We start from the raw sequence: 107,932 nt of genomic DNA on the forward strand, positions 1-107,932 counted from the left end.
ATAATTTCTGTCAGTAAACTCCCTGGAGTTGTGTCAGGGCGATATATTGATCCGCAGCTCGGTGGTGTGTGACTGACAGCAGCTCCGCGCGGCAGGAGACGCTACTGTTTACTGTTGATTCTCCAATGACTCACCGCCATGTTGCCTCTGCATGCATAAATTAGCATCTCATTTATTACAGTATTACAAAAAATATATATATATACAGTGGGGCAAAAAAGTATTTCGTCAGCCACCAATTGTGCAAGTTCTCCCAGTTAAAAAGATGAGAGAGGCCTGTAATTTTCATCATAGGTATACCTCAACTATGAGAGACAAAATGAGAAAAAAAAATCCAGAAAATCACATTGTAGGATTTTTAAAGAATGAATTGGTAAATTCCTCGGTAAAATAAGTAAATGGTCACCTACAAACAAGCAAGATTTTTGGCTCTCACAGACCTGTAACTTCTTCTTTAAGAGGCTCCTCTGTCCTCCACTCGTTACCTGTATTAATGGCATATGTTTGAACTCGTTATCAGTATAAAAGACACCTGTCCACAACCTCAAACAGTCCAACTCCAAACTCCACCATGGCCAAGACCAAAGAGCTGTCAAAGGACACCAGAAACAAAATTGTAGACCTGCACCAGGCTGGGAAGACTGAATCTGCAATAGGTAAGCAGCTTGGTGTGAAGAAATCAACTGTGGGAGCAATTATTAGAAAATGGAAGACATACAAGACCACTGATGATCTCCCTCGATCTGGGGCTCCACGCAAGATCTCACCCCGTGGGGTCAAAATGATCACAAGAACTGTGAGCAAAAATCCCAGAACCACACGGGGACCTAGTGAATGACCTGCAGAGAGCTGGGACCAAAGTAACAAAGGCCTCAAATCCTGCAGTGCCAGACGTGTCCCCCTGCTTAAGCCAGTACATGTCCGGGCCCGTCTGAAGTTTGCTAGAGAGCATTTGGATGATCCAGAAGAGGATTGGGAGAATCAGATGAAACCAAAATAGAACTTTTTGGTAAAAACTCAACTTGTCGTGTTTGGAGGAGAAAGAATGCTGAGTTGCATCCAAAGAACACCATACCTACTGTGAAGCATGGGGTGGAAACATCATGCTTTGGGGCTGTTTTCTGCAAAGGGACCAGGACGACTGATCCGTGTAAACGAAAGAATGAATGGGGCCATGTATCGTGAGATTTTGAGTGAAAACCTCCTTCCATCAGCAAGGGCATTAAAGATGAAACGTGGCTGGGTCTTTCAGCATGACAATGATCCCAAACTCACCGCCCGGGCAATGAAGGAGTGGGTCATTTCAAGGTCCTGGAGTGGCCGAGCCAGATTTCCAGATCCGAGCCAGATTTCCAGATCATCGAAAATCTTTGGAGGGAGTTGAAAGTCTGTGTTGCCCAGCGACAGCCCCAAAACATTACTGCTCTAGAGGAGATCTGCATGGAGGAATGGGCCAAAATACCAGCAACAGTGTGTGAAAACCTTGTGAAGACTTACAGAAAACGTTTGACCTCTGTCATTGCCAACAAAAGGTATATAACAAAGTATTGAGATGAAATTTTGTTATTGACCAAATACTTATTTTCCACCATAATTTGCAAATAAATTCTTTAAAAATCCTACAATGTGATTTTCTGGATTTTTTTTCCTCATTTTGTCTCTCATAGTTGAGGTATACCTATGATGAAAATTACAGGCCTCTCTCATCTTTTTAAGTGGGAGAACTTGCACAATTGGTGGCTGACTAAATACTTTTTTGCCCCACTTTATATATAAAGCCGAAGTCTGATTAATGTTTTATGAAGAGATGTCTTCATTTTCAAAGCTCTACTTAGTGCATGAAAAAATATTGGAGACACTTTACAATAAGATTATAGCCTACATTAGTTATAGCCTTGCCTGCATTAGATAACATGAACTAGGCTACCAATGAACAATACTACAGTAGGCATATTTATCAATTAATGTTAATTTCAGGATTTGCTAGAATATTTTTAAAAAGCTCTATTTGCAAGTTCTTTAATTCATTTTTATATGTGACCCTGGACCACAAAACCAGTCTTAAGTCGCTGGGGTATATTTGTAGCAATAGCCAAAAATACATTGTATGGGTCAAAATTATCGATTTTTTTTCTTTTATACCAAAAATCATTAGGATATTAAGGAAAGATCATGTTCCATGAAGATATTTTGTAAATTTCTTACCATAAATATATAAAAACTTAATTTTTGGTTAGTAATTTGCATTGCTAAGAACTTCATTTGGACAACTTTAAAGGCGATTTTCTCAATATTTAGATTTTTTTGCACCCTCAGATTCCAGATTTTCAAATAGTTGTATCTCAGCCAAATATTGTCCGATCCTAGCAACCCATGCATCAACGGAAAGCTTATTTATTCAGCTTTCAGGTATGTATAAATCTCAATTTTGGAAAATTAACACTTAAGACTGGTTTTGTGGTCCAGGGTCACATATACATTAGCACATGCGGACGTTAAGTTATTGACAAAGTAAAGGAACATAAAACTAGCACAAGGGTATCTTTTTATTAAATACTGTAATTCCAAGTGCCACATTTATCATTTATGGAAGCCAATTTACTTCACAAAATAAAAAATAAATAAAGAATACAATTAAAAAGAAAGGCAACTGACGTTTTATCTCACAATTCAATTTTTTTCTTCAGAATTCAGAGTTTACACCTTGGAATTCAGGGTTTTTGTTTGTTTGTTTTGGGTTTTTGTTTGCTTTTTGTTTTGTTTTGTTTCTTGTTTCCACCATGAAGTAAAATATAAAAAAAACATAACTGCAACTTTTTATCTCAGTTCTTTTTTTTCTTGGAATTTTGAGTTTACAGGTGCATCTCAATAAATTAAAATATTGTGCAAAGTTCATTTATTTCAGTAATTCAACTCAAATTGTGAAACTCGTGTATTAAATAAATTCAATGCACACAGACTGAAGTAGTTTAAGTCTTTGGTTCTTTTAATTGTGATGATTTTGGCTCACATTTAACAAAAACCCACCAATTCACTATCTCAACAAATTAGAATATGGTGACATGCCAATCAGCTAATCAACTCAAAACACCTGCAAAGGTTTCCTGAACCTTCAAAATGGTCTCTCAGTTTGGTTCACTAGGCTACACAATCATGGGGAAGACTGCTGATCTGACAGTTGTCCAGAAGACAATCATTGACACCCTTCACAAGGAGGGTAAGCCACAAACATTCATTGCCAAAGAAGCTGGCTGTTCACAGAGTGCTGTATCCAAGCATGTTAACAGAAAGTTGAGTGGAAGGAAAAAGTGTGGAGGAAAAAGATGCACAACCAACCGAGAGAACCGCAGCCTTATGAGGATTGTCAAGCAAAATCGATTCAAGAATTTGGGTGAACTTCACAAAGAATGGACTGAGGCTGGGGTCAAGGCATCAAGAGCCACCACACACAGACGTGTCAAGGAATTTGGCTACAGTTGTCGTATTCCTCTTGTTAAGCCACTCCTGAACCACAGACAACGTCAGAGGCGTCTTACCTGGGCTAAGGAGAAGAAGAACTGGACCGTTGCCCAGTGGTCCAAAGTCCTCTTTTCAGATGAGAGCAAGTTTTGTATTTCATTTGGAAACCAAGGTCCTAGAGTCTGGAGGAAGAGTGGAGAAGCTCATAGCCCAAGTTGCTTGAAGTCCAGTGTTAAGTTTCCACAGTCTGTGATGATTTGGGGTGCAATGTCATCTGCTGGTGTTGGTCCATTGTGTTTTTTGAAAACCAAAGTCACTGCACCCGTTTACCAAGACATTTTGGAGCACTTCATGCTTCCTTCTGCTGACCAGCTTTTTAAAGATGCTGATTTCATTTTCCAGCAGGATTTGGCACCTGCCCACACTGCCAAAAGCACCAAAAGTTGGTTAAATGACCATGGTGTTGGTGTGCTTGACTGGCCAGCAAACTCACCAGACCTGAACCCCACAGAGAATCTATGGGGTATTGTCAAGAGGAAAATGAGAAACAAGAGACCAAAAAATGCAGATGAGCTGAAGGCCACTGTCAAAGAAACCTGGGCTTCCATACCACCTCAGCAGTGCCACAAACTGATCACCTCCATGCCACGCCGAATTGAAGCAGTAATTAAAGCAAAAGGAGCCCCTACCAAGTATTGAGTACATATACAGTAAATGAACATACTTTCCAGAAGGCCAACAATTCACTAAAAATGTTTTTTATTGGTCTTATGAAGTATTCTAATTTGTTGAGATAGTGAATTGGTGGGTTTTGTTAAATGTGAGCCAAAATCATCACAATTAAAAGAACCAAAGACTTAAACTACTTCAGTCTGTGTGCATTGAATTTATTTAATACATGAGTTTCACAATTTGAGTTGAATTACTGAAATAAATGAACTTTTCCACGACATTCTAATTTATTGAGATGCACCTGTATATCTTGCAATTCTTCCTTTTTTTTTTATCAGAATTGTCAGTTTACTTGTGATTGTCAGTTTATATCTCACAGTTCTCAGTTTATATCTTGCAGTTTATATATTTTTTCCACCATTAGAATACAAAATAAAGGTAACTGTGACTTATCACACAATTCTGACTTTTTTTTTCTTGCAATTGCAGGTTTATATCTCACAATTCAAACTTTTTCTCATAATTCTGATATCTCACAATTCTGAGGGGTGAAAAATCATAATTTTGAGATTAAATAATCACAACTACATGTTTTTAATCATGTGTTTTTTATATGCTTGTGACAGAATCAAGCTGGCCATATCAATTTAAACAAGAACCCCTGAAAAAGCACGCACATAACAAAACAAAAAACAAAAAATCTTTATATGAAAATATGTAGAGACCAAATAAATACAGCACACCTGGATGGTCACCCATAGCTTAAAAAATGCATTATATGTATATCTGTATATGTAGCAGCCATTTTTATATTGTCTGAAGACTGAATGTTGCTGTTAAAATAAATATAAGGAATCTGGCAAGCGACTGCAGTGTACTGGGATCTATTCTCTCCTTTCTAAATATTTTAGAAACCCATAACAAGTCTAAAATCCTCTTTGAATTAATGATAAACAAAAGATTTAATTTAAGGAATTTACTTCAATGAGCATTGAGTATTCAGTAAATACTCATTATGAGTAATTGCCATTCCTGGTAGACTGGATTAAGGAAAAAATAGACTTCTTTGAACCAGTTTTATTACAACAAAACAAGAAAAAATTATTGAGATTTTTTTTCTCCATCCGAAACTTACATCTAGGTCAAGATGATAGTTGATTTGTTGCATGGACTGTATCATTGATGTAGGCTTTCGAGAGACATTTTAAACTGTAAAATGTAGTAAAAGTAAACTATGTTTGGCCACTTTACGTGTCCGTCAGTTGGCTATGTTCTGTCTAAGTAGGCGTTCTTGGCCAGAAGAAGCAGTCTGGCTTTGTTAGACTACCACACACAGGCTACGAGAAAGTGAGCATCCGTTTCTGCCCTTTCATGAAGGTGAGGGAGATTTTCAGATGACTTTAATCTTGGAGACGCTGCTGAGCTGCGGTAATTATGAGCGCTTCAGAAAAGGAAGATTAACACTCTGCTTTTCAATTAACAGCCTGGAAATGTGATTATACAGCAGCACGTTTCTCAAGGGGGGGAAGGTTTGTCCTGGCCACTTCATTCCTCTCTGCTGCGTTTGTTTTAATGGCTCTCAGTAAAGCTAACAGCGGAGAGTGTTTCTGGCTTCATTAGAGATGAAACTAACACTTATCACGTTCCCCCAAAAGTTCCCGAGTCACGGAGAGACGGGAAATGAGCGTGTGTGTCCGCGGATTAGACTCAAGGATTAACATTGACGCAGACAATGAGGAACCGACAATTAAAACAGATTAATTAGGGGAGAAATTTCTCTCGCAGGGGTCAACACAAACACTCGCAAGGCCCTGGAGGAGCGAACAAACAGCTCAGCACTAACAGAGCTTACTGAGCCCTAGATAAATGAACTGGCAGATGTTCTGCACCCAGTGTCCTCTGAGTTGCTCTTGATGTTGTTCTTAAGTGAATGTCGTGCTTTCGAGAGGAGCTGATTCCCAGGCGAGGGACTTCTTGAGAGTCATGTCTCATCGCGGCCTGAGAGCTTTAAAAGCATTGTGAAATGCCGTCAACGATGTTTTTTAATTTCTGTTATGTGGCATATGCCAAGTGAAGCTGAATATTCAGATGGGCGGGACTTGATTTTGTCAATCGGGATTTGATTGGACCATGAAACGTAGGCAGCAGACCATCGTATATTATAGAATAGTTAGTGCTATAGTCCTCAAATTTGATTGGCCAAGTGACGTATGTTGTTTGTTTTGTTTGTCTGTGCATTAGTGGCAGTGCTATTTTTATATTATATTATATTTTTAATATTATTATGGCATTATTTTTATATTATTAGAGATTTTTATTCATATTTGAGTTTTTATTCATATTTATACTAGTGCTGTCAAACGATTAATTGCGATTAATCGCATCCAAAATAAAAAAAATTGTTTACATAATATATGTGTGTGTACTGTGTATATTTATTATGTATATATAAATACACACACATACAGTATATTTTGAAAATATTTACATTTATATGCATATATATATTTATATTCTTATATTTTATATTATATATAAATATATTTAAAGTTGTGGTTGATTGTTTTTTTTTCTAGGCTTGATAGTGTTTATGGGGTGCAGTCTAACATGTGTTAATGCTTCATTTGTTAAAAAACACTTTTTCCCCTCTGTCCCTTCTCCTCTAAACGAGCTGATCATTTCCTGCTTTTATGAAGCCCCTCCCTCAGAAATACGCGATGGGCTCTGATAGGTTAGCTGCCCCATTGTGTTGTGATTGGCTAAACCATCTCTAGTACGCGTCTAAACGTCCCGCCCCTCAGCTCAGCGGCATGTGCTCCGGTTGTATTGTGAACAATGGCGTCGTCGATATTGCTTATCAGTTTGAGCCCGATTGAGACGCAGAAGATATTAGTGAAGAGGATCGCAGAGAACCTGTGCAAGCACTGCTCTTAATGGTAGGCCTAAGTTTTTTGTTTGTTGTTGTCTGCTACTTTGTTAGCTTTTAATATACGGTTTTATTCTAATTAAAGCTTTAATACAGTACAGCAACCGCACACATCCATGTATAACCCTTCTCATAGCTACAGTATGTGAAAATAAGTGTATTCACTGAGCTGATGATCTGAATGAGAGAGAGAGAGAGAGAGATGCAGAGCGTGTGCATAGCAGGAGGATGCGAGCAACAGGCTTGAGAACCATTGCTTTAGAACATTGATTTTGAAACTTGTGAATCCATTAGAATCGTTAGAAGACAGAATCGCGATTCATATATGAATAGATTTTTACATGCACCCCTAGTTTTCTCTTCTCTAAAGCAGCGCAGCATGGCCTCGCCCCCTTTATTGCATGTTCCTGAGGGCAGGGTTTATCTGGGTTCCTGATATAACGGACCCGGGAAGTAACTCATTGTAGTCCCTACGAGCCATATTTGTAGGCATTAAACTACCCGAATTTTAAAAGATGATATCTCCATTTGCATTGAACTTTCAACTTCATAACTTTACAGATATTGTTTATGCTCAAACGGCAACATTACACACTAACTAACGTTAAAAAAGTGAAATCGCAATCAACCACCCCTTTAATATATAAACATAACATATTTTTCTTAAATATATGCATGCATGTGTTTGTATTTTATATATACTTAATAAATATATACAGTATACACACATATACAGGTGCATCTCAATTAATTCGAATGTCGTGGAAAAGTTCATTTATTTCAGTAATTCAACTCAAATTGTGAAACTCGTGTATTAAATAAATTCAATGCACACAGACTGAAGTAGTTTAAGTCTTTGGTTCTTTTAATTGTGATGATTCTGGCTCACATTTAACAAAAACCCACCAATTCACTATCTCAACAAATTAGAATATGGTGACATGCCAATCAGCTAATCAACTCAAAACACCTGCAAAGGTTTCATGAGCCTTCAAAATGGTCTCTCAGTTTGGTTCACTAGGCTACACAATCATGGGGAAGACTGCTGATCTGACAGTTGTCCAGAAGACAATCATTGACAGCCTTCACAAGGAGGGTAAGCCACAAAGTTGCTTGAAGTCGTGTTAAGTTTCCACAGTCCGTGATGATTTGGGGTACAATGTCATCTGCTGGTGTTGGTCCATTGTGTTTTTTAAAAACCAAAGTCACTGCACCCGTTTACCAAGACATTTTGGAGCACTTCATGCTTCCTTCTGCTGACCAGATTTTTGAAGATGCTGATTTCATTTTCCAGCAGGATTTGGCACCTGCCCATACTGCCAAAAGCACCAAAAGTTGGTTCAATGACCATGGTGTTGGTGTGCTTGACTGGCCAACAAACTCGCCTGACCTGAACCCCACAGAGAATCTATGGGGTATTGTCAAGAGGAAAATGAGAAACAAGAGACCAAAAAATGCAGATGAGCTGAAGGCCACTGTCAAAGAAACCTGGGCTTCCATACCACCTCAGCAGTGCCACAAACTGATCACCTCCATGCCACGCCGAATTGAGGCAGTAATTAAAGCAAAAGGAGCCCCTACCAAGTATTGAGTACATATACAGTAAATTAACATACTCTCCAAAAGGCCAACAATTCACTAAATTTTTTTTTTTTTTATTGGTGTTTATGACATTATTCTAATTTGTTGAGATAGTGAATTGGTGGGTTTTTGTTAAATGTGAGCCAAAATCATCACAATTAAAAGTCTGTGTGCGTTAAATTTATTTAATACACAAGTTTCACAATTTGAGTTGAATTACTGAAATAAATGAATTTTTCTACGACATTCTAATTTATTGAGATGCACCTGTATTATGTAAACAAAAACTTTTGTTTTGGATGCGATTAATCGTTTGACAGCACTAATTTATACATAATATTTTACCTTGTTATCATTATTTCAATTTGTATATGTCACGAATCCAGTCTATGAACTTCCATTCACCCTCCACCAGAGGTCACTCGCTCACCACATGGACTCTTACACTGCACAGATCGTTACACTTACACTGAACTTCAGTTCCCACAATTCATTGCACTCATTACACTCAGCTGCAGCCAATCACACACACACCTGATCCTACGCACACACTGATTACATGCCTTATATAAACCCTGGAATTCCTTTCCCTCACTGCCGAGTATTGTATGCACACATCCCTCTCCTAGCGTTAGCTACTCTACGGAGCCCATGTAGTTTTCTTAGTCTTGCCTTGCCTGTTTTCCTGTGTTTTATTCTAACCCGTGTTTCTTGAATTAACCTTTTCCGTGCCATTCCGTGTTTCTGTTCAGTTCCTGTATTGTCCTGCATTTTTCACTCCCCGAGTGTCAGCTGCTTTACGGAACGTTTGTTGTTTTCTAGTCTGTGTTCCCAGTATTTACCCCTGTCTCACTGTTTAGACTCTGTTTATTCCATTTCCTGGATTATCTCTCTGCCTTACCCTTTTGGATACTGTTCGCCCATCGTCGACCTTCGCTTGCCCTAGGATTACTCTTTGTCTTGTCCCTGCCATACCTGTTTGCCATTGTTTCGACCCTGCCTGTATATATGACCATGCCTTTAAATAAAAGCTTGCACTTGGATCCACACGTCTCACGTCTCGTCAGCCACGTTACAGTATACAAAATAGCAATAAAAAGATTTGAAATATTTACAGTAAATATAATATAAATATTATAATATAAATATAAAGTTTGTGTAATTTAGTTGTTTGTCATTTTTAGTAGTTTTGTAAAATATGCCTATAGATAATAACTAAAACTGAAGTAAATTTAGTAGCCTACATCAAATGTTGCAGTGGCAACTAGCTGAAATATTATGTTTATAATTTTTTTTATTGGTGTTACTTTAATTTCACTGAGGTACTGTTTTATTAATAATAATTTATTAAATCAGGGAAAATATTTTAATATTTTCTATTATCATTGTAGTTAAGGTTTTAGCAGTTCTATAGCTATTTTATTTTTATTTAATTTTTTTTAAATATATATATATATATATATAATGTTTTCATTTTAGTCGTTTTAGGACAACAAACTAAACTAAATTAAAATGAGAAATGTTGCCTTGGCAACTTGATGAAATAAATTTATATTTCATTTTGTTTTAGTTAATGTTTATGTTATTTTAAATAATGAAAAGCATTATAATGTGTATTATAGTATTTTTAATGGTTTTAATTTTAGTTTTAGCTTTAATTAATGATCTTGTTTTTTTTTTTATTTCAGTTAATGTTTATTTTATTTCAAGTAAAGAAAATGTTTTTTATGGTATTAGATTTGGTTAATATCCCTGATTACTGGATTTTTACTGACTCTTTCTACAGTAAAAAAAAAACAAACAAAAAAACAGATATACATAACACAAAGACAGGTGACATCTTTATGAGTCATTTGAATTATTCACTGAACTGGTTTGTTCAACAAAACTGATTTATTCATGAAGAAAACAAGGTATGAGTGAATCAATAAACTGTTCACTCAACCCATTTGTTATAACACACTTTCATTTATTATATAGTGTTTATGGTTTTCTATTCATTTAGGATCACAAGAAGTAACTGTTTTTATGAGTGTCTTTATTCAAATCATTTTCTCAAATTTGTTTCTAAATTTACCTAAGGCACTCAATATTAACTTCTCAATTATTAAAGCAATGTCACGCTTGCGGTCATTCAGAATTGTCATTAAAGAAGGAAAAAACATCTTTGAGGCAAAGAAAGTTATTTCATTTTGATGGACGAGTATAAAAACAACACCGTTTTTTCTTTAGAAAAATAGGCACTGATGAATCATGCACAGTGGAAAATTATTAAGAAAACAAACTGACCTCAAGCTAAGAAGCTTTTAATGAAAGACTTGCTAAAGTGACAAGCAGAACCTTAGGTTACATGGCAGACCTCAGAAATTCATTGTTTTATTTAGTTGCTGATCTGGTTTTTGGTGTCCCCTACCAAGCTAATTCTAGATTAGCTAACCAATGCCTTAAACCAGCACCTGTTAGGCCTGAAGCATACTGTATGCAAATACACAGACACTTCTAGCTACGCAAGCTCGATTTAACATCTTTGCATTCTGAAATGTGGCAGACCGCAATACATTAAACAATGCTATGTGTTGCATGGCTGCAAGGGGTGCATTAGTGGGCATTAACATAAATTGTCTGCTTCTACAGTCTTCTATAGTTTTCTCTTTCAGGTCAACTATGGCAGAGCAATAGTTTGAGAGGAAGCTTGCAGAGTATGATCTTAAATAATTTTTAGCTCTAACAACAGGTTTAATAGAGTGCTGGCAAAATGAAGCCTAAAACCTAAAAAGGAGTTTGCATTTTTTAACTTGAAGTTCCGTTGTCCTAAAGTTAAGTTTTTTTTTTGTTAAATTCCTGCAATATGTTGTGATGGTGACATTGAAGTCATGTGACCATGGTGTAGATTGTTTATAGCCTTGACTTGCTAAATGCACTTAGGGCTTCAAAATTATACTATTTTTTTTTATCCATTAACTTTAAAACACAACAATACAGGTAAAACTGTATTACTGTATATGGTATATATTTTTTTTGGTAACTTATTTGAAAAAGTGAAACGTTCATATATTCCAGATTCATTACATGTGAAGTAAAACATTTCATAAGTTTTTTTTGTTTGTTTTAATTTTGATGATTAGAGCTTACAGCTCATGAAAGTCAAAAATCCAGTATCTCAAAATATTACAATATTTACATCCGAGTTTCAATAAAGGAGCATCCCTACAATATAAATTCAAAGAATCTTTTATTCTTTGAAACCACAATAATGGGGAAGACTGCTGACTTGGCAATGGTCCAGAAGACAGTCACTGACACCCTCCACAAAGAGGGTAAGTCACAGAAGATCATTACTGAAAGGGCTGGCTGTTCACAGAGTGCTGTATCAAAGCATATTAAATGCAAAGTTGACTGGAAGGAAGAAATTAGGTAGGAAAAGGTGCACAAGCAACAGGGATGACCGCAAGCTTGAGGATACTGTCAAGCAAAGCCGATTCAAACACTTGTGAGAGCTTCACACGGAGTGAACTGAAGCTGGAGTCAGTGCATCAAGAGTCACCACGCTCAGACGTCTTCAGGAAAAGGGCTACCAAGCCACTTCTGAAACAGAAACAGCGTCAGAAGCATCTTACCAGGGCTAAGGAGAAAAAGACAACCTGGTCTCATAAAAATATGTACCTCTGCGCACTTTTTGTGTGATATCGTTTTACGTACCTTGCTGCACGTTTCGCCGCAGTTTCAAATAGAAATGTCCACTGAGTGGCGCTAAAACACAGGTTCAATATGTGAACCCTGGAACGTTTTTATTACGTAGATATTGGTACGTATTGCTGTTTTTTACTTACGCTGCTTCAGATACGTATTGCGGCGGTTCAGAATTCAAATATCCGGGGACTGTCGCTAAAGGTTAATGCTCTATCGTGTTGGAAATATGCCCTACACCAAATCCAGCCCTAATCCTACCCGATAGTGTTAACAAATGCAAAACTGATATAAAAACGTATTAGCTGATGCAACTGTGCCATTTGAACTTCCTTTTATACAGATTTTAACTACTTTGTCGAACCATAGTTACACGGGATTCGAACCGGTGCTTCTCGTCTCCTAAGTCCGTCTCCATACTCCGTAAGCTACCGAACAAACTTGTCATGTATGAAAACCCATAGATATGAAGCTGGATGTGTGCGATGCTAATGTTCATCAGTTTTCAAATCTCCCAGCATATTAATATTGTTTTGAAGTCATAGCATGATATTCTTCAAGTAATTGTGTGAAAATTACGCTTTATTAATCGCAACTCTGTAAATTTGCGTGAAAGTGTTCATTTATTTTGGAAACTGCAGTGATATGTACTTATTGGTACGTATTTCATGTCACGCTAAAAAGTGCACCCAGGTACGTAAATGCCATGAGACCAGGTAGGAAAAAGAACTGGACTGTTACTCAGTGGTCCAAAGTCCTCTTTTCAGATAAAAGTAAATTTTGCATTTCATTTGGAAATCAAGGTATGGAGTCTGGAGGAAGACTGGAAAGGCACAGAATCCAAGCTGCTTGAAGTCCAGTGTGAAGTTTCTGAAGTCAGCAATGATTTGGGGTGTCATGACGTCTGCTGGTGTTGGTCTATTGTGTTTTATCAAGTCCAAAGTCAATGCAGCTGTCTTCCAGGAGATGTTGGAGCACTTTATGCTTCCATCTGCTGACAAGCTTTATGGAGATGCTGATTTCTTTTTCCAGCAGGACTTTAGCACCTGCCCACACTGCCAAAACCACTTCCAAGTGGTTTGCTGACCATGATATTATTGTGCTTGATTGGCCAGCCAACATGTGGAATCTATGGTATATTTTCAAGAGAAAGATGAGAAACAGTGGCTCTAACAATACAGACGAGCTGAAGGCTCAATAGTGCCTCAGCAGTGCCACAGGCTGATCGCTTCCATGCCATACTTCACTGATGCTGGAGTTTTGAGTGCATAAATGAACATACTTTAAAGAACTTGAACTTTTCTATATTGCAAATCCTTTTTTTGATTGTTCTTAGGAAATATTCTAATATTTTGAGATACTAGATTTTTGATTGTCATGAGCTGTAAGCTCTAATCTACGGAGCCCTTTAAGGGACATAGTGATGGAAAAAATTTGGGGTGAGTGGAAAAAATTTGGGGTGGGAGGAAAAAAATAATTTGCTGAGATGCACCTGTATACTCTAAAAATTATAATAATATAATAATAATAAATACAGGTTTTTGTTTTTTTAACACAGTACATTGTGCCATATTTTAACAGATTTATTTACCGTGTAAAATGTTATTAATTTCTGAAGATTATCTTATGAACAAAACATAAATCATAAGATCACAAACTTTTGTTGTTCACAGTAATTTAATTACACATTTTTCTCAGTAACTGTAGCAGATTACAGTTACCTGTACATTTATTTTGTAATTAAATTACATAATTCTCTTACATGTAACTAGTTACTTGGTGTGAACAGGCCCTTAGTCAGATTATTTGTTTCTAAATACAAAACTATGCAAACAATAAAGTATGTAAATAAGCACAGTATATTTTCTGGCCTTAGAGGTGACCCAAGCACAACTGTATAAAGCCTGACTGATTCTGAAAGCCGTTTCCCATCCATAAAAGGGATCATAGCGCTTTAACAAACACACACTCACACACTCTTTCAGGATGCCCTCCGAGGGTCATTCTTCACACTAAAGTGTCAGAGCAACAGATCAATATCACACTGAAGCAGAACTCCGGGTCTCCGTCTGTCTGTCTCTGTCTCTGCGCTCCACTTGTTAAACATGTTCTCAGGCACGTGGCATTTGGCAAATGTTCTCGTATGATGAGAGGAAGGGTAAATATTTTCCAGGCAAATTCTGCCATCTGGTAGGCAGCTGGGACTTCCTGGTGGCGAGAAAAGCAGATGACACACTTTTTCAGTAACTTTTCATGCTCTTGCGCAATATATTTATACTCTTTTGCGTCACTGTGTCTCATTCTCCAGGTTAGCATTAATGCGTTAAATGCTTAAGGCAGAGTCTAATCGTATCATCTCGCCACTGTGCTTTGAAATGCAAACTTACAGGTGCACTTACTAATTAGTGGGGCTTGTTTAGGCGATTAATATTGCTTATTCTTATGGGTATCATACTGGCTAAGGAACACGCTAGAAACCACTCTAGCAACTACTTAGCAATGTGCAAACAACCACCGAGAGCATCTTAGTATTGTGGTGGCAAGTTTTATACAGGTTATACTAATACAATAATTCAAAAAGTATACGTTACTTTTGAAAAGTGCGGGATTGGTGAGATTTTTGGGAATGCTTTTGAAGAAAGTCTCTTATGCTCATGAATGCTGCGTTTACTTAAAATACAGTAATATTGTGAAATATTACAATTTAAAATGCGTTTTGAATATATTTTAAAATGTTATTTATTTCTGTGATGCAAAGCTGAATTTTCAGCATCATTACTCCAGTCTTCAGTGTCACATCATCCTTCAGAAATCATTCTAATATGCTGATTTGCTGCTCAAGGAACATTTCTAATTATTATCAATGTTGAAAACAGTTGTGCTGATTAATTTCAGGATTCTTTGATGGATACCAATTTCTAAAGGACAGCACGTATTGAAATCAGAATTTTTTGTAACATTCCAAATGTTATTTTGATTAATTTACTGCATTCTTGCTGAATAAAACTATTAATGCTTCTCTGGATGGGGGCATGTTTTTGTTGTTTATTATTGTTTTGGAAAAATAAGGTAGCTGCATTTATAGCTGAGATTCGGAAATGGTTTGAATGGTTTTAATTTTAATTCTGACTTTTCTTCTCAGAATTGTAAAGTAAGGGTGAGTAAAACATGGGGTAATTTTCATATTTTGAGTGAACTATCCCTTTAACACTTTGCAAAAAATCAGAAGTGTGAGATATGAACTTTTTATTCCATGGCAGAAACAGATTCCATGTAAGATTGGAGTCTTATGTAAGTGTTCATCATTTTAAACTATAAAGTGTAAAATGTATTTAAAGGGATCATTGGATGCCCATTTTCCACAAGTTGATATGATTCTTTAGGGCCTTAATGAAAAGTCTATAACATACTTTGGTTAAAATTTCTCAATGGTAGAGTAAAACAACACCCTTTTACCATCAAAAACAGCTCTGTTCACAGCGACCTGTTTCAGTGCATGTCACTTTAAATGCTAATGAGCTCTGCTCACCCCGCCCCTCTCTTCTGTGGGGTGATGAGCCATTCTCTGAGAAACTGTCAACTTTAGTGAAACGTGAAACTTGCCAACTAGCTCATTATTAGGAAAGGTGATCTGCAAAGATTCATAAAAAAATTTATACTCACTTCTGCAGATGAAGCTGGATCGCGAATGATTTGCGCGAACATAAACTAATTTAGGTAGATTGGGGGGTTCCCTTCAGAAACAAACGTAATCCACTGCGTCTTCAGTGGCTCTGATGTCGGGAGTAAATGACGACTGCAATATTCATTATTACATCCAACAACAAAACACCTCAATCGGTTAAGAGCCATTCTTGTCCACATCTGCTCCGGCGGTGAAACAATGACGTACTGTTTACAGCTCACCAGGGCGAGTCTAAGGTAAAACGCTAGTGTCAATCAACAATCGATCACATAGCCAAGAATCTGTGAGCGGCTTGATTTGAGAAAGGGGTTATGATTTATGTTTTTATGTTTTTTTTTTTTTCAACACTGGGTGGATTTTTATCATTATAGGGTATACACACACTGCCAACACACATTTCAGTTCAAACAAGTGAATTTTGCATCCAATGACCCCCTTAAAATAAAGTTTTTTGCTTCTTTTTGCCTTCCAGCCAAAATAACAGCTATATTGAAATCCGGTTCTCCCAAAAGAGACATGCTTTTAAAAGAGTGTTTTCAAAGAATCTTTAAATGCTTCAATTTTAATGACTTTTTCAAGAACTACATCGCTTCGGATCCCAGTACACACACAATCATATGATGCATAAAAGCATCTGTGTTCTTCCTGCAGTCGTTCTTCTCGCTGATGTATTCCACCCTGGTCCTCTATAGCTGCGTTCTTCATGAACCAGACAACATTAATCAGTTTCAGAATTACCACAGACATTTTAATGTGTTTCCCTTGTTTCAGAGAGTGTTTAAATATTAAGATTCAATTAGTACGCACCTTACCGTCTTTGTCCTCGGTTAATTACAGTAATGTTTCATGGTAAATAAACTCCGTCTTTTGCAACATCACACTCACTTTGCCGTAAAACATGTACAGACATGCAATTATAAAGATCATACGTAATGTTCTTTTACATGATTAGAGGGTTCGTTAAGAGGATCAGTCAGCAGATTGCAGGAGCGTCTGATCTGCTGACTGTATGTTACCTCTCATGATCATATGAAGAACATCAGAGACATCTGGACAGACGTCTGTGTTCTTTCAGCAGCACTGACCTCTGACATTTCCAGCTCCTCCTGTGATGTTCTCCGAAACATCAGCTTCATTAGCGTGATATTGATGAATAAAACATTAGGTCATAATGTCAACAACGACTTTGATTTGGGATTTATAATTTTGAAGATGAGAGAAACTGATGCAGTTATTGTACTCAAATACGTGGCCACACTGTGAAATGTTGGATTGTGCCAGCTGACTGTTTATCAGCTGTTTGGACTCTCATTCTGACGGCACCCATTCACTGCAGAGGATCCACTGCTGAGCAAGTGATATAATGCTAAATTTCTACAAATCTGATGAAGAAATAAGCATATCTATGTCTTGGATGGCCTGAGGGTGAGTACATTTTCAGCTAATTGTCATTTTTTTGGGGAGCTATTCCTTTAAAATTAGCTAAGAGAATAAATTAATGCAAAATTACTGTTGAATAAATGCCACAATAAATATATGAATAAATGCAACACCAAATGAAAATATAAATTTAATGCTAATGCTTTGTTGAAAAAACTCAATCTGACTAAAAATTCATTATTTTATCCCAATATAAGTGGCCACATTTTGAAATGTTGCACTGAACAAGTACACAAAATATATGGTCAAGGTATAAAAAATGATCTTCTTTATTTGTTAAACCTTAAAATTAGCTAGCAAAAAATGTATTTAATGCAAAAATATGGTTGAAATTCCTCAGTCTGATTAAAATGTATTATTTAAATACCAGAATTGTGTTGTTGTTTTTTTTAATTAGTTTTTCTACAGACCACAATCACACTAGGATACTTGTTTCAACGTTTTTCTTGTCTTTTTCTATTTCCTGAGCTCAAGGTTAATGTATTTACTCCACTTCTTTTATAAGGTGAAATAGTGAACAGACATTAAACAGAGGCAGACAGAGGCTTTTGGCTCAGCGTGAGCATACAGACTCAAACTGCTGTCAAAGAGCTGTCAGGAACACGGGTAAAGAGGGATACACACATCACAAAGAGACATTCAGAGAGAGGTTCTGACCCAGATCTGCTTACCCAAACCTCATCTGACTAACAGACAGGCATGCGTGGAATACCTGCACAACTCCAGTCTAAAGTCAGAATGCTTCGGAATGACTTGAACTATGTAGCATTTTTGAGTGAATCTGTTTTTCTGGTGTTTAGCAACATGAAAAGCTGGAGAGTGATTATTAGGTGTTCACAAACACACATGTCTGTCAGTAAAGCAGTTTTTACAGTCCATGAGGCGTCTGGCTCAGGGTGACTCCAGGGACATTCACAATCTCTGCCATTGATCCACTGTAAGTCGCTAAATGGCAAAATAACAATAATCAAATCATATAAAATTTATATTGTGTGAAACTTCTGTGACACTTTAACAAGTTATCATCGGCAGAGTTCAGATTAATGATATTGCAAGCTGATAACTCGTGAAATTGCTGTTACTGATCAATAAACTGATTTATTTTTCACATAGTGAAAAAAATCATGTGATTATTTATCAACCAGCTCACCACTGTCCCCTACAGATCAAAATTGAATCGCAGGTCTGCTTTAAAGGGGAAAAAAGTGTGCAAAAAAGAAATAATAATAATGCCAATTAGGACTACATACCCATTTTTATTTTTCATTATTATTAATGTTATTTTTTTTTATATTTTTTTATTATTATTATTTCATTTCTATTTAATTTGATGGTGATGATGATGATTATTATCATCATTATTGTCTGATTATTATTATTATATTTTATATTATATTAATGTAATATGTCAATGAATATTTATCATTATTATTATTATATCTTTTAATTACCATTTTATGTACTTTTTAAATGTTTGCCATTTAATTTAATTTGATTCATTGTATTATTATTTATTCATAAATTATTATTAAGTACGTTAATTATTAGTTTTATTATATTGTTTATTTTTATTATTTTATTAATTTACCGATAAATTCTAATTATTATCATCATCATCATAATTATTATTATTATATTTCTCTTTTATTATTATTATTATTAAATATTTAAATTATTTAATAATTTAGTATTATTATGAATTTTAGTGTTTATTTTCATTATTTCATTATTAATTTAATTATAAATTCTAAATATTATTATTATCATCATCATCATCATTCTTGTCATTTTTACTTTTTGCCATTTCATTTAATTTGATTCAATTTATTTATACATTTATTATTATTATCATTACATTATTATTATTATTACATATTTTAATTATAATTTTATGTAATTTTTCTTTTTTATTATTATTAATGTATTTCATTGTTATTGTAATTTAATATTTTAACTGTTCATTTTATTTAATTTTCTTTTCATTTAATGTTACATGTTGGTTTTCTTTAAGGATGCGTTTATTTTATATTATGAACAGTTCTGGTGCTGTGTTTGGTCACCACTTGACTGTTGTATGTAAAATCTTCATCCTGATACCAAACCATTCCCGAATCTCAGCTATAAATGCAGCTACCTTATTTTTCCAAAACAATAATAAACAACAAAAACATGCCCCCATCCAGGCAAAGGGTCAGTTCATTAACTTCATGAAATGATGTTCACATTTCCCAAGCCCTGAGGCCTGAGCAGCAGCAGCAGAAAGACTATCTGTCACTGTGATATCATTTATATGGACATGAAACTGATCCCTCGGACCACATGGATTAATTACAGCCTTCAGCACATTTTCAGACTGTCTGTAATTCTTTCCGACATAATGGAAAGTGTTTATGGAAACATGAATTGTCTTTACCCTCAGCACAAACACAGTCAACTGTAATTCACACCTTCCTTCAACACTTTGGGTTACTTTAGACCTGCTGTGAAGAGAGAGTCAGAGTGTGAACCTGATCTGACAGTGTTCAAATAAAATAACAGGTTTGGTCAACGTGTCTGTTAAATAAAAAACAAATAGTTTATTGGCTTATTTATTTATATGGAAATTAACTATAATTTTAATACAAATATTTGTAGAATTAAATATCCGTATTAATATATATATATTTTATTTATTTATTTATTCGAAAGAGAGAGATTTAATATTAGACCTATGTCTTAATTAAATGAATTATGATGAATTTAATTAACAGTTCAAATGTACCACAGGAAAGTAACAAAAGGGATATAATATTATCGATGAACGTGCAGCATATGGCCAGTAGATGGCAGTGTGGCAAAGAAACTAAATCGGTGGAGCAGAAACCTGCGTTTTCAAAGTGGGCGGAGCGTAATGGCTGCAAAGTCGTTTTTGATTGGTGAGATGTGAGCATAGTCACGTGGTAAGTGAAGACGCTAAAAAGACAAATCATTTGGTTTTTCACTTTTTGCATTACATTATATGACAAGAAACAGGAAATAAATACAATATTAATTAATCATTTCTCTAAGTATTAAAGAGAAAAGGGTTTTGAAAAAGCGTTGCAAAATTGCATAGACAGTATGTGAAGTAAAAATATATATTAAATATTCAAATGATGGTAATATGCTTCATTCTCTCGTTGTTGTATATTAGGACTAATTTCTACTTTTTTATAATGGAATTTTCCCTTAAGAAGATGTAACAGCCGTTGTGTCCGTTGCAGCCGGTGGCCTGCTGAGGGCAGCAACACTCCGCTCATCTCTCCAAACCCGTTTAAACTCCAGCGGCGCTCCGTCGTCTCAGAGAACGCGCCGCGATAAAGCGCTGTCACTGAGGATGAGGCGGAGAGGATGATGAAGATCGTTATGAAGATGAAGAGGGATCAGAGATCTGGCTGAGAGCGCGTGACGGAGCCGTCCTGCTTCCTGTCGCCGCGTGATGACGTCAGCCGGCTCCCTGCATTGTTTTGACTCGGAATATTTTTCCTCTCTAAAATTCCTGAAAAAACCGCGCGAAAAACACATTAAAGACGCAAATTTACACCCGATTCCATCCTCAGATCAAGCTACAGGTGAGATGATTGATGCCTGGCAGGTTTCGCATCATTGTTTGCATCTCTATCAATGTCCGATTATGAGTCTTCTTACCAAGCTTATAGAAAGTACCGTGGCTGTACTATAGTATAATGATGGTATGCTGATACCATGAGATTCAATTATTTTTATATCAATTTACTTATCAAAATAATTATTACCGTTAAGATATTATCATGGTACATATCCAAAAAACATGGTATTAATGGTACTGTGCTGATAAACCATTGCAATACCATGTTAATTTTAGTAACGTAAATGACACTCTAAAACAAATTTTATATATGTATGTATATACACACACATTATTTAAATGTAAATATAATTAATATAAAGCCACTTTATTATCTTATTCTTCTGTGTATTTATTTGTTTGTTATACATGTGTTTAAACGTGTTAATGAGTATAAGTTTGAAAACTATTTCATGTATTTTACACACACACATATATATATTGTGTGTGTGTGAGATATGTATATACATTTTTGTCTCATATATTTATAAAGGAATTTTATATATTCATATTAACATTGTTTATTTTTATAAATTTTAAATGCAAAATTTTTATATTTTATTTACATTTTATGTATGTATGTTTAATTATGTAACAGAATGCATATATATATATAGATAGATAATATTATAAATAATATATATACAATTTTTTATTCTATGTTTATTTTTATATTTTAGATATGTATGTTTAACCATGTATATGTATAAGTTATGTTATATGTTAGTCAGTATGATACTTTAAAAGAAAACTTACAATAATATGCATATAATCAATTAATATAATTATAATAAAATGCTGTACATGTGCATATATTGTTTTATTACAGTAACTCTGAATTATTTTTAAATGTTGAGTCCAGTCATGTTCTCTTTTTACATCACTGCTCTATGTGAAACTAAAGGTCAGAGGTCATGGAGGAGCAGAGTGGGTCACCGGGGGCCAACACAGATAACAGCAGCCAGCGTAACGGAGAGGAGGTGAGCAGACCATGTGATCGTTGAGCCCGCGCTGTCTTTGCACAAGTGGAGCGATGTTAATGTGAATGGTGTTTATGACAGAAACTTCGCAGGAGCAGCTGGACCAAAGGCAGGAGGAGGAAGAAGCCACTGAAGGACAGTAATGCCCCCAAAGCGCCGTTAACAGGATACGTGCGCTTCATGAACGAGCGCCGCGAGCAGCTGAGGGCGGAAAGACCAGACATGCCATTTCCAGAGATCACCAGGATGCTCGGGAATGAGTGGAGCAAACTGCCTCCGGAAGAGAAACAGGTCAGGATTTATATATATATATATATATATATATATATATATATATATATATATATATATATATATATATATATATATATATATATATATATATATATATATATATATATATATATATATATATATATATACACTACCGGTCAAACGCTTTGGAATAATTAATGGGTTATTATTTTTTATTGTTTAGTGTTTTATGCTAACCAAAGCTGCAGTTATTTGTCAAAAACATAGTAAAAACTTTGAAATATTATTACAATTTATGAATTTTAAAATATATTCACATAGAAAGCAGTTCTTTTAAATTGCAATAATATTTCACAATATTACTATTTTTTTACTGTGTTTTTGATCAAATAAATGAAGCCATCAGCTGGTGAGCAGCAGAGACTTTTTTTTTTTTCAAAAACATTAAAATATCTACACTGCCAGTGTATAAGGTTTAAAAATAAAGCCTCTATAGAGATTAACATTGCTCTCTGTCTCAGCGGTATCTGGATGAAGCGGACAAAGACAAGGAGCGCTACATGAGAGAACTGGAGCAGTATCAGAAGACTGAAGCCTATAAACACTTCAGCAGGAAGGTGCAAGAGAAACAAAAAGGAAAGAGACACAGAGGAGGTGCGAACACAGACAATCTAAGGCACAGTCCAAAATAACTATTGGCAGGTGAATTTAGACAAAGCTGGCAGTCACAGGCAATCAGAGCACATTTGATGGTTACTATAAAGCAGTGCGGAGCAGGATTTTGGACCAGTGAGGTTTCACAGAGGGTGCTGCTACATAGTAAAGCAAAAATAGGAATGAAGAGACTGACAAAATGTGCAGCATCACAAATCACTTGTCTCATCTAAAATTCCTCTCTTGCTCTCTTTATCAGATGCTGGAAGGCAGGCGCCTGGTGAATCGCTTCATGAGGTAAAATATCGACGCCGAGGCCCACACAGAATCTGCACTTTATTTTCAGATCATAGAAAACCTGGAATTAACAGATCATTTTGGTTCTCAAGTCTGGAAATGTTATGGAAAAATTATAATAAAGACTTCAATCTTTAGTCGACATCGGGTTTTATATTTTATATGTCTTTATATTTTTTGAAATATTTAATTTGCCGTTTTTGTACAATGATTATTATTAAATTATATAATAATCACAAAAGACTGGAAAAGTAATGGAAATTAATAAAATCTTAAACAGTCATGGAAAAGTCATGGCAAACTATATTTAATGTCATGAACTTTTGTGTTTTTTATTTATTTAAAAAGTGTAATACTAAATAATAAAAAGTAATAATGTAATACAAATATTTTATTTAATTTTATAAAGGGATTTTAATGAAACCTTTAAGTAATCATAAACTATTGGGATGTGACTAGAAAAGCCACAGAATCTTAAAATCATAGAAAATTGGAACTATTTTTATTGAAATAAAATGAAACGATCCAGCAATCTCAAACTACTGAAAAAGTTATGTAAATTAATAAAATCTTAAAAAGTCATTTGAAAGTCATGGAAAACTCAATAGTAAATATTGCTATTTAAAAAATAATTTAATTAGCTACAATTTTATGAAAAATATGTATCCATTAAACACAAAATTAGTAACAATCATGGAAATGTAAAAAAATTAATAAAATCTTAAATAGTCATGGAAAGCCCATGACTATTTTATTTTATTAATTTCCATAGGTTTTACTATTTTAATTTAATGTTTTTATTTCTATTTATTTCCAGTAAAAAAAGTATATATATATAAAATTATTGAATAATGGCAAACAACTAGAAAATAGATATGTGATGGTCAAAAGGAGTATTTAAGTTTGTGTTAAACAATGTTGAGGTTACTACACTGTTATTGGTAGCTGGAATATGATCAATTTACCCAAAATATTTAACAAACAAACTTGCTAGTGGCAGAGGAAGTGAAGAACATTGTAATTCTACGGCAGTTCGAGCAATGATTTCAGTCTGTCCTCAAAGTAAATGAAGTCTGAACAGCTTTCTGTCTGTCTCTCAGAAGGATCTGGAGATAAAGGATCGCTCCGTGTTTGATATTCCCATCTTCACTGAAGAGTTTCTGAATCACAGTAAAGGTGAGAGCAGAGTGCTGCTGAATGTGTGAGTCTGTGTGTAATGGTGTGATACATGTTCACTGATTGTGTGTGTTGTAGCGCGTGAGGCTGAACTACGGCAGCTGAGAAAGACCAATATGGAGTATGAGGAGCGTAACGCGGCACTGCAGAAGCATGTGGAGAGCATGCGCTCCGCCGTGGAGCGTCTGGAAGGAGACGTGCAGCAGGAACGCACGCGAAACGGCCTCCTGCAGCAGCACCTGGACACCCTGCGCTCGGCCCTCACACACAGCTTCTCTGCCGTCCCCCTGCCCGGTGAGACGCTCACACACACACACTCCCGGAGTTCACTGCGAAAACCTTAGCCAGCTGGGTTCATTTGGGCAGTCTGATTCACTTTAGAGATTTGGTTTATTTTGTTTGAATTGACTCAGTGATTCAGTTCAGTTGAGTCATGATTCAATTGTGTAAGAGAAATACTAGATACCTAGATAAATACTACATTTCACTTTTATCGTGATATAATAGCGTGTATGTGTAGTGTTTTTGGTTCTGTTTAATGGAAATTACATACAAAGATCCTAGAAAATGTACATTATTTTGTAAATATTATATAACTAATATTATATATGAATATATATATTAATTTGGTTTGAATCAGTTCAGTGATTCAGTTCATTTGAGCCATGACTTAATTGTTCCTAAATTCTGTAAAACTCAAGAAAAATTTTAATCAGTGCTACCTTTGCAATATTTAGATAAATATTGCATCACGAACCTTGTTGTTTATTAATTTTATTAATTAATATATTTCACATTTTATATATATATAGATAAAAAATATTAATATTATTATGTATATAATTTGTTTAATATATACCGTTCAAAAGTTTGGGGTTAGTAAGTTTAAAAAAATAATAATAATAATTTAATGTCACATGATTTTTCAGAAATTATTCTTTTATCAATATGATGATTTGCTGCTCAAAAATCTTTATGAAATTTTATAATATTTCTTATTATTAATGTTGAAAACAGTTGTGCTGCTTCATATTTTTGTGGAAACCATGATGCATTTTTTCAGGATTTTTTGATGAATGGATGAATAAAATGCATTTTCAACAAAATGTTTTCAGTAAAGAAAAAAAAGATTTTGCTTATGGTTCTGTCATATAACTTGCTTTGTTTTATCCCCAAACAAATTTCTCAATGATATGTGTGTGATCTATACAAGCTTTGTGATCCTAAATCCTAAAAATAACTCACTAGAAGGACGTTTAATCTGTGAATCAGTAATGGGAAAGGAAACAGAAATAGAAAGTGCTATACAATGACAATAAAAGCTTTCTGTTTCTAAGAATGATGTTTCATCTGTGAATCGGATGCTACTATTATGTGAAAGATACCTGGTGTACTTTCCCCTGTGCCTGCAGGCAGCGGCGAGACACCCACACTCGATTCCATCGACTCCTACATGAAGAAGCTTCACAGCATCATTCTGTCCAACCCACAGGAGAACCAGCACCTGATCAGCACCGTCAGGGATGTGGTCAACCGCCTCGACAGGTAGCTGCGCACCACACTATTCCTGTTTCTGTGTGAATAATAACCAGAGTGTGATAATGCACTGCTCTGATTCGCCCACAGGTAATTGAGAGGCTCCGCCCCTCACGCAGTAGCCCCTCCTCCTATCCTGCTATGACCACATTTTGTGTCGAGCAATTATTCAGTTGTTTCCTATTATTTATTTTTTATGCCGTTTTTATCTGCTTATTTTTATTTTAAATTTTTTTTATTTAGCAGTTCACATTTGCCATGCGTTCCTGCCACTTTATAAAATTTACAAAAAACATTATTTTAGCAATGGTGTGGTTTCATCTGCATGTGTACATGTTATTTTGTTTTTAAGCTCAATTTTATACTTGTAATTTCTTTCATGTTACGTAAGAAAATGAAATGTTGTATTCGTGAGAAGAGAGGCAGGTTCATCTGTAGCTTGTGTCTTTGTGCCGGAGTTTCTGAATTCCCTGTATGTTCTTGACATTTGAAGAATTCAATAAAGCTAATGTATGAAGACGTTGACGAGTGCCTGATTCTCTCTCTCCTTCAGCTCGTTTGCTAGATGCTTGCTGTTAATTAATTAGATTTTGTTCCTTCTGGGATGGAGCGCTTGAGACAGCAGTGTTATAGTTTGCTGAACTGCACACACTCTGGAAGGCTGGTGCTGAACAGCTGTAACCCAGTTGGGCTAAAGCAGGTGTGAATTAATTAAGGCTTTTTTTATATTAATAAAACAGTTGTTTGGGGTGAGATACGGTGACTCTGGTGTTTTTATTAAATGCAAGAGTGCTGTATAAACTAGTTAAGTCACCTTTATGCAATACAGACTGTTTCAAAGCAGATTCACAGTAATAAACAGAAATTCAAATATGAACCAATTTTAAATTGTGCTGGAAAACAACTGCAAAAAGGCTGTATAGTGCCATTATTCAGCTCAATTCAGTTTAGAACGGAAGCTCATTTCTGCCACGGGATAAAAAAATTAAAAATGGTAATTCTAGTAATTCTGAGGGGGGAAAAAAATCATATTGCATTTACTTTTTTAAATTTTGACTTTTGTTTTAATCTTTTTCTCTGTCACAGAATACTAAATTTTTTAAAAAAGTAATTGCAACTTTTTATTTCACAATTCCGACTTTTCTTCTCAGAATTGTGTGTTCACATCTCGCAACTCTAGGAAGAATTCGCAATTTTGAGATTGGCTACAGCTGCACTGGCAATTCTGGGACCGGTGTAATTTCCTATTTGTCGTCACGTCCATTTCCTGTCAGACAGCAGGACTTCCTGTCATCCGTCAGGAATGGAGTGTAAGGCATCCATTGCACAGGAAGGTCAGATGACCTAACTTCCTTTTAAACCTGGTGTCCCTCTCTGTCTAAAATTAAAAATTAAAGGGATAGTTCATTAAAAAATAGAATTTAAAATTGTCATTTACTTAACCTCATGTTGTTCAGAACTCTTATGTAGAACAACAACAAAAAAATGTTCATGTCTGATTTGTCAACAGCTAATTCTTTTGGATTTGATCTTGTCAGTGAATCAGTTAATCGCAAAACCAGTTTGAATGATTCATTTGTGAATCAGACTCTAGTTCTAAAGTTCAACTTACTGACTCATAAACTAAATTTTCACCAGTGCCAGTGTATATTTTCAAAACACTTTGAATATAGCTGTATGGACTACCTTTACAATATTAGATGGTATTTTTGCTTTTTTTTAAGCTTGAATGCTCCCGTCCCCATTCATTGAAATTGTAAGGAAAAAACTATGAATATGCTTTTAAAAATATTTTTTTGTGTTCCACAGAAGAACCCAGAATTAATCTTGGTTTTGTAACAGCATGACATCAAGTAAACTAAATTGCCATTTTTGGTAAACTTTTCCTTTAAACTTATGTTTATAAACCATGGAATCGTTACTCTTTCTCTCTCTTTCGCCCAAAGCGAAAAGCGACGGCTGATCTTAGGCCTTCTGTTTGAGCTCCGAGATCCAGCTGAATGCAAGAACTCATAATCATATCATAAAATGAGACTCCCTTTGCCCTCAAGATGTTTTTCATTTCCTCAAATGAGAGAAACAACATATTAAAGAGGAGAGGAGAGAAGAGAAGAAAGGAGGAGAGGAGAGGGGATTCATCAGGGTTAGGATGTGGCGTGTATGAGTCATGAGATGTGGAGCTCATTTCCTGTCTCTTATACTGAACATCCACCCTGAACCCGCAGACAATGGAGTCACACAAACCAATAACCCACACACAATGAGCTCAGCAACACTTTCTCTGAATCAGCATTGTCCTGTCATGGGGGAATAGGATTTTCCTGCCTTTCTGGACTGATGACGGTCTACTTCTGTCATTCTCATTCTTCAATATTCTGCTATAAATGTGGTTTCAGGAAAAAAATACTTCTCAAATTGCAATGAAATATTTCATGAAGAGCTACGGTCAGATATGTATTAGATTAATATTGGAGTGATGGTTTATGCATGAGTTTCAGCTGACGCAAAAGAAAAATAGCTATTGGCTTTGAGGAATAATTTATGCCTTTCTTTCTTCTGTGGGGCACAAAAGAAGAACGTTAGGCAGAATGTTCATTTTGCAGCATTCACCAGATCGCAACCAAAATGCAATGAGATTACATAACATAAAGATATGTTGAATGATTTCATCAGAAGATTTCTATTACTGTAAATGTGCTTTCCGATGTTATCTGTAGACATTAGCTTGAAAACAACCCTTAATACACCTCTCAAGCCCATAATACACCTCCCAAAAAGATCCATTTTCAAACTGTTTCGATTTCACTGACTCATTATGAGTGTGTAGGGGGATTTGGGGACTCAAAAATACTGTGGAAGTTCTCATACACTCACTGCCACTTCATAAGCATGTGCACTTCATTAAGAGTTTGTAGCTATGGTTTTACAGTCATGTTGTACTGTTCTCTGTCTTCAAGTATTTACTTATTGTGTTTCACTGTTTGCAGTAGATGCCTACGTAGTGCAAAACTATTGAATGCTTCAGGGATGATGTATTTTCGAAGGTCAAAACCCAAATGAGTTAGCATTTTAGCATTTCAAGTTGCATCATCCTAAAGTCACTTTATGAAAAGGTTTTTGCAAGAAATATTGTCTGTGGAAAACACAAGATCAAGATATTCTCATGTTTTATACTACAACATGAATACACCACCTTGTGATTTTTTGAAAGGTGTTACTTTCTGGAAAAAGGCAGTTGCTACAAATTTGCTAAATACAGAGGTTGTCAGGTTTGTTAAAAGTCATCACACCAAAAACGTAAACTTGTCTACTCGCTAATCTGCATTTACAGCCTCACTGTGTTGATAATTATGTCCTTGTGAACTTTGATAACTCAAATGCTTTTAAATCAAAACAGAAAGAGTTGTTGGAAGCTTAAAGGGATAGTGCTCCCGAAAGTACCAGCATGGACGCGTGTCAAAGACTGACATGGAAGAGAAGAAATTGTTGAATTAAGTCATTATTTTTGCTTTCTTTGCACACAGGAAGTATTGTCATAGCTTCATATTACAGTTGATCCACTGACGTCACATGGACTATTTTAATGATGACCTTACTACCTTTCTGGGCCTTGAATGTGATAGTTTCATTGCTGTCTATGAAGGGTCAGAAAGCTCTTGCATTTCATCAAAAATATCTTAATTTGTGTTTCGAAGATGAACGAAGGTCTGATGGGTTTGGAACGACGTGAGGGTGAGTAATTAATGACAGAATTTTCATTTTTGGGTGATTGATGATGGTGACACTGAAACTGATGTGGTGTAGGTTGTTTATAGCCTATGTTTAGCTTTTTACCTTTGGCTTCAAAATTTATTACAGTTGTGTTCATTTGTAAAGAATATGGTAAAATATGGACGAACGCAGCGATTGGGTTATTTAGACCCAGAAGGTTGGGTTAAACATTTAACCCAACTGTTGGATGAAAACAACCCAGCATGTGTTCTGTCCAGTATTTACCCAGCACTGGGTTGTGTATTTAACCCAGCATTTTTTAGAGTGTACAGTTAATTTGTCCATTGTTATGATGAAAACATGCAAGAATGTAACTAACTTTTTGTTATTTACATTCACAAAAGAAAATGTAAATGTAAAAAGAAATGAAAAATTTTCTATATATGTGTATACTGTACAAATTAAGAGGTTGGTCCTGCTTAATGGCCCCTTAATGAGATTGAGTGGAGAGGTATGAAAATGTCACTCGAGTTGTGGGCGAGGTTAAGATGTTGTGACGTCTCATCGAGACAAACTGAACTTTCTGACAACACAGAAATGTGACCCTGGACCACAAAACCAGTCATAAGTAGCATGGGTATATTTAATAGCCAAAAATACGTTGTATGGGTAAAAATGATTGATTTTTCTTTTATGCCAAAAAATCATTAGTTGTTCCATGAAGATATTTTGTAAATTTCCTACTGTAAATATATCAAAACTTATTTTTGATTAGTAACATGCTAAGGACTTCATTTAGACAACTTTAAAGGCGATTTTCTCAATATTTAGTTTTTTTTTTTTTTTGCTCCCTCAAATTTTCAAATAGTTGTTTCTCGACCAGATATTGTCCTATTGTCCTAACAAACCATAGCTACATCAATGGAAAGCTTATTTATTCAGTTTTCAGATTATGTAAAATCTCAGTTTAAAAAAAATTGTGGTACAGGGTCACCTATGCACAGTTTATGCAAAACTGGGGCTGTATTAATGCATTGAATGTTTTACTTTCAATAGCACGTATCTTGTATTAAATGTCATAAAAATATTCAAAAGAAATACCGCAAGTCTCTCCTTATAATGAGATGCATTTCCCATTTCAAACTAAAGTTTGCCTCAAAACGTAATAGGGTTTTAATTTTAATCACGATTATTAATGTTCTTCAAATCTCAGAAGAAGAAAAACACAGCAAAACTGGCTGGGAGCAAAGCGCGTTTCCGACATTCCAACACCAAGTGCGCGTCCACAGCGCCCTGCCCTCTGCGCGTCCCCGTGCAGCAGGGCTCGAGCCGTTAACGGAGCGGCGGATCGCGGACGTGTGATCACGCGTTTCTCCCTATCAAAATATCCCCCAGAGCCCACGTTCAGTTTAACGACAGTTCCGCGATATCTGGATTACGATGGTGCACGCGGGTTCGTGAGGAGAGCTTTGTCGTTCGCGGAAGGTAAGAGCAGAAAGTTCGTACGGAGTTTCACAGAAAGATCCACGCGGCGCTCCGCGAGACGCATCAGCGCGTGCGAATGGCGCATATAAACCAGCGAGACGCGAGAGACGCGTGACGGCGACGCGCAGCTGTGATTTTCAAAACACTTTAGTGTCAGTTTAAGGAGTTAAACATTTGAGAAGGGCCGTTAAACGTTTGTGCTGTGGTGGTTAAACGGTTAAACTGAATCAGAACGCGTTTCTGAGCGTCAGTACGCGGTTTATGTATGATTGTGGTGCGTATCAGCTTCAGGAGTAATTATTCTGTGGAAAGGATAAAGTGTCATTTATGCCAAATCATTCAGCGAGGAGATAAAGTGTTATTTTCTCTGGAAAGTCCGTGAAGGAAAACCTGAGTAACGTTAGATCTCACGCCGGTTCTGGAGAATTCCTCAGTGTTTCTGTCAGGATGCTGTTGTGTTTGTGAGATCAGTTTTCATATCAGCTTTCACTTCAGTAACTGTAAAGAAAATATATTTCAGAAATGGGACACCGTAGCTTCTCAGTTGTCATTAATATGGATCGGATGATTTGGCATTTTCATATTCACTGCCAAATAGTTTGTAAAGAAGAATATCAATTTGAGCTCGCACATTATGCATGCATAATTTATATGTTGTTATTAATACCATACACGCATAATGTCACTTTCACTGCTTATGACAAATTAAACAGGAATTGCAGTATTGGAATCCAGAGGGCACAGGCAGTGAGGCTTGTCATTGAGTTATTGTTATGTGCATATTTTCAGAGTAAATGTTGTGTAAAATATTTAACTTATTTTTAGCACTTTTTTTGTAATTATTTACTATTTATAAATTGTATTATATTATTGGCCAACTTTGTTTATCAGATATTTTTGCTTAGCAAGTTACCAAAGATTTAAAGGAATACTTCAACCAGCTTTGCATCAATTGTTCACCAAGGAATCCTCTGCAGTGAATGGGTGCCGTCTAAACGGCTAAACAGCTGATAAAAACAGCACAATAATCCACACGACTCCAGTCCATCAGTTTGCATCTTGTGAAGCAAAAAGCTGCATGTTTGTTATAAACAAACCCATCAAAGCATTTAAACTTTAAACCGTCGCTTTTGGCTAAAATCAGAGTCCGTAATCCATAACAACACTTCCTTCAGTGAAAAAGACCATCCTCTGTTGTCCTCTTGAATCAAAATCCACCAACATATTTGTATAGAACAGTTTTCGCTTGTAAACGGTACTTGATCTGTGCATATTTCTCTCCTGGTTCAGGCGAGATTACTTTTTCATTGGAGAAAGCAATAAATACATAGAGAGCTTGTATTTTATCTGACAGCAACAGTTTGAAGGTAAAAAAAGTTTTGATGGATTTGTTTATTACAAAGATGCAACTTGAGGATTACTAATATTATTGTGTTGTTTTTACTGTGTTTGGACTCTCATTCTGACGGCACCCATTCACTGCAGAGGATCCATTGGTGAGCAGATAATGTAATGCTAAATTTCTCCAAATCTACATCTAGATGTAGATCTACATCTTGAATGGCCTGAGGGTGAGTCGATTTTAAGCTAATTTTTATTTCTGGGTGAAAATGATTCCTTTAACAATCTCTTTAGTAGTTTATTGGTTACCATGGTGAAATTTTGTGAGGTGGTTGCAGAGCTTGTAGAAACATCAAATTAAGAAGACTAGAGTCGATCCACAGGCTTTAAGTGGAGTTTTGTGTTTTGGTGAGTAGTTGTCAGAGGGTTGGTTAAGGAAGGATTTGAGCTCTAGGAAACAGGTGTGATGGGCACCCTAGGGAGGTGTGTGTCTGTGTGTGTGTGTGTGATTATGTTCACAGAGTGAGGACACTGAATCAGATCAGGACCTGACTGAGAGCAGGGTGTTGAGCAAAGATCAGATTGGATTAACCAGACACAGTCATCCCTTAATTTCAACGCCAGCTAATTTAACCCAACCCGTTAGAGGCGTTCACGCAGATAGCGACAAAACAGTGTTGTTGAATGAAAGTCAGTTAGATGGTCAAGAACAAACACCTACTGGAAACCAACAGCAAAGTGACCAGACAATCTCCTGCGATTTAATCGCTGTCAGTTTGAGGTGTGAGAGTCATAACAGACATTCAAATCAAACACATCAGTGCTAAAATATAATTCAAACACATGCATTCCGGTACACAAACAAAACACTCACACACACATACCTGTTGCAGTTGCATGTGAAAATGGCATTAGTGCATTTGTAAAATAACAGGTGGTGTGTGTGACACACTTGATGACAAAAAAGGTGTTTGTTGTGCGGTGAGTCTGTAGCTGGCGTGAGTCGGATGGACAGACAGAGAGTTATGGGAGCATTTTGCCTCAGGTGTTTGGTATGAGACACACATAATCTCTAGTTTCAGCCAGACAGGTTTAAATATACACCTCTTCTAGCCCTGTGCCCAAACACTCCCAGGGCGGTTTGACTCTCTCGCAAGTTCAAGTTCAATGAAGCTTTATTGCGCAGAGCAGGATTTCATTTGTGTGCATTAGCTCCTTCGCTTTACAGAAGTCAATAGCTGCTCGCTGATGTGATGCTGTTAGTAATCATATTTAGTGCCTTGTCATAAATCAAAGGATAATAGGGATGAGCAAGACTATATATTTTCAGAATAAACAAGTCACTGGATTTCCTGAACATCTAGTCAACACATCGGTATTAAAAGGATAGTTCACCCAAAAATGACAAATCTGCCTTTATTTACAAACCCATGAGACTTCTATTCATCTTCAGAACTCAAAGGAAGATATTTATTTGATATTCAAATCTCTCTGGTTTCATTAAAAATATCTTCATTTGTGTTTGGAAAATGGTCATGCAGGTTTGGAGTGGCATGAGGGGGACTTTCTCTCTCTATATATATATCTTTATATATAATTTATTGATATTTTATTACTTATAATAAATTTAGTATTAACAGTTGCTGTTGTTGTTGTTTTGCACATAAAAGAGGCTTCATATTTCACAGAAAGAGAGGCTGAATCCCAATTCTCATACTATCCCACCTGTGTAACATGCAAGATTAGGATTATTGTGTATTATTCTTAATAAAACCACTATGTCAAAGTCCATGTCATCTATAGAGTCGTCTTTATTTCTCTCTAAAACTAGACAGGATAGATTCCATATTGAATTCAACACAGATGAAACCAAAGTTGTGAGGGACAGTCTTTGCAATGGCACACACTGTATTAAAGTCCTAGAGTTTTCACAACTCTCAACTGTTTTATGGAGTGTTTTGTCTGCTTAAAGTTTTTTTGGACAGCCTTTTCGGTCAGCTGAACGAATGGTATGTTGTTAAATGACAGTAAAATCTTTCTTCCTGTCAAACATTAAAGGAGTAGTTTACTTCCAGAATGAAAATTTCCTGATAATTTACTCAGCCCCATGTCATCCAAGATGTTCATGTCTTTCTTTATTCAGTGGAAAAAGTATTTCGCTCTACCCTACCTTTTTTAACTGAAGTATACTAACAAAGAGCTAACCGTGCGTGACTAAACCAACATGATAAAGCAATGCGTGAAGACGTGCATGCACATCGCAGAGCTAGTGGAAGACGAGCGTTTGTGGTTAAAAAGTATATAAATTTGTATTTTTCTGTGTCAGCCACACCGCAAGGATACGCTGCTTTCATTAAATTAAAGCGTAAACAAACGTAGAAAACATATCTGTGAGGTGTGGCTGACACAGAACAGCGTACGCAGTTTGCTTCCAGCGGATATTCTCCAAAATGGCGCTACGCTGACGCAGAGGAGACGAAGTGTTGAATAAAGTCTTTTTTTTTTTTTTTTTCTTTGCGTACAGAAAGTATTCTCGTCACTTCATAACATTATAGTTGAACCACTGATGGCAGATGGACCATTCTGACTATGTTTTTTATACTTTTCTGTGCCTTGACAGTGTTAATTGTTTGGCAAGCCTTCCAGTTTTCATCCCAGATCTCTTAAATTGTGTTCCGAAGACGAACGAAGCTTTTACGGGTTTGGAACGACATGGGGGTAGGTGATTAATGACAAAATTTTCATTTTGGGGTGGAGTAACCCTTTAAATATGGTGCTACCCTGATTAAAGTCTACAGAGTCTTTGTCAAACAAACAGCTAGTCATGTAAATTGACAGTTTTGATGTAGTTCTTTAGGTGCACATCTTTGTATCTAAGCAATGGAATTTCCTGTTAAATGTCAATCTAAGATGGGTAGATGAGCAAAAATACCCATGACTGTTAAAAAAAAAGTACATGCATTTAGCTTGTAACAGGGATTAATTTCATCCTGTGGATACATGACTCCAACAAAAACCAAATATACCAATGAAAATCAAAATAATGCCACTTGGAAGCACATGGCATTTCCTCGGCATCACAATTGGGTGCCATCCAGTATATTCAATTGTAAGAGCAAGATTTAAGGAGGGATTCAGTAGGAAAGTACATTTCATTGTTGCCTGCGGCAAGCAGAGGTGCCGAGGAAAATCCATTTTTGTGGTTTAAATGGTGTTTTTACTAGAGACGACTACTCATGCACATCCTTAGCATGTTGAAGTATGTGAATTGGGATTCATCAAAGTACTTGATCATCTCCACAGTGATGATATTAGTTATATGAATTTTGAGTTTGTCAAAATGACATCATGACAACAGCATCAGCAGTTCCCATAGCAACAAGGTGCCAGTTAGCTCAAGGCTGCTCTGAATGAAGTGCAGCTAATCCTGGCAGGGTCTGCGAAAACAGTCTCCAAAAAACCTTTCTGAACTCTATGAAGCAGTATCATTCGATGTTGACTTGAAACTCTGAGTCAAACGGGAGTCTGTTACGCACCGATCCAAGATCTGTTTACGTGTATGTGTGTGTCTTCCAGTGGATAACGCGCACCATCTGCCTGTCGTAGCACCTCAGGACCTAAATGTGATTTACTGGCATGTTTTATGAACTGTTAATCCACAGTGAGAATATTAGGCTTAATAATAGAGGGTGATATCATACATGATGTCATCGCCAAGACGCCTTCGCTATCGTGATGACAGCATGCTTTTCTTTAAATGATCCCATTGGAAATCCTGATATCAAAAACATGTTTCCTCCAGATGGGCTGCCCTGATTTGCCCTAAATGTCGTGGAGATGGTTCGTTCTTGCTGTCATTGAATAGGAATTTGCTGGAATTGGCTCGGTTCTCACGTGGGTTCTTCCCGTGCTGAGGTCTTGCCTGCTCTGCCCACATTAGAGGCCCCGCCCTATTGCGCATTAGCCCCACCCCCTCCTCCACTCCATATCAGCTCCCAAAGTCTGCCTTCTCAGGCTGCACTCAGAGACTTTTATAAGTTTCCAGACTCTGGCCACCCTGAACTGCATTTGGCTTGGCATGAGGGTCAGGAAGTGAAGTTGAATGAACCTGACTTCATACAAACAATCTACTGGAATAAAAAAAGAACTTTAGATCTTTGCAAAAAAGCGTCTTAGGATAAAAGTAAGAGAAGATGTTATCAAACAAGCATGAGTGAGAGGGAGATACAGCCCACTGGCGTTCAGAATAACAGGGAATGTGAGACGCCAAAGGAAAGAGGTAGACAGTGAGAAAGAAAGAGTGGAGGTGGTTTGAGGTTGGCGTTGAGAGCCGTGTAGGCTGAAATTGTGTTAATGCTGATATTTTAGAACTGTAGTGCTGCCACTCTTTCACTCTAAAGTTTCCCATCAAGGTTGCATAATTGCCTGCCCATTAACACACTCACACTCATACATAAACGAACAAAGGGTTTTCAGGCCAAAACACTCTCACGGCCAGGTTTTTTCCCTTTCATTCTCATTTTTCTGTATTTGCATTGTATTTTTAATGGGTTTCTATTCCCGACTTGACCTAGACTGTTCAAAGTTCAAAGTTGTTATTAAACACAAACAGGCAAGGACTACTGATTTAGTCTTCAAGTACACATTGGAAAGTACTGTTTTCTAATTTGTAGATTTGCTTAAATTAAATTTATTGACATTGGTTTGAGCATTCAGTGTTGTCATGCCTCTGTCAATGGCTTTTCATGAGTGAAATGTCAAAAGCATTTTTTGATACTATATTTTGGATGTTATTTGAAGTTTAGTGCCGTAAATCAAATTAAAGACCTAGGGTGTATTGTGAGCATTCATGTAAACTTGGTCTTTTATGGTCTTTTTCTATTGCAAGAGTTTTAAAAGAATCACATTTATAGGAAGTTAAGGTCATCACACACTGATTCCAAAATTTTCGCGTGCGTTTTCCAGTTTTTTCATATTCCTCATCCTTTCCTATCTAAATGCATACTACGGATGCGAAAACGCCGAAAATCGAACCTGATCCGAATTTTTTTATGACAGACAAAAGTTTCGGAGGCAGTGTGTAAACGTGATTGACACAACATGAGGTCGTATTTATTTTTTAACTTGCGAACATTTCGGACTCAGTGTGCAATGACCTTTACTCTAGTAAAAACACATTAGTGTTGCACTGAAATAATTTTTTTTAACAGAAACTGCAATTAAAGGGATAGTTTACCCAAAAATGAAAATTATGCAATTAATTACTCACCCAAACCCGTAAGACCTTCGTTTATCTTTGGAACACAAATTAAGATATTTTTGATGAAATCTGAGAGATTTCTGACCCTCCGTAGACAGCAATGCAACTGACACGTTCAAGGCCCAGAAACGTAGTAAGGACATCGTTAAAATAGTCCAGGTAACATCAGTTGTTCAACCGTAAAAAAAGTACACAATACACAAAAAGTATTCTCGTGGCTTTATAGAATTAAGGTTAAACCACTGGTGTCACATGGACTATTTTAATGATGTCCTTGCTACCTTTCTGGGCCTTGACCGTGTCAGTTGCATCGCTGTCTGTGCAGGGTCAGAAAGCTGTCGGATTTCATCAAAAATATCTTAATTTGTGTTCTGAAGATAAACGAAGGTCTTACAGGTTTGGAACAACATGACGGTTAGTAATTAATGACAGAATTTTCATTTTTGAGTGAACTACCCCTTTAAAATCAATGTTTAACCAAAAACTGAAAATAAAGTTTTGATGGTATGATGTTCAGGGTGTCATGTTCTCATTTGATAAACACTCAATATTTCAGCCAAACAAATTTACATATTTCTAGTGTAGAATGATTTTTGGTCATGGAGAATTTCATCCATTTCATAAAACAGATGCTGAAACAGTCAAAACTCATCATCAGAAAAGCGTTAGTTAATGTCACTGTTTTGGTCAATGATTTTGGCCCTCCAAACTATTTATACTGTTTGTTTTGGCTGTATATTCTTAATTGTCGCTGAAATTTCAGTGCGATACTAAGGTTTGGAACTTTCATTTTTGGGTGTACTGTCCCTTTAAGTATTTACAGAAGGCTTGTGCACTTGCAGTCCCATGGATAAGCATTTGGGTACTTGCATACATGTTTTATGATCTTTTTTTGTTGTTGTTGTGTTTTGTTTGGAATAGCATACTACTTTTCATTTCTTATTTGTACGTGTACTATATTTACAAATTTTCTGTATGCATAAATTATCTGGATGATGTGAAGTACACTACATGAGATCCAGTATCCCACAACATAATCCTTAATTTCTAGTCTCCTATTTAGGACGCTTCACACAAAATGAGAAAAACAAGATGATAATTTGAGGCAACATGTTAAATCAAACATTGAGGTACTGTGAAAATAACATGGCATACTAATGCATTTTAAAAAAGCTCTGCACTAAGCAGCTAGTATTCTGAAGATTGTTAATTATACAGGCTCATTTAACCCTCAGGGACGTCCTGTCGCTCACCCCAACAGGAAGTGATGTCAGAACCCCCACCCTGTCTTATTATTAAACCCATAGGAAGTGATTATTCTAATGGGTGTGTGTGTGTGTGTGTGTGTGTGTGAGTGCTCATATAAACAGTTGTAGCACAAACACACACATTCCCTGACCTGTAGTGTAAATATTAGTCCTGCTCCCATAAAGTACTAGCGCTGACTCACAGCCCAAAGGAAGACGCCTTATATAGAATTGTGCATGTGTTGTTTAGGTGTCTAGCAGACGTACTTCCCTTCATGTGAAAGTATGGACTTGCTTGTCTTTGTCTTGCTTTTTTGTTTATCTCCAGGGAGATTTTGAGGTCATAATGCCATAATTGGTTCTGGATGCTGATTGGCCGATAGTGAGGCCATTATGGCGACCGAGGAATGCAGGAATGAGATCTGTTTTCCCAAAGCCACATCCTGTGAGCGCACAAACGCACACTGAACCCAAAAAATGGCTAATATCTGTATCAGTTCAAGATCGGCTCGCAAACGAATGGTTGAGAAATGGTTAAAGTATTATTCAGTGAATCAGCCAAATGGCACTGAAAAACCAATTACAGCGAATAAAATGATGCCCTTGCAAAGACCCCTCTCACGCATACACTCGAGTGGGTGACAGTGCTGAATTCCTCTGGTTTCTATCACTGTAGCTGCTGTTTAGTCTTAGACACAGTTGGAATGTGCCGTGGCATGAGAACATGCTATCAACACTCACACAGAGGTTAGCGAACGTAGCAACACACATCTGTGTGTGCGTGTGAATCACGTTTCAGTTGTTCTTTAAACAGAACAGCGTGTCACACATCTTATCTGAGGGAGCGTTGCTTTGTATTATAGTTCTGTTGCTCCTGTGTGCATCTCTGAGCGTGTTTGCAAGGTTTGACTTTGAGAGGAGGAGGGGGAGTTTACGGTTCAGATTAGAGCAGTTTGTGTCGCTTTGAAGGGCTTGACATTATGGTTGGCCAAGGAAACCATGAAAATATTCAGACAACTACAACATTAAATGGGATATTGCTGCACCATTATGGCATTTGCACATCTGACATTGTAGTTTGATCAATTTTAGATTATATGGTGTTAGATTATTTGTTGTCATCTAACACTCAGTTAATCTTTAAAAACACTAATAATTTAATAGCATTGTGCAAATGCAATCTTTAGCAAATCTCAAAATCAATATCCATTTTTTTGTGATGCCTAAATTTACTTTTTATAATTTTTAATTTTATTTTTAATTTCTCTATTTTTTTTTTATTCACTTTTTAACGATTTTATTTTTATTTTTAAATTATTTAGACACATTTGAATAAAATTTATTTTATTGGTTATCACTTAACACTTAATAATACTTGTTGTATTTGCCCGAATTTTAAAGGGATAGTTCACCCAAAAATGAAAATTCTGTCATTAATTACTCACCCTCGTTAACATGTAATCAACATAATGAGCATAACAGTGCTCATTATGTTGATTACGTTCTGGGGTACTCTCCAAAATGGCGGAAGACGGTAACTCGGGGAGAAGAATTGCTGAATAAATTATGTTATTATTGTTTTCCTTGCGCACAAAAAGTATTCTCGTAACTTTGTAAAGTCACGGTTGAACCCCTGATGTCACATGGACTATTTTACTGATATCCTTGCTACGTTTCTGTGCGTTGATCGTGGTAATATCCTTGCTGTCTATGGAGGGTCAGAGACCTCTCAGATTCCATCACAAAAGCTGAAGGTGAACGAAGGCCTTACAGGTTTGGAACGGCATGAGGGCGAGTAATTAATGACAGAATTTTGACTTTTGGGTGAAGTAACCCTTTAATACCAATGTAACCCTAAAAAGCTAAAAGTTTTTTATTTCTCATTTACATCAAGGACAAATATTATAGTTTTCATAATCCTGAAAGAGGAAGGATATCAATGGAATTACTTTCAGAATTATATTTTTTTTTTCAGCTGATTCATGACAGAAATATTTTCAACCAATGAGAATCCAACCAACTTTAAAGATTTAAAGTAGCAGATGGCAAATCTGCAGCAGTTGTATAATAAACAGGACGTGATTGTCCATGGGCCTGGACGGCATTATAGTTACAGATATCTTTCTTGGTGTAAACGGGCCATTTGGCTACAAATCCATTAAATCACCTCCTGTCTAAGAGGGCGTATCTTGGCCGGAATAGGCTGGATCAGTGCCGACAGTCAAAGATCTGATTATACAAGACTAGAGTTTTAGGGTCTGTTGTGGTTCAGGTATTGATTACTTGATGAAACATACAGGGCGAGTTCAAAGCCTCTGTGTGTGTGTGTGTTTGAATTCTCACAGTATTTCCTCAGGACAGCTGCTTTGACCGGCTTAATGCGTGCAGGAAGATCACAGGCCATGGTGGCCCCCAGGGGCCCGGTGTAATCCTGAAGGCTTTCTGTGTCATCCGACTTCACCCAGTCCTGCTCCGTCCTGCCCTGTTCAGGGTGGCCTGTTATTGCAGCTGTGCAAGAGGATGCTGGAAATTATGGCGATATCACTCTCTCCCTTTCCGATTGGAAAATAACTCTCATCTCATTCTTAATATTTTCATAACAGAAAGGGCAACATTCATAATGTGACTCATATCCGAGTAAAACTGAATAGTTAGTGGGAAATAATGTAGGGTGGGACTTGATTGTATCCATCATGATGATCCTGAAAAGCAATATGATTAAATTTGAATTTGTTTGCATGGCGCTTTTCATTTTAAATGCAAATCATTCCAATGCAGCTTTATGGAGAATAGTGACTTGAAGTCGTCAGCAAGCAAGCCAAGGTCAGTGCCAAGGAAAAGGTAGATGGTCTGAGAAAGAATCCTTGGTAGGAAGCAAGACAAAGCAGGCTATTATCAGATAATGGTATTTTTCTCTGCCTCTGCAGCCTTAGTTTACCTCAGCAGAAAGCAAAGGTCTTTTCAGAAGTTGTTACATTTAGATTTTTTCCTCATGCAATGAAGAATCATGCAAAATTGATGACATAGTTCACCAAAAAATAAAAACTTATCATTTACTCACTATTCATATCTTTGCAATTTGATATTAATTTTTTTTTTTTTTATATACATAAAACACAAAAACAGCTAATCAATTAGTGCATTTAATATTTTTTCTTGTATGGATTTTAGCTTATTTTAGTTTAATTAGTGTCCTTTGATTTAGTTTTTAAACAGATTGCATGGTAAAACCCTGTCAGAAACATTGCCTCTTTAAATGTTTCTTTTGAAACACCACCGTATTGTCAGTTGCGTCATACCATGTTGGCTTCATTATCATCCAACTATGAGCGTTGTTGTTTTTTTTAGATGCTGTCAGGTTTAAAATCGCATTATAAAACCTTTGCATTCAGTTCTGTTCTATTGCACTCCATATTGCAGTGTTTTCATGAATCTTTTACGAAGTTAAATCCAAAATGTATTGTGATTTTAATAAAAATAAAAAATCAAGATGGTGGACAACGTGAGAGAAACATGTATTACAATTAATTTAATACTGAAAATTTTTGGATGGATAAATCAAACATAGGTCAAGTACACTTAAATCAAAATACGATATGGACTAGTGTCTGTGGATATTAAGCCACAAAAATAATATTTAAATATGAATCCTGCATGTTCTGCGTCTCTCTCGTAAAGGTTTGGTTTAACTTGAAGAAACTGTGATGGGAATAATTAAAACATTATTTTTTTAAAGGAATATTTACCAGAATTTATTTAGCAGAAAATGTAAATACACAACTTGTGAAATTTAAAAAAAAAAAAAAAAAAAAAAAAAATATATATATATATATATATATATATATATATATATATATATATATATCAATTAATTAGAGGCGCTTTTAATTATTAATTTTAATTATTATTATTATTATTATTACAATTTAATGAAACCATTCAAATGGAATCCAGAGTTTGGTAAAAATAAATAAAACTGAATTTGAGGAAAAAATAAAGCATTTCATAGGGCCTTAAAAATTACATTTTTGTTAAATCTTAAATTGCTGTCAAATTATGTAAAATTCATGATTTCAATTAATTAGACATGATTTTTGATTAATAAAATTTAATTTAACCATTAAAAATCATTAAAAAACCGAATCTAGAGAGATTATGATAGATTTCACTGGGCCCTGCATATAGAGTTGCCTGTGTAGAGACTTCCAAATCTCTCAAATGTTGCGGATATTGCATTAGGGGCCAACTGCTTCTGTAGGCAGCTCACTGTTTTTTGGAACAGGCCTATAATGTTGCTCTTCTCAGTGATTTGGAGCAGCTGTTTGTGTGTGTGTATTTGCATTATCTGTGTGCCATATTCATGAATTTCCTGTCCTAGTTGCATTGAGCGTGTTTAACTCTCCAGTGAACCTCGACTGAATTATTTCAGTCATGGGTTTGTCGAACATATGCAGAATCGATCACCTGCTGAGAGAGGGGAGAGACTGGAGCGACGGATGGAATAAAAGAATAAGATGAAACTATTGTGTAGTGAAGATGAGTCAGTTATGTAACGCTCCCATATGGAAGCTGCATGCACACTGCCGGAGGATGCCAGCGCGTATGCATGTGTGTGTGCGCGCTGCAGATCAGTTTCTCATTATTATTCACTGTGTGATTAGAGTAAAGCTTTGATCCTGTATTCAGCTCACTGAGGGAATCTGTCATCCCTTTGATGCACGCACACACACACACACACACACACACACACACACTCACTCGCACAATGGTTAATCTGCATGAGTCGGACTGAGCATGTTCCTCTAACACCACTCTGTTAAACATGAGCAACATGCTTTTGTTTCCATTGGGATTCAGGCTGATCAGCCCTCTGATTTGTCTTCAGAAAAAAAACCGAGAGATGCGCGTTCAAGCACTGTTAGGTCAGATTACGAGAAAATTGACTTGGCAGTTGCTTATATTACACAAGCTTACAGGACAAAGGTGATCAATAAATCGTTAAAGGAGACACAGGATATAAACAGGATTTTTCATGATCTTTTGAAATAAGAAATCAATTTACAATGCGCTAAATATAAAATAACTAAAAATGCAAAACAAAAAAAAATTTAAATTAAAACCAAAGCGGAAACCACAAAACTAAAAACTATTTCATATACAGTGCTGCTTGAAAGTTTGTGAACCCCCTTGCAGAATCTGTGAAAATGTGAGTAACTTTAACAAAATAAGAGAGATCATACAAAATGCATGTTATTTTTTTATTTAGTACTGTCCTGAGTAAGATATTTTACATAAAAGATGTTTACATTTAGTCCACAAGGCAAAAAAATAGCTGAAATTATTAAAATAACCCCATTCAAAAGTTTGGGAACCCTTGGTTCTTAATATTGTGTGTGGTTACCTGGATGATCTATGACTGTTTTTTGTTTATTGATGGTTGTTCACGAGTCTCTTGTTTATAATGAACAGTTAAACTGAGCTCTGTTCTTCAGAAAAATCCTCCATGTCCTGCAGAATCTTCAGTTTTCCAGCATCTTTTGCATATTTGTATTAAGTATTAAGAACCAAGGGTTGCCAAACTTTTGAATGGGGCCATTTTAATAATTTCAGCTATTTGTTTTGTCTTGTGGACTAAATGTAAACATCTTTTATGTAAAATATCTTACTCAGGACAGTACTAAATAAAAAATAACATGCATTTTGTATGATCTCTCTTAATTTGTTAAAGTTACTCACATTTTTACAGATTCTGCAAGGGGTTCACAAACTTTCAAGCAGCACTATATATATATATATTACACACTTAAATAGCACTTTGCTTCAGGGAACAAAATAAAATATTTGTTCAGAGTGCCATCCATGATTTATTTTTAGCAGTTAATCTCATTTTTATGTCCAGCAGGCAGGATATTTCAGAGAGTTTCACTGTCTTCAACTTCAAACCCCCAGGAGAAATTTGAAAATGCACATGCACAGCATGAAACCTTTAGATCCCATGGTGCATTTCTCTCAAATATAGGGCACTATATGCACTCACCGTTGCAATGATTTAGTCAGACAACAGGGAGCCAACCACCAGCAGCCATCGGTTCAGATTGAAGGAACATAAAGACTCTGCATGGCACTTTACATAACACTGATAGATAATGGTTTCTGTTGGCCAAGAACATCATCCTGAAGATCCCATTGGTCACTGAGTAACATCCTGGACCAGAGGATTCATTTAAACATCATTTAAACGCAGGCAGAGAGACTCCAAGCAGAGTAAAAAGCTTCTAATGTCGTAATGGATCTTATCGTAATGTCTTTTCCTCTTAGCTTTCCCACGAATCGGGTTTCCCAAGTTAATTTGGTTAGGAACGTGGAGGGGATCATGTTGTTAGTACTTTCTCCCTGGCTGTTTCTTTGTTGCTTGTTTATGGATTTGTTGTTTAAGAGCCCATGAGCGCTCTTCTGCTTCATAGCAGACAGTGATGGAGATTAATCGTGTGTTATCAGGTGCTGATTATTCTAGAAAGGTGCCAGCTGTGTCCAGGAAGCTGAAAAAAAAAAAGCTTGATTCACCGGGTCAGGCTGGTTCTGAGGTTTAGAGCATCTCTGGGTCAAATGTTTGATGGAATGTGGAAGGATGTGTTTTAGATCTTAGATGCTGCCATAATCGCTCAGAGAATTGAGACATTTTTTGCTCCAAGTTGTGAAGAAGAGTAATTTTGGAACCTGAATTTCAGGTCTGTGTGCATGAGCTTTTAGGTTGTCATGGTAACCCAGCAAGACCTGCCAGTGGTGTTGAGTCGTTTCCAATCAGTCTTATGCTAGCACAGTGAACGTGCATCCTGTTGTTCACAAGCAACACTGCTGCATTGGTGGTGGATCAAAAATGAGTTGTTTGGTTCTCTTTCTAGATCTGTTGATGTAATTGGTTGTGTTTAGTGAATATGAATGTGTATTTTCGCTAAAGCACATGGTTTTTCTTCCTGTGGATTTGTGGGGGGGAAAAGAAAAAGAAAAAAAAAACAGCTTTTTCTCAGCACAGTTTATGGTTGTTTTTTTGGAACACAAGTGCAAAATACTCTAAAGATTTTCCAACTCCATCTGCTATAACTCTTTATTTTTCTGTATCTGCTGTAACTCTACACCTGTTCTAGCTGCTGTGAACCTATCAAAATCTCATAGAATTGTAACTCTGTCTGTTGTAACTATACATTTTCTCTAGGTTCTGTTACTCTATGGGTGTATTCACACCAGGAAAGTCCGATAGTTCACTTGCTTTGGTCCGGACCAAATAGAATGTTTTTTTTTTGTTTTGTTTGGTGCGGTTCGCTTTCACACTGCCCTTTTTGTAAGTGAACCAGAAATTGTAAACACAACCACACGTGTGCTAAAGAAATTCTCAAGCAGGGAAAAACAGGAAGTGCAAAAACAGGCTAATCATGGAGATCTTTCGTAGTGCAATTTTTATTATTTTACTGATTTGCTGTCATGAGATAAAAACGCAATATGAAGAAACTTATGAGCATCATATATGAGACAATGTCATACAATGTTGTAATTACGACTTGCCAAAAATAAAATCTATAGACATGAAATACTCAAAGCATGTCAAAATGTTAGTTTAAACATTTACATAGATAAATGTGCGCTAGGCGCATATCCAATCGTTTGTGCGGAAGCTGAAGCGCGCTTCAGAACATCATACAAATACGCCGTAATTGTTGCTCATAAAGGTAATAATAATACATCGCTCGAACTGTAAAGGGTATATTTTTATTTGTGTGCACTCACAATATCAAGAAAACGTGCCTTTCTAAAATAAAGAAAACTAATTGGATGCGCTTCCCGTCAAAAATGAACCGTAACTGAATGTTTTCCTTACAGACATGATGAATATATCTATAGAAAGCTTTGAATTTCTACAAAACGAAATAAAGCATATCCAAAACAAAAACTCTTACATTATAATCCGTAAAGATGCATTTCTTTCTAAAGGCGCGTCCAATGAGGAGATGGCGAGTCAGGATTTTTAACTTCATCTTTGTGACACTGACTCACAAAACACTAGTTTATTAATAAATAATTCAAATATCTCCTTACAATGAATGTGTCTGGGGAAAATAGTAACTTTTGCCGGGGCTTTGCGGCAAGCTTTAGCCTATTTAGTGCGCTCATGTCACGTTGCTGTGGGCGCTATGGTCACGATAACTCATAATTTGCATGCGTTTTAAGCATTGCGGTTTGAAAACAGTGATTTAAGCGATTGAAATGCAAACAACAGCACTATATGCGCGAGCTGTGTGTTTTCTGAGCGTGCTTTCTGCAATTGGATCGGATCAAGGCCGGTTCATATTCACACCTTAAACGAACCGCACCAGAGTTCGTTTGAGCGGACCGAGACCACCTCTTCAGCTGGGTCTCGCACGCTTGTTTGGTCCGCTTTTAGTGCGCACCGCTGCATTCTCACCTGCCTAAACGAACCGCACCAAGAGGAAAACGAACTCTAGTACGATTCAACCGAACTAAATGAGGCAGGTGTGAAAGCACCCTATGTCTGCTCTAGTTTCTGCTATAACTCTATAACCGCTCTAGCTGCTGTAAATCTGTATCTGCTCCATCTGCTATAACACCAACGTCTACTCTAGCCACTGTAACACTATATTAGCTCTAATTACTATAATTCCATACTCAATATTCTGTAACTCTACATTTGTAACTCTAGCTTCTGTTACTCTGTATCTGCTCGATCTTCTGTAACCCTCTAGTTACTGCTATAACACTACAAATGCTCTAGCTGCTGTACATTTATGTAATCTGCTGTAACATCTACCTGTACTCTAGCTACTGTAACTCTACATCAGCTCTGTCTGCTGTTATTTTATACATACTCATTCTGCTGTTGCTCTAGCTTGTTACTCTATACTTGCTCTAGTTACTGCTGTAACTTTACAAGCGCTCTAGCTTTACTGTAATTACTTGAACTCTATATCAGCTCTATTTATTGTAATTTTATACCTACTAAATCTGCTGTAACTCTACATTTGCTCTAGCTTCTGTTACTCTGTACCTGTTCAATCTTCTGTAACTCAATCTGGTCTAGTTACTGCTGTAAAATTATAACCACTCTAGTTGCTATAAATCTGTATTTACTCAGTTCTGCTGAATCTACCTGCTTTTAGCTGCTGTGATTCTATACATACAAAATCTGCTGTAACTCTATACTTGCTCTAGCTTCTGTTACTATTTGTCCTACATCTGCTCTAGTTACTCCTGTAACTCTATATCTGCTGTAATTTTATATCTAGGCCTAATCAATATGCTACAACTCTAATCTGTAACTCTATACCTACTCTGACGTAACTCTATCTGTTGTAGGTCCTCTACATCAATATTGGCCGATTGGCTTGGCTGTAGCACCTATACACATCTCAGTCACTGAGCGTCACACACATTGGCAGCTCTGCAGAGTGAGAGGGTGGAGTTTAGATCTGAGAAGTTGGGAGTGATGTCATCACTCAGGTATGTGAAACATGAGAGAGACTCTGTGAAGGAGCCAGAGAACAACAAACTTCTGAACGTACTGAGACTGGGACTCGTTACACTGTTTTGTCCTATATTTGTCATTTCATTCACTATCAGTCAATCCTTGTGGCATTTGAACCAAGAGCTGTTCAGTTTACCAGCCCAGATCTTTTAGATCTTTAAGAGTACCGACTGCTGGTATAATTTACAAGATATTCCAAGCTCTGGCCTACAGAAGCAGGAGCCTTAAGGTTCTTAAAATTGTACCTTGTTCCCACCTCTGTCTACTGTCAGGGGGAGCATTATATGAATAACCCACACTCATTTTGTCATTTTCCAAGCAAATGTGGCAGCATGTTGCCTAGCTAGGCAGCTGTGCCACATTTCCCGGCACTGTCCTGAGACGCATCTCTAAAAAACATCACATCTGCCTATTCACTGCCTGTTTGATTTTGTGCTGGGGACATATGGTGTGATTATGCACACAATGTCCAGCTCTGCCTTTTCTATAGTTTAGATCTTTTCTGATAACTTTCTTGGTACAGTAACAGTTGGTGGTTCAAGTACAGCTGACACGTATAAAAAAAACTGAAAGCATTAAGGAGCAGCGTCAGAACCAGAAACCTGATCAGAATGATCAAAGATGCGGTGTGTTCAGTATACAGCAAGGAAGTGCAGACTTGAGTCATCAAATTCATAAAAAAAGAACAGTGGAGGAGAAGTGACATGAACTCTGAGGAGGGAAATGAAGGGTGGAGAGATGTTTCTCCATCTGTCTGAAAGCCACAAAGAGGTTCATTAACGCACGAGCTGCTGCATCCTCCTGTGAACACTCTGTCTGTCCCTCTCTTGCTTCCTGTCTCTCTTTGTGTCTGTCTCTCTCTCATTAATCTCAGATGTTGTGCAATGGAATGTTGTTCTCAGTCTGCAGATGGATTTAGCAGAGAGCACAAAAATATATCTGCCCCTAGACACACACACACTCACTCACTCATACAGGCATGACAATGGGATGGAGCTTTGTAAACCCTCAGTACTGCAGCGGTCAAAGAAATAAGAGAAACATAGAGCTGGCTTAGTGTGCATGATTGTGTGAGAGATTAAAGTGGGTTGTTACGCGTTCCTAAATCCTGCTTTAGATTATATGTAATTTGCTGCTCTGTACAGAGATACTTATTATGTTTTAATGGATTTAAAGCTAATGAGGTATTATAGATTTTATAGCAGTTTAGTTTCAGTTAGTCCAAATCCACATCTTCCAAACAGTAAATCTATAGCCAGATTAGTTTTATTATGATTTATCAATGTTGATTTTCTGTTTTTCATCTAGAAGGCAAGTACAGACGCAATGACCTCTGAAGTAATTGACAGGCACTGTTTAATTAAACATTTTAATTTCCTTATAAAGGCATAGTAATTGTAAAATTCCTATTCAGTATTGTGCAGCGAGTAGTCCTGCCTATGATTTATATTAGGAATTTGAGCAAGTGGGGTTTTTAGATGTGTGGTGCGCTCCATGGCAACATCATGACCCCGATGATCTGACCCCCATGACCCTCTTTTGACAGTCTTTGCACTGAACAAATGCCGAGCAACAGGTTCAAAATTAAGAGTTAGTAAAATCCTGTGAGCACTCAAAGTTTTCATTTATGTTCCTGTAACACATTAAAGTGAGTGTATGTTTAAGTCATTCTGCTATATAAGGAAACAGAGCTAATATCCAACCTCTAGTCCTTAAAAGTTAACTCTCTGCAAGTTTTTTTTTTTTTTTTTTTCTCCAGCCAAGTATGGTAAGGTAGCATATTTGTGTATGGGGGTTTGGGAAATTTGAAGTGTTTCAAATGTTGGGAGACATAGGACACGGTACAACAGATGTAATTGTTTCACTACTTCTGAGGCCTAGATGTCTGAAAATGGCCTCATAAATATAGTAAAACCTCTTTAAACTGACTTGTTAGGATGGCCCTCGCTTGTGTAAAAAAGAAAAAAAAAAAAAGGTTCACAAATAGGCCAGGTGATATCTTTAATCTAAACATGCAAAAATGTGTCTATACATGGAAGGGGAGGACTTGTTCAATGTTTGGATGTAGTAATTATAATTTACCAACAATAGAAATCTGTGGGGGCCCCCACAAGTATAAGTGTACATGTTTGACTGTGTCTGTATATGTGGTGTCAGTATGTCACAAGGCATGATGTTTACCTGCAACTGCTCAGCGCTGCATTGTGATCCAGAAATAGAGCTGCGAGAGTCTGGCAGCCTGTGTTTTGTGTGTGTAAAAGAGAGTCACTAGAAATTCATGTTGAGAGTCAAACTCTGACCCCTGCTGGAAAAGAGTAATGAGTGCCTCATTCAACAGCCTTTATGTGAGATGAAAACAGTGATTACATTTGGTTTCAAAATAGCACTGGCTGACTCTGTTATTCTTTTTTTACAGGTACTGAGGGGCACAGTTCGTAAACTGTGTGTGGAAGTGAAGTTCAGCCTTTAGTTTGTGTGTGTGATGGAGGGCTTTCCTGTCCACTGACGCTGCAGCACTGCCCTGCAGTCATGTCTGCATGCAACACCTTCACTGAACATGTGTGGAAACCAGGGGAGTGCAAAAACTGCTTTAAGCCCAAGAGCCTTCACCGGCCTCCAGAGCAAGCCAATGCTGCCTGTGAGAGCAAGACAAACATCAGTGCCAAACTCACAAACAGCCAGAGGAGCATTTCCTCATCCCGCACAGGGCAGGTCCGCCCACCTGTTGCCAAGAAGCCTACTATTGCAGTAAAGCCTACCATGATGCTGCCATGCTCCCCACCAGGGTTGGACTCGGAGGGAAATATGCCAAGGCTTACGGAGGGACCGCAGGTCACTAAAAGCTCACCTTTCACTGTGTGGAACCAAAACAGCCTGAATAGCTCGAGACCCACAGGGACAAACAACAATCAAGGGGAGGATTTGGTCGGGCAAGCAGAGGCATATGGTGCAGTTTCCCCACAGCCAACTAGCAGCAACAACAATGGATTGACAGATGTGCTAAAAGAGATTGCTGGCCTGGGACCTTCTCCAAGCTCGAGTAGAGACGACTTCTTTGGCAGGATCTGCAGTTCATACCGGCGCTCATTAGAGAGGGGCCTTCCAGCATCAAGCTGCATCCATGCTGGGAGTAGTGATAGAGGAGCAATGAAACGTGTTTCCCTCAGTGACAGTGCAGAGGTCATCAGCTCTGAAGGAGGACGTTTCTGTTATCCAGAATTCTCCAGTGATGGTGACGATGAGGAGGATGAGAGTGGTGATGAGGATGACGACGATGGAGAGCATGACAGTTGGGATGAAAGCGATGAGGAGTTGCTAGCAATGGGGATACGAATGCGGGGTCAACCTAGGTTTGCCAATTTCCGTGCAGCTACACTGTCCCCAGTTCCCTTCGCTGTAGGGAAGAAGTGGAATACAGTGCCACTACGCAACCGTTCACTGCAACGATTCTGTGCAGTGGATTACGATGACAGTTACGATGAGATTCTCAACGGATACCCATCTGTTGACTCAAATGGAGCTCCTGCTCTTCTGTCATACACCTCTGACCACCAGGGTAGTGGCTTTTTGTCCACTTCTGAGTCCACCACCTCACCTGAGTCCTTGATTTCTCTGCCCGACGAATCCTGCGCTGGCAGCAGTAGGGGCACTGGTGACAAGAGAAATGGTCTTCCTTTCTCGCCTAGCAAAGAACCCTCAGCCAAAGGACTGAGTTCGCCAAAACCCAGTGAAACGCATAAAGCTGTTCTAGCCATCCGACTGGAAGAACAAGATGACATTCAGAGAGAGGGTGGGGCTCTTCCACAAGCTCTTCCAGGCCAGCCAATCACAATCAGCTTCAGCCCAACTGAAGAGCAGGCCAAGCCTTATCGAGTAGTGAATCTTGAGAAGACTCCTATCTGTAAGCCCTATACGGTGGTGGATGTGTCTGCCTCTATGGCCACTAAAGATGAACACACTCACTCAAGTGAAAGCACTCCAAAGTCAAGTGGGCCCAGTGTTGTGCTTTGCCCTTCCTCTGAACCCTGTGCTGTCTCACCCACCTCGCCTCAGTCCCCCAGATCTCCGGTTTCACCTGTGGCATCTCCATCTGTTTCATTGTCTCCGCTGATGCCTCAGTCTCCTATAAGTCCTGCCTCTGGAGGACCCAGCGGTTTCCGCACAAAACCCGGCAGCATCCGCTACCAAGAAGTGTGGACGTCTTGCACCAGCCCTCGACAGAAGATCCCTAAGGTTGATTTAACAAGCGGCAGTGCCGCTCCAAGACTCAATCACAAATCAGCTCCCACATCTCCAACTGCAGGCTTCGGCTCAGCTCGCACAGTCCCAACTAAATCGCCTAACTTGTCTGAGATCAAATTTAACAGCTACAACAATGCCGGCATGCCCCCGTTTCCCATCATCATCCGTGACGAGCCTGCATATGCACGCAGCTCCAAAAAAGCAGTGAAAGTGCCCATAGTGATTAATCCTAGTGCATACGATAATCTAGCTGTTTACAAGAGTTTCCTGGGTCTCAATGGTGAGCTGCCACATTCCAAGCCTCGGGCCGGAGAGCGAGTGGCCAGCCACACATATGAGGAGATTGGATCTTCCGAAAGTTCCCAACCCTCGCCGTCTGAGCAGACACCACCTCAGCTGAAGCACGCAACAGATGTAACTGCTCCTGGGGAACTGAGGACTACCACAGTATCCGGACATACTGTACACGACGGCAAATCCAGGACTACGTCAGGTGTCTCCGTCCTTCCTGTAGGTAGCCTGAGCCCCAGCCCTGCCATTTTGGCACATAGCAGTCTGGATCGTATTCGCAACCCCAGCAGTGAGCAACCGGCAGAGGGCAGCAAAGATGGCCAGGTCACATCGAATGGAAGTTCAGGTCAGAGAAAGAAAGCAAGTGCTGTTCTGTCTCAAATTGTGGCTTCTATTCAGCCACCATCTTCTCCTCCAGACTCCCCTGCTGGCCAGAGTAAGACGTATAGTGCTGAGGAGCTTTACTCGCTGCCTCCAGATGCTTCCAGGGATGCTCCTAACAGACCTAAATCACTCCACTGTTCTGCAGAACCTCAAAAAGACACACCACCTAAAGTCCTTCCCAAATCCCAGAGTGCCTCTGCTGCTGTACCACCCACAAGCCCCAAATCTGAACCTAGCGCCCCCTTTCCCCCAGCCCGGTCTAGCTCCTCTCCTTACCACTCAAGCAACCTGCTCCAGCGGCATTTCAGCAACTGGACCAGACCAGCTGGGGCCAAACCTAGTGATGGAGAGACGAGTCCTGGTGTGGAGGGCAGGCGTTCGACTGACAGTAACAAGCCCAAGCGCTGGATATCCTTCAAGAGTTTCTTCCGCCGGCGGAAGGATGAGGATGAACAGAAAGAGAAAATGGAGCGAGAGAAGGAAAAAGGGAAACTGCTGGGATTGGATGGGACTGTCATCACCGTGCTGCCTCCTCCACCTTTACAGAGACAGCACTGGTTTTCAGAGTCCAAGACGGATGACCCTCACCAGAAACCCACGATCATATTCACCTACAAATCAGAGAGCGTCACAGGTGGAGAGGAGGCGGAGCTTCGGGTTGAGGAGCACAAAGAAGGTGTCACAGCAGAAGGTGGAGCTTCCAGCCTGTCGACTCCACCCAAGAGCAGAGCCAGTATCCTCATTAGCAAAGTCATGAAGTAAGCTATCTTTCTCTGTCAATCCCCCTCTCTCTCATAGCTTTTTAATATAGAAACATATGATAAGGTCTTTTCCTTCCTTTCCTTATCTTGCCCTGTCTTAGTGCATGTTTTTATGCATGGCCTTTATTTTCATCCCAGATAAAATGCTGAGTATTTGAGACACCCTAGTGATAAATGGGTGACCCAGAGGTAGCGTTTATAATGCCTGATCAAAAACTTTCACATTATCCTGTTGTAGATAATGGCATTTTATGCAGTCATAGTATGTCAAAATTGAAAATAAAGAACAGTATATTTTTTTTCTATAGTTTTTTTGGGGTTTAAACAACATGTACCCTTTATCATAAGAAATTTGGATTAGGGTTTAACATATCAAACCAACCCTAACTTAACTTAACTGAAAACAGAGAAAAAAGTTTAAATTGAACATTTTTTAACATTTAATTGGAATGGCTTAATGGTTTTAGCAAGTTATATGTTTGAATTTGTATTATTTATTTAATTATTATCTTTAGTAGTAAAAATAGGATCAGTGTTAGTTAACTTTTTAACAAGGTGATTTCCTAACTACAATAAACTGCTTCCTATTTTGTTAGTCATACATGTGTGTGGTCTGCTGACGAGAAGGACCTTTGATCCTGATATATCACAGTTGTGAGCTGATGAACAACCACAGGTAGATGTCTGTTAAGGGTTAATCATGTAGAGGAAGAAGCATTCATATGAATGTTACAACAGAGAGAGGAGGAGTAAGAAAAACACAGAATCCAAGACAGATTTGTCTATTAAGTATTTGAAAGCAAGGAATTCCTGTTTCTGATATAAACATTTACTGTCTCAGACCTTATCGAATGGGTGACTGTGTGAGCCAATATGGTGGGTAAGCATTACTTCCTCAAATTCCTTTAAACAGACCAACGCTTTACTGAAGCTCTTAGCTGAATATTTGTTTCAGTTGGGGTGTGTGAGTGTGTGCACGAATGTGTTTGCAGAGTGTTATCTGCCTAAGAGAAAAAGATACTTGAGACACGTTGATTCAAGTTCTTCTAACAAGTTCAAACACTGAGAGATCCAGATACTCTATCATTTAAAAAACACCTTTTTTTGGATATAACTTCCCTTGTGTGTTTACATTTTTTTTTTTTTTGCGCTGGTGTTTCATTGGAAGCATTAGGAATCTTATCTTTATTTTTGTGAACACCTTCCGTGTTTATAGATTTTTGAGTGTGTCATAACTTAATGGAAGAGAATGTTTTTATATGTCCAGACATGCTCTGCCTGCAGAAGATTCCTCCCATTTAGCTTTCTTGGATTGGTTATTTAGGAGAGTAAGTTTGGCACTGGCATACAGGAGGGATGGTTTGGAATCTTAGCAAAGGACGGTTGTATTTTGTGTTTGATTATTAGTGGACCCCAACATGCTAATTAAAATTTAATCTTGAGCTAAAGCACTATCACACAATTATTCATCATTAATCATTATTCATCCCATTATTTACTCACTTTCATGTCATTCCAAACTTGTACGACACAATTTCTTCAGTTGACTCAAAAGTAGACATTTTGAAGAACCCTTTTTGACATAAAGCTTTAGTTCACCCAAAGATTTTGGGTGAAATAATTTTGTCATTAATTACGCACTCTCATGTCGTTCAAAACCCGTAAGACCTTCGTTCATCTTTAGAACACAATTTAAGATATTTTAGATGAAAACCGGGAGACTTGTGACGGTGCCGAATTGTTGAATAAAGTCGTTATTTTTGTTTTCTTTCCGTACAAAAAGTATTCTCATCACTTCATAACGTTACGAATAAACCACTGATGGGAGATGGAGTATTCTGACGATGTTTTTCATACTTTTCTGGACCTTGACAGTGTTATTTACTTGGCAGTCAATGGGACAGTCACAAGCCTCCCGGTTTTCATCTAAAATATCTTAAATTGTGTGACGAACAAAGATTTTACGGGTTTGGAATGACAGGAGGGTAAGTGATTTTTCATTTTGGGGTGGAGTATCCATTTAACAAGATCTACAATTCAGAATAACTACTAACATTCTGGTCTGCTTATCACATAAAGCTATTATATGTCACATAACACACACAAGCCATATGGATTTCTTTTGATACTTTTATAGTGTTTTTGCATCCATTTTTAAGCTTCAAAGCACTAGTCTGCATTCAATGCAAATGCATGTAAAAGAGCGACCAGCACATATTTGAAAATATCTTAGTAAGTTGTACAGCTTTGGAACAAAATGAGGGTGAGAAAATGACAAAATTTTTGTTTTTGGATGAACTGCCTCTTTTAAAAAAAAAAAAAAAGAGAGCGAGAGAATTAAGGTCTAAATTTAGCTTTGTAAAAAAATCTGCATCCCTAGTTTCTAAATCCTTGTGGTTTAGGTTAGAAAACTTTGGGCTGGAATAATTCTCAACCGTTGTTTGTCTTTCATTGATGCAGTCAGCTTCCAGTTCAGGATACTGAGATCTCCTCAGCCACCTCTCTTCCTGCTAAGCTGGAGCTGTCGCCCCTGCGCGAGCCGCCTGCCTCCTGTCCGCCCCCAGCATCGCCCACCTCAAACAGCAGCAGGCAAGCAGAGCGAGAGGAAGAGGGAATCACTTACACCATCTCACACTCTCCTGCATCCAGCAGCTGCAGGGCCACTTACACCAACCTGGGTAAGTAAAACACAGACGTTTGATTGGTCACTTTTTGTTTGGTCCATTTATGTAGGCCAGCGGTTTGAGGTTCCGACCTGATTTGGCCGGCTCATGCTGATATATTTAGGTTGTCATGGCAGCAGTATGTGCAAGAGCTTTTCTAGACCAATAAATAAGATCACTTTTCTCAATCTCTCAATTTGAAGTCATTTAGCTGATTGAATCTCTCTGAAGTTTGTGCTGTGAAAGGAGGTAGGGATCTGTCTCTTTCTTCGCTTTGCTTTGCTCCTTTCTTTATGTTAAGGCTTTTGGTTTTATTTGCATGAATTGTAGCACACTGTAGTTTTGCTAGCAGGAAATTTAAATTGCAACATCGCATATTATATTTATTATACAGTGGGGTTCAAAAATCTTGGACGAGTAGGGACCACTATTTTTTTGTATTATTATTTAATATAATTTATGTAATTATTTTAAATTAATTGATTTATGTTAAGTCCTTTAATATCGTAGAAATTTTCTAGAAGTAGTGCAGAAGCTGAAGTATTTATTTTATGTATTAGCGTTTCTTGTTTTAAAGTGTTTCAAAATTCTAAAACATTTGTTTATTCGTGATTTTGAATTATTTTAAAAATAAAATTTTAATGTGATTCACTTTTGGATGGCATGACAGAAATTCTTAGGTAAACATATTATATTTATGTTATGGCTAATAACTGATGGGATAGATATTGAGGAGTTTTTTTTTGTAAGTGTTCACAATAAAGCTCCCAAAAGATCTAGAATTTAAAATGCTTCGGACATTAAAACATTACAATGTACATAAAATATTAATGTTTGTAACCTTGCATAAAGATATGGGCTACTGTTAAAACTGGAAAAGATAAATCCTAAAATAATCTACTTTTAATATTGATTAAAAACGAATAATGTTAACATATACACTGCGAATAACCTCAAAAAAGATTTCAATCAATGGTTGTTTCCTAAATTATAGGTTTTCTATGTTTCCCACATGTTGGGATTAATTAAGTAGATGACAAATTGCATTAAAATTCTCCCAAGCTGGCAGCAGTCGCTGTGTGGAAGTCAGGGATTCAGTTTTTTGGGAACTTTAATGGCCACAGTTCTGAGAGACTGACAGATTATCAGACTGAGTCCGTCTATATTGAGCTGTGTGGCATCACACAGGATATGAGAAAAAAGAATACATTTTCAGCTGTCCCAAGAGAGCGTGGTTGCTGGTGGCTACTTTCTTCCCTCCTTATTATGTTGCAGAGTTGACCTCTGATATCTAAGCATATGCAGCACTGATGACTAAGGCTGATGAACCTCTGAACTGCGTAGCAGCACGGGTCTCCAAGGGGTTAAAGTCCCGCCTCTAATTTTGCCCCGCTGACTCTTTGATCGTTTTATAGACATGACCTACAAAAATCCCTGTCCTGGCCCTCAGAGGAAGCCCCAGTCTGAGATTATTGGGAGATTAAAGTAGATTAGTGAGGAATGTTAGATGAGGTTTCACGCTGTTAAATAATTCCTAACTCGTATCCCACCTCCCTGCGGACGGAGCGTGTGTGAATTGCTTTTAGACTGTTCATCCTGCAATTAGAGATACGGTAAAGGGAAACATGTGATGGAAATCCAATAATGCACCAGTTATGTTCTGGTCAAAATTTCATGTGTTCCCCTGAGCTATTTCAAAGCCATAATCCTCTCTGAAATTCTTCATCTCTCACTCTACAGGTCAGTCCAGGGCCAACATGATCCCCGTAAAACATCCCAGACATCCTAAAGCATCTGACGACACTTTAACCTCTGATCCAGAGGTCACAGAACCCACGACAAAATCCACCCCTCCACCCCTACCCAAAAAGTCAGTCCCACGTGCCCAAACAGAGCCATCCGCTCTAGGTAGAGAACTCTCTGCCCCGCGACCTAAAGGAGAGGTCAGACCAGGCGGGACCAGTCTGAGCGTTGCCAATCCACTCTACGATCTCGAATCCACATGGGACACGGCCAGTCAGAGCTCCTCACTCAGCTCGGAGGCACGACATCCTGACGAATCGGGAGACTCCCTGGAGCGTCCCGTGGGTGGGCGGAGCCTGTCTTGCCTAACCAGTAGCAGCTCCATGCAGGCATGCGACCGCCGAGGCTACCGAAGTACAGAGAGTCTAACAGCCCGGACGCGAGGGGCTGTGAGACCCACTAAAGCCCAGAAACAGGTGCCGTACAGAGGCATGGAGAGCTGGGAGGAAGTGGTCGGGAGGATCCGAGGCCTGCACACGGATACCCTTCGCAAGTTGGCAGCCAGATGTGAAGATCGATTTATGGCCGGACAAAAAGATCATCTGCGCTTCGGAACGGACAGCTGGTCTCATTTCCGGCTGACCGCAGGAAAACCCTGCTGCGAGGCAGGAGATGCTGTGTACTACACAGCGTCTTTTGCTAAAGAACCTCTGACAAACTACGCAGTTAAGGTGAAAGTTCAATCTTACACATATTTATTTATGCATGTATGTAAATGAGCTGAATAGGTGTCTATATGAGATTTTCTAAGGCAGAAAAGTCAAGTAATGGTCACTTATGCAACTCACAATCATTGCTGCTTTCAAGAACACAAAGAGTGATTCAACTAAGAGTTGATTCCAGTAGAGTCTGATGGCAGCATGTTGTTAAGCTGATAACTTATTTAAAGGGGTCATGAACTACCTCTGTTTTTTATTTTATACTGTTCTCTGAGGTTCACTTATAATGTTATCAAGATTTTTACATTAAAAAACTGAAGGTTTACAGAAGGTTCAAACACTCACTGATGCTCCAGATGAAAAAAATTATGCATTAAGAGTAAATTTAACTTATTTTCTCTTCTGGGAAACATGTAACTATCTTCTGTAGCCTCTGAAGGGAATTAATAAGTGAAAAATTATGATATTTAGGCAAAATAAGAAAAATGTACACCTCCATTCTGTTCAAAAGTTTTCACCACCTGGCTCTTAATGCATGGTTTTTCCTTCTGGAGCATTAGTGAGCATTTGAACCTTCTGTAATAGTTGCATATGAGTCCCTCAGTTGTCCTCAGTGTTAAAAGATGGATCTCAAAATCATACAGTCATTGTTGGAAAGGGTTCAAATACACAAAAATGCTGCAAAACCAAAGAATTTGTGGGACCTGAAGGATTTTTCTGAAGAGCAGCAGGCAGTTTAACTGTTCAAGACAAACAAGGGACTCATAAACAACTAAACAAAATCACTAAACAAAAAAACACAGCTGTGGATCATTCAGGTAACAACACAGTATTAAGAATCATGGGGATGTAAACTTTTGAACAGGGTCATTTTTATAAATTCAACTATTTTCTCTTTTGGACTATATTTAAACATCTTTTATGTGAAATATCTTATTCAGGTCAGTACTAAATAAACAATAACATGCATTTTGTATGGAAAAATAATTAACATTTTGCAGATTCTGAAAGGGGGATGTAAACTTTTGACCTTAACTGTACATCAAAAGATCAAGGAAATTTTGGTTTCTCAGTTCATGACCCCTTTAATACAGATAGAGTTCACAATCCATTATGAAATTATCCACAAAGATTACATTCGGTACCTTCTTGGACATAATTGCTTGAAAATGTTGCCTAGGTAGTCATCTCAGATTTGCGTGTATATGCAGAAATGAACATTTCTCTTTCTGTCTGATCTCAGATCTGTCGGGGAGTGGTGAAGGAGACTCAGCAGCAGTTTTTTCACAGCCTAGCAGTTCGGCAGAGTATTGCTGTGCACTTCAACATCCAGCAGGACTGTGGGCACTTCCTGGCAGACGTTCCGGCCCGCCTGCTGCCCTGGGAGTGTGAGGAGGATGGAGAAGACAAGCAAAGTGGTACGGAAGGAGGAGAAGAGGGAAAAGGAAAGGAGGATGAGAGAGATGCGGCAGGTCCGGGCGGGAAACTCTGCAGCCGTGTTGTGGTGATCACTCGAGAGGTGCCGTTCCAGACGGTGGCGGATTTCGTTCGGGAGGGTGTAGAGCGGCACGCGAGAAACCCTGAGCTGTACGAACGCCAGGTGTGTCTCCTGCTGCTGCAGCTGTGTGCGGGACTGGAGCACATGAAACCCTACCACGTCACGCACTGTGACCTCCGGCTCGAGAACCTCCTCCTGGTGCACTGTCAGCCCGGGAACCCTTGGAACCTGGAGCTCATGGAACCAAACAACAACGCTGCATCCGGACCTTCCTCCACCGCGGCTTCCGCTTGCCCCGCCCGGCTCATCATCAGCAACTTCTCTCAGGCCAAACTCAAGAACGTGGTGCTGGAACCCGCTTCGCTCCGAGACCAATCCCGTCTGGCACCTGAGCTCCTCACTGCCACTCAATACCGCAAGTGCGACGAATTCCAGACCGGGATACTGATCTACGAGATGCTGCATCGACCGAATCCATTCGAGGAATGTCCGGAGCTAAAGGAGAGGGAATACTGCAGCTCTGACTTGCCCCAGCTACCCCTGCGATCTCTCTACTCCAACGGTCTTCAACAGCTCGCCACGTTGCTGCTCAATCCCAACCCTTCCGAGCGCATCCAGATGGGGGACGCCCGGGCGTGTTTGCAATGTCTGCTGTGGGGCCCCCGAGAGGATCTGTTCAATTCGTTGAACCCCGCCGCCGGGACAGTCCAGCGCCACAATGTCCTGCAGAACTGGCTGGACCTGAAGCGAACGCTTATGATGATCAAGTTCGCAGAGCGTTCTTTGGACACGGGCTGCGGCGTGAGTCTGGAGGACTGGTTGTGCTGTCAGTATCTGGCCTTCGCTACAACCGAATCTCTGAGTAGAGTGATCAAGATCCTGCAGCAGCCACAGGGCGTGCTTATCTGATCACGCTAATGAGGCTGGGAAATGTTGACATGTGCGCTGTACAGACGTGTGATTTTATTCGAGGAAACCATATCGTTTGACTTTGTGGTGAATGTGTTTGGGTTTGGTTTACTTTTAATACCATGCAGAGAGTCCGATCAAACCGTTTACAGGATAAAAAGTGACAAAGTGAAGTCCTATTTAACTCCACAGATAATGGCACATTTATAGAGCTGCTTTTATAAACAAGTGAAACTGCATGACGTGTGTGTGTGTGTGTGTGTGTGTGAGTGTGTTGTGGGTTTTCTGTCAGTGTGTTTAGTTATGCTTTTCATTCTGCTGTAGGGACTCGTGTATATCAGCAGGAAACCACTGATCTGACATTAGCTGCATCATGATTTATGATTCCAGTAACTATTGGATAGCTATTATATAATCATCGCATATCAGAGTTTGTGCGAGGGCCGCCAAAATAAGGATGGTCACGTTAGGTCAGTGAATGAATGAGTCTAACATTGCCTTACTTTATATGTGTCTGTGTGTGTGTGTGTGTGTGTGTGTATATAGAGAGAGAGATTTATGGAAAGTGGCAAAAACATTGTCTTTCATCAGTCATTTCACTCGAATATGCTTTTATCAGATCCTGATATATCGTACAGATTAGTTCGAGAGTACAGATTGGATATTTTTCTACCACAACAAGAGCACTGTAAAGTTTACCAAAGACTAAATACTCTGAACCACAAAGATCAAAACATATTTTTACATTTTACATAGTCGAAGAAAAGATCTTAATACTCTCCCTCTTAAATAAAGTGTCCTTATGTACCTAAAACAAATGCAGTTTAGTTCTTCAGCAGTACTTTGGCTCTCCAAAGTACACAGGAGCATTTCCAATCAGAGGGATTGGCAGCAAACTCACTTTAATCAAACTAGAGTCACTCCAGATTCTGATCGTAGCGTTTACACTTGCAGTAAAGGCTCTGAACTGCTTTTGAGACATATCAGGATGAATCTAACCCTGACCTGACCCGGATATCACTACACGGATGTATGTGCAATCATTAAAAGCAAGTGTTAACATTTGTTACAGTATTTTAGATATATTTAACGCACTTGATATTCTCAGCATGCAATTATTCTTAATCTTCCTGTTCCTGTTCGGCACATAATTGATGAGAGTGCGAGCTTTGGGGTCAGACTCCCAGCGAGGCGTATGCGAGGATATTTGATTGTGTGTGTGAAGCATTAGTATGAACCAGGGACAGCACATTCTTCAGCATTTTGTCCTTGTTGTAGTGTTATTTTGAGGCAGTGGCAATATGGAGACGAACTTCAGAGTGAAATGTGAGACACACACACAAGCTGCATCCCAGTTTGCTTGTTTCTGCATACCACAGGTATGTTTTTAAGTGGTGATGGGAAAATGCATACTTGAGTATGTAGTATGCTAGTGTTGTAATGTAATAAAATGAACACAATTTATGTAAACGTTGACGTAGATAAATTTATTAGTACTTTTACATATTTAAAACTGCAGCTTTGGCCTTGGAATTTATAATTATTCACTATTACAACAAAAAACGTTGAGAAAGAACTGTTACAAGCTCCGCCTCTTCTGTAATGCAAGGGGATTGTGGGTAATATTGGCTCAAAAGGCATCCACAGAAAAAGTATACCATCCAGGCACCTTGAGGATATTTTTTGACATGCTATGATTTGTGAAACACTAAACAAAGTTTTGCATACTTTATAGTATGGGATAGTATGCAAATTGGGATGCAGATATTGTCACACCTCCCTGTTTCTATTTCATTCACACATTCAGGTGAAAGAAAGGGATTCACCTGAAAGGGATTTAATGATTCATAGTGCATGAGAAAGGGCTCATGTGAGGTCACTGGATAGTGTCTCTGTCAATCACAAACTAGGGCGGGACCATTGGTTTGCTCCCATCTTCCATTTCCAAAGCAGCAGTTACAGTTTCATCAATTCCATTAGAGAGAAACGGGAATAATGTATGTGTGTGAGAGAGAAAAAATGCGGTGCATGTCACGCTGAATGTTTGCGGGTCACACCGTAGCAATATGTTGTATTGAATTGTATTTGTATATAATAATTTGAGTGTAGTTTAAATTCATTTTAGCAGTACAGGCACGATTCTGTGTCACAGCAAGAACTTGAGAGAGAGAGTGAAAGTATCAGCAGATGTCTGTAACCTGAAGAACGTGTGTGTTTTTGCTCACCCACCATCAGTTTCTTTCACATCATTTCACTGAAATCATGTATTTACTGTTATTTACAAATGTTTATTGCCAGTGATGATTTCACAAAACTGCTTTTTACCTACAACTGCATATCTCATGGTATTTAGCTCTACATTACTGAGTTAACTGCTCATAATAAAACTATGAATATGTTTTTAAACAAGACTTGTTTGTGTTTTATTAGAAACACTACTTTGTTGTTTTTATTAATAATACAATGTGAGACATTGGCAAAGTTATGAAAATTAATAAAATGTTAAAAGGTCATTAAAAAGTCAGAAATTTTTGTAGTCCATAGACATTCAGACGAAAAAAGTCATAGAAAAATATGGAAATTAATTTGTCAGAAAATGTGGGAACCATATGGAAGCCCATTTTCTCCATGGTAATAAAAGGCAACACTTTTTAAAAACCTTTTCAAAGGCGAATTTTTATCTCGCAATTCAGACTTTTTTTCCACGCAATTCTGAGATTTTTTTTTGTTGTTGTTTTCTTTGTTGTGGAAACAAAATTCTGAGATAAAAAGAGATGAGAATTTGCAATTACCTTATTTTATTATTTGGTGGAAACAGACTTCTATAGAACCACGATGACACCAGTATTAATATTAAATACATATAATAGCCTACTTTTATAAAATCTATTCTATTTTTAAAATTTAAATCCACCTAAAATAAACTTTTATCAGTGTAAAGGTTTGCTTTAATGGCATTAAAGCACTGGAGACGTGGCTTTGTCATACATTAAGGTCAGAAAACAAAAAATATTTTAGTTTAGGGCCTCTAGAGGGCGCCACAAACCGCACAAATCATCCCTGCTTATGCAACATGGCCCAACACTTAGTGAGTTATCACTAATAGCGCCTGCTGTGTCACATCCTGATGTCTCAGCCTTTTTCAGATTCACAGAGAGCAAACAGACACTACGCCTTCGAACTAATAACAATAGCGCATTGAGAATATTCATGTATCTGATAACATTATTACGCAGTGTTGAGAAGGTTACTTTGGAAATGTAATAGGTTACATATTACAAGTTACCCTACTTAAAATGTAATAAGTAGTGTAACTTTTCAATTACTTTATTAAAGTAATGTAACTGATTACTTTTCTAAATTTCTAATGTTTTCAACTGTTAATCATTTTCATACATGTAAACCAGGGTTAACCTTACAGTAGTGCTCAACACTGATTACTGTCAGACTTTCGAAATCCTTCATCACTTGAATTAAGTTTATAATCTTCATTTGCATATAAATGTGTCTTGGCAGTGTGTGGACACAACCACCCTATAATGATAAAAATTCACTCCATTTTTTTAATCCCCCAAAAACCTAAGCAGTCTCAATTATCAAGCCATTTTGATTTTGGAGTGAATAACCAGCGCCCTCTTCCACCTTCAATACCACGACTGAGGTGAGACCCTTGAGCAAGGCACCAAACCCCCAACTGCTCTCCGGGCCCCACAGTAATATGGCTGCCCACTGCTCCGGGTGTGTGTTCACGGTGTGTGTGTGTACTTGGATGGGTTAAATGCAGAGCAAAAATTCAGAGTATGGGTCACCATATTTGGCCACACGTCACTTCATTTTCACTAAATTTGTTTATGTCTGTCTGCGCAAATCATTTTGCTCCAGACTGTTTTCTGAATGAGGGACAATTCGAGGCAGGTTTTGTTAAAAAAGTTAAAACTCAAGGATGGATCAGTACCCATTGTTCATGATCCAGCTGCACCTCCAGAAGAAGTAAATCTCACACTTTATATTTTTTTATGATTATTTGCGAATCGCCTTTGCTCTTCCACAGAAGAGAGGGGCGGGGTGAGCAGAGCTCATTAGCATGTAAAGAGATATACAGCGAAACGAGTTGCTGTGAACAGAGCTGTTTTTAACAAGGTAAAAAGGGTGTTGTTTTTCACGACCACTGAGACCATTTCGAGAAGACCCTAAAGAATCATACCAACTTGTGGAAAATGGGCATCCGATGTCCCCTTTGAAGCACAGCCACCACAAAATCAGACTTACTTTAAAATCATTCTGAGGTGAAATACACATTTAAAATCATAACAAGATATAGTTTAATAGCTATGATACTGTTTTTGAAATCAAATTTTTGCTTAGCTATGATGGGAAACACTGGAATCTAACAATGCCTTAAGAAAAAAAAACATGTAACTTGTTACTCCCCAACACTGTTATTAACCAGCGTCACGGTTCATGGTATCTCTAGGAGTTCTGAGTATCTTAGTTCTTAGAAGTTCTAGTAATCTCTTAGTATCTTCAGCACCTTACTATGATGTGAGAAATGGAAAAGAACATGATGAAGATGTTGTGTGTGTTTGTTCCAACAGGATATGGAAAGATTATTGTGTGAGTCAGAGTATAATCCTGAGTGTGTGTGTAAGCCTGTTGATTCACATGGGGATATTATGTTTCTGTTATTATGCACACGTGAAGCTTATTAGCACAGTCTGACACTCTGCAACCGAGGAACAATACGCATACACACACATCCATAAGCTCAGAGACACTACCAAAACTTCAGGTAAGAAATTTTCATTTTATGTCCTGTAATAAATCATAATCTATAGATAAACCAATTTACAGTCACATTTGGTTGCATGCAAAATACTAGACACAACAAATTATATTATTATAAATATGAATATACATAATTGTTTTGTCATTTAAATTAATGTAAATGTTTTTACTACAATGATTAAGCATCATAATGTTATTATTACGCAGTAAAATATTACATTATATATATGACTACATTATAAAAATTGATTTTGAATTATATGTATTAACTTTTTTTGTCATTTAAATTAGTTTAGTGATTTAGTTTTTTTTATTACAAGGAAATAATATTAGTAGAATTATGATTTAAATTGTACGTTTAAAAAGGTCAAGACCTTTGAGGTGGGATATATTCATTTACTGTGTTCAAACACACACGTTTTTATGGTCTGTTCATTTTTATTTCCATTTACAGAAAGTGTTTATGCCATGGTTATTACTATTATATAATTGTTAACAGTAAAACATAAATTCAACCTAAACAGTAATATTTTAAAATGACTAAAAATGTAACAAATTAAACTGGAAAACTAAAAATCTAAAAACGCTCATTCAAATTAAATTAAAACTATAATAGTATGTAAATAATACTAAAATAACACTTGTTTATGCTTAAAAAACAGTCATGTGACAACAAAGTGTACCATATTCATTGAATGTGCATCTACAGAGATATAAACAACAGAAATACAGATACATGGGTATAAATACAGAACTACTCAGATACTGTTTTACAGATTATAGTATTAACTATTAACTTACCTAAATTGTTTGTGCATGTCAGCAGAATGTGTAGTCTGGATGAGGTTCCATTTAAAGCTGCTCTGGACTCTGTGGAGATACAGTTGGGTCAGAAAGAGCCGGTCACAGCTCCTGAACTTACGATCCCAAACTGTGCTCAAATACTGCATGATACAAAGGTCAGAATGTAACAATGTAACAATATACAGTATTTATATGTGTGTGTGACCCTGGACCACAAAACCAGTCTTCAGTCGCTGGGGTATATTTGTAGCAATAGCCAAAAATACATTGTATGGGTCAAAATTATAGATTTTTCTTTTATGCCAAAAATCATTAGTATATTAAGTAAAGATCATATTCCATGAAGATATTTTGTAAATTTACTACTGTAAATATATCAAAACGTTGTTTTTGATTAGTAATATGCATTGCTAAGAATTCTTTTGGACAACTTTAAAGGCGATTTTCTCAATATTAAGATTTTTTTGCACCCTCAGATTCCAGATTTTCAAATAGTTGTATCTCAGCCAAATATTGTCCATACATCAATGGAAAGCTTATTTATTCAGCTTGATTTATAAATCTCAATTTCGAAAAATTGACACTTAAGACTGGTTTTGTGATCCAGGGTCACACACACATATATATATATATTAGTTTGCTTATATTCATCATATGCATTTGAAATTTTATGTTAAATGTATCTTTATATATAACAATGTTCATATGTTGTCCTGTTCGACAGTATTCATTCACTCTGGAGAAAAAGATCCTGGCTGCATGGGAAGAACAGCAGCGGAAGAACAGGAAAGCCAAAAAAACACCCCAAAGTGTGTGTCCCACCTGCCCACCATATTGGCTGATGTTCAGCAGCCCTCAGCAGAACCGTATGGTGTGCCTCAGAAGTGCAGAATTATGGGAACTGGACCCTCGCCCCCGTAGCTTAAGCCTCAGTGCTGCTGACTCACGGAAGCTCCGCCCACTTCGTTCAGTCCAGTTCCTTATTGCCGACATGGACTATGAGGGTGGCTACGGTGAAGACAACGAAAGCTTGTCTGAGGATGAGACTGTTCAGAGCAAAGAAAGACCAAAGAGTTCCGGCCCACAGTGCCCCTGGATTTCTGCCCGTCACACCCAGCGAGTCTCTACCCCTCACCCCGCCCCTTCTAGCACGCTCCACAAGGCCCGGCCAAGCTCCGCCTCCTCTGTAAAAGACATACGTAGGCCCATCCCTCCTGGCCTCAGCCAGACGCCACAGGGCAGCCCTCACAGCTCCAGAGCCCCCCGCAGGAAACCTGCTTTAACGAGAACTAGCGGGCGACGAAACTCACACACCCTCCTACAGCCGAGACCCTCGTCCGCGGGACCGCTGCCCTCCACCAGGCCTCAGAAGCTATCCTCGCATGTAAGACACACACTGTAAATACATAGATCTTATTCATAGGTCTTAAAGGGGTCTTAAAGGGGTAGTTAACCCAAAAATTAGAATTTTGTCATTAATTACACACCCTCATGTCGTTCCAAACCCTTAAGAACTTCGTTCATCTTCGGAACACAAATTAAGATATTTTTGAAGAATTCTGAGAGCTCTCTGACCCTTCATAGACAGCAAGGATCCTAACACGATCAAGGTCCAGAAAGGTAGTAAGGACATCGTTAAAATAATCCATGTGACATCAGTGGTTGAACCGTAATTTTACAAAGCTACAAGAATACTTTTTGTGCGCAAAGAAAACAAAAACAACTACTTTATTCAAGAATTCGTCTCCTCCGCATCACCCTGGCGCCATTTCGGAGAGAATCACATTCCTAAACAACGTATGTACGCAGATACGCTGTTTACGTTCAGATCAAAGCTTAAACAATGTAAACAACGTATCTGTGTAAATACGTTGTTTAGGAATGTGATTCTCTCCGAAATGGCGCCAGGGTGATGCGGAGGAGACTAATTGTTGAATAAAGTCGTTGTTTTTGTTTTCTTTGTTCTTTTGTTTGTTTGTTTTTATGCGCACAAAAAGTATTCTCGTAGCTTCGTAAAATTACGGTTGAACCACTGATGTCACATGGATTATTTTAAGGATGTCCTTACTGCCTTTCTGGACCTTGATCGTGTTAGGATCCTTGCTGTCTGGGTCAGAGAGCTCTCGCAATTCATCAAAAATATCTTCGTTTTTGTTCCGAAGATGAACGAAGGTCTTACAGCAGGGGTGTCAAACTCGGTTCCTGGAGGGCTGGAGCCCTGCAGAGTTTAGATGCAACCCTAATTAAACACACCTGATCCAGCTAATCAGATCCTTCAGGCTTATTTGAAAACTACATGATATGTGTGTTGGAGCAGGTTACAGGTTTGAAACGACATGTGGGTGAGTAAACAATGACAGAATTTATTGATTATTGATGAGCTGATTTTGTGTTTTAGGGTGTGCGTCCGCGGACGTCCGCAGGGCTACAGGACACTCATGCTGATCTGCTGTGCGCTTTGAGTCAGGAAGAAAGGGATCTTCTTGAAGCTGTTACACAACATGGATACACACTGCACACTGCCATACTAGCACTGCAGAGGACAGGGCCCAAGAGTCCTGAACAGGTAACACACACTACATGCAAACACACACACACACACACACACATATATATATATATAAACATTCTGTTGCTCATTCTTTCTCGATCTCCAGATTCTGAGTTACCTGATGTCATGTGACCGTCTCTGTCGGCTGGGTTTTGAGAAGACTCAGGTGGAAGAAGCTTTGGAGATGTTCCAGAACTGTGAGACCAAGGTGAGATCCTTCAAAACTGCCTTAAGTGCTCCAAACAATCAACCAATCGGCATCCAACACCCATCAAACACTCAACCAATCAGCATCCAGTGCAAAAAACACTTCTCAAATCAGTGATCAGTTGGCAGTCAGTGGACAAAATATTCCTCAAATTCTTGGCGCCAATAGCCTTGTGGGCAGCATGCCGACATACTGTATAGCACCATTGTGCTTCGGCCGTCCCAAGTTCGAGTCCCAGCTCATGGACCTTTCCCAATCCCATCTTTGCTTCCTGTCTACAATCTCCTATCCTAATAAAAGGCAAAAAGGCCAAAAATAGATATGAAAAAAAAAAAAAGCCAATCCTCAAATCAGCATTTAGCATGCCAAACATTCAACCAATCAGCATCCAGCTCAGAAAACCCCTCAAATCAGCAACCAGTCTGACTGCAAGGCGAAAAATACTTCCCAAATCAGCAACCAACTGGCATCCAGAGCAAAAAAATATATCTCAAATCAGCAAAAATTTGACATTCAGTGGACGAAACATTCCTTAAATCAGCATTTAGCAAGCCAAACGCTCAACCAATTGGCATCCAGCGCACAAAACACCCATCAAATCAGCAACCAATCGGTATCCAGTGCAAAAAAATACTTCTAAAATCAGCAACCAATTGGTTTTCAGTGGACAAAACATCCATCAAATTAGCATTTAGCATGCCAAACACTCAACCAATCGCCATCCAGCACACAAAACACCTCTCAAATCAGCATTTGATTATCCAAACACTCAACTGTTTGGGATCCAGTGCACAAAATGTGCACAAAAGCATTTAGCAGTAAACATCCCTCAAACTACACACCACACATTAGCATTTAGCACTACAAACACACATCCAATCAATATTTAGTGTATCAAATATGACTAATCTGATGTATTGTAACTGTATTTATGTTTTTTGTTTCTCTCAGGCTTCAGAGTTCCTGTTTCTGCTGGCTCAGTTCTGTGAGATGGGTTTCCAGCAGAGCACCATTAAAGAAGTTCTACTGGTGCATGAGAACCATAAAGAGAGAGCCCTGGAGGAGCTTATGACCCGCAGTGGTTGAGAACTGCTATGTGAACAAATGAGTTGCCACGTCCATGAGTGAAAAACATGAATAAATGTATAAATGAATCCTCAGCTTTATGAGCATATGAATCAGTCTTCATCTCTATTAATGCATTAATGAATCTCTATCTTCAGCTCCATACATTAATGTATAAATATGTACAAATCCTTCAGAATGAATGTATCCTTGCAGCTTTAATACTCCAGACATGTCTCTCAGTTTCTCATGCATAAAAGGTCCTGCTTGTTGATTGATTTCATTGTAATTATGTTTATTATATTGATGCCACGTGATTAGCTGTAGATCTGACTTTTTCATGACAAAGATTAATCATCTATCGATGACAGAACTGTAGATCAGTTTATCATGACGAAGATGAATCATCTAGTTAACAAAAAATAAATAAATAAATGTTTAGCATATTTTGAAAAGAGCTGGGGACAGTTTGAATGACTTTAATTAAACACTGTTGTGACATTTATTATGCATCAGTTGTTTAATTTCAGGACTGTTTTCCTAATGTTTGGAATGTAATTAGAGGTGCAGATTTGCATAACAATTGTCAAACAGTATCACCACTTTTTAAACTCTTTAAAACTTTAGTTACACTCTATTAGTATTCAAGTTTTACTGACATGCAGCATCAAAAGTCATGTAACAGAACAAAAAAAATAATAAACCTCTGATCTCTTTGGTTTGGTTGCTATTGTTTTTTTTGTTTTTTTTTCCCTGTTTCTGTTTCTGTCAGTATGTTTCCCAGATACTGCTTGCTTATGTATGTATGTATGTATTTACAAACAACACATTTTTTATACATTACAATTATTTTCTTAAACAAAAAACAAACAAACAAACAAACAAACAAAATCACATAGGCCTAACGTTACTGGTGAAAAGTGACAAACAGTTATATAAAAAAAAGACATACAGAAAAAAAAAATAAAACAAATTAATCAATCGAAATTTGATTAACGTTACTGGTGTTCTGCTGATTAATGGTTCCGAAAGTCTTCGTGACTCATTCCATTCATCAGGACAGCCAGTTAAACCGGTCAGTCAGCTGGCTTGAATTGTCAGCCAATCAGTGCGCTTGAATAGTTTCCATGATGTCCGTCAGCCTATCAGCGAGCAGGATGTAGTTGCCTAGCTTGGTTTCGGCCAATCAGAGACCAGAGGCATCTCGGTGCGGCGTTTGAATTTTTAGTCAGACGTTTCAAGCCAGTCGTCTGATAGATCGTGAAATAAAACGCACAATAACGTTCAGAAGTGTTAAAATAGCACTTAAATCTAATCGGAGATCTGCGGCGGAAGGACAGGATGAGGAAGAGGTAAGAGAAAGAGAGAGTTCGAAGTGTATAGATTGTGTTTATGTGGAGATTAGCATATGTATTGTTAGCTTCATGTATTGTGTAGTGAAAATAGTGTTTCAGGTTAAAAATGGTCGATGTTTTCGTAATTTTGTTTTTATTTTTATTTATTTATTTTTATTTAGCATTAGCAAGTAAGTTACGTAAGTATTGATGTTTATAAACGGCAATTATCAACCAACCGTTTTCCAGTTACATTAATTATAATTAATAATTCTGCTATTAATGGAGCATTATAATGATTTTATTATTCAGAAATACAGACACAAATCAATAATGCTGCTCATTTATTAGTAACAATGATTATTTTGCTGCTGTATTTGTAATGGATACTTTAAGTATAATTGTCAATAATGTTGTTGATTTGAATATTAATTCATAAGAAAAGTATTGAAAAACACTAGCTCATTTTACTATAATGTTTAATTTGCAACAAAGTCTGACAACAGAACACAAGCATGTATTCATTAAATATGAATGTGTGTGATTTCAGTGAAATCCACGCTGCAGAGTCTGTAGCATGTTTGAACAAGGCTCTCGGTGAGCTGAAGGACATCTGGGAGGAGATCGGGATCCCAGAAGACCAGAGGCTGCAGCGAACAGACGCCGTTCACATGCACATCAAAGTCAGTTCAGGTCATCTGTGTTTCTCATTACCTGGAGAATAGAGACACTGATTCACTGTGAAATCTTTGTGATTGCAGAATCTGCTGGACATGATGATCTCAGAGGAGCAGGGCTTGAAGAAGCGCTTGCTGATCAGTATCGAAGCATGCAGAAAGGAGGTGACTAGCCTGTGTAGTGAGCTTCAGGTGCAGGAGTGTCAGGTGAGTCACTCTGATACAAGATTTTTGGATAACAGCATAATAACAGCCTGTGCCCTCTTACTTCTGGAGGTTTTGTCAAGCCGGCCAATCAGATTTTGTGTGTTTGGCAGGAGGAGGATGGTCTTACAATGCTGCAGCTGGAGAAGGATCTACGTACACAGGTCAAGATGATGCTGAAAGAGAAAAGTGCTCGTCAGAGCGAGCTAAAGTCTCTGATTCAGCAGGATCAAGATCTGTGTGACATCCTGTGTGATGACCTCTTCCCCATCCATCCTGAATGGGTGCCGTCACAACAGCAGCTGCAGAACTACAGACAACACATCGGTGCCCGCAACCAGGAGAGGGTAAAACACACTAACACACTTTCAGAGCTGGCCAGTTTTTTTTGTTTGTTTGTTTGTTTGTTTTTTTTGTATGTGAATTAGTATTGACATTAAGTTGACTATATCGGAAATGCATGCAGTTTTACATTTTCAAATAATTCAATAATGAAGTTATATTAAAGGGTTACTCCACCCCAAAATGAAAATTGTCATTAATCACTTACCCCCATGTCGTTCCAAAACCGTAAAAGCTTCGTTCGTCTTCGAACACAATTTAAGATATTTTAGATGAAAACCGGGAGCCTTGTGACTGTCCCATTGACTGCCAAGTAAATAACACTGTCAAGGCACAGAAAAGTATGAAAAACATAGTCAAAATAGTCCATATGCCATCAGTGGTTCCACCGTAATGTTATGAAGCTACGAGAATACTTTTTGTATACGCAAAGAAAACAAAAATAACGACTTGCGCAGAACAGCATACGCAGTTTGCATTTATTTGATCAAAATTACAGTAAAAACAGTAATAATGTGCAATATTATCATGTCACATGATCCTTCAGACATCATTCTAATATGCTGATTTGCTGCTTAAGGAACTTTTCTCATTATTCCCAGTGTTGAAAACACTTGTGCTGCTTAATATTTTTGTAGAAACCATGATACACTACAATTAAAATGTGTGGGTAAATTAAGATTTAAAAAAAAAAAAACAAAGGAAGAAAAACTTTCCTTCAGCAAGGATGCATTAAATTGATCAAAAGTGACGGACAAAAACATTTGAGATGTTACAAAAGATTTCAAATAAATGCTGTTTATTGAGTCCTCTATTCATCAGAAAATTCTGAAAAAATTGGTTTTCTGTAAAAACTGTTGATAATAAGAACTATTAATTATAACTGAGCACCAATAATTGAGAGGCAAATCGGCATATTAAAATCCAGTTTGGTTACAGGAAGTGTGCTTGTTTGTGTTTACAGGAGCGCCGTCATGCTGAGTTTGTGGAAATGAAGCGTAAGATCACAGTGTTGATGGAGGATCTGGAACAGCGTCCTGACACCTCCTTTGAGAAAGACGCTGTGTGTGAAGATGAAGATGCTTTCTGCCTTTCTGTGGAAAACCTCAGCTCACTCAAAGTGTTACTGCACCAGGTACACACACACTTCACACAGTTCTTTTTAGCTGTTCCTTTTTATTTTTGGGTGTAACCCAAACACTGTCAGCTAAAATGAGAAACAAAGCAGGAGATTCTTGGCTGCCTTAAGCCCTTAAATTGAAATGATGAACCCTTTCAAAGTATGATTTATTTACTCATTTATTAAGCAAGGATGCATTAAATTGATTAAAAGTAACAACAAAGCCATTTATAATGTTACAAAAAAACTGTTTTGTTTTTCGAACTTTCTGTTCAATCCTAAAGTAATGTATCATGATTTCCAAAAATAAGCAGCGCAATTGTAAAATTGTTAAGAAGAAATGTTGCTTTACCAGAAAATCAGCATGTTGGAACGATTTCTGAAGGATCATGTGACACTGAAGCCTGGAGTAATGATGCTGAAAATTCAGCTTTGCATTATGGTATCATTATACCAACAATCATTTTTGATGTTAGTTGGTGAAATGTCACTGGTTAATGTTGTGTGTGTGTGTGTGTTGTATTTCAGCTGGAGAGCCGTAAAGCTGAAAGTGAAGCGCTGTGTGTGTCCATCCGTGCTCGTATTGAGGAGCTGTGGGAGATGTTGCAGGTTCCTGAGGAAGAAAGAGAGAGTCTCATGCAAAACACCCACACTAGCACAAAGAGCAGACTGAACGCAGTAAGTACACTCACCTGTCACTAAAGTAGGTCATGTTGTTTCATCTTGAGCTTCTGCTGGAATTATAAACCATCCCTCACGCTGTCTTTCTCACTGTGTCACAGCTGCAGGGAGAGCTTCAGCAATTGGAGGAGCTGAAAAAGAAAAACATTGAGCGTGTTATTCACGCAATCCGATCAGAGATGGTCAAGTTTTGGGAGAAATGTTACTACAGCCCGGAGCAGAGACAAGCCTTCACTCCCTACCACACTGGTATGCCAACGGCTAGCTTCTTGGCAAAATCCCAATTTGCATACTTCAGAGTACAAAAATTAACTACCGTGCTAGTTGTGGGAAAGTACAGAAGATTTTGACTTTAAAATTTAGTTTTTGAGGGTATTAAAAGAAACGTTCACCCAAAAATGAATATTTGCTTATAAAAAAAACAAAATGTACTCGCCCTCAGGCCAACCAAGATGTAGATGAGTTTGTTTCTTCATCGGAACAGATTTAGAGAAATGTAGCATTATTACATCACTTGTTCATCAATGGATCCTCTGCAGTGAATGGGTGCCGTCAGAATAAGAGTCCAAACAGCTGATAAAAACATCAGTCACAGTTTTTGATGGAGTCTTTAAGGATTTGTTTATTTGTTTGGACTCTCATTCTGACGGCACCCATTCACTGCAGAGGATTCATTGGTGAGCAAGTGATGTAATGCTGACCTAAACTTAATCTGGCATTGATTAAAGATTTTGTTAATTGTGATTGAGCAATAGTATTTAAAAATGCACCGAGATTGGTTGATGTTTGATTTTGTTATTTTGTGCTGTTAGTTGATCTGGATGAGGAGGTGTTGCGTGAACATGAGCTGGAGTTGGAGCGACTGAAGCATGATTATGCCGAGCACAGCGAGCTGTACGATGCCGTTTCCACCTGGAGCAGCAACTGGGCTCTCTATCAGGAACTGGAGGTGATGAATCAGAGGAGATCAGCTGAAAAGATTCATAAGACACATTAAAGCGTTTGTGAAATTGAGTCTAATTACGGTTGGTCTTCTTTCTCCAGAAAAAAGCCACGGACCCATCTCGCTTTAACAACAGAGGAGGAAACCTGCTGAAGGAGGAGAAACAGAGAGTCGACCTGCAGAAGAGTTTGCCGAAGGTTTGAGCCGCTCTTTAGGCAAACTCTGATGTTTGATTGCCTGGAATGGCTTGTATGCTAATTTGTCTGTTTTGTCTGATTGGCCAGCTGGAGAAGAGTCTGAAGGCTCAGATTGACCAATGGGAAGCGGCGCACTGTAAAGAGTTTCGAGTGAACGGGCAGCCGTTCCTGCAATATGTGGAAGACGAGTGGAATCAACACCGCATGGAGAAAGAGAGAGAAAAACAGGAACGGGTATGAGCACATTCTTCTTGAAATTACTACTTCTGACATCAATTTTATTTTCAATATTAGTTTCTGACATGAGGTTTGTACTGTGCAGCAAATGAAGAAAGTGAAGCAGACGGAGGAAGATCTACTATACGGCACCATCATTAGAACCCCAACCAAGAGGAGACTCGCCGGGACCCCGACACCTGGAAAAACACGCAAGGTACTGACTGCATATGTGTACTACTTGCTGACCAATATGAATGTGTCAGTGCCCTGATGCCAATATTAATACCAGGGAAGCTAAAACCAGACCTCACAGATAAAATAAATATCTATTATTACAGTATAATTTTATAATGATAGTAAATGTACACAAAAATTGTAATTTGAATATTTAAAAAAAGTACATTGAATATTTATACTTAAAAAAAAAAATGCAAAATTGTTTAAAATATAACATTTTGTTACATGTGTGTATTTAGTTTTATTGTGTGTTTTTATATATATATATAAATATAAAATGCATATACATTTTAAAGGAATGATTTGATTTGATACAATATAATTTTATAGATATATACATTATAAATGTAAAGATGCATTTTAATATAAAGGCTAATAGAAAATTGATTTAAAATTTTATCATTTCAATGTAAAAATAAGTTGTGGTGTTTATTAATTAAAATAATTACTTTAAATATTAGCTAAATATTAATGACTTAAAAGCAGAAAATTATGTATTTTCAGTAGATTTGAAACAAAACAGGAAACTAAAACTATCAAACTCAATCACATGTTCTGAGATTTATGATTTATAACTGATATTTATTTAAAAAAAGAAAACTTTTTTTTTTTTTTTTTTAGCTGATCTCCACCTCTAGCATGTGTAGCTCCACCCCCAACACGACACTCCGTTCCATATGCTCCTCCCCTTCTATGAGACCGCCCCTTTCCACCAGCAAGGTGAGTTGGGCTTTAAGCAATAGATATTTTACACTAATTTGTAGTATAATCAGTAAAACTGTAAACTGTTTCTCTGCTAGTTGGGTGCGCGGACACCTGCCCGTGGCCGAACCCCTCGTGGGCTGGAGAGGAATAAGGAGAATATCTCCCATCTCAGCGGAGCTTTGCGTACAATGGCTGCCAGCCCTCAAAGAAACTACTCCATCACATCCGTGGCCTCCTCCTACTCTGAATTTGCGGTAAGTTGATTATCCTGCAGTTAGCCGTCTAGACACACAGGCAGCAGATGAACTCAAGTGACGTCCGTGTGCTTATTCTGCCTTCTGTTATAGAAGGACTCTGAATCCACTGCAGCGTCCAGGTCTGTATATCTAAAAACATTCACTGTCCATCACACTAACACACACTCTTCTCGTCTAACTCGACTAACGGAGGAGGGTCTGTGTTTGTGTGTGCGTGCGCTTTCAGCTTCTAACAGTGAAATGAGAACAAAAGAACACCACAACTAAAATACAATCTGCTTTTTTTTAAAAACCCTATGAAATCAAAATTGGAGATGCTTGACAATAAAAGCGGTTAAATGGCAGCTGTTGTTAGATTATTTCATTGGGTCTTTAATAAGATGAAATGAGTCTCTTCTGTCAGTATTGGTTTCCTGGATCCACAGATTTGCTGGGCAGAATGTTGAATTATTTACCTGAACTAAATATTACTAATGTTCCTTCAACCGTTTAATAAGAAAAGATGAACCTTGTAGTTTTAAAGGGATGGCTCACCCCAAAATTTTTATTGTCATCATTTACTCAAGTTGTTCCAAACCTGTTTAAGTTTTTCTTCTGTTGAACACAAAATATATTTTGAAGAACGTTTGTAACCAAACAGTTGCTGGTAGCCATTGACTTGACTTGAGTATTTTTGTTTTTTTCTGTCCTATGGAAGTCAATGGCTACCAGCAACTGTTTGGTTACAAACGTTCTTCAAAATATTTTGTTTCAATAATATATTTCAACAGAGGAAAGCAACTTGTACAGGTTTGGAACAACTTGAGAGTGAGTAAATGATGACAGAATAAAAATTTTTGTGTGAACTGTCCCTTTAAGACAGCTAAAAGATGAATAAAAATGAAGGGTTGTGGACTGTCTGATGGTAATATGACTTGATATTCATATATTTGTGTTTTTGCCTACAGCGGGAGCTCTCAAATGCTTCTAAATCCAACGTCAAGACTGGAGTTCTGAACTCTACCATCACTCGCTGAACTCCGTAGATCCAAGATGGACATCGATGAAGACAAAAAAAGCTTTTGAGATACTGAATCATTTTGATTTTGTTGAAGAATTGTAAATATTTTACCTCTGCTTTTTAATATATTTCTCATGACTTTTTTTCCCCTTGATTTAATTTTCCTTTTATGAGTTTTGAACAAATGATTCTCTGTCTTTGAACTTGCCTTCACCTGCAAGTTTTTATGAAAACTCTTAACACTGATCTTAGGTCTCTGAGATGGATTTTATCTTTTATACTCTAAAATCACGAAGGCATTAGATATTTGTATTCATTTTATTTTTATTTTCTGTAATTGCACAGCACACTAAGTTTACCTGGCATCACTCCTCTTGAACAATTGCTGCTACTTTGGTGGTTGGCATCCTGTAAATAAATGTTTGTTTTCATGGGGACATTTTGTACTTTGGAAGTGATTTATTTATTTATTAGGATGGATGAGAATAAATACTGGATGAATACTACATTTGTATTAATAAGTATTATTAAAAATGTATACATGAACAAACTTTAATAGCTGTTGAGCTGAAGATACATAGCAAAAAAAAAAAAAATTAAATGACAGGTTTTACCCCTTGTGCCTGACCAATCAAAAACAACTTCTGAAACGTTACCAATCTATTTTCAATGTAATCCCGGGCGTTTTTATCGTGAATGTGCGAGACTTCCGGTCTCAGCCGTTTCAAGTTATTTTAGCTGTGCGAAAACAATCTGTTATGGTGCAAAGTACTGGTATTTGTGAGCATATTATTTTAACTAATTATAATCACAAACACACCATTTTATAGCGCAAATAGTTTACTGTACTTTGTTGGGGGAAAAAAAAAACAAGAAGATAATGTTGGTGGTGTTATTTATGGCCACTCGGAGACGTGAGATACTCGGATATTATGTGTTCTGGTACTACCATGTATTTTTGGTAGTACCATGGTATTCTTTGAAGTAGGCCATCTATCCGAATTATCGAAGTCAGAGGTCCAACTACACAAATTAGAACACTTTTGCAAACAAAATAACCAGTATCATATAAAATGAAGGTGGAGTGCTAAAACAGAAGTGTTCTCAGGACTAATTTGTTTATTTGCATACATGCAGGCTGTATTTTAACCATTTAGTTGAAGTATTTGTAACGTTTTCGATGTTTTTGTATTGTGACGCATTTGCTGTCTTAGTTTGTTTTGCTGTTTAAATATAATGGGCTGTTTAATTTCAGGTTCCGCTGTGACAACTTACCCCATATAGTGCCACTATTGGGGCATGTTGTCACAAAAGCACAAAGCTTTATTGAACGGTCAGTGCAATGTATCTTTTTCTTGGCTATTAACGGTGGAAATGTTCAATAGCATGCTGCAGCCAAGACTTCAGTGTGCCTAAATCAACCCTGAGAAATATTCAGTGTGACAGCAAGCCTCTTCTCCCTATTCGTCTCTCTCTCTGTGTGTGTGTGTGTGTGTGTGTGTGTGTGTGCGCGCGTGCGTCCGTGTGTGTGTTGATGCTGAAGTTGCATTGCAGGGGTGGGACTCCTGCATTCAGATCTTCATCATGCGCAGAGGAAAACCCAGACTCACTTCAGATCGGATCTAAACGCGCGTCAGAAGCGATCGGGTCCTGCACGTGCATCTGATGCTTGAATGCGCGTTAATTGATGGATGAAAGTGTGCGCGAGCAGGAGCGGGAGAAACAGACACTGCTGAAGGTAACGTAAGAACACACATAAGCGCGCAAAATCTGCTGTTTATGAGCGCGCATATTTCACGTGCATATGCTGCAAATGTCGCGAGTTTATCCTACATTATGAATTTATATGCATATGATTTCATACAGTGATTTATTAGAATGTATTCAGACATGCATAATTATTGCCAAGCGTTTTCTGCCTGTTGGTTTTGGTTTGTGTGCAACTGGAAGTTCAGGCCCGTTCACGTGCTGATGCAGTGCGCGTGCCCGCGGTTCGGGTGGTTGCCATGGTGATCGTGATTGGACCCTCCTCTGATGGGGGGCATTAATTTAACACCCAAGAGTCAAATAAAACACCGCGGCCCCCGTACAACAACTGGGAAATGCAAACACGGTCTGTGTGTGTGTGTGTTTGTTTTGTTGTGTTAGTTTTTGGAGTGTATTTTAGGAGTTTTTGTGCACTTGTTTGTCTGTGTGTGTTGTGTGTGGCAGTTATCGAGTTTTGTCGTTGTTTATATTGTGTGTCAGTTGTTCTGGTAGGGTTGTAACCCCCAAACACTCCCCTCCTCCGGTTGGTCTTTCTCCAGAGAGGTTTCCTCCTGCAGGCAGCATCTCTCATCACTTGTGTTTCAGTGTAAGTGTTATTATGAGTCATTCTGGAGATTAAATGCACGCTTGATTTATTAGCGTTCGCTTCCTTCAGTCCTGCGCGAGAGAAGCTGACAGTGCAGACTCGAGCCCCTCCAGCCGCTCCTGATCGCGGCCCCTATTTCATCCGCTCTGCATGCAGCGCTGTCCGCTGGGAAACAATCATATCTGAATGATTAGAGCCGCTCAAAGCATCTTGATTAGCTCTCGTGATTTAGTTTGGCTGTCACGCGGCCGCGGACACTCGCCTCGGGGCTCCTGGAATATCAGCGCTTGTCGGTGGAGATGCTTTTAGAAGAAAATCGATTTGTTTTCAAGCTTTAATCAGTTTAGATGCTTTTTCCAGTATATTAACTTGCGTTTAGGGTTTCATGGATGATACAGATCTTTGAAGGGATATTTCAACCCCCCCATCAATAAAAATTATGAATTTCTTTTCAGACACAAAAAACAGATTTTATGCAAAATGTTGGTTTAAAATGAAACTAAATGTTTTAAATTGGTCTTTGGTTGTCAGTATTCATTATTATTTATTACTATTAACTAGGCTATTCATTCTGTTTATTATATAATTATCAGGGGGGGAAAAAATCAACTTTCTGCAAACCTTATATTAAAATGCATTTTTACATTTATGATACATTTAGGCTATGTTTTATCTAGAAAATTGTAATATGATTACCATATTCAAAATTTGATCAATTTAAAAATGTAATAAAAATGACACACACAAATAATATTAAATAATAATATAAATAATGTAAAATAATAATAATAATAAGACTGAAAATGTACAAAATTAAAAATATTAATAAATACTATGGATATAAACATTAAAATAACAGCATGAGGACAGTTTTTAGCTGAACCTATAAGTTAAACATATACCTTTCTAACATAACATAGGCTATTATATTTGATTAAAAATAATAAATAAACTTTAAAACCTATATATATATAATGTATAACCTATATATAAGTTTATTATATATATATATATATATATATATATATATATAACTAACTAATTGAAAAAGCTTAAGCTGAAGGATGAAAATGACTAAAACTGAAAATCAAAAACTGGCTAAATAAAACCAATAAAAATGACAAATTAACAATCTTAATTTACAATTAAAATGAAAACATAAAATTACAAATATTAATAAATAGCTATATAAACAATAGCCTACTAAAATAACTGCACAAGTTTGAGTGGCAGATTTAATTTTTATTTTTGGCTGAACTATTGCTTTAAGCCTTTAGGTCTGTTAGATAAAGACTTAGATAAATAACCTCTACGCAGCCACTTCAGTCTTATTTCACTAATGGCATCATAAACAGCAAGAGAAGCGATCACTACTTTTCTGCACGACCTAAAAGGAAACAAACCAGCTGAAGAAAGCAGGCTCGGGATTTCTGCTCCGTGATTCATTGTTTATCAAGATGAAGGTTTACAGCTCACAAGTCAATGTGCCATTTGGGAAATTATTTTGGGATACTGGCTCCAGCGTCCAGACGGTATCACTGATCCAAGAGTGTGTGTGTGTCCATCTGTGCTCCTGTAGTCATTACAGACAGAGCGTGGGCCGTAGCACAGAGCTGCTGCTGATATACCTGACAGAACGCCTTCAACACATATTCATTTCACAGCAGACATGTGAAACCCAGAATGCCCCGAGCCAGCGCTCATAACCCTGCGGCTGTGAACACGTGAGCGCTGTGAGAAGCTTTAATTGGCCCGTTGTCTAATCTTCTACAGAAGTCTTCTCTCTGCTCCCGCTGCTCCCTTCATCTGATTACCCACAAGTCTCGGCGTGACTCACAGCATACACGCCTCTCACTTTTTTCCTATCTGAAGTTTTCTCTCATGATCGGATGGTCAAAAATACCATAGTAACTGCAGTTCTTATAATAAAAATGTGGTAACTTAGTCACCATTGTCATGAAAAAAAGGAATTAAAAGGAGAGAAATATTCTGAAAGCTATTATACCACTTGCAACATTAAAACCATAATAATAATAATGAAAATACAAATTATTATGAATTTATAAATACCAATTAAAACCGTGTTTTTTGGGCATTTACCATGGTAATACCCCAAACTGGAGTCTGCAAAGGGTCCACAGAAAATTTGAGAAAAAATTACAAAATGTATTTTATCAGTAAAAAATATAAATTATTATAATACATGTCTGAATGGAATTTAACAGAGTAAAATAATAGAATAGTATTAATATAAAAATACTTATTTTAATTAAAAGTAAATGTGTTTTATTAATTAATATTAAATATTATATATAATAATTTACAGAGCATAGATATTCTAATAATGATTTATTACTACAGTAATATGATTTCTTGAAAAAGTATGATGGTAAAGCCATGTTTTTTTTACATGTTACATAGTAAAAACCATGTTTTTTATTGGTTTTATATATGTGCTGTGTTAATGCTATGGTATTTTGGATATGTACCATGGTAATACTATAGTATTTTAATGTTATTTGGATGTGATCATGATAATGACATGTTTTTCTGGGCATTTATTTGCATGCACCTTCACAACACCACATTTTGTACCATTTATTTTGTATCCATGATAATACCATGTTATTTTTGGTAATACTATTTCAATATTTTAATGTTATTTGGATATGGGCCATGTTAATACCATGTTTTTCTGGACATTTCATTACATGCACACTTGGCGGCACATCAATTTTATTATGTTTTTTTTTTTTTTTTTACCATGGTAATACCATAGGACATTTGCATATGTACTACTATGGTAATACCATATTATACTATACTATGGTATTTTAATGCTATTTTGATGTGCCACAAAAATATCATGTTTTATGGCTTTTTTTTTTTTTTTTGCATGTACTATGATGCTAACATGTTTTTACCATGGTATTTTTTGATTTGCACAATGGGAATAACATGGTATTCTTTCAAGAACCCTGGAGTATTGCGTACCATGAATATGTTTAGAATTCAAAAGTACCATAGTACCATGGTCTTATAGGAATCCATTACTTTACCACAGTACAACCACAGTATATTACTTGTAAGGCGCTGTCTGAAGTAAGTCATACATTTATTATGGTTTGTGATAACAATAACTGTGGTAACTCTGGTTACCATGTTAAATGAATGACGTGTTTACGAAAGTGTTGTGTTGTGCTGTGTGTTTCAGGTGGCATTATGTCTGTGCAGGGTCAGGATATTTCTGAATATCATCTGAGCGGTGAGCAGTCATCATTCATACATATCTTCATTTCATATGAGTTCCTTTAAGTGAGTTTCTGATTGTGTGTGTGTGTGTCAGTGGTGCTGAACCCGCCTGGCTGGGAGGTGTGTTTGTTCGTGTTTGGGTTCCTGGTTCTGTTCACTGTGGTTATAGTGAATCTGTGGAAATTATATAAATCCGGCTCCTTCCCGACTCCATCTCCGTACCCAAACTTCCACTACCGCTACCTGCAGGAGAAATATGGCTCCTCCCACTCTGAGGTCAGACAGAAGGTAATCAAACCACTTTTCTGTAATTAAGTTAAGCACTGCTTTTCCACATGGGGTCTGCAAAATTATGAAATGTATTTTAATACAAATAAAAAAAATAAAAAAATTAATTATTATATTATAATACAAATTTGGATAGAATTTTCTGAATTTTTAAATTAATCGTATTATTTAATTCTTAAAAAGCATATAATAATTTATAATAAATAGATATCATAATAATTCATTATCATTAAAACAACCACTTTTCTGTAATTAAGTTAATTAAAAATTACGTTTTTTTTCAAACTGGTGTCTACAAGGGGTCCACAGAAAATTTGAGAAAAATAATTTCCAAATTTGTTTTAACAGTTAAACATACAAATTAATTTACTGAATTGTAATTAATTAATTAATTAATTAATTAATTGAATTTAAAATTATATATATATATATATATATATATGCAATGTCAAAATAAAAAAGTATATATATTAATTTAAATCTTAAACCTTAAAAATGAATTTGATATGAATTAATTATATTAACATTGAACATATATAATAATATATAATATTAGTATTATATATTATTATTATATAACATTATATGAAGTGAGCTGGGGTTTTGAAACTGGTGCATGTTTTGGCACAGAAATTTATTCTAACAGTTTAACTTTTTTGTGTAAAAGTATGTATACAGTGTGTATACACACACAATTTTAATATAATAACAAATAAAAGATAATCTTATAATTTGAATAATAAAAATCGTATATACACAATATATGTACAATTTACAATACATAAGTATTACAATAATTTATAAATTTGTATAATAACAAATGAAAGAAAATACTGTGTTTATAATATGGTGCTTATTGGTTTTCATGCAGCGCGTTGCAGCTTCCAACCAGCGGAGGGTGTCCACTGCGAGCCGAAAGCCGAGTCTCCAGCTGTTGGACACTCCAGATGGTCTTCGGGATCTGGGAACGCTGGAGTTGATGAGTCGAGAGTTAAATCTGAGCGGAGGAACCCTGAACCGCTCCGCGTCCTCTGAATCGCTGTGCTCCATCTCCTCCGTTGCTCAGACCTTCGGGCACGACTTCACGGTGGGACAGCTGGAGGTCACGCTGGAGCTGGACACTCGGGCTTCACTTCTGCTCGTCTCACTGCACCAGGGTAAAGACCTGCTGGAGAAGGAGGAGGAGAACTTCCTGGGCTGCTACATCACCGTTACTCTGGTCCCTCAGCAGATCAGCCTGGGGGCCACGCAGGTATTAAACCATTAGACTCCTGCTTTATCGTGAACAATATGGATTTTTCCTGCCAGTTTGATATTAAAGTTTAAAAGATGAATTTACAAAAGAAATTGCCACATATCGATGTCAAAACCATCAACATATTAATATTTCAAAGTCTTTGTAGTTTTCAGCAACAATATCAGTGTTAGTTTATTTATATACAATTACAGTATTTATTAATGTTTTGAATTAGCTTTCATTTTTATATTTTCAGTTTTAATTTTATTGTTGAAGTCAAACCATGAACACATTATTAAGTCAAAGTCTATTCGGTGTTTAGCAACAATATTACTATTATTATATCAGTGTTATTTTATTTATATGCTATTATAGTATTTATTTATTTTTAATTATAATTTATTTGCAGTTTTAGCAGTTTTATGTGCGTTTGTCAATTGAATTAGTTTTTGTTGTTTAATATTTCTCGATTTTATTTTTATTAGTAATTTTAATACTTCTACTTTAACTTATTTAATTTCAGTCAACATTTCTCATTTTCAGTTAAGGTTTTTAAGTTTAGGTTTTTCGTCTAATAAGTATATTTTATTTATGCTTTATTTTGAATAACAAAAACAATTTTTAATAGTTTTAGTTTTAGTTAACAATATGTAAAGAGGTCAGCCAATCAGAACAGAGCTCATTTAAATATAGAAGACTTTTCAATTACAAAAACATCCTTAAATGCTTTTAAATGGATCTTTAAAGGGGTGTAAAATAATCATTTAAATGTCCATATAAACATCATTAATGCTAATTAAAGGAGACATTGGATGCCCATTTTCCATAAGTTGGTATGATTCTTTAAGGTCTTCATGAAATGTCTGTAACATATTTTTGTTAAAATTCTTCAATGGTGACCCGTTTTGGTGCATTTACCTTTAAATGTTAATGAGTTACTACTCACCCCGCCCCTCTCTTCCTTGGGGCGTGCCCACACAAGACAAGTGAATAGACTTTGTATATGGCTCGGAGGTGTTCTTATTCAAATAGCTAGCTAGCTACGTAGAACCCGGCTGCAAAAGTGAAAATTTAATATCGTCAGTGATAGTGAAACATCTCTGTCTGTCATTCTCTTCTGCAGGTCCAGAGAAATGCCTTCACTGTGATGTTTGACGAGCGCTTCTCTATTCCATTGGATACAGTAAATCTGGAGGAGAACAGTCTGCGATTCTCCACCTTTGGTGTGGATTCAGATGAACGGAACATCAGTGCTGGAGTGGCAGAACTCAAACTGTCGGATCTGGACCTGACGTTCCGGCCGTTTAACGCCTGGCTCTACCTGCAGGACATCAACAAGGTAAATGAAAATGAAATTCAGTAAAATGCGCATTCCCTTCTACAATGTCCTCACTGTATGTATTAACAGAAAGTTCAAATCATGGTGAATCATTTTGTTCAGAGGGTTCAGTTCACAGAAGCTGTTCAAAAACTGATCTATTTTTTTGTTTAATTTGGTATGATGTTTCTTTTTAGGCTGTGGATGCCGTCGGTGAGATCCTGTTGTCTCTCAGTTATTTGCCGACTGCAGAACGTCTCACCGTGGTCATTGCCAAAGCCAAGAACCTGGTCTGGACTAACGGAAAGACCACAGCAGGTGTGAAGCTGAGCTAGATTCTCCTGAATCAATATTTTTATCAACTGAATATCAGTTAGTCTTAGAGCTGGAACAGCATCTAGTTTATTGGAATGTTGTTCTAGAAATAGAATCCAGGAACATCTGCTACTTTGAAAAACATAATGTGTGAAAATCATGAACTGAATTCTGTCTGTTTCCATGTGAACAGATCCATTTGTGAAGGTGTACCTGCTCCAGGACGACAGGAAGATCAGTAAAAAGAAGACATCCATAAAAAGAGATGATACTAATCCAATCTTCAATGAGGCTATGATCTTCTCAGTGCCAGCCATAGTCCTGCAGGTCACAACACTCTATCTATCTATCTATATATCGGTATAGACCTATTTAGTGATGTCTGTCTATCTATCTATCTATCTTTCTATCTATCGGTATAGACCTATTTAGTTATTTATCTATCTATCTGTCTGTCTGTCTATCGTTATAGACATATTTAGTGTTAAATCTATCTATCTGTCTATCTATCGGTATAGACCTATTTAGTTATCTATCTATCTATCTATCTATCTATATATCGGTATAGACCTATTTAGTTATTTATCTATCTATCTATCGGTATAGACCTATTTAGTTATTTATCTATCTATCTATATATCTATCTATCTGTCTGTCTGTTTATCTATCTGTTTCTGTCTGTCTATCTGTCTGTCTGTCTATCTGTCTATCTGTTTCTGTCTGTCTATCTATATATCTATCTATCTATATATCGGTATAGACTTATTTAGTTATTTATCTATCTATCTTTCTATCTATCGGTATAGACCTATTTAGTGATGTCTGTCTATCTATCTGTCTATCTGTTTCTGTCTGTCTATCGTTATAGACATATTTAGTGTTATATCTGTCTGTCTATCTATATATCGGTATAGACCTATTTAGTTATTTATCTATCTATCTGTCTGTCTATCGTTATAGACATATTTAGTGTTATATCTGTCTGTCTATCGTTATAGACATATTTAGTGTTAAATCTATCTATCTATATATCGGTATAGACCTATTTAGTGATGTCTGTCTATCTATCGGTATAGACCTATTTAGTGATCTATCTATCTATATATCGGTATAGACTTATTTAGTTATTTATCTATCTATCTATATATCTATCTATCTGTCTGTCTATCGTTATAGACATATTTAGTGTTAAATCTATCTATCTATATATCGGTATAGACCTATTTAGTGATCTATCTATCTATCGGTATAGACCTATTTAGTGATGTCTGTCTATCTATCTATATATCGGTATAGACCTATTTAGTGATGTCTGTCTATCTATCTGTCTGTCTATCGTTATAGACATATTTAGTGTTAAATCTATCTATCTATCTATCGGTATAGACCTATTTAGTGATGTCTGTCTATCTATCTATATATCGGTATAGACCTATTTAGTTATCTATCTATCTATCCATCTATCCATCTATCTATCTATCTGTCTGTCTGTCTGTCTATCGTTATAGACATATTTAGTGTTATATCTGTCTGTCTATCTGTCTATCTATCGGTATAGACCTATTTAGTGATCTATCTATCTATCTATATATCTATCTATCTATCTGTCTATCTATCTGTCTGTCTATCGTTATAGACATATTTAGTGTTATATCTGTCTGTCTATCGTTATAGACATATTTAGTGTTAAATCTATCTATCTGTCTGTCTGTCATTCTCTTCTGCAGGTCCAGAGAAATGCCTTCACTGTGATGTTTGACGGCGCTTCTCTATTCCATTGGATACAGTAAATCTGGAGGAGAACAGTCTGCGATTCTCCACCTTTGGTGTGGATTCAGATGAACGGAACATCAGTGCTGGAGTGGCAGAACTCAAACTGTCGGATCTGGACCTGACGTTCCGGCCGTTTAACGCCTGGCTCTACCTGCAGGACATCAACAAGGTAAATGAAAATGAAATTCAGTAAAATGCGCATTCCCTTCTACAATGTCCTCACTGTATGTAGTAACAGAAAGTTCAAATCATGGTGAATCATTTTGTTCAGAGGGTTCAGTTCACAGAAGCTGTTCAAAAACTGATCTATTTTTTTGTTTAATTTGGTATGATGTTTCTTTTTAGGCTGTGGATGCCGTCGGTGAGATCCTGTTGTCTCTCAGTTATTTGCCGACTGCAGAACGTCTCACCGTGGTCATTGCCAAAGCCAAGAACCTGGTCTGGACTAACGGAAAGACCACAGCAGGTGTGAAGCTGAGCTAGATTCTCCTGAATCAATATTTTTATCAACTGAATATCAGTTAGTCTTAGAGCTGGAACAGCATCTAGTTTATTGGAATGTTGTTCTAGAAATAGAATCCAGGAACATCTGCTACTTTGAAAAACATAATGTGTGAAAATCATGAACTGAATTCTGTCTGTTTCCATGTGAACAGATCCGTTTGTGAAGGTGTACCTGCTCCAGGACGACAGGAAGATCAGTAAAAAGAAGACATCCATAAAAAGAGATGATACTAATCCAATCTTCAATGAGGCTATGATCTTCTCAGTGCCAGCCATAGTCCTGCAGGTCACAACACTCTATCTATCTATCTATCTATCTATCTATCTGTCTGTCTGTCTGTCTGTCTGTCTGTCTGTCTGTCTGTCTGTCTGTCTGTCTGTCTGTCTGTCTGTCTGTCTGTTTATCTATCTGTTTCTGTCTGTCTATCGTTATAGACATATTTAGTGTTAAATCTATCTATCTGTCTGTCTGTCTGTCTGTCTGTCTGTCTGTCTGTCTGTCTATCTATCGGTATAGACTTATTTAGTTATTTATCTATATATCTATCTATCTATCTATCGGTATAGACCTATTTAGTGATCTATCTATCTATCTATCTATCTATCTATCTATCTATCTGTCTATCTGTCTATCTGTCTGTCTGTCTGTCTGTCTGTTTATCTATCTGTTTCTGTCTGTCTATCGTTATAGACATATTTAGTGTTAAATCTATCTATCTATCTGTCTGTCTGTCTGTCTGTCTGTCTGTCTGTCTATCTATCGGTATAGACCTATTTAGTTATTTATCTATCTATCTATCTTTCTATCTATCGGTATAGACCTATTTAGTGATCTATCTATCTGTCTGTCTGTCATTATATCTATCTGTCTATCTATCTGTCTGTCTGTCTGTCTGTCTGTCTGTCTATCTATCTATCTATCTATCTGTCTGTCTGTCTGTCTGTCTGTCTGTCTGTCTGTCTATCTATCTATCTATCTATCTATCTATCTATCTATCTATCTGTCTGTCTGTCTGTCTATCTATATATCGGTATAGACCTATTTAGTGATGTCTGTCTATCTATATATCGGTATAGACCTATTTAGTGATCTATCTATCTATCTATCTATCTATCTATCTATCTATCTATCTATCTATCTATCCATCTATCCATCTATCCATCTATCCATCTATCCATCTATCCATCTATCCATCTATCCATCTATCTATCTATCTGTCTGTCTGTCTGTCTGTCTGTCTATCTCTCTGTCTGTCTGTCTGTCTGTCTGTCTGTCTATCTATCTATCTATCTATCTATCTATCTATCTATCTATCTATCGGTATAGACCTATTTAGTTATCTATCTATCTATCTATCTATCTATCTATCTATCTATCTATCTATCTATCTATCTATCTATCTATCTATCTATCTATCTATCTATCTATCTATCTGTCTGTCTGTCTGTCTGTCTATCTGTTTCTGTCTGTCTATCGTTATAGACATATTTAGTGTTATATCTATCTGTCTGTCTGTCTGTCTGTCTGTCTGTCTGTCTGTCTATCTATCTATCTATCTATCTATCTATCTATCTATCTATCTATCTATCTATCGGTATAGACCTATTTAGTCTATCTATCTATCTATCTATCTATCTATCTATCTATCTATCTATCTATCTATCTATCTATCTATCTATCTATCTATCTATCTATCTATCGGTATAGACCTATTTAGTGATCTATCTATCTATCTATCTATCTATCTATCTGTCTATCTGTCTGTCTGTCTGTCTGTCTGTCTGTCTGTTTATCTATCTGTTTCTGTCTGTCTATCGTTATAGACATATTTAGTGTTAAATCTATCTATCTGTCTGTCTGTCTGTCTGTCTGTCTGTCTGTCTGTCTGTCTATCTATCGGTATAGACTTATTTAGTTATTTATCTATATATCTATCTATCTATCTATCGGTATAGACCTATTTAGTGATCTATCTATCTATCTATCTATCTATCTATCTATCTATCTATCTGTCTATCTGTCTATCTGTCTGTCTGTCTGTCTGTCTGTTTATCTATCTGTTTCTGTCTGTCTATCGTTATAGACATATTTAGTGTTAAATCTATCTATCTGTCTGTCTGTCTGTCTGTCTGTCTGTCTGTCTATCTATCGGTATAGACCTATTTAGTTATTTATCTATCTATCTATCTTTCTATCTATCGGTATAGACCTATTTAGTGATCTATCTATCTGTCTGTCTGTCATTATATCTATCTGTCTATCTATCTGTCTGTCTGTCTGTCTGTCTGTGTGTCTATCTATCTATCTATCTATCTGTCTGTCTGTCTGTCTGTCTGTCTGTCTGTCTGTCTATCTATCTATCTATCTATCTATCTATCTATCTATCTATCTGTCTGTCTGTCTGTCTATCTATCTATCTATAGACCTATTTAGTGATGTCTGTCTATCTATATATCGGTATAGACCTATTTAGTGATCTATCTATCTATCTATCTATCTATCTATCTATCTATCTATCTATCCATCTATCCATCTATCCATCTATCCATCTATCCATCTATCCATCTATCCATCTATCCATCTATCTATCTATCTGTCTGTCTGTCTGTCTGTCTGTCTATCTCTCTGTCTGTCTGTCTGTCTGTCTGTCTGTCTATCTATCTATCTATCTATCTATCTATCTATCTATCTATCTATCGGTATAGACCTATTTAGTTATCTATCTATCTATCTATCTATCTATCTATCTATCTATCTATCTATCTATCTATCTATCTATCTATCTATCTATCTATCTATCTATCTATCTGTCTGTCTGTCTGTCTGTCTATCTGTTTCTGTCTGTCTATCTATCTATAGACCTATTTAGTGATCTATCTATCTGTCTGTCTGTCTGTCTGTCTGTCTGTCTGTCTGTCTGTCTGTCATATCTATCTATCTATCTATCTATCTATCTATCTATCTATCTATCTATCTATCGGTATAGACCTATTTAGTCTATCTATCTATCTATCTATCTATCTATCTATCTATCTATCTATCTATCTATCTATCTATCTATCTATCTATCTATCTATCTATCTATCGGTATAGACCTATTTAGTGATCTATCTATCTATCTATCTATCTATCTATCTGTCTATCTGTCTGTCTGTCTGTCTGTCTGTCTGTCTGTCTGTCTGTCTGTCTGTCTGTCATATCTATCTATCTATCTATCTGTCTGTCTGTCTGTCTGTCTGTCTGTCTGTCTGACTGTATTCTGTCTGTCTGTCTATCGTCAGTGATTGTAAGGTTTGTTGGTGTTTTTCAGGATCTCTCTCTGAGAGTGACGGTCGCTGAGAGCACAGAGGACGGCCGTGGTGAAAACGTGGGTCATGTGATCATTGGGCCAGAGGCCAGTGGAATGGGAATAACGCACTGGAACCAGATGCTGGCGACTCTGCGGAAACCGGTTTCAATGTGGCACCCGCTCCGGAGGACCTAAGTCCTTGAGTCCTGACCCCTGTCCTCTGACTCCTGTCTGCATGGTGCCTACTGTCTAACTGTCCTAACAGTAACGACGTTGAATATTAAGAGAAAGTCTTTGTGTCTCAGCTGTCCCGAGGATGGATGGAACTGTAAAGAAAACTGTAAAGACTGTAGAGAAAGAGAAAGAGAAAGAGAAATCAGCGGCTCAGGATGTCTCATCTGTAAGGGTCTTTGAAATCCAGGTTTTCTTATCCAGGTTAACTTCATTTCTACATATGATAACAGGGTGGCTGGTTGTGTGCCGCAGCCTTTGGGTGGAGTGTAAAATGTGACAGAAATTGTAGCCACATTCTGTTGTACAAAGAATAAAAAAGGAAAAATTATTATTTGTTTGGCCATAAATATTTATTATTATTACTATTATTGGGATTTTGAATAGTCTTATTTTTCTCTGCTTAAACACATTAAAATAACAAATATACGGCATAACAACTTTGGGACTTTCTGTCCATTTTCTCAGGCAAGTGCTATGACACTTATTAGCCTAATAGTGGCACCATGGAGCCACGTCACGTATCAAACGCAGCATTGAAGTGCTCTGTTTTACTTTTATTTATTTTTGTTAATTTAGTTGTTACGTTTATTTTAAGGTATTTGAGTACATTTAATCAAAGTACCAAATTTATTTATTTTTTTAAATTTATTTTGGCTAATGCATTTTACCACTAGGGGGCGTGCAAGTACTTTATAAATTCAGTGTTGGGGAGGTTGCTGAAAAACAGTAGTCTTTTAATAATTACCTCTTATGTTTTGAATAGCAGTGTGATTATTAATTGCTCTGAACAGTAGTAACATTAGATATTATTTTAATTAATTAATAAAGTTAATCAATTCTAAAATCCAATCTTAAACAGATTAATTTCACTTGGCCAATTTGTCAAATTCAGATTGCAGTTCAGTGTGGCTGAGATTTTTTTTTTCTTTTTCTTTCTTTCTTTTTTTCTGCCAGGGCATAAATTTCAATTACTTTGGATTTATAACATGCATATTAGAATACAATTTATTTCCCATTTCACAAGAGAGCCACTCTTTTCTGCCATCCTCATACTTGGTTAGCATGTCAAAATGTAAGAAAGTGCTTTTTGATCAATGGTATATTTGTTGTTGGACCTTAAATATAGTTGTTAAATTAGCCTTAGTACATTAAAATCATATATGTAGCGCAAGTAACTTCAAAATAGTAACTGTTACCGGATTACTGAAAAATAAAGAGTAATTCCCTACTTTATTTCATCACAAAAACATGTACTTTGTAGTTTTGTACTTTGTAATGCATTACCCCAACACTGCATAAAATACATGCATTCATATCAAACTGGAATATGTATAAACCGATATATTTTTCCTTTCACAGTTTTCTTCGGCACAAAAGAAAATGTAGAAATGTTTTAACTGCCGCAATAATTAAATCTTTTGATGACAGAATGTAGAAACTTCATACCAAAATCTGTGAATCACATCCTACATCCTAAACACCTAAAATGTTTTGTAGAATGAATATCAGATTTGAGCTTCTTGCAGTGAAGTCATTTGATTTGATGAAGTGCTGCAAATGTTGTGATTCGTTTTTACTACTAACAAAATATTTTAAGCTTGTCATTAAACTTCATTCTGTGCCAAACTCACCCTAATAGAAGCAATATTCTCATTTGCAGTGTACATCTAATGTTGGTGAACTTTAAAAGATTTAAAGAATGGTAAAACATAACTTTACAATGCATGCACATGTAATGTAGGACATATTGCAATCAAATGAATTGTTTAAATAAAAATGCTTTATGTGGTTTGTTTCATATGAAGTCAATATTGTTGTTTTCTTGTGTGAGATGTGAAAGTAAATTGGTATTGCATTATCTAAATAATATTATTTACAAGTATAATAATAAGACCAGCAAATTTGCAGTTAAATGTTATTCAATGTTAAAGCAATCCCGTACCAAAACAAATTTGTCGATGAGGTAACGATGACATAACCAACAATCCTGATTGGTCCAACATGATCAGCGATGGGAAAAGTAACAAGTATCACGTTGGTTCATATGATATCTTTTTTCTTTTTTTTTCTTGTGTGAAATGTGAGAGAAAAGTACACTTAAATTTGTATTGTTATGTAAACCATGCATATCTCGCACCTTGTGATAAAAAACAAATCTGCCAGTGACATAACGGTGACATTCATCGTTGAGAAAAGTAACAGGTGTCACTGCAAAAATCGTGCTTGACCAATCAGAGACAAGTATCTTTCCACATATCCCCGCCCATCTAGGTTCTGCGTTTCTTTTACTCTATTTATTTTATCTAGGGCTGGCAGGTTGTGAATGCAGAGGCCAATAGATATCAGTTGGGTGGTGATCACGTAAGGGTTCAAGTTCGAGTGCAAAGAGCAGACTGTTACCAACCTTTATAAATAACAAGCCTTTAGACAGAGCTCGAGCTCAGTGGCTTGAATCCGCAGAAGTTTTGTTTGTCACTGAAGAGCTGAATAATGGCAGACAGAGATAAAGCGACGGATCAGATGAAGCTGTGGAAGCAGGGTCGCGGCTCTCAGGTCTGCTGCAAAATTTATATATTGGATTTTTGTTTTGTTCAATATAAGTTCGGTTTGTGTGCTTTAAATAGGTTTATACCGTTTATTTCAATGGGTTATAGCGCAGTGAGAAATTGTGCCAAAGGTCGCAGGGCTGTAATGAACAAAGACGAAACTATTTGCTTATATCTTAGTGTTTTAATGTGCAAAACGTCTCTAATTAACCACTGAAGTGTTGAGTTTCTTTAAAATTTGACTTTATTCTGAAATTCAGATCTGAAAGAGAGATACTTGTTATGCTTTTAATGACAAAAGACTGCCTGATCGCATTACAAGTGAACGTGGCACTATCAAAGCCTTTTATCATATTTTTTGCTATTTATTACTTGTTACGCATGAATGCGGTATATACTGTTTAAAATATTTGTATTTAATTGCATAAAACACTAGTCGGGTGTTATTTTGCGTATTGAAATCAGTACGGTCCCATTTTTGTGCATGGTGAGTTGTTTTGAATTTGTAATGGTTTGCATGTCAAAATGCTCAGTATTAAGCAAAAACAGATCAGGTTTATTACATAATTGCAGGTGAAATGTATTTGTTGAAGTGGGTTAACGATATAACGTTACTTAAACGACGGAAGACGGTCAAATCCCCGCCCAATCCTACTCCTCTCCTAACGTGATTGGTCAATACCATGACTGACACCTCGCTCAGCGAATCACATTTTTATATAATGTTTGTTATTTCGTGAAGGAAGACAAGCTATGTAGGCCCCTCTCCCTTTATTTGTTTAACGAGGACACGACAAATAACCTCAATTACTTCAATAGTTAAACTTTAACCAGTTAAGTAGATATATAACCGTTATAGTTATCTAATCACTATTTTCAGGCCAAATGCCTATGGATTAATATTTGTTTTACCATTTATATTTTATCAAATTAGTTTTAAATCAATTCATTTTTAATAACAAATGATCATAATGTGAATATAATGCATTCAGACAATATAAAATAGATTAAATATTTGAAAATTTAAAATAACTAATATTATGACATGATTTGAAAGAACTGACTATTGAATAATCATTTAAAATACAGATTTTTGAGTGTTTAATATATAAAATGATTTGGTTTGTTTAGATGCCATTTTAATTTGATTTTGTGTTGCTATTTTGTCTCCTTTTCTTTTCTCCCAGCGGCCAGATGTCTTGACCACAGGAGCCGGAGTCCCGGTTGGGGACAAGTTAAATTCGATGACGGCGGGTCCGCGTGGACCACTGCTGGTCCAGGATGTGGTTTTCACTGATGAAATGGCCCACTTTGACCGAGAGCGGATACCAGAGAGAGTCGTGCACGCGAAAGGAGCAGGTAAGATTTTTGTTTTATTGTTTTTGAGTGTCTTGTGCTCACCAAGTCTTATTATTATTATTATTATTATTATTATCAATGTTAAAAACAGTTGTGCAGCTTAATATTTTTGTGGAAACTGATACACTTCTTTTAAGATTCTTTAATGAATAGAAAGCGGCATTTATGTCAAATAGAAATATTTTGTAATTATAAATGTTTTGCTGTCACTTTTGATTAGTTTAATGCATCCTTTCTGATTAAAAGCATTAATTTCTTGCTGAAATCCTGAAAACCGTGGTTGTGCTGCAATTTGGACAGGCAGTATTGGTGCACTTGAGAGCTGTGTTCTGCTTGGATGGACAATATTGGGACACTTTAGAGCTTGTATTGGAAGGAGAGTATGAAGTTCAAACTAAATCTCCAAGTCTCTTCACAGGAGCGTTTGGCTACTTCGAAGTGACCCATGACATTACACGCTATTGCAGAGCCAAAGTGTTCGAGCATGTGGGGAAGACTACACCCATCGCTGTTCGCTTTTCCACTGTGGGTACGTTTCTGTATGGATATTATAACGTTTATAATGGAGTCTGGACTCTGTATGGATCGATTGTTTTGTTGGGATTAGAAATGCTGTCGTAACAGAAGTCACAGCACTCAGTTCTCTGAAACGAAGCCAGATGGTTTTGTAAGAGGGTAAAGAGCACATGCAGAAACAATGTGACAGGAACATGCTCTCACTCACTGAGCTACAGAAAGTATAATGCACCACCTTTGCACCATGATAAATATGTACTTGCTTGTTTATAGCTGGTGAGTCTGGGTCAGCAGACACTGTCCGAGATCCTCGAGGTTTTGCAGTGAAGTTCTACACCGATGAGGGCAACTGGGATCTTACAGGAAACAACACCCCCATCTTCTTTATCAGGGATGCGCTTCTGGTGAGGAACACAGCCCACACAGTCCATACAGTCCATCAAGAGCCTCGTCCCAGTATTAACGGTGTATGTGTGTTAACTGTGTTTGTAGTTTCCGTCCTTCATCCACTCTCAGAAGCGGAATCCGCAGACTCACCTGAAGGACCCGGATATGGTTTGGGACTTCTGGGGTTTGCGTCCTGAATCGTTGCACCAGGTTCGACTGCAGAAGAAACCCACTTTTGCATTTTCACGTTCTTGTAGAACGTCTCGCTCATGTCGATTTATGTGCATGTGCAGGTGTCTTTTCTGTTCAGCGATCGGGGAATTCCTGATGGCTACCGTCATATGAACGGATACGGATCGCACGCCTTCAAACTGCTCAACGCTCAGGGACAGTCGGTGTACTGCAAGTTCCACTACAAGGTACTTACTGTTTGTTTGTGTGTTTACAAAATCTGCAGCTCAAAGTGACAAAATCACAGCCAATCAGAACAGATTTGATGTTTAATTAGGGTGAAATGGCCAAAAATGGACATTGAGAATGATTAAACTTAACTTGTTTAGACAACACCTTTTAATTTAGGGCCTCATTATATCTATTTTATTATTTCCCAAATTCTTTTCCCAAATTTTATTTTATTTTCTGAATTCAGTGTTTTATGATTTAATACAAATTTATCATCAAAAGTAGTCTAATGAAATTAATTCATAAAACAATTTAATGAAGATATAATCAAGTTAATATATTATTTAAAAGGTAATCAAGTTAATATATGACAATAAATTAAAAGAAAATATATTTTTAATATAATTAATTAATCTTTTAATTTATAAAATAATTTTAATTAATTGTATTTTTACTCGATCTTGTCTTTCAGACTGATCAGGGCATTAAGAATTTTACAGTTGAAGAGGCCGATCGCCTGGCATCCACCGACCCGGATTACTCCATCAGAGACCTTTACAATGCCATCTCAAACGGCAACTTCCCATCCTGGACTTTCTACATCCAAGTCATGACCTTTGAGCAGGCGGAGAACTGGCAGTGGAATCCGTTTGATTTGACTAAGGTATCCGCATCCCAGGATGCACCTCAAGACACTACACTAGTGGTTCTCAACCTCTTTGACCAAAACAATATTTGAAGACCTTCCTATTTAGGCTGATATGTACCTTTGGTACACACAAAAATAAAACTAATACAATGACAAAAACACTCAAAATTGCAAAAAAAAAAAAAAAAGGATTTAAGGTGAATAGAACATTAATACATTTTATGTAATGTATATTATATGTAATTATACTGTATGTATGTGGGCCCTGGCCTCCTGGTTGAGAACCAGTGCACTACACTAATGTCTGAAATCGGTTACTACACAATTCCCATATTTTCAAGAATGAGGATGTAGGTGTGTCCATCCTGATGACTGGCTCTGTGTCTCTCAGGTGTGGCCCCATAAAGACTTCCCTCTGATTCCTGTGGGACGCCTCGTGTTGAACCGAAACCCTGTTAACTATTTCGCTGAGGTTGAGCAGCTGGCATTCGATCCCAGTAACATGCCACCCGGCATTGAGCCCAGCCCTGACAAGATGCTGCAGGTATGTTTGTACTACTGTGTAACACAATCTATGAAGCAACCTACCCAGACACATTTCACAAGTTCGTTTGCACAGGCTTATGATGCACAAAAGGATGCTTGTTCGCTATTTTGTCTTCGAGCAAAGCACTTAAGCTCTGGGTACTTGTAATAAGTCTCCTGTAAATCACTTTGGATTAAAGCGTCAGTGACTAATAACTATTTGCAAGAACGACTAGAATGACTAAAATGCTGTAATTACTCAATTCTGTCGCCGCAGGGGCGTCTTTTCTCCTATCCAGACACGCATAGGCATCGGCTCGGAGCGAATTACCTCCAGCTGGCCGTCAACTGCCCCTACCGCACCCGTGTGGCAAACTACCAGAGAGACGGACCCATGTGCATGTATGACAACCAGGGTGAGTGACACACACTACAAACACTGCAGAACAAGACGCAATGTCACATTTTGGGTTTAGTTTCGAGTAAGAAATAGTATTAGGGCCAGATATACTAACAGCTTGCACTTGCGCAAACCATCTTTTGGCATTAAAATAGTACTGTCACAGTTTACTAAAGATGCGCAGTGAAGAATTAGCGCTGAAAAGGCGTGGACACTGTTATTTTTGCGCCTGACCTTATTGAATATGCATTTGTAGGAGTTTCCCTTTCAGATGCAAAATTTATGGGTGAAGAGTATTAAGATTAATCACACAATGCGATTTGCTATTGTTTGCGCTCGTCAAATTACTGGTATTTGCGGCGTTATTTTAACGACCCAAAAAAGCATGTCTTAAAGCAGGTGCTGGTCATTACGGAAATGATCTGGCTGAGTCTGTGTTCTTTAATGTGCGCATTGTCATTAAATCACATGCAGAATTTTCCCCTCCCATCGGCGAATTTATGGAATTGCGCTCTAACGCAAATTTTTCCTGTTTAGTAAGTCTAGCCCTAAGTCTCTTAAAAGTGACTCAGATTAACAACGCAACATCTGTCTGGAATGCCTGATCAGGACATGTGACCTAAACGCTTGCAATTCAATGGTCGTTGAATTATTGGTGTGGCAAAAACAGCATTTCCTCTCCTTGTCCTGCAGGGGGAGCTCCTAACTACTTCCCCAACAGCTTCAGTGCTCCTGATACCCAGCCGTGCTTTGTCGAGTCCAAGTGTAAAGTGTCTCCTGATGTGGCCCGATACAACAGCGCAGATGATGACAATGTGACCCAGGTGCGTTGGCGAATTTGTCTGCGTCTTTGTGCGAATAATCACAATTATGGGGAGTTATAACATAACATTTCTCACTCTGATGTGTTCCACAGGTGCGCACGTTTTTCACTGAGGTGTTGAACGAAGCCGAGCGAGAGCGTCTGTGTCAGAACATGGCCGGCCATATGAAAGGAGCTCAACTGTTTATTCAGAAACGCGCGGTATGATCTTTTGTTTTTGGCCCTTTTGAGTTTCTTGGTCGTGCAAACTAGTCAAACTTCTCTCAAGTAGTTATTGAGGATTATGTAAACATTCCTGGGGGGGGGGGAACACTTGATTTCAGGTGATTCAGATGGATATTTGAGATTTTTATTTATTAATTTATTTTTTTTGCAGGTGCAAAACTTGATGGCTGTTCACCCTGATTATGGCACTCGTGTTCAAACTCTCCTGGATAAATACAACGCTGAAGGGAAAAAGGTAGAAAACGTTTTCATCAGTCTCGCACGCATTCTTGTACATCTGAAAAAATTTGGTCAAAGAATTTCACTTAGAAATTGCTAGTAAATTGTACAATTAATTCCAAAGAATTGGCAAGTACAATAAATAGCCGAATCCTAAAATAGGATTTTCTTGGAAAATGTACTCTCACAATCTGTTATTTACAGCTTAGAATTTTTTTTTTACAGTGTATGTTATTTTAGTGTGTATCAAAATTGTTCTAGTTAATTATTATAGCTGAGTAAAACCATAAAAAATGAACTGAATGAAAACACGTAAAGCTGAAATAAAACATTATAATTCTATATTTAAAAAAAAAAAAGCTATATTAACAAAACATGTGCACACACACACAACAAAACTGTGTAAATTACATTTAAAAAAAAATTAAAATATAAAATACAAATTCAAAATATTACAAAAATTATAATAGTGTCTCTGGTAGTAAAGTATAAGATTATACTTTTATTATTATTTTGGGCATAAATTCCCCTCACATTTTTTTTTTTTTTTTTTTTTTTTCTCACACAATGAATTACTTTTTTCCCCTGTCAATTCTTAGTTTATCTTGCAATTCTAATAAGTGTTATATTATCACTATTTTCTCTGTCTTTGTCTCTCCAGAACACTATTCATGTTTATACTCGTGGTGGAGCGTCCGCTGTGGCCGCAGCTTCTAAGATGTGATTTCAAAGTGCCGCTTCTCTGCACGCCCGCACAAACACATTCATTCTCTTATAGAGTGTGATATAGAGTCATGATGCTTGATTCATTCCTTGTGTGCTGTAGAAATACAGACATCATATCTAATATGGCCAATTCACAACAAAAGTGGTATTAGCAAATGCAGCGCTGATTCCTTAATCGTGATTAATGCCGTCAAACCAAATGGAGGCCTTTGATGCATACACAAGTTTGAGCTTATCCGAACTAAATCAGTCTGTTTCAATATATTTCTGATTGTGTGCTAAATGTAGAATAGCCAAAAATAATCTGATAATGAAAACAAATTTAATATTAATACTGTGTGAGCCTTTTGATTTTTTTTTTTTTTTTATATCTTGGCTACTGATGCAGTTTAATGCTGAATACAAGAAATTAACTCTTTCCGTCCCTTTTGCCTTAACTGAATATAATTCAGTTCTGATAATACAAATGTAACACCTTTTGTCATTTTGTAATTAATAAATATGAATATTTGAGCTCTATGACTGAGTTGTGGATTTATTTTATGAATCCTGCTTGCTCCCTATTTCATTTTCATCTCTTTCTTTAAAAAAAAATGTGAGCATGAGATTTGAAAGGTCAAAGTTTTTAATATAAATTAGTTAATTATAAATGTTCGGTTGTTCCTCCCACAAGAGACAAACTGCATGGCTTCAGAAGACTCAAAATATTGCACTCGGTTTAAAAAAAGAAAACATTACAGGTTTTGAAAAAAATAATAATAATTGACTGAATTTCTCCTTTAATTGTTTTTTTTTTTTTTCAGTGCTTCCACAGTAGGGGGCGCCATTTTCTTACACAGGAACCCCAGATCCTAATATTTTGTGACAGGACTCTGGCGACCACAGTGAACATAACTTGAATGATTTTTAAATATGCAGCTGTAGCACACATGCATCCTGAATATTTGAGCTTTGGCGCTCCGAATGAGGATGTAGGTTCCGAGTACGGCTTGCATCCCATCCACATTTCTATCCATTTAAAAACTCTGTATTTTTCTTTCTAAAGAAAAGGGTTAAAAGCTCAAAAAATAGGAGTCAGAAATTGGGTAACATAACATTTTTATACCAGTAAGAAGTTTAGTTTATTAATACATTTTTATGCATTTATATTTATTTAGAATTCTTTAAAAATAGTCTGTTAAAATTTTAATTATGCGTTTTTTGACAAACCTAGAGATTTTGTCGAAATGGGTCCATGTATAGAAGCAGCACCCTGCCCTCATCTCTCTAGCAGCAACCACATAATGAATGACCACTCTCTCCATCGCTCTCCGTCTCTGACTCCACCCATCTGCAGTGTTGTATAAGTAGTGTCTGATCTTTCTCCTCAGTAATTCCTCTTCAGATTCTTCCAGGAGTTTCGACCCCTGACCTCCGAGGATGGATAACGCCACATACAGCTACGTGAACGACTGCACTCCGCTCACTAACTGTAAATCCGGCCGAAAGGCTGGCGGCTCCACGGTGGTCAACATGAGTCATGCGGGCAAGAAGCCACCAAACGACTACCTGATCTGGTCGCTCTGTAACACTCTTTATGTCAACTTCTGCTGCTTGGGATTCATGGCTCTGATCTACTCCATCAAGGTGAGCTCAAACACAAATGTCTCATAGTTTTCTTTCTTTTGAATATCTTTGTCTTTTTTGTGGCTTTCAAACTTCAGAAATATTCCTGGGTGTCAGATGATGGACCATCAAGGTTCTAATTAGAACCAAAACGGGTTTTACCGTCCAGTAGAAGAACCTATATTTGATAAGAAAAAACATTATCTACTGATGCTTTAAAGAACCTAGAAACACCATCTGAAGAACCAAAAATACAACTTCAAGAAGTTTTTGATCTCCAAAGAACCATAAAGCAACTCGAGAACTCTATAGAGATGAGATGCACACTTTAAAATAAAGGCTCCAAAAGGGGAATATCGCAGCAAGGCCGTTTTTAGTTTCCCAAAGAACCTTTCAGTGAACAGATCTTAAAAGAACCATATTTTTCATAGCGTGAAGAGCATTTTAATAATCCAAAGAACCTTTTTTCACTATAAAGAACCTTTTGTGAAATTAAAAGATTCCATGAATGTTAAAGGTTCTTCATGAAACCATCAATGCAAATAAATGTTAAGAGTGCAGTAAAGGTAAGAAGGTTCTTTAATGCAAGGAACCATAGAAGAACCTTGATTTTTTTTTTTTTGAGGAATTCAGGAGTTCATGTGCTAAAAGACAGCTGTCTGAGACTTATTTCCATCTGTTTGTTTTCAGGCTCGAGATCAGAAGACCTTGGGCGACATGCGTGCAGCACAGGAATGCTCGGACAAAGCGAAGTGGTACAACATTCTGGCATCGGGCTGGAATCTCTTGATTCCTCTGCTGGTGTTGGGTCTGCTGGTCTTGCTCGTGGTTCATCTGGGAAGCTCAGAGGGAACGTTTGATTTCTTTGGTGAAGACGGGTTCCAGAGCTTCATGAAGCTCTTCAGCAGGTAGACAGAGCCACTCGAACAATCCCACCTCCAAAAACTCCTGCAAACCTTCTGGACTGTTCACCCTCTCTTCACTTTATCAACATGTTATTTTCTTTGGCTCTGTGATGAATTTATTACTTAGATTTGTGTTTTTTTTTTTTTTTTTTTTTTTCATAATGTCAATGTAGTGTATATTAACTCATATCTACCCTACAATTCTATTTTATGAAGTAAATTGGCTCAACTGTATTTAATAAAATATTTAATTTCCTCAATATGAGTCTCTTTGAACAGATTTCTGTCACCAGTGGGATAAGAAATATCCAAAAATTTCCAGTAGGGATGTATAAAGCATAGCTCGCAAAGAAGTCACTTTCAAACCAAGCAGAGTTCTGTTAATCAGCGCATTGAATTCGCGTGTAAAACTTGAACAAGAGTGAAATTTGTGTGAGGAACTTTCGAGGAGCGCGTGCATTCCTATTGAAATGACTGGATTTCGCCCGTGAAATTTGTATAAGAAGTGATTCTTTTGATCCGGTTCCTTTTAATGATTCGCATGTATATTGTGCAGATAACTTGTTTAGAAGTAAAACTATGAGGCGGGTGATGTTAGAACCATGAACAGTGCAAAATCTGTGTAATTTAAATAAAAAAAATAAGTATTTTATTATTCAAAAAAAGACTTTAACCTCCTTTTCCCTGCTGAGAAATCATTTTGCTGGTCTCTGTCTGGTGAGCCTCATCTTTTTGCTAGTTTTGGCCACTTCAGCTGGAACACAATCTTAAACTAGCTTGGCATGGGTAGGAGACCAGCTAGACCAGTCTAAATCATGTAAAGCTGCTTTAAGCTGTTTTCTTTTCAGCAGGGTTAATTGGGTTATGTGGAACAAGTTAACATGACTTCTGTGCTGTGAGGCTTTCTGAGAGCTGCTGCTAGAGAGACGCTGTGGTTTAGTTCTCATGTGTCTCTGTAATGTTCAGCTGTGCCGCCTGTGCTTACAGCGGTGGACCCTCCCAGCTCTACTGGTATTTTTATCATTTAAATGACAGAGCTGTTTGCCAGCCTTCACTCCCCTTCTATTTCAGTCGGTATACAGAGTGGACACAGATGTGGAGAGCCTCGATTAAAGAGCAGTTAACACACACACACACACACACACACACACACACCCCCTCATGTGAGACGGAGCCTATTTCTCATCTGTGAGGATTCTTGCTGATTCTTCATTTGAACTATCAATTAAATCTCAGAGGTCTTTGATGTTCAGATGTACATTTAAGATTACATCTGTAAAATTTGTCATGCTATAATTCTTTTAATTAATAAATTGGTGTGTTGAGGTGAATTTCATGAAACATGTCAAGAACATGTCAGCGTAATATAATGCCAAATTTAAAAGGACATAAAAATATTCAATTTATGACAATTTAGTGAATTGGTTGCAGAAAATCTCAGTATGAAAGCATGAATTAAATGTATTTAATATTTAAAATGTATACATAATAGTATTAGTAATGCTGCATATATATATATATATATATATATATATATATATATATATGTATGTGTGTATAGAGAGAGAGAGAGAGATGCTGATGTATTTTAAGAAAGTCACATGCAAAATAGGTTTATATATGCAAACTAAAAAAATAAATAAAGATTTTTTTTTCAAACTAGTTTTTTTGGGGAGTACGCAATATGATGTGAGCATGTTTGTTCATATTGCACAGTGTTAACATTTCAGTATAGTATATTTTTTATCAGACATTTAAGATGTGTTCATAGAATTGCCATGAAACCATTTTAGGCCTCTGTGTCTCACTTCAGCTGACCTTGCACCTGCACTGATACGAAGTTGCTCTGTTGGTTCACATGGCCTTCAGCATGTTCTTTTGATAAAAAAGACACTGAATAATCACTTTGTGACTCAATTAGAATGTTTAAACTTTGACTAGTTGGCATTTTTTCCAGTGAGAGAAAGAGAGGAACACCTGGCTGTACAAAAGTGTAAACTAAGAGTGAGATATTCAGATCTTCTGCAGAAAACTCAGCTTTGTTGTCTCCACCAAAAGTCTAGTTTTGGCATCTGGAACTCCACAACTTGAGTGTTTCTAGCTGTTTTGTAATGCAACATGCATGCTAATATGTTTAAATCCAAAAACGAATGATTTGCTGCTTGTACATAAGCATTCATTTAGACACTTTTATCTGAGGCTATTTGCAGTGCACTTATTACAGGGACAGTCCCCTGCAGCAGCCCGGGGTTAGTTGCTTTGCTGCATGGAGGACAGCAGTGATAACCTCTTGTGGGAAGCTCGTGTGTTGTTCTCAAACAGATTTTCTAGGATTGAGTGATTACAGCTTCTGTTTTCTGTTGTCTGCTTTTTCTTCATTAGAGTTTCAGTAGGATTCTTCTGCTTTCAGGAGGAAGCAGGAGGGTTTTTAGCTGCCGTGGTTTGAGTACAACCACATTAGGGAGGATCACACACATAAACACCCACAAACTGAAATTACCCCTGCAGCAGACGTCTATATGCAGCCGATCTGAGTGAACTGAGGGATAATCTTGCCCTTCCGCATGGTTTGAGGCTCTATAATGATGCTCGGTAGTTTCTGGGTGGCTTTCAGCTCCCACCCAGTTTTAATAACAGGTAAGACATCGGACCTGGTATATTTGTTATCAGTTAGTACAGATCAAGGACTTAACTCATACTAAACAGCAGCTCTCTGCTACTTAAAGTTCGTAGCCTAGATAGGTTATATATAATATATAATCGTATCAGGTAATAATAACATGGAACTAAAATATTTTATGTTCATTCACATACATACTAATGAAAATATGCATCTTACATCCAAGTTACATAAAAAAAAAAAAAAAAAAAAAAACCCTGACAAATAATTAGGCCTATATTTCGTGTCGCCCTCTATTGGTCGACCAAATGTTCGAATAAAAGGCTCAGAGCTCGTTAGCCTATCATAAAATATTTTTTTTCCCTTGACA

General features: G+C 37.3%; 7 protein-coding genes across 13 annotated transcripts; all 7 read left to right on the forward strand.

Moving 5' to 3' along the window:
* The first annotated feature begins 20,697 nt into the window (after positions 1-20,697).
* hmg20a (high mobility group 20A) lies at positions 20,698-26,476 on the forward strand. 3 transcript variants are annotated; one of them, XM_058766747.1, is made up of 9 exons: positions 20,698-21,040; positions 21,980-22,055; positions 22,137-22,346; positions 22,832-22,964; positions 23,224-23,261; positions 24,365-24,437; positions 24,516-24,731; positions 25,850-25,982; positions 26,064-26,476. In XM_058766747.1, exons 2-9 carry the CDS (start codon positions 21,990-21,992, stop codon positions 26,065-26,067), a joined length of 873 nt encoding a protein of 290 aa, XP_058622730.1. In that variant the 5' UTR covers positions 20,698-21,040; positions 21,980-21,989; the 3' UTR covers positions 26,068-26,476. The 3 variants fall into 3 exon arrangements, with proteins under 3 accessions (XP_058622730.1, XP_058622728.1, XP_058622729.1); XM_058766745.1 differs by having other exon boundaries at positions 20,699-21,040; positions 24,362-24,437; positions 26,064-26,474; XM_058766746.1 differs by lacking the exon at positions 26,064-26,476 and having other exon boundaries at positions 20,699-21,040; positions 24,362-24,437; positions 25,850-25,986.
* Positions 26,477-30,953: 4,477 nt separating this feature from the next.
* Positions 30,954-64,171, forward strand: peak1 (pseudopodium-enriched atypical kinase 1). 4 transcript variants are annotated; one of them, XM_058766690.1, is made up of 7 exons: positions 30,954-31,169; positions 35,131-35,228; positions 48,384-48,527; positions 50,969-54,227; positions 56,691-56,908; positions 58,634-59,367; positions 60,599-64,171. In XM_058766690.1, the coding sequence occupies exons 4-7, from the start codon at positions 51,082-51,084 to the stop codon at positions 61,760-61,762; spliced, it is 5,262 nt and encodes a 1,753-aa protein (XP_058622673.1). In that variant the 5' UTR covers positions 30,954-31,169; positions 35,131-35,228; positions 48,384-48,527; positions 50,969-51,081; the 3' UTR covers positions 61,763-64,171. The 4 variants fall into 4 exon arrangements, with proteins under 4 accessions (XP_058622673.1, XP_058622674.1, XP_058622672.1 ...); XM_058766691.1 differs by lacking the exon at positions 48,384-48,527; XM_058766689.1 differs by lacking the exon at positions 35,131-35,228.
* Positions 64,172-67,374: 3,203 nt separating this feature from the next.
* On the forward strand, positions 67,375-71,737 carry ubap1la (ubiquitin associated protein 1-like a). The gene is made up of 5 exons (XM_058766741.1): positions 67,375-67,506; positions 68,076-68,735; positions 69,750-69,917; positions 70,009-70,110; positions 71,062-71,737. Exons 1-5 carry the CDS (start codon positions 67,375-67,377, stop codon positions 71,194-71,196), a joined length of 1,197 nt encoding a protein of 398 aa, XP_058622724.1. The 3' UTR covers positions 71,197-71,737.
* A 612-nt stretch (positions 71,738-72,349) lies between these two features.
* prc1a (protein regulator of cytokinesis 1a) lies at positions 72,350-79,526 on the forward strand. 2 transcript variants are annotated; one of them, XM_058766721.1, is made up of 15 exons: positions 72,350-72,527; positions 73,060-73,192; positions 73,271-73,393; positions 73,504-73,737; positions 74,697-74,867; positions 75,381-75,530; positions 75,635-75,782; positions 76,346-76,482; positions 76,578-76,673; positions 76,761-76,907; positions 76,996-77,106; positions 77,751-77,849; positions 77,930-78,088; positions 78,182-78,210; positions 79,039-79,526. In XM_058766721.1, exons 1-15 carry the CDS (start codon positions 72,517-72,519, stop codon positions 79,085-79,087), a joined length of 1,797 nt encoding a protein of 598 aa, XP_058622704.1. In that variant the 5' UTR covers positions 72,350-72,516; the 3' UTR covers positions 79,088-79,526. The 2 variants fall into 2 exon arrangements, with proteins under 2 accessions (XP_058622704.1, XP_058622705.1); XM_058766722.1 differs by lacking the exon at positions 78,182-78,210 and having other exon boundaries at positions 72,351-72,527.
* A 356-nt stretch (positions 79,527-79,882) lies between these two features.
* On the forward strand, positions 79,883-95,453 carry syt12 (synaptotagmin XII). The gene is made up of 8 exons (XM_058766756.1): positions 79,883-80,829; positions 84,659-84,709; positions 84,791-84,984; positions 85,856-86,236; positions 87,345-87,560; positions 87,737-87,857; positions 88,048-88,181; positions 93,443-95,453. Exons 2-8 carry the CDS (start codon positions 84,667-84,669, stop codon positions 93,614-93,616), a joined length of 1,263 nt encoding a protein of 420 aa, XP_058622739.1. The 5' UTR covers positions 79,883-80,829; positions 84,659-84,666; the 3' UTR covers positions 93,617-95,453.
* A 508-nt stretch (positions 95,454-95,961) lies between these two features.
* cat (catalase) lies at positions 95,962-102,951 on the forward strand. The gene is made up of 13 exons (XM_058766728.1): positions 95,962-96,208; positions 97,389-97,560; positions 97,979-98,089; positions 98,350-98,480; positions 98,569-98,673; positions 98,757-98,882; positions 99,338-99,529; positions 99,906-100,058; positions 100,317-100,455; positions 101,133-101,263; positions 101,356-101,463; positions 101,639-101,722; positions 102,368-102,951. The coding sequence occupies exons 1-13, from the start codon at positions 96,146-96,148 to the stop codon at positions 102,428-102,430; spliced, it is 1,578 nt and encodes a 525-aa protein (XP_058622711.1). The 5' UTR covers positions 95,962-96,145; the 3' UTR covers positions 102,431-102,951.
* A 153-nt stretch (positions 102,952-103,104) lies between these two features.
* On the forward strand, positions 103,105-105,197 carry ifitm5 (interferon induced transmembrane protein 5). The gene is made up of 2 exons (XM_058766750.1): positions 103,105-104,058; positions 104,728-105,197. Exons 1-2 carry the CDS (start codon positions 103,852-103,854, stop codon positions 104,947-104,949), a joined length of 429 nt encoding a protein of 142 aa, XP_058622733.1. The 5' UTR covers positions 103,105-103,851; the 3' UTR covers positions 104,950-105,197.
* The last annotated feature ends 2,735 nt before the right edge of the window (positions 105,198-107,932 follow it).

Source organism: Onychostoma macrolepis, chromosome 25, assembly GCF_012432095.1.
Source record: "Onychostoma macrolepis isolate SWU-2019 chromosome 25, ASM1243209v1, whole genome shotgun sequence".
NCBI lineage: Eukaryota > Metazoa > Chordata > Actinopteri > Cypriniformes > Cyprinidae > Onychostoma > Onychostoma macrolepis.

Bases quoted from the DNA above. Each gene is read 5' to 3' on its own strand.
- hmg20a (XM_058766745.1), top strand. From the start codon at position 21,990: ATGGAGGAGCAGAGTGGGTCACCGGGGGCCAACACAGATAACAGCAGC. The intron at 22,965-23,223 runs GTGCGAACACAG...TCTCTTTATCAG, and splicing joins AGGAAAGAGACACAGAGGAG to ATGCTGGAAGGCAGGCGCCT. The intron at 23,262-24,361 runs GTAAAATATCGA...TCTGTCTCTCAG, and splicing joins CTGGTGAATCGCTTCATGAG to AAGGATCTGGAGATAAAGGA.
- peak1 (XM_058766690.1), top strand. From the start codon at position 51,082: ATGTCTGCATGCAACACCTTCACTGAACATGTGTGGAAACCAGGGGAG. The intron at 54,228-56,690 runs GTAAGCTATCTT...TCATTGATGCAG, and splicing joins CTCATTAGCAAAGTCATGAA to TCAGCTTCCAGTTCAGGATA. The intron at 59,368-60,598 runs GTGAAAGTTCAA...GTCTGATCTCAG, and splicing joins TGACAAACTACGCAGTTAAG to ATCTGTCGGGGAGTGGTGAA.
- ubap1la (XM_058766741.1), top strand. From the start codon at position 67,375: ATGTGTAGTCTGGATGAGGTTCCATTTAAAGCTGCTCTGGACTCTGTG. The intron at 67,507-68,075 runs GTCAGAATGTAA...CCTGTTCGACAG, and splicing joins AAATACTGCATGATACAAAG to TATTCATTCACTCTGGAGAA. The intron at 69,918-70,008 runs GTAACACACACT...CTCGATCTCCAG, and splicing joins GGCCCAAGAGTCCTGAACAG to ATTCTGAGTTACCTGATGTC.
- prc1a (XM_058766721.1), top strand. The intron at 74,868-75,380 runs GTACACACACAC...GTTGTATTTCAG, and splicing joins TCAAAGTGTTACTGCACCAG to CTGGAGAGCCGTAAAGCTGA. The intron at 75,783-76,345 runs GTATGCCAACGG...TTGTGCTGTTAG, and splicing joins CTTCACTCCCTACCACACTG to TTGATCTGGATGAGGAGGTG.
- syt12 (XM_058766756.1), top strand. From the start codon at position 84,667: ATGTCTGTGCAGGGTCAGGATATTTCTGAATATCATCTGAGCG. The intron at 84,985-85,855 runs GTAATCAAACCA...GTTTTCATGCAG, and splicing joins ACTCTGAGGTCAGACAGAAG to CGCGTTGCAGCTTCCAACCA. The intron at 86,237-87,344 runs GTATTAAACCAT...TCTCTTCTGCAG, and splicing joins TCAGCCTGGGGGCCACGCAG to GTCCAGAGAAATGCCTTCAC.
- cat (XM_058766728.1), top strand. From the start codon at position 96,146: ATGGCAGACAGAGATAAAGCGACGGATCAGATGAAGCTGTGGAAGCAG. The intron at 97,561-97,978 runs GTAAGATTTTTG...GTCTCTTCACAG, and splicing joins CGTGCACGCGAAAGGAGCAG to GAGCGTTTGGCTACTTCGAA. The intron at 98,883-99,337 runs GTACTTACTGTT...CTTGTCTTTCAG, and splicing joins ACTGCAAGTTCCACTACAAG to ACTGATCAGGGCATTAAGAA.
- ifitm5 (XM_058766750.1), top strand. From the start codon at position 103,852: ATGGATAACGCCACATACAGCTACGTGAACGACTGCACTCCGCTCACT. The intron at 104,059-104,727 runs GTGAGCTCAAAC...GTTTGTTTTCAG, and splicing joins CTCTGATCTACTCCATCAAG to GCTCGAGATCAGAAGACCTT.